At 40.1% G+C, this 132,070-nt stretch overlaps 3 protein-coding genes across 10 annotated transcripts; 1 reads left to right on the plus strand and 2 right to left on the minus strand.

The window, feature by feature from the left end:
• Positions 1–6,846: 6,846 nt before the first annotated feature.
• Positions 6,847–78,650, minus strand: POLR3B (RNA polymerase III subunit B). Its single transcript, XM_054514916.1, has 28 exons — positions 78,585–78,650; positions 77,067–77,099; positions 76,482–76,538; positions 76,334–76,398; positions 75,893–75,968; positions 72,704–72,804; positions 70,827–70,918; positions 70,069–70,186; positions 68,935–69,043; positions 61,907–62,029; positions 60,248–60,364; positions 59,622–59,756; positions 53,972–54,133; positions 50,514–50,714; positions 50,035–50,128; positions 47,302–47,455; positions 45,960–46,034; positions 45,091–45,189; positions 41,431–41,558; positions 34,398–34,607; positions 32,415–32,573; positions 30,872–30,989; positions 30,255–30,397; positions 20,325–20,428; positions 19,270–19,436; positions 16,855–16,968; positions 11,628–11,801; positions 6,847–7,501 (listed from the first exon to the last, which is right to left on the minus strand). Exons 1-28 carry the CDS (start codon positions 78,648–78,650, stop codon positions 7,372–7,374), a joined length of 3,324 nt encoding a protein of 1,107 aa, XP_054370891.1. The 3' UTR covers positions 6,847–7,371.
• A 1,091-nt stretch (positions 78,651–79,741) lies between these two features.
• On the minus strand, positions 79,742–95,321 carry TCP11L2 (t-complex 11 like 2). Of its 8 annotated transcripts, none has more exons than XM_036400473.2 (11): positions 95,130–95,220; positions 92,311–92,432; positions 90,163–90,336; positions 88,774–88,909; positions 88,416–88,536; positions 87,470–87,690; positions 86,465–86,601; positions 85,251–85,438; positions 83,726–83,907; positions 82,836–83,008; positions 79,742–82,352 (listed from the first exon to the last, which is right to left on the minus strand). In XM_036400473.2, exons 3-11 carry the CDS (start codon positions 90,296–90,298, stop codon positions 82,108–82,110), a joined length of 1,539 nt encoding a protein of 512 aa, XP_036256366.1. In that variant the 5' UTR covers positions 90,299–90,336; positions 92,311–92,432; positions 95,130–95,220; the 3' UTR covers positions 79,742–82,107. The 8 variants fall into 8 exon arrangements, with proteins under 8 accessions (XP_036256366.1, XP_036256369.1, XP_036256367.1 ...); XM_036400476.2 differs by having other exon boundaries at positions 92,311–92,435; positions 95,130–95,145; XM_036400474.2 differs by lacking the exon at positions 95,130–95,220 and adding an exon at positions 95,030–95,093.
• Positions 95,322–100,149: 4,828 nt separating this feature from the next.
• Positions 100,150–108,875, plus strand: CKAP4 (cytoskeleton associated protein 4; the record flags this gene model as incomplete). Its single annotated transcript, XM_036400471.2, is given in 3 exon segments — positions 100,150–100,336; positions 100,339–100,967; positions 105,823–108,875. Coding segments are annotated over 3 exon segments (2,148 nt in total), but the record flags the coding sequence as incomplete, so codon positions are not given.
• Positions 108,876–132,070: the final 23,195 nt, after the last annotated feature.

Genomic DNA, 132,070 nt, shown 5'->3' on the forward strand with positions numbered 1-132,070 from the left:
AAAATATATGGAGATTAACCCTACACTGCATCAGATGATGCATTTTGAGTGGATCGGGATTCTGCTGCTATTGTGAAAAGAATATCACCTTTATTCAAGAATATAAACTTTTGTTGGTGCAGGAAGGGAGAGGAAGATCATCAAGAGAAGAGAAGACACATACCAGGCTGCTGAGCAACTGTACGAAAAGCTCACATACCAATTTAGGTGACCAACAGATAATGAGTTTCTTTTGATGGTTCAGCAAAACAGAGGCAGAATGGAAGTATGACAGTTTGTATCAACTTACCATCCAGGTATTTTGAGATCTTTCAGAAAAACACATTTCTAGGACTGTCTTTTACTCTACAGCTGTCTGTGCCAGTAGGCTGTGACCACACTTTTTTTGACATAAAAAGCTCCTTATGCTGGTACTACACTCTGAGCATCTGTACTGAACTCTAACAAATATTTTGGGGAAAAACCCCAAGAAAAGCATTTTCAGCAAAACTACTGGCACAGGAACAACAACAACAACAACAACAAAAAAAAAATCAAACTGTTATATATTAATTTAGATAATTCTACTAAATGCAACTTAAGGCTGAAGTTGTACTGAAGTTTTCCCATAGATTCCCAGGCAGCCTGCATTAGTTTTAGGAATGGATGGGAATTGCTCGTAAAAGGAGTTACATAAGATGGCTTTGCAGTACCAGCAATCTGAGTTCAGTGACTCAGGGGATCCTTCTGGATTCGAAGTATCTCTGTGAAGACTGTACGTTTGCTGGCAACAGCCAAACACAGTGACACTTCATTATTTTATCAGTGGCCTGCAGTGAGTGGTTCCATATTTTCTTGCCTGAGCCAGCAGCCTCCTCCTCTCAGTATGAGCCCATGCTTCTGTCAACCTTCCTTCCCAGCTCCGTTCCTGTTTCTGCTATCTTCATCTTCTGGGCAAATCCCATGGAAGAAACAGAGAAGGATCTTGTTTCTGTACTGGCTTCTCTTTCCCACTTCCTCATCTTTATTGCCAGAACAGGAAATGTTAACTTTATTTTACATATATTAACACCCCTGAGGAAGCTATATGTATAGGTGAAGGACAGGATATGGAGTAAGCTGACAGATGACTTCTGGAATCAACTCTGTGTCTGTGCTTGGGGAACATGATGCTGACAGATGCAGGAACTGGGAGTGGAACATCAAAAGGCTGCCTAGGTAAACAAGTGCACCAATTCCTTCAAAAGCCTTTAACTGACACAAGCACCATGAGAAAGTGGCTCGGGCAGACACATATGCAGGTATCTGGGAGAAAACTAGCAGAAGAGCAGAGGTATGCAAATGATGGATTGCACATGCACAGGGCAGGGGGCACGTTCCTTTTGGTTGGAAAGAAAAGTAACATGAATTGCAGCTGGTATGCTGCAACTGTAGACATTTCTGAAGCCAAGTTTTGTTGAAGATGAGCACAGTCAGCCTTAGATGATCTTCTCTTATTAATGTCTGTGAAAGGAATTTTGCTCAGCCCAAGCTCTTTTCTTGTTTATAAAGTAGTGCAGTGACAGTGTTGTGAGAAGAGACCAGGGGAAATACTGGTTCACACTGGTCACGGGTCAGTCTGCATGGAGAAAGAGAATTCACTCTCCTGGGTAGTATCAGCATGTGTAGTCGAGAAGAACCACTGCCCCCAGGACTGCTGACCAGAACGCTCCGCCTGGGAGACACTTGCTGACTTGAGTTTGAGAAAAGGGCAAGCAGTCATCGATTTCCGAGCTTACACCAGATTTAGCTGGCTTTTGTTGTGTGTGGCTGGTACTAGTTACCAGAGGATTTGTACTGTGTGTTGGAAGAAGAGCCAGCCCTAAAAGCTATTATAGACAACAGACACAGAAAAGATCCATTCCAGACTGCATCTCAGATGCCGAACAACTGGATGTGAAGCTGTCATATCCTTTTAGATGATCGACTGATAATGAGCTTCTTTTGATCTGCCTGGAGCACAGAGAATTACCTTCAGTGCCTGCCTCTGACTTGCAGGGGGAGGCTTGAATGCAGAGTTTAAGTTTCCAATTCACCAGGAGTTCAGGGGAAAACTGTTTCCATTATTAGAACATAATTTTAGCAAGAAATTAGAACTTTGCTGTTAAGCACACCAATTTCTTTCTTAGTTCTTGAGCTATTTCTTAGTTTATAAAGTTTTATTGTCAAGTAGACAATGACAAGAGTGCACCATCTGCAATGGTAAAGCATATGCATAGGTCAAGCAGCTCCCCAAAACTCAGGCTAGTGAAAGACAAAGGCTCTGCTGCAGTTAGCAGCAGGGAATTGCTTTTGATTTGGATCTAACATACTCTTTTTATACTGACTGGGAGGAGGGGATAAGGACATGCACAACAAAGTTATTGGAAAAAATATATGGTCACCGGAACCACCTCAGAGTTACCTGCCTCAGGAAACACAAATAAACGGGTAACTGCAGTTAGGAGAAACAGACAGCTGTTTCTTTCCCCAGGAGCGAGATGAAAAGAGCAATGGGCAGCTCATGAGCTTGGAAGAATTTTTTGGAAGGTGGAACAAAGGCCTAAGTCCATTTGCTGAGTAGACAACAAAAAATTTTGCTGTTGATTTTGAGACAGAAAGAATAAAGCCACATAGACTGCTTTTTAAAAAAAGCCAACTTCAAAAATTCTCTTTATTAGCTCTGACCTAGGTTTGGAGAGTTTAACTGAGAGTTCTGGTGTTTTGGGATGTATGTTCATACGTAAGGAAGGCAGAGGGGCTGTATTTGCCTCCCATGTTCATATGGTGAGTTCTTAAATGATTGCAGAGAGGCAAAACTGATTCATGCAGTCTTCACTACCTGAAAGCACAGAGTCTGACTGGGGCCACATTTTGTTTATAAAGTAGTGCAGTGACAATGTTGCCAGAAGAGAGCAGTGGAAATACCCAGGGCAGAGTAAGATTGACAAAAGTAGATGTTCTTATTCTTGCACCTTTCTACCCCTTCCCAAAGAAAGGAACCCCTTTCCTCCACTGAAACTGGTGGGCCCATGCTGAGATGGAAATATTTCATGAGAAAGATGGACTGAAGTCAGAACTCAGCTCAAACATATTCAAGTTCCTAGCAGCATTTAGGTCCAAAACATGGATCCATTTCTGGGCTTCTGAGCCTTAGACACAGAAACTGGAATCCAAATCCTCATAGTGCCTTGCACATGTTAAGCCTCCCAGCACTGGTCCAGATAATAGTAAAGAGTCACCATCTGGCTGGATTTTACGGTTTGATGAAGTGCTCAGTTTTAAGGCAAGCACGTGTCTGGCACCTGGGGACTGTGGAGCCCTGATCCCAGTTCTGGCACAGTTTTTCTGTGGCCCTGGGCAAGTCACGTCCTCTTCAGAGGAGGGGATTCATCAAGTGCCCCATGGCCCTGCTGAAATGGCAAAGGGCTGTAAAACAATCCTCAGCTCCAATGGGAGGAGAGGCCAGCTGGAGGCACTCTCAGCAGTGCTAAGCCAGCTCCCTGCCACAGCTCCAGAGGTGCTTGTGCTGAGACACGGCTGAGGAGGGCTCCTGTGGGAGGGCTGCAAGCCAGTGACTTTGTTTCAAGGCTTATGCTCCCACTCACTAGGGCCATCCTCATCCTCAAGAGCCTTGGGGCAAAGTACAGTAGAATTTTTATCCCTTCTAGTTTTGTTTTGCAGCTGTGTGACACCAGTTACTATCAGGCTTTACAGGTGGTCTGAGCAGGGCTTGCAAATTCATTGTCAGGTGCACAGCACTTTTCATTAGTTTGCCATTTGTTACCACAAACCAGTGAAATATTCTTCAGTCTTTATAGGATTTTAATTATAATGTACTCCCATTTTGCTATAAACCACAGATATTTTCTCTATTTACCATTAGAAAACATGAGAAGAGACATAGTAATTTCTCATCATCATGAGTCTATGTTTTTCATTGGTTTTCCTCCCAGTTTAAGCAAGAAATAAGGAGTCCAAAGAATTAAAAAGCTCACTTCGCTGCACATTGAAGCTTCTTTGTAAGAAAAACTCTTAACGAGATATGGGCATTACAAACAAAACCAATTGTGCATTTGTGCATAGTGGGAGCCCTTCCTTTACTTTCATCTTAAAATTATTACATCTCAGTATGCCTTTATTTCATAATATATCCTCTTTGAATGGTTTGAAAATTGGCCAGTCTGGTTTCATTTTCCTTTCAAGTTTGTTTTCCTTATTTCAGTGTTTGGATACATTTACCTTAAGAAAAAAAAAATTAAATACCTGTAAGAGTTACATAAATGATTTAAAGTGAAGCTGTTTCACTGAACTCTGAACTAGTGCCCTGTGTTGCTCTCAGCTCCAGAACTGGCCAGAAGCCCTGTGCTTTGCTCTCTACTCCATAGCATTCTGCAGCTCAGCCCTGGCTTCATTCTGTTTCTCACAACCAAATAGTGGGCCTGGACATGTACAGTATTCATTAGGATACATAGCATTTAACCCTTTATCTGCAAAGCAAGTGATAACTTATACTACATGGAGCTAGGTATCTTTTCCAACAGTAGCACACAGCTCTAGCTCATATCAGAAAATGTATTGCATCTGGTATGGGACTGATGCTCAAGACCTGGGCACTATATACAAGGAATAAAGAAGTTGCAATGGAATGGAAACCTTATGGTACTTTTCTAGCTACATCTCTTAGAGCTAAAGCCTTCAGATTTTGTCAGGTGCTGTTCAGAATAAGGTATCTAATTCAGTAGTTAGACAGTGATGGCAGGGTTGATCTGGGCAATACCAGCTCCAGCAGTGCAGCCATGAGCTGACATAAGACCTACTTTCTGAAGGCATGCACAGTATAAAAGGGGGGGAGGGGAGATTGTCTGGGAAGATAATTCAAACCGCTGCAAGGATGAGGCTCACCAGAGGAAAGTAATGTGACAGCTCTGGGGTTCTGTATTTTACCTCATCAGTCCATGCATTATAATTTTTTCCTGACTATAGTAGGATTCCTTCCATGAATTGCCACTTCGACCAACCATATTTCAGGAATCCATAGCCATTTGTTCTGTTTCTGCTGCTGGTTTTGCAATGTTTATTCCATTGCCAAGAGATTACTTGTAGGTGTCAATTATGATGGCTGCCTCCTACAGAGATGTAAGAAGTAAACATCAGTTTCAACCCAGATCTGCACTCAAATAAGCCTCCAGTGTAGGCACAGGCTTAGGTCAGGCAGCAGTGATGTATAAACACAGCTGATGTAGGTATCACCAGAGTAGCTGATAGTGGGTGACACTCACTTACTGCCCGACATGTCCAGTTTCTATACTTTACTTGATCTATCATTCTTATGGCTGGTCCTTTCTTCCTAAACCCCAGCTATTACAGGATATCCTTCACCCTCAAAAATCCATTCATCCCCATGCTTCCATCAGCTTGAGGTGAATGAGCTGCAAGGTTCCTCCTCAGGGCTGCACACAGACCTTTTCTTTCAATGAGGTTAATCATGAGCACATTTTTTGTTCCTCCTCCATCTCTGCTGTAACTGCTTCAATTTCCACACGTGAAATATACACATTGCTTAGTCTTTCATGTCCTGCAACTCTGACCACCCAACCTAGGGAGAGGACTAGGGAGTAAGAACCCTTATCCTCAGCATGTTTCTGTGGTGCCCCCCAGCAGCCGTAGCCTTAGAGGCTCACTCCCTCTGCTGGTGCTCCCGAGCCGCAGCTGGGCACCTCAGGCACCAAAGCAGAGGTTGTTCATTCAGTTGAGGCTTTTGGTTAACCTCTTCCTCCAGTGTGAAGGATGTCACTCTCTCATTCTCTTAAAACTCTTTTGTAAATAACCCTGAGGTGTTTGGATGCTGGAAGAGGTGCTTCAAGTGCTTTTCCAATCCAGCTTGTGCTGTGTTGACATCTGTGTTGTCACCAGTCCAATTGCAAGAAAAATAGGCGGGGGGGGAAGAGAAGGAAAGTAAAATGTATTTCTTCAGGCTTGGTTTTTAAGCCCAAACACAGAAGTTTAAGTTTAGGCATTTAGTGGAAGGCTAAAAAGAAATCTGCTCAGGCTAATACTCATCTAAGCTCAGAGCTAAGAGAACAGAAGCAACATTATTGCATGACCAGTGTCAGGATCAGCAGGATCATAAGGACCAGCACACAAAGTTCAGCCATATGAGGAACCAAAGAGCATCTCAGGACTTCTACATCATAGGCAGTGTTCAGTATCCTCGCTGACCCAGAGTGCTGCTTTTCACTGAAGGAAGTCTGCATGTTGATGTCCTTTGCTTAAAAAGTTAACTGCATGCTTTTCTGAATAAGGGCTCGTCAGTTTAGAGTACTAAATGATTCTTAGTTCATCCGCTGTTTTAGTTTTAGGCCTTAGACCTCATGAAAACAATCCAGCTGTTCCCCTTCTAAATCCTTTCAGGTCATTCAAACCTGCTTCACTGTCAGAGAAGGATTTGTTGTTCTTCATAGGTTCCGTTTTGTTTTGTTCTTAAAATGTTTTTGCTATGTTAATATTTTAAAAAGAGTTCTAGAGTCCTATGACAGCACACTAGGTAATGATCATTACCTAGTGTTTGCAGCCAGTCTTTTCAGGACTTTGAGCCAGTGTATTATCAGATCTGCTACCATCAGTAGGAATGGAATGGATATCTGTGTGCTGTATCATGCACTTGCTACATATGCAGTTACCTCCTCCCCTGAACTTCATGGAAACTGCATACATTTAGTTGACAACATACTACCTTGTACAAGCACACCACTGCTGGCACACAAATGCACCTGCATGTTGAAATCTCACTCAAAATGTCTGATCTCAAGCCCTTGAGAAAGTACTTCCACTTCTCTAACACTGACATTATTTTAGAAAATTTTAACACTTTAATGAACATGCTTTAGGAACAGAAAATAGTTTAGACATTTTAACACCTTACCATCCTTACACAACTGTCAACATATTCAGCCAGTATTATTTAAAACATTTATTACAATGGTTTGGAAAACATTTTTAACCTCTATGAATAAGATGTGTATTTAGCTCTGCTTATGACTAGCCCAGCAAAGACCTTTTCAAACACAAGCATGGGATTTTTTGAAGTGATCCAAGTGCTTTGCTGGACCATGGCCTTACTCCTCATTTCCCACATGTCCTGTTCATGACTAATCAAGGCTTCAGAACTGCTCCTGGTGTATTTCACCGACAGACTCATCCATGTCAGTTTAAACACAAGGAGGATATGTAAGAAAGATTTCCTACTGTCTTGCACCTCCCTTCATTCAGATTTTAGAGTTTATTCCTGTTAACCAAAAAAACTCCCAGTGAGATATGCTGGATTTTCATATAATTCCTTAAGGTACTTTTTTGGGGTCTTTTTCATCTTGTTCATTCATTGTACTTAGCAAGTTTTAGCCTAGGTATGATGTTCATGGACTGCAGCTCTTGGAATAAGAGTTTACAGGCATAAGGTATGCGCAGAGAAGACACATGACATGAAGATTTGCAGTAGTGGCACCTAGGGAAACAAACAAAAATTAAGAGTTGGTCAATAACTTCTGCTGAAAAAACCGAATTGCCACTGTTGTTTTATCCATCTACATTTAAACACTCTCCACAGTCCTAGAAACACCAAATGCTTGAGACACATTTTAGTGCTTAAGTCATAGTTTTAAAGTCCTTAAATAATCAATAGGAACTTAATGTTAAACCTGCACTTTTCTAGGAGGGCAATCACTCAGTGCTCCGGACCTAACAGGACTGACTTCTGCTTCTTCAGCACTCACATAAATGTCAACAAATTCAGCACTGCACAGTGACAGAAAGGAGGTGAACAAAGCCAAGTGCTTCTGAAAAAATGGTTAACGGTCCAATTTCCATGCTACATGTATGTCACAAAAAGAAGAGTCAGGAAGAAAGGAGGTTTTTAATATGCAATTTCACCCTATAATGTCTCAAATCATTGCACTTTCCAGAAAAGAGGCCCTTCTCATCTTAGATCTTTAAACTTTAGTCATCACAGAAACTCAGTAAAATTGCTTTAACACATACTCTTTGTGCTCTTTGCTCTAATGATCTTAAAATTCAGAGAGAAAGGGATTTTTTGCCAAATAGATATAACCGTGACTATATAAGGAATAAATAGGCTACTCAGCCATCTTTACAGTATTTGGACTCAAATTCAGTGGTGGTAGAAAATATTTCTTATAAAAACCCATTTCCAACCTCCCTATTTCTTCATTCTCCTCTATATTAAATTTTCTGGTTTTGGACAGTTGAGAAAGCCACTCCTTTGGGAACAAAGAGTGACTCAGCACTTCCTAATGGTTTAACAAAGCTCCGTTTTTTTGTTCCTGTGTTTCAAATTTGTATTTCTGCCATAAAGTCATAACAGTCTGAAGATCCAATTAAGGAGGAATTAGCAAAACTCCTGCAGGCTTCCATGGTACAGAATAAGGCTCACAGTCAATGCAGGTTTATAACTACTTCCCTAGTCCTTATTTGTAGGGATAGGTACATTTTATGGTGGGAGGAAGTGACCTCAATGGGAGCTGTTCTCCAGCAATGGCAAGCAAGCAATTGCTTTCTATAGGAGAGATAGAATTCCTTGCAGCCCTGGAAGCCTGATGAGACACAACTTCTCTGCTATAAGCACACGTCTGGCATCTGATTACACCTCCTAGGGACTGAGGAGCAGAGACTACTCACTGCACCAGGCTCAAACCTACGCCATTCTGGGCCTGCTTTGTACTCGATGGGGACCACCCAGAAAGGCGCAGTAAGCACAAAACTCCGTCAAACAGAGATCACAGAAACAAGTACATTAAAGACCATTTAGTATTAGAATTGACACTAAACTGGTCAGAAAAAGGCAACTATACCATTCAAGGCTGGATCTGGACCAGAAATAAAATTTTTCTTCATGTACAGTTTAAAATGCAAATACTTGAGAGATCAGAATAAATTATCATCAAAAAAGGACCAAATTTTGCTCATGGTATTCAGTGCAGTTCTGCTCCTAAGTACCTTTCCAACAGCTCAGCTGGAAAATCTGCATAAACCCATGTAAATCATAGTAAGTTTCAACCACATTTTTAACAGGGACAAATTCTATCACTGCCACAAGAGTCCTCCTCCCCTGTGAAAATACCAGTTCAGGCCCCAACACTGATCTGCTGTTGCTATCTTGCAGAAAAACATACCCAGGGGCTAGTACTTATCTGAGAGGAAGGGCTCATCTTCCATAAGACAAGTGCCCTTAATGCCAGCCACAAACAATGTTTCTAAAAGGTTTCTTGCAGCAATGTCTTATTAATGCCTGAGTCACTGAAAAGGCCCATTTGGAAGTTTCTCATAATGACTTCGTCTCTACTGTGATGCTCATTATAGGGCCACTTACCTCAGATATTGGTAGACACAGCATAAAATTCAGCAGAAGCTCTCTTATTGATTACCCTCACACATCAGACAGCTTTTCACAGAATCAGATTGCAAGAATGTCTGGCTCTGTCTGAGACAGTAGCTTCTTTCACAATTATTTAAGGAGTTAGTTAACTTTGCTACGAACTTCAAAAAATTAATTGTATTAGCAACACCTTAAAAATAAAATGTATTACTTCTAAAGTTCAAATGCCTAATTTTCTTCAAGGTACTTCCACTTTCTATGGACTGTGAAAATCTTCAAGGACTGCTCTAAAAGTCAAGGTCTTATTGAAAAAATAATTGAGCTACATCTGCATGTGAGATTTTTTTAAGGGCAATGCTTTACACAGTTAGAAGTGGTTGTTTCTTTGGCTTATGGCATGTCCTTCCTTTCACATTACTTCATACAATTGTTATTTGCACTGCAGTAGTTTTGAGAGACCTGGGTCAGAAAAAAGGCCTCCCCTCTTACGTACACTGAACACACCCTCAAGAAAAATAGGACTTTCAAAAAGGGTTATGGCACAAGAGCCAGCAGGACCATGCCTAGCTGAAAATCACCAATTCTAGGATGCCCAGAGAAGGGCTCATCTCTCCTCTGGATTACATGTGTTTACCCACCTCTGTCTGAACATCTGCTTCCCCACGAGCAGAGCAGCTGCTGCTGTGAGCAAAGGTGGTGCTTGGTTTCTGGCCAGAAGCCACATGCTTCAGAAGAAAGGTCTGACCAAGGGCAGAAACAGTAGCTGTCACCTTTACACATCTACAAACTGAGAATACACCTTAATTTCCTCCTTCATTACATCATAGAAAAATCACACTTGAGACACTGAAGTGAATTAAGTCCAATTTCCTTTTCCTCCCATTAAATTAATGCTGATAACCAAGACATCTTAAGTTTCCAAGTGTGTTTTTTTTTTCTAAAAAATTATTAATTTTTTAGAAATTAACCTTTCTCCTCCTCCTTTTAGTTCTCTATCTTTTCCCAACATAAATATTAGAGTACCTTTTAACTTGAATGTGCACCATTTATTTTTTTTTCCCTTAGTCATGGGATTTCAGGTCACCTGTTTTTGCAAACCTTGCAAGAACATCGTATCTCAAACTCCTATTGGTCTCACAAGTCTGTTTTCTGCTTGCCTAAAACAAAACCAGGTCAAAGCAAAACATCTCCCTCAGAGACCTCTAAGACTATAAAGAGAAGTTTGTTTATCTTCCAATAAGAGTGGGTATTTTCAGCATGCTACAACACAACTTTAAATCTAACATCTCAAAATTGCTGGAGAGAAGAGACAGTTAAGCAAAACCCAGTTACACGTGGTGAGTTACACACAGCTTTTTCATTTAGTTTTATGCTTCCCCTACATTAAAAACCAGTTTGTTTTCAGGAGACCAGCTCAGTACTGTGTTAGGTCTCAGAGTAAACCAGCAAGACCATTAGCCAGTCTAGAGAGAAGTTTCCTAGAGACAAGGCATTCAGGCAGAAGCTTACTGGATTTCCAAACAGGCTTTCCACAAGGCAGCTGCTTGTCTCTCAAGCTCCAACATGGGATCAGTGCACTTGCCTGATGCTTTGAGAAGGAACTCCTTGTTTCACAAGATTACAAAGCAAAAGGCATTTGGGAGGGGAACAGCCAAAGAAAACCAAATGCATGGGATTATGAACACTGTAGCTAGAGAACAAGAAAGCAGTAGATATTGCTTTCTTCTCCTATTCTTCTGTGCCCACTCTCACTCTTCAGCCTTGTGAGGTTCAACATGGCATTACAGCAGGAAGATGTGTTAGTAGCCCAGCCAGTACCCTCATTTCTGCTGGCAGAACCATGAAGTACATTGACACTGCTCTCCTCCCTGTTTCAAAATACAGATGATATATGGGATTGGGTGCTTAGTAGTCCCTTGCAAGGGTGGGACAGAAGGTCAGCATTGGAATGGAAGGTCAGCAGATAGACTGAAGGGAACAGCCTAGCTGTGGAAGAGAACACCTGTGCCCCCACAACAGGAGAGATCCCTGGCCCATTGACCACACACTCAATTCAGTCCTAATTTCAATCAGACCACAATAAAGAACCATTCCCTGTCACCATTTTCCCAAATGCCAATTTTGAACTTTTTGATTAAAGTGCATGAGATTGTTAATTGGTGCCTGTGAGCTCTTGAAAACTGAGAAGCACTGCAATCAAGGGCAAGGTTCTGTTACACAGAGGCACTTGACAACTTACCATCCAGAGTACCCTAGCAAGCCACACTGGCCACAAACATCCACTTCGAAGGCATCACTTGAAATCATCAGCCTCTCCAACAAAAGCATGCTGGCTCCATAACCTATCAAACAATCTCGTTCCATCTCTCCAAGACGTAAACCACCGTCACGGGATCGACCTTCAGTGGGTTGCCTTTGAAATAAATATTTGAGAAATGTAGTAAGTACTCCAAAACATACATTCTATGACTCTAGGCTGTCTTCAAACTGTAGGAACAACACAGGGTTGATGGACATTACAAACCAGAACTGCTGATCTCACAAATGTGTTGCTCCTGTACCTGCAATATGATGCAGTTCTCTAAGTGGCAACTGCAGCACCAGGCCACAGCTCTTTACCTCTCAGAATGCAGCTGAATAAGTGAAAACATAAAGATGTCTAAGAGTATCCAAGACAATCTGGACACAGATTCGGCATTTTTCTTGATGAGACATTATCGTTTGTAGCCAACAAAATGAAATGATTTTCAGCAGTTAATGAATCGATCGTCAACCTAATGCTTCAGATGAACTACACCTAAAACTAATTTCTAAAATAAAGATGGTTCTGATCTGTGAGGGAACACCTAAATAAGTGAGCAAATGAGTAGTATATATATTGCTAACTCATTATTGAAATGCTATTTTTTTTTAAGTAACATTTATCCAGTTTATTTTTTTCATGTATGATGGTTAATAGACTGATTTTTGTGTTCTCTAGGTTGCTGTACACAAGTCAAACTTTTATTTATTGTCTGAGGAGACTTCCTGTCCTTATGGTGCTAGAGGAAAATTTTAATAAAGCAATCAAGTATACATTAAAGATTTTGAAGTAAAAAAATAAGGTACTGTATATAATCTAACATTAAGACTGCATAAGACAATCAAAACTTTTAACCTCTTGTTTGTCATTCTGCAGGTTCATAGTATCAGTTCTACTCTCATATACCAGTACAATGATGTAGTATGTAGGTTGCAAATATCAGAGCAAACTATGAAACAAAAACAATCCTGAATTCCTACAGCCCTAATATACTGTATGCATTTTAATGAGTATTTCCATCTTAGTATATTCCCTGAAACGTGATGGCAAAGAGAAGGAATTTAAAAGAAGTTACTGAGCTTCACTGCTCCCTGAACCTCATGTTTATGTGCTGTTTCTGACACTTGTAGCAGTGTAATCCACATAAAATATGCAATGACATATCTGGCCCATTACTTTTGGAGTATATTTTGTTTCTATTATTTCTAGCAACTGAATTTTTTAAGCTTACTAAAGATAATAAAAATAAGATTTTGCCAACTTGCTGCAAATCACGGGAAAGATTTTATAAAAGCCTTCAACATCTAATAATCTTTTGTAACATGTAAAAACTAAGCCTAATTACCAGACCAAAATACCTTTTAAAGATGCAAGTTGTATTTGTTTTTAGGGGCAAGTAGTTTCTCTTACTCTGACCACAGTGGAACCTTAAAACGAATCTGCTTGTAATTCAAATTGTCCTTTTCATTCATATAACCTTCCATTTTTCCCACTGTTGGGAGAATGGATAGAAGTTGTTTACATCCTGATTAAACTCCCCAGGGCCCCCTCCCCAGATGATGGCACCATCACTGTTCAGATGCTGTTTTAAAGGCTAACCCTGTGGTGAATGCATTTTCTCTTGTGAAGTGCCAAGAGGCAGACTTTAAAAGCAGTTTGGACCTCCAAGGAACCAGTTATTTGCTATGGTGTTAGAAGTGCCCGAGCTGTTTTTATGAACTGACTTCTGTAATATTATTTAATACACTAGTCTGCTTTCAGCAGTTTCACCTGGTGGTGTTGTTCAGGATAAAATAGTTTTAGAAATGTGAGCCCAAATAAAGTCTCACCCCAATTATGGCAAGATAAAACCTCTGGAAGTAGTATGGGGCCTCAACGCCATGCCTAGATATGCCATAGGTCTTCCAACAGATCCAGGGTGAACATTTTCAAGGCAGATGAAATTCCATTTAAAAAATTACAAAAAGCTCCCTAAATAAAAAAAAAAATCCAACTTGAACCTTTAGCTGTCAAATTTCACTCCCACTGTCTCTGACCTCATTGAAAGAAAACAAAACAAAATTCCACCTACCTAAAAAGTAGTCTTCTCTAAGGTACCAAAAATTTCAATATTGAGATTGAATATTGAACTTTGAAATGAGTCTATCTTCTGCTTCCTAAGATTATCAGATTATTCTTCCAGCTCACACAAGTTTTAAAATTCTTCATATAAAAAGTTGTTTAAAATGTTAAAACGGTACTTATAAAGCATCTGTGCTTCCCCTTTCCCACTATACACATGTACACTGCAGCTGTTGCCCTGGGTGACTAACTTCTTTCTTTATTCTAAATATAACATCAGAAAACAAAGCAGACTCTTGAAAACAAGATTGGGAATATCAAGAAGAAGAGATATTTTTAATATTAAGGAAATATGTAAGTTCCTAAAATCCTCAAATGCTAAATAAAATGCAGTGATGCTTTAAATAAAAAAGTGATCTTCACTCAATACAACTGTTGCTTTTAGAACAAAAAAAGCATAAAACAATTAACTTCAGTGTTTTTAAGCACATTAAGAATTTATTGACATTTATTCTGCATTTTCTGCAAGAACAGCGGGTTCAGCTGAACGGTCTTCTACTTTGTTTCACTGGCCAGTGGGGGAAATAAGTCTGCCTTCATGGTCTCAGATCTCCTTTGTGCCTGCTAGGGAGAACAAGTGACTAGTTTGAATGGAGTTGTTTGCTGAAACACTGATCTCCAAGAAGTGGAACATTACCTAAAAACCCTGCTTGAAGGAGGAGGGCATCCCATGCTCGCAGAGCCCCAGAGCACAGAGGGGAGCCCCGAGCGTTGTTTGTCCCATTGCTCCCCTGCAGCACAACAGGACCTGGCACATCTGACATGTCCAAAGACACAGAGGTGGCAGCTCTGACAATGTCCATCAAAACAACTCTGCATGCAGAAAGCTTACACTGCTCTCTTGTAAGAAAAATTAAAAGCAGGTTTTCTATTAAAAAGATTCAGCAGGACTGGATATCTGAGCAACACCACATATAGAACTGTCTTATACATTGTCAACTACCCATGGCATTGAAATGAAGGATTGCATTTCACTTCCAGTACTAGTCCAGAGGGCAACATCCTGGTGGGTTTGACCATGGTTGACAAAGAGTGCTGCTTAGCAATTTTTCAAAGTCTTGTTTTAATCAGAACAATAGCTAGAATCAGTGATGATCAAGAAGCTGCCTCATTCCAGATGGAAATACAGCTTTGCTCTGTCACTTAGGGTACATTTGATATATAAAAAAATGCATTTCAAGACAATGACAGCCAAACTCCACGTTGGAAGCGGTTACAGGATTACTTTTAAAATCAAAAAAGAATGTTAGATGCAATCTACTCTCCAGGAAGTGCAATGGATGATAAAACAATAGCGAATACGAAAGCTGGCAATGCCGACTCTCTCAGCAGAGGCAATGGCAGTAACAAATGTGTAATTATTTCAGGAGAAAAAAGAAAATTCCTGAAAGACTAGTCAAGAGGCAGCATAAACTGAACATCCACTAGCTTTCCTGAAAGTCAAATAAGGAGCCCTAGTTAAATAGTATGATGCTACTGACTGAACAACGAATTTGCAGAATGGAAATGATGGGGGAAATCACACAAACTTCATCTTTACATATAAACATTACATTGTCCTGGTACTAAGGTTTCACTTAAATTCAGTGTCTCTGAACAGCTGAGAAGTTGGGGAGGCAATACAAAGGCAGATCAAAGGATTTGGGTAAGCCAGGAGTTCCAGTAAATCCTGTGTACTGTTAGCTAAGACAGAGTTTTCACTTTCATGTGAAGGACCAATATAATGCTTAACACATTGAAGAACAGAAAATAGGACAGACAGCCTATTATTTGGGAATATCATTTATGTTCATATAGGCAAGCGGCTGTGGTTGTGCTACACCTCCTTTTCTCAATGTGGTTGATGAAAAAGTTCAGACAAGAGTTACAAAATCTTTTCACGATTTCTTTCCCAGTTCAACCACTGGCATTTATTTCCACGGAAAGCACAAGTTTGTCCTATAGACAGTGTGAGGTTGGAAAGCAAAAAGGCATAGAAAATAAGCAATGAAAAGCCAAAGAGGAAGACACCTCTGTATCCAGTATAGCAGAGACCTGCCCTTCCTTTCTCTAACAGCACATCAATAGGTAGAAGCTGCACTTTACTAAGAGCTGTTGTGCAGCCAGGCAAAGCAAGAGTGGTGGATCCTCACATGATCAGGGGCATAAAAATAAACGAAGAATTAAAGAATACAAATCATACTTGTTATAGGGAAGAGTAAGGGATAAACATGCCTGTGCTTACATCTTACAAACACTACAAAGATTCCTACAGTCAGAATAAGTACAAGTTTTGACTGGTCAAAAAAAAAGGTGCCACCATGCAGGAGGTGAGGTATAAGGGTCGACATAATAGCCCAGAGAGACTGGCAAAAGACATTTGGAATAATCTTCTAAGATGAGCTGGAATTTAATTTTCTGGCAAGTTTCAGTAAATAATCGTATTGTGATGGAGAGAGGTGAACTAAATGATACCTTAGAAGCATCCCCAAAGCAAAGCCTGTGCCAGTAAACTCTTTCGTGAGCAAAGAATATCAGAAACTTTGAACATGAGTGCAAGGAGACACAGACCTTGGCTTTAAGGAGAAAAAGTAAGTAGCACCAGTAAGCCAGGAGGCTTCAATTTCCCCAAATGGTTTCTCAAAAGTATGTTGAAATATTAGATCATACTTTAAAATGTCTTCCTTCTACTCATAACTGATTTTGTTAAAGAAAAATACCTACAATATGAGCTAAAATACCAAACAAACCTCTTAAAATACCTATGATATGAGCAATTTGACAGGAAGGGCCCACAGTGTGTACGGTCAATCAGAGATGATGTTTTTACCAGCTGCTAGCAGTAGTTTGAGAAGCAAACTCAAGTTTTGAACCACATAGAGCACACCTGAACCTTCAGAACAAGTCTACTGTCAAGAGTTTTTAGTCTGCAACAATGTAATAACAGTTCAGAGCATTTCATGCAAAGCACCACAAGGTAAAAAGGCTCAGTTTTATAGCAATCAGTCATCTGGGCATACTTCTGCACATACACAAGAATTTTGTACTCAGCTTGTAATAATACCTGGTGAGCACTGCTCTGGGTCCTCGAGCTCTTGCATGCATTTTATCCAACACCATGTGCTTCAGTTTCTGGTAATACACGGGACCAAAATAGATATATGCTTCCAAAGGCTCCCTGAAAGAATAAAAAGCAAAGCAAAACTGACAACCACAGTTAGCACACATCTACCTTAAGAGAGGCAAGGGTGTCATGTACAGGAGAAATATGAAACAATTTGAAAATAATGAATCCTAGAAAAATGTGTTTGGGCTTTCTGGGCAACCAGTCTGAAACCTCTTTCAGGGAAATCTTCTGAACACAGAGGCAGTATACTGCCAACACCACCATGCTGCTGTCTCCACTGCAGCAAGGAACAAGCTCCTGAACTCTGGTCTTATGTTGTGCAGACATGCTGCTACAGCTGCAGGTACCTGTGTCAGCTGTAACATGATAAGCCCCTCCTCTGTGTATCTATACAGGAGTGTTTCAACAGTGTCATCAATAGCCAGGAAGGATGGTAAATGTCTCAGACTCTGAAGAGTGACTAAGGGTATTTCTGTTTACATTCCTTCATAAAGGTAAGCATATATGTAAGCAAATACATCCAGCATAAATGCTCAAAACATCCTTTTTGTAGGAGCATTTTAAGAATTTGTATTTGCAAGAATCACTTAGCCCTGGCACACTGTGAGCCTGACAGTGTCCTCATCCACTTATTCTCCCTACACAACACCCTGAGGCACAACCCAAGGCCCAGGTGGGTGAAAGCCCTCCTTAAGTGGCTGTGCATCAGCACAGCTGCCCTGGCAGCACTGCCCAGCAGCTGCATCCAAGGAACAAAGACTGCTGCCCTGGCTGGCCCTGGGGGCTCAGATGAGCTGGGTAAAGGGCTCTTGAGAACTGTATTTAGGCACTTTCATCAGCTTGAGAACATCTGCAAGCAGTACAGAGGGTGTTACTCCATTCTGTGAGCTGGAGAATGGCTAAAGATTTCTGTGTTTAAAATACCCCTAACTCTAAGAAGAGTGTAAGCACCTAAGGATCAGAAAGCAACCAGTGAAAAGCACTCAGTCATTTCCCAGCTACCACCTTCACCCAGCTACCACCTACAGCACTAAGAATGACCAGAGTTAACACTGACTGACTCAACATGGCCACAACTTGTTTGAGGGAAAAGAAAAAAAAAAGGTAAAATGCAATGTAAAAACAATCAGTAGACAACAGTATTATACCCTTTCAGAGTCATTACTGACATTATGCAGTGTTATTCCAAAAGTTGCTATTGAAGAAAATAATAAAACTTCATTAGACATTTGAAATGCGCAAACTTTCACATTCTTATGAAATTTGCCTTCAAGTTTCATAATAAACAGATTAAGCCTCTGTAATTTGCTTGGAAAAAAGTATCAGTATCCTTAAACAAAGTCTCTAAATAGGGCCCATCAAAGTTGAAGTTTGGGGACAGAGGATTTTTACAGCTAGATGATTTTATTCTCCCTAGGAAACATGATTAGTCAGATTTTTTTAAAAGCTACCATGATATACAAACAGGAAGTGTTTCAAGCACCAGGATACTTGATATACAATTTATGGAATATGGAGTGAATAACGAAAATAAAATTGTATCTCTGAAACAAAAAGAGAAGCAACATATGGAATAAGTTGGTAGGAAAGGCAATTAAAATAAAAAGTATATTAAAAAAACTTGCAAGAGAGACCTAAACTTGCTTCTTGAGAAGAAGGGGACTGGAAGGATAATAAAAATAGCAGGAAGGTAGGATTAAGATACATTTTGGAAGGGCAGGCATGTGAAGCCATATGGCCTTTTCCTGTTCCTAAACTATCTTATGTTCTTTGAACTCTGTGTCTCAGAAGCCAGTCTGATCAACACAGCAGGAAGTTTGCAGATTAGAGTATTATGCCAGACTGAAACATTGTGTAATCGAAAGAAAAAAAAAAAAAGGAGAAAGGAAAAAAGAGCACACACAAAATATTCCCAAGAACAGATGCTTGCCTCCAAATCCATATTTAGAGTACTATTAAAGTCAACATGAAAATGCTTATCTGATTTCAAGCATATGCAAGACTTTCTGTTGACAGAAATATGAAATTTTTCCTGTCTCTCAACAAGAAAGCCTTGTTTTTAGCATTTTTTTTTTTGCCAGGCAGTAAAACTTGAGAAATTTTCACAAGGGCCATTCCCATTACAGCCACACATACACTAGCAACTTTTAAAATGTGGAACCACAAAATGTTTCTAAGAAAAAAAAAAACAAAATGCACACTACTCTTCAGCCTCTTTTCTCAATCTCACAGAGCAGTTTTCAAACAAGAGAAAGTTCCTGAGCTCTGAGACATGAGAAGATTTTTCAGATGTGCCTCAACAGGATTTCCCCACTCTCCTGAAACACCTAAATCTAAAGAGCAGATTCTTACCCAGTGATCCCAGATGTTACATAGTCCTTCCCTAGGTAGTTATAACCATGGCGAATAAGATCTTCACACACATCCTTAACTTTACTGCCGCCAAAAGCTGTTCCATAGTGAAATCTGCCATCGAGCACCCCAGCCTTTCCAGCCAGGAGTTCAATCAACTTTCCTACCTGTCAAAGAAAAGCAGAGTTAGCAGCCTGGTCATTGGGACAAGCAAATTGCTGGATTGCTCACAGCACAAGTTAATCAGAGAAAGTGTCCCAGAGGGCAGCCTGGGCTATTGCATGCAACAGGAGGAGTGGAAGCAGCCCAAGAGCCAGGAGTACTCCTGTGTGAAGGGGAAAACTGGACTCATCACAGGGTTTGGGAACACCCTTAAGGTACCAAGTCAGGCAGTTCCACTTCCAGTTATGTGAAAAATGGGCAGGATCCGTGTGGCCTTCTGCTGTAGGAAACAGCCATGGAGACTTGATTTGCTGCAGTGCAGCAGGGGGAATAGAAGGGAAGATGCTAACAAAGGAAGAAAGATCAGAGGCTGTATGAAGGAAGCACTGAGGTCCCACAAAAAGGCCAGGCAGCGAGGTGTTTAGCAGGCAGTGACTCTGCAGCACAGGTGCAAGACTCGCCTCAGTTCCAGGGAGGTGTGTATAATTTAAGAAGTTTTGCACATCTGGTTATCTAATTGAAGCTCCTCTCCAACCTTCACCTCACAGTCTGCCCCAGCCAGATTAGTAGGCACAGGCAATAGGGAAGAAGAACAAGAAATTTTCAAACACAAAAGGCGCCAAGCGAAGTATTCAGTAGCATCCCTCTTAACTCGACACAGAACAAAATGGGAATGATGCACAAAGAGCCTGCAACCCTGCTCCTTTTACAGCAGGATGTTTCAAAATAGTGAAACAGAGGGCTGACTACTCAGAGCAGAGCAAGTGCTGGCATGATGACTGGAGAATATTCTCAGTGAAATCACACTTAAAGCTTTTTTGTCTTTAGTGGCTGATCCCCTTCTCTTTCCCTCTTGGGGGACAGTGTGGTGTGAATGGAGCGGCCCCACTCACTGTCATACGCGATGGGAAGCCATGAGGGTTCATTATGATATCTGGGCAGATTCCTGTATCACAAAACGGCATGTCTTCCTGAGGAACAATCAGTCCACACACCCCTGCAGAAGAGAAAACATTTCAATTCACAAAACAGCAAACCACCAGCAGGGCTGACGCTCATCACCAGATTTTCTTTAGTGTTTTCCTCCTCCTCTCTTTCTTATGGATCACTTTTTACCCAGACTCATTACCATGACCAGTACTCCCAACCTGCAGACTAGAAGAGAGCCCTAGTGACAGGACTGGCAAAATTAGCATACCCTTATATAATGCTCACAGTCATTTGTGAGTTAGCAAATTAGGGGAGAAAGCTTTGGATCCTATTTTCAGAAGCAACTAAAAGCTTCTGTCCAATCAGACTGGAATATCCCAAGAGAGACGCAGTTTTTAAAGCTGATGCTATAATTTCATGAAAGAAAAAAAATCAGAAATTTGGCCTCTTAGGTTATGCCTTTGGACATACAGAATAATTATTGATTTTAATTTTATTTATCATAAGTATCTTTGCTAAATACTGTCAATAAAAGCACATCAAATGGGACTTTGACAGGGATAAGTAGGGGAAAATAAATAAAAAAATAACAAAGATTTTTTTCAGATAACATCTGTTTGCAGAGTAAAGACAGCTATCAATGAATTACAAAGTGCAATCCACTCCACAGGCTGCTTTTATTTTGTCAGTCCGTGAACACAACCTGTCCCTTTAAAAGTTCTGGAAGCTTTTTTCAGTCTCTATCAGTATTGGATATAAAACAAAGAAAACCCTCCAAACTCTAAAAATATTGCAGAAAGAATAAACAGAAACATGAAAACTCATTTTAAATATCCATCATGCATCTCAAAATTTTCCTTCCAATCCTTATAACTTTCTATAGTGAATTTTGCAGTTCAACATACTGCAGCTATAAACCATCAAGAGAACTAACATTCAAATTCAGGTGTTAAAATGCAGCTGCTTAAGCCCATACTCCTTTGAACCAAAGCTACTGTTTCAGCTGGACAATTTCTTCCAGAAGCCTTTAGAGCTGAAAAAGTCTGCAAGCTATTTGAGACCAGCCTGCTGCAACTGTGGCAGAGCATGCTTTGGGAACAGTCCTGGAGTGGAGGGGGCTCCTGGAAGACAGAGAGTACTGGTTACATCCCTAAAAAGGCATCCCCCGACCAGCCAGTTCACAGGGGGATATCGGCGTCTGCTCAGGAGGGAGCTCCTCTTCCACTGTCCAAGCAAGACAGGGATAGGTGTATGGGACAGTAGTTAATAGAATGAGAATGGTAAGTATGGGGGAAGGGAGGAGAAAAAAACCATCTGGGGCAAGGGTGTGTGTGCTGCTGTATTTAGTTTTTAAACCTATTGAAACTAATTTTCATTGTTCTACTGTGATAAATCAATAACATCCTTCCAGCTCTCCCTGCCAAGGAGCAATCTTTTGCTGAAAATAAAAAAAAACAACAACAAAACAAAAAACCCCTCAAACCAACCCACTATTTCTTCCTTGCACAGCTATTTTTTGCCTTAAATTTTATACATAAATACTCTGTTATACGTGTATTATAGTGCATACATTCTGCCTTATTTGCATTAACACCTAAGAAAGCATTAGGTTGCATCTGGACTTCACGGCACCTGTAAGCCAAGAATTAAATCTCAGCTAACTTAAAATTACTTTAGGCTCTGAAAACCTTTTATATGCCAAGCTGGTTCCCATAGCAGACAGCCACTGTGTTGTTTGTTTTGTGTGAAAGTGAATGATAAAAGATCCATGAAATCGACACAGAAAGGCAGAACAGCAGAAAGAACTGAGGGCTCTCCATCATAGCGGCTTCTACCCTCCGCTGACTTGTGTAACAATAGGACCTACACACCCAACTGCAGATCTAACACAGCTGTGCATTTCATTAGATGAAGAGCACTAGTGACACAAGTAAATAATTAACTTATTCTGGTCCGCTGACTGTGGTTATGAGACCAGTCATAGCTGACAGATTTTAATACAAGTTAACACAAAGACAGCATAATGAGCTTAGAAGTTAAAAACAAAATATTTAGACAGAATCCAGAAATGTGACGCTTACTAGGCCATTTATAAAGTTTCTATTTTACAGACAGAAAAAAAAGGGAAAAAAGAAAAAAGGGAAAGCTATAAAGCCTCAGTTCTAAGCTTCTGTATTTTAATAAGTTGCTGAGCCTGTAGCAGATCTATAGCATGTCTGTGTGTATTTAGAGGACAGAGAAGCTTCTTCCTACCCTGTGTTTTAAGAAAGTTCATTCAACTGTTAAAAAAGCTGAAAGATACCTTTCCTATATACAATCCTACTTCTAAAAGTAAGTAACTGCAATCAATTCAAAATGTAAACTTGATTTTATTCTGCAATTGCTTGCTTTCAGAAGCTCTTTAGGAGAATAATGCTTGCAGGTCTGCACTTTAAGCTCCTCAATTTACTACTCTTTTTTTTTTTTTTTTTTTTTTTTTTTTTTTTTTTTTGGCAGCAGAGCAGTACCAGGCAAGCAAACAGCTGCAAAAAAGTGACTAAGTGAATTAATCCATTTAAGTGGAATGACCACTTGCAACTGGCTTATAAAACAGTAAAGGAGAGGAATTTAAAACAGCCTCAAGTTCCAAATTCTGTTCAAGTATGAACTGCATTTCACAACTGAGCTGCTCAACTACACCTCATACAATATTCATAAATAAGGCACACTCAAACTAGGAGGCTGTTTTGCTCTGTGGCTATTAAGAAATACTAGAGGTATTTCTTAACTGTCACTGATTTAGACATCACATGAAAATTGATCCTCAGCATTCATAGAGGACACATGGAATAATTTGGTTTCATTCACTTCCCTTCCTCTCACAATTTTTATATGCTGCATCTGGAATTGAGTAATACAACTTGAGACTAAATTCTATATTGCAGTGGGACTGAATAGCTCTCACCTATACATTCTGGTGTCTCATCTGGGACCAGAATCAAGTACTAACAACCAGAAAAGGCTGCAGACAAAACAAAAACCAAAATCTGTTATTTAATGTGGATTAACAAGATGGTTATGTGCTTGAACAAGAAAGCACCTAGCAACTTGCTACATCTAATTTCTTTTCATTTGAAAAGCAAATTAAATTCTAGAAAAGAAACTTCTGTGTATCTATTTTAGAATGTCCCCTTACAAGGAAAATCAGTGAAAATGCTAAGAAATTCTTTTACAATATCAAAAAGGAAAAAAAACTGGATTAATAAGCATGGCAGCTTAATGCAAGGGTAACAGTTTAAATTAGAGTAACCTTAAATCAGACATCCACAGTGGTTTAACATGCAAGTATAAAACAGCCATGGGCAGTGTTTTTCAATGCTATTGTATGGCAGCCAATAAATGACAGTCCCCTGACTATGCACAATGGCCCCCAGCCCCACACACACTATCAGCATCAATACTGACAGCATCTCAAACCCATGTACCTCCACAAGGCACTGACAGCATAAAGAGCCCCTCATCCCTGTACTTTTGCCTGAGTTTCTTTTCCTAATCAGGAGAAACTCAGGTTTCCAGAGCTGGTACCTTTCCTGTGGCTGCTTTTACAGTTTGCTGACAAACGTGAGCACAGCCTGACTAAAAGCGCGGTTCGGTGCAGAGGGGGAAGGGGGCGGCTGGGAGGGGGCAGGGACAGAACGCAACACTATGGGAAAGTTTTTCACCAGGCTACGATAAGGTGCCTTCTATACACACACATGCCAAATGAAAAAAAAAATCATCAAATAAGTCAAAACAACTAATATAGAAAACTAATTACCACCAGCAGGAGGGACATTAGAGAGCAAAGGAGATGACATGAATAGAAGCAGCAGCAATACCAGTTTCTATCAGCGAGATAAAAAGAAGCGTGTTACTAAACGTGCTTGTTTACTCGCTCTAATGATACGGTGGTAAAAGCGCTAAAACTGACTTGAAAGACATCTATTTTAGCTTTGCCAGATTTGCCAGAATTTGGAAATACTCTTGAGAAACAAGACAACATCACATAATTAAGCAAAGTTGTAGCAGTAACATAGTGCTGTGTGTTACGGACAAGTGACAGATTTGCAAAAATTAGTAAGGCTGAACAACAAATTCACAGCTGCTTTAAAACTCTCTAATTACATACTGTGTTGGCTAACTAAGCATAAAAGAAGTCTAGAAGAAAAAAGTGCTGCATCACATAACCTTTGTTCAATACTGAATCATTCACTGATCTATCATATCACTTGCTACATCCCATTTGACATAAGAGGTAAAGAACAGAATTAAAATTAACAGATAAATAATGCATAAGTAAACTTGATTAGTTTTCTTATTAAAAACATCACTCTAAATGAGAGGAGGTGCTAGAAGACAATACAATTTGTACACTGCTTTCCCATGGCTGCTGAATGGACTGATGTGATAAATTTGCATAGTCTGAAGCACACAAAGAGCTGATTAATTGAAACCCTTACAATGCTTCTGGAAGCAGCTATTGTAAAACAATAACCATAGGAACTTTACAAAATACACATGGCTGAATGAGTCAAGAGCTTAATAAAATGTGTGTTCAGGATACACTATTTGGAAACAAAATTAGAGATTTTTATTCTATGCCATAAAATGCTAAATCACGCTAATTTCAGGAGGTCAGTTGAGGATTTACTGAAAAGGTCAGAAGGTTACCTGTTTGCTGCTTGAGATAAAAAATGCTCTAATTTTCTTCTTAAGATAGCAAGCTAAACAGTGGTTTTGTTTAAAATACACAGAAAAAAACAGTCTGGGAAGTTTTAGTGGCATTCTGACATTTTCTCAAATTCAACCCCTGAAGATAAAAACATGGTAAGAAATCCCTACCTTCCCTGATGCCTAATAACTACTAATCATCTGACATTCCTGCAGTTGATTAAGAGCAAATTCTTTTTAATGCCACTTGAACCATTTAATTACTATAAACCCAATGACATTCTATTAGAGATAAAGTACTCATTCTGACTTATAACATGGGGGGAAATTACACAAGTAGCCATTTAAAACTAACGCTTTATTTTAAATGTTCTGCTTATCTGTACTGTACAAGTACCCATTAAAAGGAAAAAGATAAGTTGATCTCCACTATGAAGTTAGGAAAGCAGATGCTCAAACTATTAAAAATTTCAAAAAGTAAGCAAGGTGAGACCATGCTAGATGAGTGGGATTGTCATGATGTTTATGTAGTTTATTATGCAGTGAATGGATTTTGTTGTGACACTAAAGAACACGGTTCATTTAGGAAAACAAAGACCACCTTTAATGAATTTAAACTTGCTTCCTTGTCTTTAGAGTTGTTTAAGTGCAGATACTTCAGAAAGGTTTAATCCTTTATCTTAGATCTTCAGCTATTAAAAAGCTTCTGTTTGCCAGTTCAAACAATCTCTTGCTTAAATACAATTTTTCCACTCCTCAGGAATACTGTTCAGTATTGCTGCTTAGTTCTGTGATCTACAGGACCTTTGTTAGAGGTGTTAATCCTTTTTCACATGAGAGACTGAGAAATGTTCTTTCAGAGAAGTGTTATATTGCTTTTTTTCACATCAAAGGAGCCCAACTTTTTCCTCATTGTGACTTGTAGCGAAGCAAGAGGAAATCTGGAAATATAATAATTTACTTTGTATGGAACTCAGATGAAGCTTCTTTAGCTTAACAATCCTTTTGCCTTCTGTGCTTTGAAAAGTGACTTTGCTTGAAGAATACAAGATTAAAACAACAAAATAATTAACCAAAAGAAGTTTTTTTTATCCTTCTGGAAAATATATGATGCAACATAGTGAGAACAAAGTCCTGCAGTTCAGGATAAACATAAAACTACCAGAGAGGATTTATTTGTGAGACACTAGAAGCTTAAAAACTTTACAGACTACAGAGACAGTCCCAGTCCCAAAGATCTTACTGCAACATCCAGTTTGAAGATGAATATGAAAAAAAAGCAAAATATTTGCCTTTCAGAACACAACTTGGTGGCCTCATTTGTTTGGATTTTTTTTTTCCTTCTCCCTATATACTTCTTTCTGAGAAGCCTTGAAGGACAGGCAACCTTTTACAGGCAGCTTGGAAGGAGTGTACTTAAAACACAGACTCACGTGAAAAGAACGTGTGGTGGACAGGCCAGAAGCGGTGACCTTTGCCAATACCATGTTGACATGTGAGAGGACACAAACAAGGCAGCAAATACAGAGGCAGTGACATAGATCTGTGCTATTATAGAGGGCTACAAAATCTACTTACATATTTAATGGAAGGCTTTTCTGTAACAAAAGGCTAAAGCTGGTTTGTGAGATTTAATCTGTTGTATCCCAGACACTTATTTAAATTCCTTTACTCTGCTTCCTTCTGCTCCAGTTACAAAGCAGAGCTTGGAAATACAAATCAATTTGGACTATAGGAAAAAGACCATCAAAAAGTTTGAGACACAGTTTGTGCAATCTCTTATTTTGCACATATTTAATTATTTAAAACCCACTACTACTACGATTCCATGAAATCAAATGTCATCTCCATACATGCCTTCTAGAAAATAAATATATTCGACAAAAAAAGACTGACAATACTGACAGATATATGCTTTTTCTTCTTCTCACTGAACCAAGGTACTTGCTCGTTTAAGATTATATGTTCGAATGGCTCTATGGCAGGCTTAAAGCTAGCAGTCACAAATTACACTTGAAGTTGCAATTGCGTACATTCAGACCAAGATAAGAGAATTAAAAATTCTGTCTCAATAGAAAAAGTTGAACTGTTAGTATTATGATTTCTGTTTCATGATTGTCTATATTTTTCTGATAAGACTGATCCTTCCCCAGTTTGATATCAGAGGATGATACTAGATGTTATGTTAAAAAGCTATCAAAGGAGGTTTTCCCTTTCCTTTTCATGCCTTTTCGCCAGTTCTACTATTGTCAGTATTGGCTTCTTCATTGTATTGTTAAACTGCAAAACAGTGAACTGTACTGTTCTTGTCAGTTATTTTCCTTAGTATCTATCAAGTGTATCCTCTCCATATTCCTCCTTTCTCCTGTTTACTGTAACATTTTTTTCTATAATGCACTACAGGGCAGTGAACTTAGAGGTCTACTGCCAGGAAGCTATGAGTCTTAGTAAAATGTAGTAATTTGGAATATGATCACACTCCCCTGATCACAAGGGATTATTAGTACAGATTGATGTATGGGACAGCTACAGACACATGCCTGCAAACTCTGTAACACAACTGTTGCAATGTTCCCACTCATGTTTCCAAAACCAAGCTGAAAGTGACATTCTAAATAATTGATGGGTTTGGATTTTTATTAGTATTATTATTATTATAGTCCCAAGCACAGATAGAGGGTGATCAGCCGTTGTTAACCTGATGCAGTGCCAGGCGTAATTACGGGTGCCCTAAAAGTTTACTACAGCATTTAAGGATACTACTTTTCAATACCATGGGATTTCCACAGGTAGTTGCTTGCTCTATGTTATGAGATGTCTTATGTGCATTTTGTCATATGGAAGGTCTTCAGCACCCTGAACCCATACTGCAACCTGCCTGACAGAATTCTGTTTCCTTCTGTCATTCTTCCTTTTGCACCCATGGTTCTACATTTGTGGAGCACTCTTTTTATTATTTTTTGGAGAGATATGAAAAAAAGTTCATTTACATTCTGTTCAACTATTCCAATTGGTGCACATTAATAGCCCAAACTAGGAGAAAAAGCTAACCTACTTATTTTTTTCAAGTAAATCCCCATAAATATTTATCATGATTAATCAAGCAGCTTCTTTAATATAATTTGGAAGCTTTTTTTAAAAATTCTAATAAGAAAATTTGTCCTGCACAGTACTGATTGCATTATTATAAAATAACTTGCTGCTAAAATACTGCATACCACTTAAGAGAAGGGTTTAATTAGACAAAGCTGAAACTGCATCAAGAAATAGTCATTGCTCTAACAGTGCTCCTAAGTTTTTAAGCACTGTACAACTTCATTGTCTATAAGACTGAAAAAATATTAGAAAGAGAATCTACACAAAATCTTCCTGAAGGAGGATCTTCCCTCAGAAAAGAAAGAATGGTGCAGTTGAACATTCCAATTACTCAACTCCTCCTGGTTGCCTCTGAAGCTCTTCCTCCCCTCACTTATCATAACTCTCCTATAAGGCTGCAGTGCAAGAACTACACTCAGTTTTATAAGGAAAGTCTAGTACGTAATGCTGCTTCTTTACTTTTTTGAAACCTTCAACAGTACTGATTACCAAATCACTTGGAAACTCAGTGGGAATAGCTTTGTATTTTTAGATCAAAAACCATCTTGAAAATACAATCAGGAAAAATATTTCAATGCTTAGCAGAAGAGTTTCTCTTCCTTAATAACAACAGAAACAATGGAAGTATTTCCTGAAAATACAGAGTAATTATAATAATAATAAATAAATAATAAATAAAATTAAAAAAACAGTTCTGTGGGTGTGTGGAAAGACACAGAGGAATTACAGGTGATCTTTCAGAGAGCTGGATGTACTGAGAATGGCTGGTTGACTATTCTTATAGATAACACAAACTTGAGGCAGTATCTGGTAACAGCTGTCACTGTGATCAACTACTGCCTTCTGCACCCATTTTACCTCTTCTGATCGACAGGTCTGCTGTAGGTAGATATCCTGATCCCCTAACCTGGACACCACAGAAATGTGAATTACAGTGGTTAGCTCTGCATCTCACGACAGGGATGCAGTATTTCACTTCAGTTATATCTGGCCAGGAGTTATTAGGACAGGACTGCAAGGGGTGTATGGGCTGCAATGGAAAGGATTTGGTAACATCAACATCTTTACCTTTCCATCACATCTGACAAGAGACCAAGCAATGTTCTCAAGCCAAAACAAGACCTAAAAATGTAACAAGATTACAAAACTCAGGTAATTGCATGGCACATACACTAACACAGAAGGTCATGCTTCAAATACTACGAATCTTGATTTTCCAAGTGTATAGAATGATGAGAACATGTCAAAACCTGTCCCAAACTGACACCAATAGGAACAAAACATGCTTTTAAGTTGGTTACAGTCAGGCTGTTTTCAGTTACTTCTTTCTTAACACCTTTTGCATACCTTCCAACTCTTTGAGATTCAGAGGATGATCTGATACTCATATTTTTTTGTATTCAGGTCAAGGGAGTTCACTGCTGTTTTTCAGCAGATATAAAGGTAGGTCCCTGATTTTCATTTTCCAAGTAACATTAAAACTTAAGAACTACATGACAGCAAGCAGCTTCCAAGTGGGCACTCACTTTCAAGTTTTGGTCTGAAGATCCAGAGCTGCTCCAGATCATGTCCCAGGTGTATTTTTAAAAACATTTCCTTTCTTTCTGCTCTTTGCTGGTGCACCCCTAGTTGTGTTCCTGATTTGCTTCCCTTTTACACCACGGCTCTGAGTTATCTACCTGCAGTCTTGTCTTTAGAGCAGAATGCCTGCACAGACCTGCAAATTTCTCATTTCATCTCTCTTCTTTTCTGTCTGTTCAGAACCTCCCCAGTTTATGACAACCCACTGACAAATCTATCACCTAAATACAAACTGTGACTTAAAAAAAAACCCCAACCAAACCTCAAAGCCCCTGTACTTGTTTGAATTGGGGGAAACTAATGTATTTTTCAGATTCATAGATCAACAAAGAGTAGCTTTTGCTAATGCATTTTTGTTTCAGAAACATCATTGCTAAATTAATCTTCTGAACTTAACAAAAAAAAAAGGCATATGGCCTTCTACCACTGTATTCATGAAAATCTGAACTAATCAATGGAAACATACATTATGTATGTATAGTAGGCATATACAACAATAATTTATTTTTATTAAATGGGTCCTTTACCTTTCTGCCCATGACGACTGCTAAATTTATCTCCAATTTCTGGACGTCTGGTTTGCCTCAGTAACATTTTGATCAAGAAAGCATCCTCTGCATTTGATGAAATCATTACTTTTTCAATGTAAGAATCAGTGGCGCCTTTGTACCTAGTAAAAGAAGCCAAAACATTGGTTTTACTTCTGTGAACAAAACACAAGTTACAGACAACTATGTGTGTCTTGGTAAGCTCCCGACCAAACTGTAATCTTTATGGAACTTACATATGAGGAGAAAGAATTTTATATATATATATATATATATATATATATATATATATATTTACATACAAGTTCCACAATACAGCATGTTTCTGGAAAAGAAAAGCTTTAAGAGTTGCAATAGAAACTAATAGAGAATTAAGCTGAACTTGTAAAGGACAAGGTATGGGGTTTTAGTCACATGGGTTCTTCTTGACAGCAAAAGTTTCCTCACATATTACCAATTCGTTGATCTTCAATTAAACAACCAACAGCCAAATACAGTTATATTTGAAGAAGAGAGTTTTCTAGAACTGAGTATATTTTTTCAGACAACTTTGCTTCATGTAATTTTCCCAGCTCTGAAATTATATTGCAACATACGTTACTGGCACATCTTTGTACTGTGGCTGCTGAGGCACACTGCTTCCTTCCAGAGGTGTCTGGGTCACAGTAGGCATAGATTTGTTCACAAGAACTTGCTTATTTTCTACTTTTTCACCTACAGAGAACAAGAAAAAAAAGCACCATGAAAATGTATCTGACTGTGTCAGAAATACATTTTAAGCTTTAAAAAAAAAAGGTGGAAGACAAACTGGAAGGAACATGCCCAAGAAGTATGCTCTGCTGTTTTACTAAATATTGAATGGTAAGGGAATCACTAAACCAGTTTTCTTTGGTAAACCAAAGCAGAACTGTTGGCATGCTGGGTGCACTATGAGAACAGCTATTCAACATACCCTGGGTCAAAAGTCTGCACAAAAGCATCTGAAGTCATATGCTCTAAGTATGGAAAAAATTAACAGGGAATACTTTGTCATGATTGAACTGACAAATTTTAGAAATTCACACCTAAATTTGGGGCAGCCCATCATTCCACAATGAGCTGTGCAAAACTACTGTCAGTCTCCTTGTATTCTCTTATTTCTATTGATACTGATGTCATATATAACTTCTCCCTGCTCCATTCCCTTATCCTCCTCTTTACATTGAATACCAGATCAGGAGGATGTCCAATGATACAACTGCACACCAAGTATCTACCTCCCACCTAAATTACACTGATCTTCAGCCTGTGTCTCTTCTGCCTACATGAACTATCTCAAATAGGTTTTTACCTACATGCTGAGAACAGTCTCAGTCTGGAGTCCAGCCCAGTCCTATCTATCCCTAATACTTCAGAAGATTCTTGCCTTTTTTTCCTTAATTAACTTTGAAGGCTCTATTGTGATGTGTTAAGGAGCAAAATTGACCCAATTGTGTACTATAATGGAATTAAGCTTAATGCCCTTTAAAACACCTTTCTTACTAGATCTTAGCAGGTCTATTAAGTCATTTTCTAACTAAAGGATGACAGTATGGGAGGGTTCTTCCTCAAATCTATTATCATTGGAAAGTTATACACCTCTCTTTACATTCCTATTTATTTTTCTTATCTCTCTTCAAACATCTTTCTAAAGCGTTAAAACCATAAGGTTTTACTTCCTCAAATAACTGCACTAACTGACATCTTATTAGGAGATTTTGACACATTAAATCAAAATAATAAGGGGCCTATCTCTATCCTTAAGAAAACAACAGCATATGACAGAGAAACAGAGAAAAACTACAGTATTAAAAGCCTGTCAGCTTGGGAACATAAGAATACAAATTCTAATCTTCAGTAGATTCACATTATTAAAATCTCACTCTTCTACTTAAATATAAAGCTACTTTTTTCATGTACAAAAGTCCCCCCAATGATCAGTAACATGCTGCTTTCAGGAAATAATTTTTTTAAAATTTCCCATCACAATACTGTTGTCTTCAAGACAAAAATACTCCCAAGAAGCTAAGTATAACACAAGGTGCACAAGAAATACTGACAGAATATTAATTTCCACTTTGACTTTGAACATGCCCTGAGTGAACATGCAATTTGACCTACCTGGAGAGCAGATACCATCAGCATCTAAAATCTCATGGCGCCAGATGGGTTTACGGGTAGCTGCATCCAGCATTGGCCCCATTACTTTATCAAATGTCTGATTCGTGTATCGCTTCAGCGTACACTTGGCATTCTTGTACACAAGACACCTTCCAAAGCCTAGAATGGAATGCAAACTCATCTGCCTAGGAATTCAAAGATCCTTTATAACACATGACCAGGATAAAATCTGAGCTATGGAATATAAAATATTCTTTATTAGTTAGATTATTCATTGGCTTGAATATGCATAATGTTGTACACAGATACCTAGTGGTGCACAACTTAAACATCAGATCATGTACACTTTTTTTTTTAGACGCTGGACTACAGTCCAATTCTGAACTGTGCTAATCTGCTTCTGTATCACTGCACACATCATTTCTCTCGGAATCACTAAATCTCTTGAATAATTTTGGTGGTCTCCAAGATGTAACATAGGACTGTAATAGGGTGAGAGGAGCACTTCTTCCTTTCATGAGTTCTAAGAAACCTGAACTTTTACTCATGTTTGTGGCTGGCATAAGCTAGTCTCCCAGGAAAGTACTGAGTGATTAGTATAATCAACCCATTATTCTTTTTTTCCTCACCTGAAATTACATGTACTGCTATAAAATTAGTGGGTTTTAGATGAGAAAAGTAGCATCTGTGGAATTTCTCTCTAAGTTCAGCAACTAACCATGATACTAAAGACTCTAATCACATTTAGAATCACAGAGAGCCAAGAACAAGGCTTGCTAATAATCCTGGGTTGTTTTAGCTCATTTGAAAGATGGTTGTGGCCACATACAGTACATCTATATCTTCAGATTATGTCAAGTAATTCCTGACATGCACCACAGCTCTCCCTGTAAATGTTACCAGTCTACCAGAAAAGAAAACATTCACTTTTAAATCATGCCTGTCGTTGTTTTAGAAAAGGAGGCATAAATTAAATGCAGCAGACATTAATGCCAAAGATACATGCCTAGGAATACTATTACTGCTGCCTAGCAACTAGGAGGAAGGGTGTTTGGGGAGGGGGGGGGGAATAAAGTGATGGAAGAATCTGACTTTGGCCACCCAAAACTAAAACCAGCTTGATCACTGCACTATGCCTACTCTTCAAAGAATTTATGGAGAAAAGTGAAAGAAGAGAGACTAAGTTTTCAGGCAACTCCCCTCCAGCCTTCAGCAGCATTGACATGAAGTGCTGAAGAAATGTGGAGAGAGTGAGACAAGCTAGATCTACACAAGCATGGGTCTCTGTTAGTTAACCTTCCCTTTGGTACTTATGTACATTTACTTAAAATACACTGCACCACAGATTTGGTATATTTTTTTAAGGAAGCAGGTCATTAATTTAGCTCTGGATAAACACTAAATTATTTTGCTTTAGACAACACTATTATTTTCTCTCAGAAAGTAGGCAATACTGCTACTGCTCCCTCAGAGCACCAAGCTCACAAAGACACAAACTGCCTCGGGTTCTATTCCTTTCCTAAATACCTTCATAAATCTAATTTCATCTACTGCTTTTGTTACTGGTGGAAATAATGAGATGTCTTTGTTAGTAATGAACAAATGTTCAGGTAAACATCTAAAAAGCAAGCCCAGAAGAACAGATTAACTCATGCCTTATGTTTTCTCTAAGCTAAGTATTTACACCTTTTTTATTTGAGGTCAGAAATTAGCCATTTTTTCTTATAATACCTAAACTCAGAATTTTATATGCACGTTGGCATCTTCACCACACTATTGTATGCATGGAGTTACAATCACTAATCATACAGAAAACCAACAAAAGCATTCAAAGCAGTTTGGGAATTCAATTTCTTAACTGAAGATCTAATGTTCATAACTGCAATAAAATTTACTACAGGATAACACTACGAGAAAACAAGTTTATTAGAATATATATTGGAACACACACTGGAGAAGTGGGAAAGAGTTGATGGATCTTACCTCTGTCCAAAGAGGCTTTATTTAAGACAAGAGCATCTTCAATATCATAGCCACTGTAGCTCATCACAGCAACTGTGGCATTCTGTCCAGCAGGGAGTTTCTCAAAATCTATCAGTTCTATTGTTTTTGTTTTTACCATTGGCTTTTGTGGATAGGCGAGGAGATACATCAGAGTATCTATCCTGTTTCTTTGATTGTATCCAATAGTACCTACATGTAAAAGAAAAAAAGAAAAGCAGTGAACATTAGTGAGTTTTCTAGGAATGTTTTGGCTAAAAACTTACCAAAATGCCAATTAGCTAAAATCACACAGACATTCTTCAAGAAAAGAAGGGGAAAAATAATAATTCAAACCAAAAGAATTTTATATTATTAATATATAAGTAGTTTCTTAATTTAAGCTCCCAGAAAGAATTATTTATTTTCTCTCGAACAGAAAAAAACTAAGCATCAATAGAAAAAGAAGAACAACAGAAGAAATAAAAGCCACTTGAATAAATACAGATAAGATGATTTTCTAATTACAACACTGAATCGTGCAGGTATGAAGTGTTTGCTTTTATTGTTTTTATAGCCACTGGGTTTGAGTTTTTTTGTGGAGTTCAACTGGTGTTTCAGAGACCTGATCCAAAATTTCGTGACAACCAATAGAAAGACTATCACTGAGTTCAAGAGAAACTGTGAATCAAGCTCTTCATCTTCAACAACATATTTCCTTCCTTTTTTGGGCAATAATTAGTTCAACAGCAGCCCGTGTTAGAATGGGACAAAGCATAAACGAAGCATACTGCTAGCCAAAAGTGATTTACTTTCTAGAATTAGAAGCACCACTGATAGATAGACTACAGTAGAAGTCCACTTCTGTATTTGTCTTTCTACATGAAATTAATTTTAAATTTACAGTTTGGAATTCAACCCTTTGTAAAGACCTCCCAGCTTGAGACTGAAATTTTTGGCCCTGTCCCATCAGAATGCCAAAGTGTCTTCTGAAATCTGAGGAAAAAATAATTAAGACCCAGCAGGGAAACATAAACCGTTGTGTAGCAGAACAAAAGTTAAGGCAATCATATATTATTGGAGTTTGCTGTACCAGGACTATGCTATGTCTCTAAGCAATTAAGAAATTACAGTCTGAAAAGTTAACATTTTAAAGTTTTAAGTGCTAAACATTCTGCAGTACTTTGTCCTTAGAATGTAAGTCTTTCAAAACCTTTCCATTTTATCCTGCAGTTTCAGAGCCTGGCTGCATTCTTGGAAAGGTCAAAGCAGTCCGTGTACAAGGAAGATTTCACATGGCCAAGAAGCACATCTGAACACAAACCTGCTCACTGGGGAGGTCAGCTTCACATTTTACATGCATCTTACTTGCAACTCCCATTTACATGAAGTGTCTAGAAAACCAAACTCTAAAACGAGGCATTTCCAAAGACCTATCCTGTGCTTGGCACTACGCTTACTTTCCTAAACCACAACAGGTCTACTCTTCCCAAGGACAAGAAGAGAGAGATAGCTCAACAGCTACTGTCTGAAAATTAACTGTTACAGCTGGCCTGGACTTTCTCAGGTTCTAGAAAGTAGATTCAATGACATAGGCACAGAATTTTCAAATTACAAGAAAAATCTGGTAGAGTTGACAGGCTCGTCTCTTGCTTTAAAGTAGTTGTTTTTCTGTCTTTTCTTGTTTAAGGAAACAAATAATCTTCAAACAGTATTTTTTGTCTCCAGTAAGACACAAGCTGGTAAGGCCTGGATTCCTCAAGACTGAAGACCTTTGCAGTCCCACCCTGCAAGGCCCCAGTATTTCTGAAATACCATGAGATTTCACTTAGACATTGTTCCCATTGTACTTTTAACTGAACTCCCCTGATTTCCCAGTATACAGATCAGAAAACATACTTCCAAATTACAAACTTAAGAGGTTTAGACCGCTATTCCCCTTTGCATCTAGAATTTGGTAGAATTAGAATATGCTTTCAGGGTAGGTTGCAGTGAAGCTCAGCTTAAATGTTTCAGAGATAGGTACATTTTCCTGATACTGAGAGAAATCTTTCCAAGAGAAAGTCATGCCAAACACATCTTTCAAACTGTTTGCATTTTTTTTCTCCTCTGATATGCTTATACGCTACACTTGCTATGGTTCACTGGTTAAGGATGCTAAGATAAAATTGGTGGTCCAGACTTCAACCTATCTTTTACACTTTAAGGGTGTCCTTTACGCCCCAGTAACAATCTGTGGAAGTCCCTATATATCAAAGATTTCAAATGACACTTTAACATATTTCAGGTAGCACAAATTATTTCCCTTCAGGTGTTTCATGTATTTCAAAACTGGCATTTTTATCAGTGGTTCAGATAAGCCTAACAGAACTGCTACTGTCTGGGAGCCAGAAGCAACTGATATTACTGAGATTCTGAGCCTCGATAATAAACTATATTCAGGCTACTCTTCAGGAGATGAATGCTGTATCAAACAGAAAACATATACATATATGTATCAATGACAGATATCCTAGCAGGAAAGAAACTGGTTAGAGAATGACTCCAGAGTACAAATGAAATAAATTAGCCAAAAAACATGGCATATATCAGCAATATTATTCCTAATTGCTGGGATTTAATGGTTATACAAATAATCCTTTCTCTCAACTGGGCTAACAACCACAGCCTGAAACCACAATCTGCTTATTTAAAATAAAGCAGCAGCTCTCTTCAGAGGACTGGGGTGCTGGGATGAGCCCTCTGTGTGGGTGCTGAAATGAAGGAAGTCACTAGGCTTTATTTCTGCTCTCTCTCTGAAAGAACAGAGCCCTTGTTTGCTCCAGCCAAACAACCAAGCAAAAGTAAAGTATAATTAAGGTTCACCATAACAAACCCTGCTCACAATGACTCACATTTATAATTATCCCACCAGCAAGAACCAATTTTTTTCATTGGTAATTAGCCCTGGTTAAAGCAAAATACACAAGGTTGACCTGGATACAACAAAGATTATTTTCTTGCTTTTCTCAGTACTTGATATATTGTGAATGCACGTGTGCATTCTTTCCTTTTTTTTCAATTTCCTGACAGTTTTTTTTTTCTTTTTAAGTGTCATTTGAGTATCCTTAGTGTGAAATAATCGCTACAAAAACACTTTCTACTGATATTTAGCATAAATGAGGCATTGCTATTCCGATGCTGAAAGTTTTGAGAACTCACCAGAACAAACAGCCAGCTAAAATAAGCATTAATCCAATTCTCTGGTGTATCACTTCCAACAACATTAAACTGTACAATCAAAATTAACAAAGGTACAGAAATCAATCTACTTGAGCCAAAAGGGCTATTACTGCCCATGTCAAGAAAAGAATTGCTGTAATTCTGTATTTCCCCTGTTTTCACCATGGATTTTCTATGTTTCTGTCCTTTTATATGAGCACAAAGCAAGAGAGGAAGAAGTACAGTTTTTAAACACTGCGATAACCCTTGCGGAGGAGACTCCAACTCCACTCAGACAGATTGTCACAGTACATGCATTAGGTGATCTGGATGTTAATTGTTAGAAATATTCTTTTCACAGTAGAAAGATTAAGGAGTGGGTTAAAAAGATTATGGGTAAAATGTGTGTTGGGGGGAGCTCATTTCTGCATCAGCACTTCTGTGCCTACTACCAAGGAGAGGAGAGGTGTCAAAATGAGGTCATGTCATAGAGCACAAACAATCCTCAAAGAGCAGTGGCAGAACAAAACTGCGGCCACAGTGCTCCTAGATCCAGCTGTGATGACCAGCAACAGCTGGTTTTGTTTTGAGGTTTGTTTAGACTCTGTGTTCCTATGCCAGCTGTACAAAATTTGGGAGGACTCTGGCTCTCGGTCCACCAAAGAACTTTGATAACTGTCAAAACCCCCCAGCACTGAGTTCCTATTTACATTCTCAACTCAATTTTAACACATTCAGCTGGCTACAGTACAAGGCAGAACAGTATATAAAGGGCTTTGCTACTTCACAGAAGCAAAACAGAAAGTACATTATACAGTAGCAGGCTTTTTTTGTAATATTAAAGTTTTTGCTTCATTATAAGCTTCTACAACAAAGCTCTCACCCACCTATGTCTGTGCCCTCAAATACTTCCTTTTCTTTCAGAGGTAAGAGTAATAATCAACACCCAAATCCTCCTTTTCTTACTCAAGACTTGTGTTATGTCATATGGGTTGAAGCTGCAGGGCACAGTTGTGCTGTGAATGTACAGCTTGCTTTGTGTACCCACACCATCCCTTACACAGCAGTGCATGTGCAATATGGGGGATTACTGGCAGGGAAACTGTATTTTTTCATTCTTCAAATTAGGCTTTTAGACAGTCACAGATGTACAATGTGTAAAACTGATTAGGTTTTTATGTCTTAATGGAATTAAAAAGTCCAGTTTAGAACTATTTCTTAACTGTAGAAGCCTTTGATCCTCTGAAGCATTATTTTACCAACACATTAAATGCAAACAGTACAGACTCTTGTATTTTCATCTTAAGTATTTCTGAGATTTTAAGCTACAACTGTTAACCTTGCACCGAAATGTCAATATTCAACTGAGGTCTTTGCAGCTGCTGTTGTATTTACTACCTAACTTCCTCTCAGTCTTACAGTTTAACCTGCAACATATGGTAAATAATCTATACCAAAAGTGAGGGGGTTTATTTCAATTTAATTTTACTGAAATCCTGAAATCCAGTTTGGTCATTAAGTGCAGCTCTAGTCCTCCAACAAGATGACTCATCTAACCCTGAAAGGGAGATTTCAGGACATGTAGTGCTCTCCAGAATAAACATTACTATTTCAGGACCTAATACTTGTCAGGGACACTGTATTACAGACCTCATTCCAATATCTGATGTCCACTCTCCACTTACTTGTGCTTCCACACCTTTCCTTAGCTTGATGTTGCTTAAAAAAGAGATTTCAAAAAGAAAAGACTGTCCAAAGTAGGCACAGCCCTGTGATGTGATCAGAGGGGGTGGGTCAGTGTTGACAAGTACAAGGCTTTCCTTTCCCAGTCTGAACCCCGGGCTCCCTTCACTGCTCCAGGTTTTGACAGTCAAGGAATGATACGGAGGACTTGGACATGAGACTTTCCCCATAGCAGTGTTGGATGAGGAGCTGCTCTGCAATTTCATTATGGAGAAAGAAAGCAATAAAGGTAGATGGTAACTTAAGGGTTGGGGTTTGGAGCTACACTACATCACATCTCTTCACAAAAATAAACAGAAAAAAGTATATGCAATGTTTCAGGAATACCCTCTCAGTCTCATCTGATCAGTAAGGGTAGAGAAAAATCATCTCTGCCTCTACATATTGCCACTTATGGTGGCTTTTTAAAGCAGTTATTACAAAAAGCTTCCGCTGTTTGCAGGTACTTCAGACAGAGCAAAATAAAGCTCAAGTAATCTGCCAACTTTTAAAATTTACTTTTAGCTAGCTGCTTATTCTTTGAGTCAGGTGTTTTGTCATAATAAACTGAAACAAAGGCTTTTTTTATTGCTCAAGATATTCAATGGCTTTTGTGTTCCTAGCATCAGCAGGAACGTCAGAGGATTGTATCCAAGGAGCTAAATGTGCAAGACCTAGGGTCAAAGCAGCTGAATACACCAACCTCAGAAAACACAGACAATGAATTGCAAATGACACTCAAAACAAAACGGGGAAAAAAACCTTCACACAGAAAACTACAAAAGAACTCCACAGATACTGAATTGGCTTTCTGTACACACTGATCCTGCTTAACTGTGTGTGGTAACTTACCAAACCTTCTGAGACTAATAGTCATAAAATAGAGACTCAGGGGTGGGGAAAAGATAATGGGATGGGGGAGAACTGTAAGGAAAAAAGATTGCGTTGCTCCTCTTTCCACCCACCCACCTTTTTTTTTTTTTACATTTAAATAGAGAACATGCATCTTGCTATTTTCAGTTTTCATGTGCTCAACATGATGTTTCAGCATAAGGCAGTTACTTTGCTATTAGTTCTGCTGGAGAAGTCTCACAAAAGACGTAGTGTTTAAGCTTTGAACACACAGCACAAAATACATGGTTTAGTAAACCTAACTGAAGTGGCAGTTCCTTCATGAAACAGAGTTGTGCTACTGTAGCTCCCAACTTGAAAGCAAGCCATCAATACAAGCCATGAAACCAGCCTGTAGAGCACCAGTCTGAATGCAGCTGCCTGAATTGATGTATGACTGCTCAGGCTCCTCTGCCTTGATCACAGGCCATAGACTTGGACACTGTAATGCTGATTTCACTGAGTATTAAAGAAAGGATTAGAACTTAACTGCTGTTGATTACCTCCAGCAGCAAATTTACAAAACGTTTGGGTTTTAATGACCAGATATGACACTGTCAAATTAAATAATAGGTAATCAGAAAATTAATTTTGTTTCAGTGCTCGCCCTCTTCATCCAAAACAGCAAAAGCAAAAATATCTAAACTATGGCTGTGGAAAGTGTTCAAATTATTAAGAACTCTTTCACACTTGAGTCTTCTTATTCTCTGATGTCAATGTTAACTACTGATATATTTATTTTTAGGACACTTACTTAACCAGTCAAAGAAATGCTCCTCAGTCTGTGCTCTGTCTCTCTTTGTGAGAACAATTTTTAACTCTTTTTTGTCTGGAAACCCACAGCACATTGCAGCATAAAGAGAAGAAAACCCCACTCTGCCAATCCTGCAGATATGCTGAAAACTTGAAGGTCATGATAATTTCCAATAAAACACAATAGAAAATACAAAAGTGTCCCAGTTTATTAAAATTTTCTTTTAAGTGTTAAGAATTGCAGATATAGTCTTCATTAAGTAAAACTAACTGATACTTTTCTCACATTAATCTTTCCAAGTTTCAGAGGTAAACTATTTTTTTTCTCAAAGCTAAAGAGGTGCTCTTTTACTTTTCCCAGCAAAGCTTTTATATGAATCAGGAAAAAAAGAATTTTTGTTTGTCACTTTTGCTACATAGCTTCAAAAATACGTAACACTTCAAAGACGAATAAAAAGTGAAGTCTTACCCATGGCTTGTTTCCCCATGGCACACTGGTAAGTGTTTCTTGGGGACTGGTTGTGGTGAGGATATGGAATCAGCCCAGCACAGACACCCAGAAGTGTGAAAGGCTCAATCTCCAAATGGGTTGTATCTCTTAAAAGAAAGATTACCAATTATGGCAGGCTTGTTAACAAACAACTTCAGTAGAATTCATTTAATTTAGCAGTATCTCATAACACTTCATATTCAATTCTGTTCAGGAGAATGTAAGTCAGTAGGACCTCAAAACACAGATTCACTACAGGATTTTTATTTTTATTACAAAAACCCAACAACTTATTTTGGTTATAAGTGTTTCCACATGAAAAGAAATGAAGGAGAAATAAATCAAGGTTTATGAAATTCCATAACGGAGGAAAAGCCTCCAGATAATGACAACCTGAGGGAGCTCAGTAAAACAATAAAACATCAGTTTATACAGTAAGACCCAAAATGCCTTAAGGAATGTCTTCTCATGTCATGAGAGTGAGCCCTCCGCATCCAATTACTAATCTCAGAGATCCAGAAAACCACTGGGGAGATGGAAGAAGGAAGGGCACAACAGATTCAGGTATTAAAAAAACTGTTTTAGTTTTCCAAGGTCAGCTATATCAGTTAAGGAGAAAACATCTGTCTCCAAACCAGACTCACTGCCATAGGTACATGATATAATACAACACTATTTGAAAAGCTCTGCAAATATTTTGGAAGTGATTATGTTGTAAAAAGACAGGACCGATGAGAAGTAAAAAGACAGAGAAAAGGAGTAAAGACAGAGAGACAATTTCTTCTATCTGGCATGAGCTTCAGAAGAGAAAGTCCATGCTCAGCAAAGACAAATCATAGCATGCATTGGGATGCAAGTGGAGAGACTAGTAACTAAGAATGAAGTGTACAATAAAGTTTGGCTGGAGCAGATATGAATTTAAATCTAGATATGTAATTAGGATGTGAGGAATTACAAAATACAGATGATTATAACTAAACCTATTCAAAGCCTATCTTTCATGTCCTGGATCTATTAGAGACCTTGGGTTTATTCATACATTGCTTCTCCCAGACATCTAAACCCAATGCATTCTCAAAATCTCATCTTTAATGTTTGACTTCTCTTGGAAGTCTTTTGGAAGACCTTAATTATTTAAATAAATTAATTTGATTACTTAACTTCAGGATCTTGCCAAGGAAGTGACAGAGAAGTCTTTATTATAGCAACACTCAAAAGACAGCCAAGCACTGTAAGCTAAAAAAGGCTAAGGAATTACGCACAAGCACATAGAGACTGAAGACAAGTGCAGTAGTAACTTTATAGATAAACAATATATGTACTACTGGAAGAATAATGAAATCTGAAAGCTGAAAAAAATAGACCTGGAAATCCTGAGGATTAAGCCAATGAAACTACCTATCAGTCCTAGAAATCTTTATAAATCACAAATACAGCTGAACAACCTAAAAATCACCTGCTGGCCAGAGAACAGCCACTGTTTTTTCTCCACTTGATAAAAAGTAGCTATGTTATCTAAAGCCTATCATAAGAAAATACTAATGGGAGAATCCAAACTGCAGTCAAGTAATTGCAAAATGGTTTCAAGAGCCAGAAGAAAACTGGAAGCAGAGACTGCTTCCCAATTCTGCAGAACTTCACAGAACTGGTGACGCTTTTCAAACAATAAAACCAGAAGCTTGACACTTACTGATAGTGAAGTTTGCAAATTTCTCCAGAGGATACAAGTGCATGGAAATAGATACACATTTGCATATAGGGTATTCAACAGATGTCTTCTTCCAGTGAGGTCAATCCTATTTCATCCAAAGATGATCCTACTACCTTATGAAGTATTCCAGAGAGCTAATGGGAGACATTCAAAATTTACAGGGCAGTCCAATCTCTGCAGGTCAAAAATGCCACTGCCAGAACCAGGCCCAAGAAAGGAAAGGCAACCTCATAAGTTCAAAAAGCAGAGTTACAAATGCGTAAGGAAGAAATGGAATGCATTAGAGTCAAATACTCCAACGAAAACCCCTCTAATTGGATTGGAAAGATAAAGAGAGGATACTGTAGCTAAAAGAAGCCTATATTACAAAAGCAGGAATGCTACTAGGATACTTCAGATAGTGGGTTGTATCAATGGCATTACCAGAACAAACCGTACCAACATAGTCACACCATTTAAAATGCAGGATGGTCATCTGGGGAAAGGGGGAACTCAACTCAGCTATTCAGGATGTAGGAAGTATCATTACCAAACACAGGGAGCAATGTGCTCATACGACGCAAGCTCAGATACTTATGGCACAGTTAGCCACTGTTAGCATTGAAGCCAAACTCAAAACAATTGATGGACAATACAAGAATCTTCTGAGCTTCCTGGGAGTTGCTGAGGAGTCCTTTCCTCACACTGGTCCACTGGAAGTTCACTTTCTCCTCCACTTTTAGACTAAACAATGATTTCATGTGATACATTCCCATTTACCTTTCTGAATCAGTTGTCCCGTAACTTAAATTTTCAGCTCTGGTGCTTTGTGGAAGTTATTTAATTTTGGCAAAAATGACAGCAACTGTGTGCAGTCTTCTTTGCTCATGTATATAGAACTCAGTCAAGAGCATGAAAGAGTAATCTCTTAAAGGGATAAAGTCTTCAAAAGCCTGGGTAGGAGCAAGGCAATTAAATTAGCAGAGTTAATGCACTACATTTAGCAAAGGTTAAAGATAATTGAAGAGCTCACCCAGCTCCACTGAAATCAATGATGTATTTCTATTAGCTTGCAGGAGTACTTGACCAGGACAGATTATTTAGAAAAAGAATTTTCTGCATAAATCTACTCATCAAACATTCACAGAGATAATGTCTAGCACTTCATATTCAAGCTTCAGTTTACAGGATATTGTCAGAGAAACATTAAGAACCAGTTAAAACCATTAAAAAGATAGGAGGACTTAAAAATTTAAAAGAATCCTTCCTTTAATGTGGGCTCTTTAATCACAGCCAGAAGACAAGAGTAAAAAAAATTGCAGGAGGTGCTTCAAATATGTGGAAAACATAACAGATCTGGAAATCTCTCTGAATTAAATTCACATATCAAAACTGGTTCTAAGATGTGTGGTAAAGAATACACAGAATGATGCTGACATTTTTATTGGGGCCTATTGTACATCCAAAAGTCAAAGGGAAGGTCTCATTCCAGCATTTCACTTAATGTAAGGTGGGTGTCTAGGGTCCCTTTATGGCCAGAAAAGAAATTTCCAAACAATCATGATATGCTAAGATAATCAAATAACATGTGGAACCATTTGCCTTCTGGATACCTATTGGATAAGATTATTTATGATGAGCAGCCCAATGAGCAGAACAAAGAGCCACATCCAGAGAAAGAAAGGATATACCTTCAAGTATTTAATATTTTGAGAGGTAGTAGCAGAAACAGCTCTCTCAAAATCTGAACCACTTTTTGTAACTTCCCATGGATAATTTAGGATGCGTGCAGACAGATTTCTCTCTTTAGCTTTCACCTGGAGTAATTTCAACCATTATCAAGGGAGCAGTGTGTACATGTGAAAACAGTAACATTATTTATATGTCTGCATTTCAGAGAGTTACCCTATAAAAGTTTTTCCCGTACCAGTTACTGAATGCATACATACTTATTGATTGTATTTTCATACAGGGCAATGTTACAGTCATTTTCTTCATTCACATCCAAATATTCGACAAGGCCTTCATGCAAGAAGTCTTCAAAATTCCTATAGATAAATTTAAAATTACACTGGAAGTACTGATCGTATATTTCTGCAAATTTAAAGTACTTAGTACATATATTAAAGGAATGTAATATGTAAAGCTAAACGAGATAAATACTTCTACATGTAGAGTTCTGTGCATATTACATATTGAAGAAAAATGTGGTTTTTTAATTATTCCTGTGGCCCATTCACTGCATCACAGTCTGACAGATGAATGCTACTTACTTGAACAACTACATAAAATCTTCCTATATGTACTTATCATCACTGTATATACAGGCAAATATAAGGATAGTCATGTACATTTTTTTGATTTGTGGAATTTAATTAGACCTAAATTTAAATGCCTTTGTATTAGCGTGGTTTTTTTAAAAAAAATACCTTAAGTAAGAATTTGCAAGGACTTTCAAAAACTCTGAATGTGCCCAGTTTAGGGTGGTTATGTTGGATACTCCTGTGAGGTGTTTGATTTTTCAATCAGGAGGATGACTGAAAGGTTTGACTGCCTCAAACCTTCCACTTGCAGAAAGATGAGGCTGTAAGATGTATTTATTCTGTATACTCACCAAATCTCACAGTAGTTACAAAGTAAGAACACCAGCCCTAATTTGACTTTAAACAGAAAACCTCCAGTACAAAGATTATGAACTTATACAGGAGAGCAGACTTCTCTAACTAGCTAACCCCAGGACTGAAATACTGACTGACTGAAGTACCTCCACACAGTATTTACTTGGTGAAGATCAATATGGCCTACTTGAATTGTGTACCTGTAGCCCTGAGCCAGTTCTTCCATATGCTTGTTTGTAACTGCAGGTTTTTGCTTCTTGACAATTATGTAAGGCCTGAAATAAAAAAAAAAAAAAAAAAAAAAAGATGGTCATAGCAAATACTTAGGCAGGTAACTTAATTTATTCTTACACTAAGAACTCTGCCTATGCAAAACCTATTCTATAAACTGTTCTTAAAATTTATTGGCCTTTAACTGTTAAAACCACATAAATAAAATCCGTAACTATTCAGATCTTAGTTTGATATAACTTAAAATGTGTAATAGAGAAATCAAGACTTAAATTTTGAGGTGTAAGCCATTTTTTCCCCTTTAAATCATTCAACTAAAATTTTGTAAGTTTTAACTACAGATTTTGATGATGGCTTTAAAAGATTTGAGATTTCCCAAACTACAAAGCTAAGAACAGCATTTAGTACTGTGGTTTTTACAAAACACTAAGTTCAGTTTGTGCTCAAGTGTCCACATGTAAGGCTGCATTTTGCAATTGCCTACATGCTGTCAAGTACAGGCATTTACTGTGGGTAATCTCTGATGAATCCATAAATTTCAGTAGCACATGGATCTCTGAAGGCTTTCCTACCACACAAAAACACTGACACAAAGGATGGCATGCAAGAAGGCAATGTCAAGGGCTGTTGCTATTTGGACAAGTTGCTTTGATAAAGAGCAGCAAATAGCTACAAGATACTTGTGGAGTCCCCTCTGAAGTCTAAATAACTGTTAGAAGACTAATAAGCACTTTTAAATGGTTAATAGGGATATCTGAACAATTACAGGGTGAGGGGTGCCACAAAGCAAACTTGGTAAAGCCTTGCAAATCCACATGATTTCCCTTGCTTTTATTTTAAAAATGGTCAGCTTTACTGCCATCTCCCAAATGACACATATTAGCCCTACTGGAAAACTGATTTCTCTGCCACTGAATATGGCCCTACTCAGGATCTCCTGACCAGGTACAATTATTGACGGTTTGTGCATTTACTATTTTGGAGCCTCTGACATGCCTCAAACTGCATTCAACATGCTCTGAGATTGAATTAATGAACAAAGTAGAATGCCACCAGTAGTTGTGACTGCTGCTTTGTTGAAGTGAGCACAGAATATGCACACAGCCAGTCAATGCTAAAATACGTATATATTCATTAACCCATTCTGTCTCTTCCAACCTCTGCCTATTTTGAATGAGGGCTTATTTAAGGAGAAAAGAGATGCTCAAGTCTTACTGAATTTGCTTAAATCTGTTCCTGTGAAAGTCTTAGCCCAGTGCATAGAAATTTATAGCCAGCTCAGTAGTGAGGTAATTCTGATGAGAAGTTTACCTGCACAATCTCCCTCCATCAGAGGAAATGTAGACACATCTGTCAGACAGATTTGTAGAGATGGAAACAAATTCATTGATATAACCTGCTCGACGCAAGATCCGAAAGGTGTTGACTAATTTCTGGTGATCACGTATGACACCTAGGATGTTACCTGGTCAGAGAGAGAATAAATACCTGATGGATCCTTTGCACATCCAAAAATATTTACAAATTCTGATCATGTGTGGCATGCACAGAATTACTTCTGCTTCTTGTAAATAATGAGTTGCAGTAAAATCCCCCTTCTCTAACATGAATAGGAACCAGCTCTTTTTTCCTCTCAATTCAAAATTGTCAGAATTTCACAAGTCATCTGCCTGCATGCTTCCAAACAGCCTGAGAAACCAAATGGTGTGGCTCTTCCAGCTTTCTCCTAGTATGTTTTTGCTCAGGTGCCCATTAATCAGTTGGTACACAAGATAACAACTCTCAAGCCTGCAGTTTCATCTGTACTGAAATGGATTCAAGGTTTCCAAGAACAGACCAAGGAATGGCCCTGCTGCCTTGTCAGAAATTTTGAAGTCCTGATATTTTGATGTATTTGATCACTCACACCAGCACTAGAATTTCTCTTTCAGGTACTTAGCTCAACTCAGCTATCTTAGCAGGGCACTTCAGCTCATACTTGTATATTCTGATGCACGATGAGCAAACAAGAGAGTAAAATTCATTTAAAGAGTCACCTGACCAAAGTAATCTTATCATATAAAATAAACACCTATGCTCACATTTTAAAAACTTTAAAGGAGAAGACAAAGGATGATAGCTTAGGGAGTTTATAACACAATAGAAGGGTCTTTACAGCTTTAAGAATTTGTACTTAACAGAGTATCTACCTTCTTAAGTCATAAGTTTAAATCAGGATCAAGTCAGCTATCCACAAGTTCAAATTTTTTATGGAACGCCAAATCAGTGGATTGAACAGTAACTTGGCTTGTCCCACTTAGTACTAGTTCATCTACATCTGGGAACAGACTATCTTGTTCTGTGCTCCAAACTGTGCTTGTCAAGGAAGAGTCTAATATTTTGTCTCTGCACTCCCCTTTGGACCACAAGACAGAAGAGTGCATGTGGTTTCACTGAACCTTATCTTTAACACACTGCTAGAGAAAAGCAGAGCAAAAGAACATAGTTTGGTCAAGTATTGCTTTTATGTTACCAGGAAAAGGCAGGGTTGAAGAACAACCACTGTTCAATTCAAGGGTAAAACATACTCATGGTGACAAACATTACACACTTGTCCCTGGAAGTGGATGCTACTGATAAAAGGCTATTTTGAAATCACAGCTACAGTTTTTAAATGTCAGTATTTTGAAATCTGATGCCATAGTACCTGTTGGTTTAGAAATGCTAGAAGATCAGTTGTAAAAGAAATATGAATGTGCAGTGCAAAGCACATGTACCAAAACACCCCTTTAACAAGACAGGTCTGTTTTCCATGGTCTAATTTTTCTCATCACACACAAAGCAGGATGCCCCTTCAAAAGATTTTTAAAGAGAACAGCATTGCTAAACTTCAAAAATAATATTCTGATGTTTCCTTTCTGTTTCTAAAGGCTCTTTAAAATGCACGAATATATATAAAACATATAAAGATTACAGAAAACTAAATGCTTTCTGTAAAGGAAGATCTGAATTTGTGAACTTATTACAATATTACATATTACAAATTCAAGTTATTTTCTTCTAAAAGTACTTTATGAATGGAACCTCCTTTGGCCAATATCTAAAAAACAAACAAACAAACCCCTAGTTAAATGTACATATTTTTGTGCCTATTTATGCAAGTGGGCTTAAAAACAGGGCTGAAATTTGAGAAAGCTTCTATTTCCCAGCTACACACATCTGCAGTCAGAGTTCTGAAGACACAACTTCATGAAACTAAGTGCCATCATCTGGCCCATCTACTTTGCCCAAGACTATCAAAATATTTACAGAGGAAATTATTTGCTGTGGAAAGCAGCATCTGCTGTTGACTGTGATCCAAGAACTACAGGGTTTCTGAAGCCTAACTCTCATCAGCAACAAATCAAAGTCAAGACTGGTGAAAAGTAATATACCATTAAGAAAAACAATAACAAAGTTCTTACCACAAAAATTCTTCACCAACCAAGATTTGAAATTAAAAACTCTAAGATCTACATATCCGTTTAATAATTGGGCCATCTTCCAAACCACAGGCATAGGAAAAAACAAATCAAAACCACAAACTAAAAACCACTTTCTATGTAAAAAATAAACCATCAAACATTCTTCTCCCCAACTTTATGATTGACAAAAACAAAAAGACCTGCAATTCATCAAACCAAACTGTATTAAATAAATGAAAAAAAAAAATTAATTACATAAAGAAATATAAATTGAAAATTTTAAATTAATAAATATAAAAGGAAATTTTTAATCAAGAAATGTAATGTTTTAGATCAGAACAAGCTAATAAATATATAGGCTACACAATACATTAATTAACCACCCTATCTCTATATCTATCTGCTAAACATCAACATCTCATTATAAATAGTATTTATCATTATCAGATGTATTATTCACAATCCTATTCAGATCTCTTAATGAAAAATAAAAAAAGTTCATATTTATAGCCAGTAGTATTTACTGCTCTATTAAGAACTTAAATTGAAAGCCAAAAGAACAAGATTCAGAAGTCAAAGAAAATAAGATTCAAATAAATACAACTGATGTTTTTGTTGTACATGGTTTTCTTCCTGAAGCTGCCGCTACAGAAATACTGGTACATGTTTCCAGAAACACTGCAGGTTGTGTTCAACTTGAAAACAGAATGTTTATTACAGAACAAAGAGGGGTTTAGGGTTACTCCTGCTTCTCTTCTGCTCTCACCAAAAGAGAACAAGTAGTTCCACTGGAAAAATGGGACCTGTTCATGTCGTTCTCATGTAGCCAAATGATTTCAGAACTGTTTCCAGACAGTCTATGCAGGAGAAAAAAAGACAATATAGTAAGGAGGACCAGGATGTAAACAGGTAGGATGTAAGAAGTCACACAAGTTGTGTTACCAGGCTGAGGGTAATTTATCTCTGCAGATACTTCTTCATCAGAATTATTCCTCTGATGGAGGACCACCTACTTCAAATTAAACAGTGTCTCCATTTGTCAGGACAAGAAACACAAAAAGCAAAATAGAAATTCCTCACCTCTCCTTCAGGAGTGTCAGAAGGGCAGAGCATCCCCCACTGAGATGGCTGTAGTGATCGAGGACCACTCACTTTCCTTGTCTTTTCAAACTGAGAAGAGATCCTGGTCATCATTCCCAGAGCAGATATGTAAGACAAGCGGGACAAGACTTGTGTCACGCCTTGGCGGTCCATCTTGAATCTCTTTAGAGACCAATTTCCCTGTAGAATAAAATTAATGTTAAAAAAAAATTGTGCAGTTTGTCCTTGTCTTGACTTTTTCCAGAGCGTAGACAGAATGATATCTGAGGAGCTTTCCAACACAAATGCTGCCCGTTTATATTAATCAAATTTCTAACTACTATCTGCCTATAAACTCCTAGTTATAGCATATCTGTATTAGGTGTTAAAGAGAAGTTGAAACAAAAGGATTGCTCTTTCAGATGAGAGGATACTTTTGCTATTACATATTCCATTACACAAAGTCTTTTTCATCTGTCCATCATAGGTAAATTAATACTCAAATTTAGCTAAATTAAATTATTTTGGTTTTGTTTTATAAATTTTTTTTAGTATTTAAGAAAGGAAAAAAAGGTCTTTGGAGTGATATAACACTTTTACAATAGATCCCACAAGCCTTCAGTTTTGCCTTTTTCATGATTTGTTACTTCTGTAGGAAACACAGACATTTATTTATGCTGGAGAAGTCTGACATCAAAGCCCTCTGTACTTTTTTGAAGCCTTTTGTTTTTGGAATCCAGAGGAAAAAGACTCACTGATGTGTCCTTCCCAGAGAAGAGAGTCTGTGTGTGTCTGTGTGTGTGTGTGTGTGTGTGTGTGTGTGAGGAGCAGGTCCTCCCAACTTCTGTTTGGATTACACCAAATATGAAATGTAAGATACATGAACATCTCAGAGGTTTTGTGTTTCAGGACTGTCACAGGCACTCTCACTTGTGGTTTTAATCACAACAACAGAGGAGTTCAGAGCATGTTCTAGGACACAAATATGCTTCCATGCAAGATGTAATAAACTCTACTGCAATCTTGAAATTTGGTGTTAAAAGTTTTGCCTTTGTGACATTTATTCCATATCCAGTTCTCAGCACTGAGTCAGTAGATACAGCAAGTTTCTGTCTGAAATACTATTTACTTCAGGCACCATGTTACTGTTCAGTCCAAAGATAACATTTTCCCAAGGACTGCCTTCTGCTAGTTCTTGAACCCTTTTTGTCAAACTCAGTTCACCAATACTAACAAATAACTTGAAGCTTTCTTGCTGTACTACACCAAAACCCTTTTAGAGGGTGATTTGCTTGGCTTTTTTATTTCCACTTTTAACAGCACAATCCCATTCAGTGATCAACAGAAGAAAACACCATCCATATGAATGGTTTTGTTATTTTGATAGTCTCCAGTCTTCTACCGGAGACTATCAAATAGTCTCAAATTTGTAAAAGCAAGTGGGAAGACATCATGCCCAATGGCAAGTCAGTCAAATGAAACCTGTTCATTTGTTCAGCATCTTTGGGAACGGTTCACTCACTGACCATTTCGTTCTGTAAAGACTGAGAGTTATGGGAGTGTAAGTGGAAGAATACAATAAATCAGCAGTTTTTCTTCACACTAGAAAGTATTGCATCTGTAGGCTAAATAAGTATGTGGTTTCTCCTTTGCTGCCCAGAAGAGTCTAAAATCAAAAAGACTGGGGAAAAGGGAAGTAAAAATGCTGCCTGAAGACATTAACCAAAATATTCTTTGGGCTTTGGAAGGGACAGAGTGGATCCTTCAAAAGTTGTCCACAAAAAAGAAAATCAAAAGAGGCCAGGGCAGTTGTGAGACCACCCCTGTTGAGAATGTCCTGTTGAGAACTCTTATGAATGGGAAGTTGCCCCCTCAGTGGCATCAGGTGATTCTTCAGATGCTGAGATGTCCATCAGGCTTGTGGCACTACTGCCTGCCCTACCTTCTCTTCTGGGGTTTTCCAGGGTAAGGAGAGGACCTGTAGCAAACATCACCGAGCACCACTGTACAGCTGATGCAGTAGGGCTATGAATTCTTTTGCATGCTACTGGCGAAATTATGAATCTGCTCAGTTATTTCATGCTCTTTGAGACTATCATTGAAGCATTCTGGTGAGATTGGAGATTGTAATTTCCAAGAATCATTTTTATGGTATTTGCTTAATCTCTTGAATGGTGTGCACTGGGCATTGTTCCTGAGAAATTATTTTTCAATGCTTAAGAGCAGATGGTGTTTAACTGCTTATGTGGCAGTAAAAAAAAAGTCCAAAGACACAGGAAGAACAAGACTTTACTCAATATGGACTGAATACTTGGAGATTTATCTCTGTCAGTCCAAATGGAAAAACTGGCACAAGCTAGAAGAAAGCACTAGCATTTAGAGAAACAAATCTGTCAATTGTTTTGGTTATGTGCACTGTGGAGATTTAACTACATTTGGGGCACTCATAAAATTAAACAGTGATAAGCTTTAACACTGGGATTTGTAAGTTACAGACTGTTGGTGGTTTTGGATGGAATATGTGGAATTAATTTGTTTACAAGAACCAAAGAAAAACCTCAGTTTCATACTAGGCAGAAAAGCCCTCTCAAGAGCACCAAAGATTAAAAATTAGGTTCCACAATTTTTACCAGCTTCTAAAATACTTAAGACTAATCTAATTTCTTTTAAAAATCATGCATTTCAGTCTTTTACAAGCTACTAGCTGGATTTCAGGAGCAATCGCACAAATTGCTCTTGCAGATATCTGAGATGAAAGACAAAGTTAGTAGCTATTATTGTTCTTGTCCACTGGCATGAAGGAAAGGATCTGTTCCAGCAGAGGACAGAGACAGGCTAAAATCCAAGGCAAATATTTAAAGGGTAATTATCAGGGTTTTTTAATATTATGCATGCAGCAGATTTCCCTGTTAAATAGATCAGTACCATTAGCAGAGAAGTACAAACTTCTATGCTGCAAATTTGTTCACTTCATCAACTTCAAAATAAAAAGGCACTGCCCTCACAGACCTCAAAATTGAGGTTGAGGGGATTTTTTTTCCTCCTGCTCATGATGTTTTCCTGCTGTTTTTCAAAAATCTTTTGTACAAATGATGTAACCTGACCCCAGCTAAATCCAGATAATAAAAAAACTACATAGTCAAGTAGAATCTAGAAGACAGTCAAGCTGGATAAATACAACCATGACCACTATTATAAATTTGCCTGCTTCTACCATTCCTTCTCAAAAAGTGAAACATCCATTTGAAATAAAAAATGCTTGATGATTACTGATTCTTCAGTGAATTCCAAACGCCCTGCCCCTGACAGAGTTTTCCAAATTTAATCTATAAAAATCATTAAATAGATCTGCTTTTCAAACCAAAACCAGAAGATTCATCAAAAATAAATGTACACATTTCCATCATTCATTATGGTGGAAAAGCTTTGCATCCTAGAATGAGAACAGAAGTACTTACCGTGGATATGGCATTAACCATGCCATTGGAGATCTGGTCCTGCCGCATGTGCTTCACAACATCAAACTGAGCTGCACGCTGCTTGGGGATCACCTGGTCAGCAATCTTTTTCAGCTCAGAATTAAATTTTTTGAACAAATCTTCAAACAGAAGAGAAAGAAGCTGGAAATACAAAACGGTAGAGGGAAAAATTATACTTCAAGTCTAGGAAATGAGGAAAGAGACTACTTGTCAGTTAAAATGTAACTTTTCTGTTTCACAAATGATAGTTTTACCACAAGTTTTTGCCTTGTTACAGTATTAGAGAACTTTTAACAGAAATTAACTAGAATGGTCTAAGTTCATGCACTTATCCCCTTTTGCTTTGCTTTAATCTTTCCCTCACAATATTTTAGCACAGCCATACTTCTCTATGCTATCCTGCTACATTACTGTCCTAGGTTGACTATATGATGCTTTTATCCCCAGTTGTCTTGTTCTGTTTATGCTGAATAATGAGTTTTGCACTTTTAGGACTTGTTCCAGAGAGTGAAGCAGGGAGAGAAGAAGCGTGCAGTCTGTTTTCAGACACTGCACTCACTCCTCCACATTCCTGTTCCTGGACTGTGTTGTCTGCGGATGGACAGACAGCGGGACAGAGCTCTCCTTTGCTTTTAGTTAGTTTAGCTAGCTGAGGCACTGGAGGGACTGACAAGAGGCTGAGTGAGCTTAGCTGCAACCTGGGGAGGGGACTTTCTCAGTCTGTCATCTCTTTTGGAGTAGCAAGGGGTTTTATTGTTTAACATTGTTTAGGTTTTATTGTTTAATAAACAGTTTTTTCTCATTTTTCTCTAAGGAGGTATTTTCTCCAGGACTGGTTGGGAGGAGGGGCCGATTGAATCTGCTTACCTAGAGAAGCCCCTTTGGGGGGGTCTCTCCAAAATCTGCCCTGAACCAGGACAAATACAATCCAGCTGATTTACTTCCTCCCTAAACTTAGAAACTCTTTTAAAGGTTTAATACCCTAAATGTACAACCCTGAATTACACACAGAATTTGGAGGCAAGACTCATTTTTACACTAATACATATCTAAGGTTTCATAGGCAGCTTCCTTACTCATACAGACTTTTATCCTGCTACTTTCTGCCAATCACAATCTGTGGAAAACTAATTACACCCACAGAGAGTTCACCTGTGGATGTTCAACATCTGTCACTGTTTTATAGAACTGCTACTATCTGGGAAGTGCAATACTCTTTACATCTCCCTCTTAAAAAAGACAAATCAACAACCCAAAAAGTCTACAGTTTAGGCAGTAAAGCTACATATCTCAGCTGAATAGGAAAAAAACCCCAAACAATCAACCTAAAATGAACCCAGCAACAGAACCTTTCAAAAGTGTGGCATTTTAACACAATTATTTCCTGTATATTAATGACTTCTTAAACTAGCCATAAAAGGAAAAGGCTACCAAAGTTGTGATGTGACTTTTTTTGCTCTCCAATCTGCTTTGTTTCTGCAGTTTGCTCAGCCTCTCCTTGCAACAGCAATAGTTTTCCAAAATATTTAAATCTGCACCTCATGATACATTTTAAGTACTCACAACAATTAGCTTTGCAAGCAAGCAGTGTAAACTCTAAAGCTTGGCATTCCTGTCCTGGGACCTGAGTCCACAACAGCTACAAGTGTCAGAAGAACCAAAAATACAACTGCTCTCAGTGCCAGGAATGGTAGTTCACAGTGCACAAAGCACCCAGTGTAGAACAAGCTATGTGTTCATCCATCACAAGCTAGGACATTCTGGAGTAATTTGTACCATACAATTTTTGTATATGCAGAATTAAACTGTATTTTACCTGTCTCCATGAGACATAGTCCCCACCTCTCCTTACTTTCTGGAAACAAGAAAGTAAACCACACTCACTCTTCTCTCCCAAAGATGGGCCACTAGCTTTCATTTCCTTTCCTCTACCTACATGCTCCAGCTAGGCTGACCAAAGCATTTGGCAAATGACATTGTAAAGCTGGTGACAACACACACAGCACGTTTAACCCTGTGACAAAAGTGGAATCCTATTGCCATTCTGGACAGACAGGTTGTTTAGACCTGACCTTGGAATGAGAGGAAGGTGCTGTAGAGCCTCTTTTCCTTCCTGAAGTTTGTAATACCATTAACAGCTGCAAAATGTTACTCTCTCACCCCTGTCACAAGAAATCCAGTCACCTGCAACTCCCCTGTGATATCACAGTTAATTTAAATTAGATTCCCACCAGAAATAAAAGCTTTCATGAAGCATTGTATTAGGAAGGATAATACACTGGAGTTACCAAAAACAAGATTATGAGGGAAGAGTTTCAGAAGTAGGGAAAAAGTAAGAGGAGGAAAGGTGTCATTTTAAGATGGCTGATAGTCTTATTAAATAAGAAAGTCTTTTAAACTCTTGAAATTAACTACAGTAAATATTTGATCTAAACAGGTTTAAGCAGGATTGAAACATTTAACTAAACACTTGAAAAAATTACTCAGAATATGTTTTCATATTTGATTTCTTGATCAAAAAACTGCAAGAATCTTGTCATTCCATATGTCATGGGGATTATAAAGCCACACCACCCTTCCTCTTCTATAACTAATAAAGTCAGTTACACCCCAAGTACACCAACTTCTTACTACTTGCCAGTCTGGAAAGCCTCATACTTTGCTAATTTCACTCACAGACTCTCTAAGAGTTCTGACTATCTGGCAAAGAAGAATTTCACAATAGCCACATTATTTAGGCCAAGAGCAAGAGATTAAAGAAAGAGGATGGAATGCCACTGATAATATTCAATGGATTTCATAGTTAGTCCAGGGCCTTTCAGCCTCAGAAAGGAGCACTAAAGTGCAAATTATATGTAAGAAAAAAAAATACCAGCAGCTCACCAATTGATTTTCATTGAAAATCCTAAGAAAAATTAATAAAGAAGTTAAGCTGCTGAAATACAGTTTCAGCAATTAGCTTAATGTCAGAGAATTCTAATTAGGCGTCTTGAGATTGCTATTTAGCGTTTAAGCCTTTAGAGTGCCAAATTCTCCCTTTCACACAAACTGGTTGCAAAATTAAAGACATTAGGCAGCCTTAATTATATTATCAGAACAGCTGGGATTAGGCAATCTCTGAAGTCAAGGCAGGATTCTTTTGTCACAGGGTAGAAATCCCTTGCTTTCCAGGGTGCCGGATTTTGGTGCTGTTCCATATCTCACACATACAAAGCAAGCTGCATTAGAAACAAAAAAAAAAAAAGGACAAAGAACAGAGTAATGCTTAGCAAATAATGAACACATTAAGGGAAGAGAAAAGGTAGGTGAAAAGATTAAGCCTGAAATCGGTAGGCTTTGCTAACACCTCAGCTGGCACCTGGCCTACTGAGGCTCTAGCGGCAGACAGACTAAGAGAAAGCTCTGTAAACCAGCTTGGCTAGTGGATACAACTCTGTTATCTAAAGCTAAAGCACATTTCATACTCTCTTGTCCCATGGGGTGTGAAATTAGCAGCTATTGTTTTCACGCATTTTTATAAACACAATGCCATTTATGTCTTTACACTGTTTAGACCGCTGTGTTTCTCTCCTCGCATGGGAATCTCTTCTTTTTTTATAATTTATTCAGATTTTTAATCAACAGGATTTTTATTCCAGGAACATGCTGGCATAAAAAAAAAAACCAACAAAACCAAAACAAACCACCAACAGCCATTTTATCCACACAAACTTCAGCGAAACACAAACACCTAGAAACTGTCAAAACTCGACTCTATTTAGTCTGCAATCTAACAAAATTAGTATTTCACCAAAAAAATAGCAGAGGGAAATTAAACCACTCAGCTTGAAATGAGCATTTAAAATATCACAAGAGAGAAAGAACTATTCTTAATCAAGTGTTAACACCCTCCCCACCCCCCAACAGGTCTTCTTGATATAGAGAAAAATATGCATTGGCTTTGTTGTGATGATGTGACATTTAAAACCTTTTCCCACATAATTTAAAACAACTTTGGTTGTTAACATCTGTGTGAGCAGATGCCTTTTTCTTACAGCTTGTAGAAAATTCTTTACCTGCTCTACTTTCTGCTTCTAGAAGTATTAGGAAAAAACAAACTACTCCTTTGATCGAGTTAAATAAGAACAATCTGATGACAAAGCAACAACTAATTTACTGATTACAATCATACTGAACTACAGTGGTTACAGCAGAAACCCAAGAAACACATCACAGCTTAAAATATTTATTGCACTGAAATGCTGCACTAATGGCCATTTACTACTCCTTACACTTTAGAAACATATTCTGCCTCAGCACTGATGCAAAAATTTGATGAACAGTAAAGACAATAATTTCAAGAAAGAATTTTCTTATCCGAAAAAGTTAAGTTTTTTTCATTGCATTTGTGCTTTCAATGTGTTCAAGAGTGCCATCTTAATTTCTTCAGAAAACCAGGAAGCAAAGCATGTGGTTTTTTAGTCTAAAATAATTGTACTCTGTGTGTTGCATATGGGCATAGAGGGCAGGGCAGGGTGGAAAGGAGGAGTAGGAGACAATACGCAAGCACAAATCTTAAAAAGTGTAATAAAATGAGAATTTCCACTGGATAGGAACAAAAATGAACAAATATTGTTATGTGTGCAGAAACAGAAATCCAAATACAAACGCCATGAGCAGCAGAGATGCAGAGATGCAGTTTCTGCAATCCAGAAATAAGTGCATTTTGTGTACTTATCTGAATTTCTGATGCATGATCAATAACCACAGGTGACACCAACTACTTAAACACCAATTTGCATCAGTACTTTGCACTGAAAAGCAAAGAAGTCCAATCCTAATATAAACTGTTTAAGCAAATAAGCACACATGGCAAGGAAAAATCCATGACACATTAGCTAAGCATTAGTTCCTTTACCTGACAGGCAAATTCCTCCAGCATTAGGAAAATGCAGTTTAGCCAAGAGCTGTGAACTGCCACCCTCTCTGCAAAAAGATGATGCCAGACACCTCAAACCATTCCCTCCTTTGCAGCCCTTGGATACTGCTTCTGCCTCCAGTGCAAAAATTCTTCAAGCAGAGAACTCCACAAATCCACTTCCATTAGCTGCACAAGTTAACTTTGAGTATTTTGTTAATTCATGCCACCCTAGAGGCCAGAGAGGCAGCTGACAACAAATGAGCAATCTTATGGGCACCAAATTACAGGAGGCCTGAGTGGCTGCTCTCTGAGCTGGTACACAAGCTGGGTTCTCCACAATGGGACAGCCTGGACATGACATGCAGGCACCTCCTTTGTCCCAGTTTATTCCCTTACCCAGCTGCTTAGAGGGGAAGACTAGGGAATGGCTCTTACTGCTGCCTTCTCGACACTAGCAGTGTTATGCCAAAACTAGGACTGATGCTCTATTTGCACTGCTCTGTCCTTTCATTTGGTATAAAGAGGCAATACAAAAGTGAAGATACGATGTATTAGTCTCAATCATGAAAGCAGATCTATGAGTCGACACAGAAAAGCCAACAAAAATAAAATTAGATGGAAAACGCTTCAATTGAGAAGACAGGGATACTCTTTATTCCTTATTCTGCATCTTTTAAGAGGAGACAGTAACAAAACCCTGAAACACTTGGCTCTGAAGTAAAAACTCACCTGCCCTGCCAGCTCCAAACGTTTATTTCCATAATAGTCTCTGTCATCTACTTTATTTTCTCCTTGAGCCAAAATTACTCTGCGTACCATCACTGCTGTATATATGCACTTGGCACGAAAATTGAATTCCTTCACCTGAAAAAAATCCAAAAAAACTAAACAAAACAAAAACATATCAACACTTCAGGATCAGCTCCTTCGTTCTTATTCAGACAAATGCATCCATTTAAATCACTGGTAATCTGGGCTGACTGAGTTACAAAAGGGATTTCAGCGCTTCACTTTCTTTAAAAATGCAAAAAATAAATGTTAGTGATTTTGAAACAGATAGCAAATGAAAGTAAATCAGAATAAAGATATAGGTCATGAAAGATGAAAGTCCTGAATTCACACCTGATACTGTCTGGCTATGTAGAAAAGAGTGCATAGTTTGATTAGTTCAATAGTACAGGATTTCACAAAGATTTCTTTTGACTCAATCCAAGTCTTCCCCTTTATTTTGAGGATGATTTACTTTATCTCAGTTACAAAGCCATCAAAGACATTTTTCCCTGCCAACAAAGCTCGTACCATAAATAACCATACAAGCTTACTCCTGTTTAAAAAACTCCCAGAATGTTACATACGAGCACATGGGTCAGAATGGTTGATGCCAGCAGCTCTCGGGCTTCTTCCATCTTTGTTTTCTTTGGGCCTCCCCACATCCTTTGCCTTCGTACTTTGTTTCCAATGTACTTCAAGGCCTGTGAAGTGAGGAATTAACCTGAGTTAATATCAGAACTGCAACATATATAAATACACACACACGTCAAGTTATGTGTGTATTCCTCAACCAGTGCAATCTCACCACCAATGGATAATACAAACATCAACATCAAACAAACTGCAAAATAACAAAGATGTAAGTGATACTAATTTACAACCAAAACTTAACTAACAAAAAAATTCCTGAAAATTGACACAATTAACTATGCATGCAATGTGTTTGTCACAGGTTGGTAACATCTGGAATGGAAAGTGGAAATTCATGATTACTATGATACTAAAAGAAAGGATATGGCAGAGATGTAGAAAAAAAAGATTCTATAAATTCCAAAGATATCCAGTTTATTTAATTAGACTTTTCACCTTCAGTTCTTTTGTTTACTTGCTAAATTTCATTCAGATATTAAACCATTGAACCTCACTCTTTAATATCCCCAAAAGCTACTGTATGGCATCCATGTCTGTCTCCAGGAGTGCCTTACAGTGAATTCTTACTCTCCTACCAGCTGTCAATCAATCTGCAGAATTCCTAGTTAGATGAGTCAAGAAGCTATCCAAGCCCACACAGGAAGTTTCTGCCTGGAAGTCATGAAGCTATGTGAAAGAGTCACCCTCTCCACTAAATGACAGATTATTCTTTCCACCTGTTACACTCTTCCACAAAGAGCCATCTCTCTATTAACTTCATTTGACATTTCTGGCACAGAATAACTTCTGTATTTCTGTTTTTCTAACAGAAAATGGTCTGTTTTTCTAACTTTCTGAATACTTCACATTCCTCTGTGTTGCTCCAGCTCACTTACTCATCTGACTCTGAATTAGGAGCTCTTCAAGCTAACTGGAACCCTCAAAAGCCCCCAAAGATGAAAACCAGAAAGATGTTCACTTCAAAACATTAAAACATCACACGTGGAATGGTTTGACAAAGTTTACAATGAAATAGCAGAAATAAGATTAATCTCTAAAAGCTTCTTCTAGCAGATCAATATATATACCCATTTGCTCCCAGCAAAATGGCCCATGTTCTGGCTAACTAAAAAAGGTGCATGAGCTAAGAGAATTTTGCTGAGCCTTTAGCAGGACAGAGGGTAGCTGCTACGTAGGCTTCATACAGGAGACTAAAACAGAAGAACATCTACTCATGATTAAATGGTCATAGTCACATCAACAGGGCTTCAGCAAAATGGGGCATGCAATTCCCTTTTAAAAAATGTCTTCAACAAACCCTCCTGATTTTATGGACATTGCTACTTTTTTTTTACAGGGTTGTGCTATTAAAACACAACCTTGGGCTTCTGAAAACAAAGCATTGCTTGACTTCGATTTTTTTCTTCTCCAGTTAGGTTATGAGAGCCAAGTCTCACGTTTGGCAAGTCTTGACCCTTTCAAAAGCCTTGGCTTGAAAGAAACCCGCAAAACAAATCTTAAAACAGAAAGTCTATGTCCATTGCTGACACAGCAACGTGGTCAATATCCACTGTCTTGATTTTTATGGTCTCTGGCCATGTGAAAAGACACACCTGCATCTGTGTAAAAATCTGAGCTTTTTGGCATTCTTCCAGACTAGGAGCAAATGCAGCCATCACATGTTCCTCAGTGCCAATCATCTGTACAATCTCCTGGTCACTCTCAACACCCATGGCCTAGGAAAAGAAGAAAAGGCAGAAATAACACAGGCTTTATGTTAACTCACTGACATTTGCTTATGCTAATTTGGTATTGTTTGTCTGTATTACTACTAAGCAAGAGCTAGTTCTTCTCTAAGAATCTGTGCCATCTGGCACTGGCAGCACATATTCCAGCTATGGAAGAACGTTAAATGGAAATCTTGATAAGCAGCAAGAACACACACACTTTTTGGAGAGCCTGTTTGGGGTTTTCTTTCTTTTCTTCACTGACAGGAGTTAAATTCTGTTGTTTTTTTCTTAAGGAAAAAAAATACTGAGCAAAAACAAACCGAAGTGTTTAACAATGAAAGCCAAGTCAGAATCTACAATAAAGAAAGGAAGGCGAAATTTCTTAAAGGAGTACTCACAGTCTCTTACCACAAGCAATTTTGCAAACTCCACTGACTGTGATGTAGCTCATCATATTCGAGAAATGGTTACACTTTACCCCCTTTGCAGCTCTCTGCATTTAGAAGATGACTTCACTACACAATTCCACTTGAAAGACGTTCTATTATTTCACTGGTCCATGGACACCTTGTTAGACTTTATACCGTGGAAGAAGCTTAATAAACTAAGAAAGCGCTTAACAGGTTTAGAAAAATTTCTCTATCAGTAAGTGTTTCAAGGTGGCAGCCAGCAGTGAAGGATTTTGTGGATTCCAGATGGTGCTAAAGCTTCCCCCCTTCACACATTTGCCTGGAGCTCAGCCATATCAAGAAATGGAATAATCTCACTAAACCTCTTCTGGCTGAGTTATAATATGTTTCTCAGAACTTTGTGAGGAAGTTACGTACGCATTCACATTGTTCTCCAAAGTGCCTGCCACAAAGACCATTGTAAATAACGGCCTATGTAGACTCTAGTATTCTGGTTCTCATTAAAAACTGGCAGTACCCCAAAACCTCACATTTTCCTCAAAAATGCAGAAATACCTTCCCTTCTTATTGCCTTCCTGGAGTGTCACTTTGCTTAACACCTAGCTAACACTGTTCCCTTGCAAAACTGTTGCACTAATTGTGAAGTATTCAGCATTTTTTCTTTAATTTCCTTCTTTTTGAACAAAGAAGTGGTTGAAGTTCCTTTAAATTCAATCACTGTCTTTTCACCTTGTGGTTTATTAGAAATTAAAAGTGCTGCAGAAGTATCACACACCCAGAACAGTGTGAGGACTCTCCTCTTTTAATGCAAAGCCCAGACCACAATTCCACGATCTCAGACAGACTTGAGTGCCAACTCAAGATACAGTTACTTCACCAGGTATAGGTATGAGTGTTTCATCTTAGTTTGATCCCATTAAGTAGTTACCCCTCTGATCTCAAGGCTGTTTTCAGAACCAGAAGTTGGCTGTGTGATATTATTGTGGTTGAGATCTCTGTTTTTCAAATATTATTACACTTCCTCACCCTTTTAAATAAGGTCACACAGTAGTTAAAAAAATCTCAGCAGAGAAGTTAACAAAATTCCCTCCTCGCCAGACTCAAAAGATAAGTCTACAAAAGCACAAAAGCTTCACAACAGTAAGGTTCCATGTATCTAGAATTTAACAGCTAACCAGTGAACTAGTTTAGGAACAACAACTAGATTAATACAATTATTGCACTTACTCTAGAAGTTTTTAGAAGAACAAAATTTTTGTGCCATTCTAGGGACGTATAATACAAATACATTTATCTAAAGCACACCAACTGCAAGCTGGTATCATCCTATTTCTGTCCATCAGGTTAATTCTAGGATGGCAACCAAATCTTAAGTGTCATATAAAATCTGGGGGGGAAAAAGTAAATCTGAATTGTTATTATGTTTTTTCATCCATTAAAAACTGAAAGCCATAGTAAATTAAAGAGGGTTGATCACTTCTTCTGTCTTGATGAATTCTCTGATCAAGTGTCACAGCGAAAGGATGAGAGTAAGACAGATCTTCATGCCTGCATAGATTTTCTAGCTGGAGTTTGTAGCAGCAAAATCATCTGAGAATTCTAAATTTCTGAGGGGAAAGGCTAGGATCTGTCAACAAACAACATATGTTGCATTGCTAAATATGTGCAAATTGAATGGAACGAATTTATGAGTAATGACTAAAACTCAGGCAAATGACTGAAAAAGATGTGCTAATACAACAGCCTAAAAATACACCTGTTTATTCTCCTTTATACTTTCAACCATCCTGAGCAGAGTTGTATACACAAAACCACCTACATGCAATACTGAAAGGACAAGCAGCAGGCCCACGCTGCCATCAGACAGATTTGTAATCTTAACACTTTGGTTTTCAGTAAATTTGGCCTTGATCTTGCCCTTCCAAGAAAAACCAAACAAACAACTAAAAAACCAAACCAATACAGGAGAAGTACTCCAGAATTAGCCTGTAACATCATGAGGTCAGTAACAAAATATTCCTTGGTTGTTGCTTGTGTTACAGAAACATGGAGGACATGCAATATAAGAATGGGCCCTACGCTTAAAACACTTGCAGTCCTGGGACAAAGCTGAGGGAAAGGGAATTAACATAGAAGCAAAGCAGTAGACAAGATGTCTTGTTTCTTTTTGATTGGAAGGCAATGTCACAAAGGGATAATTTTACAGGGGAGGAGGGAAGGAGACGTTGTAAAAGCATAATTTAACAGTGGCAGTGAAACGATGAGGAAGGAGACAGGAGCAGGCTGCTGAAGACCACAGCTGAAGGCTAGCAGTCAACATACATAAAACAGACAAGGCAAAGCAAGCATTCAGGATATTCAGATCATTCTGAGTTCTAGTGGGAGAAAGTGATCTAAGTGGGCTCAACTCCTTCCTAGGACTGGGGAGCTTCCCTCTGCCCAAATGTGTGTGTGTCCACCTTTGTGTGTGCACACACACAGGTACATATGAGAGTGTGAGCCCAGCTCTTCCTCCCCCAGCTCATGTCTTAATGATGATGTCTAGGCGTTTCCATGGCACTTCCCTAGAATGTAGTTCTGCAGTCCATCAGGCTAAATTACAGCACAGAGACAGGCAGATGACTGGATTAAAAAGATGTCAGGGAAGTTCAAGATTGACATCACAGACAGAATTGGTCTGGAGCTTTCATAATTCAAAAGATACGAGCTATGAAACAACAGCCATGGGAATCCATAATCCTGCAGATCCAGTCACACCACCACCCAGCTGTTCCTCTACAGCTGCACCTTATAACAGCTCCAAGGCTAAAGCAGGTTTGTAAAAATGAAACTCAACGTGCTGTTCAAATCTTTTGCCACAGGTCCTAGAGCGGTTTCTTACAGCTCCCACATAAACTAAAGATACTTCATCCAGTGATTCAGGTCATAAAATTCAAGTTTTAAGTCCCTGTAGGTTATTTATAATCCTCTTCTTCCCTAACCAGTTTGGATACAGCACGCAACCTTCACTTACTTCAGCTGCCAGGGTTCACTCAAACCTACCAAATCAAGACCACAAACTCAAAAGAAAAATAGCCCTTACCTTTGAGCAGCTCTAACTCCCTTCAGTGTAGGGAACTTCCAAAAGCAGCAGCACCATCTTACCTCCAACTTGAATGATTTTCAGGATAGAAACACCCTTTCATACCACACAAATATTCCACATCTCCTCCAATGCTCACTGCTACGTGGAACTGTCCAAGTCCCCCAGGTAAAGCATGTGTACCTCCTAGCCCGACATATTCAAAAGAGCACTGTGCACAATTCACACAGCCCTATGAGATGTGGACAACTGACAAAGCTAGAACAAAGGTGTCTTGGGGTTGCAAAACAGCTCGAGATACCCTAAATACCCCTGTGGTTGCATATGTATATTAACTAATGAAGAAGCATCACAAAGTATGCAGGAAGCAAATTAGCTGTGTTTATTTCCCATTACAAGGCAGCTAACAGAACTTTAAAAACTGCAACAGACACATACTTAAGGGGCAAAATTGTCTGCTTTATGCCACTACTTCAAAATTAAAGTTGCATTTCCACATACAGGGACTGCACAAATGCTTCTGTCACATATAAGAAGAAAGGTTAGGGAAAACTGTTTAAGCTAACACAGCTACAAAGCTCTAACTCCCACACATCTAAAGAGCAGATACCCCAAGTCTGCCCTAGAATAGTGCCAGGTACATGCCTTTTGTAGCCTATGAAATTTCAGTTAGTTGTGGTCAATGTGCTAAATTTCACAAAACCACAACTTACATGTGTTTGGCACAACTGGCTGTAAAACCTCTAAACACGCCCATCCCCAAGATCCTTACAGGTCTGGATGGCAGGAAAAAAAAAAGCAACAGGACAAGGTCATTCTGGCTTGCAGTTATGGAGGAGGAATTGAATACAGATGCCTCCTTTAGGGTGACCCCACACAATCCAGTCCCTATCTATCCAGATCAACGACATTTAGATCAACTCTATTTCACAGCTCCCCACAGCCCAAGTGCCTCATTCCTCACTAAAAGCCCCTCATTCCTCACTAAAAGCAAGGTTGAGAACACTGTGTTCAGGTCTTCCCCTAGCATGCAGCTCTGTCCATGACTTTATACCTGAAACACAAGGATGACCTTAGATTCTAGTCTAGGGAGCTCTAAGAATTTTAGGCCTCAGTTCTGTCAGTTGGTAGTGGTTGTAATGTTTTCTATTTCCCAGTCCTTGCTTTTGACAAAGATGTCTAGAGGATATACTAGTACACCTCCACCTTGCAGTAGCTTTAAATACACATTTGATTATAGATCTGGAATACTTGCTTTCTCTTCTGATTTTCTGCACCTGATCTACTTCTTAAGTCACATACAGAACATCAGGTCAATTAAAGCTATAGGGACTAGAAAGACAATCAAAAATTGCTCAGTCTCTCACACAGCCCCTGACAAACTGTCCCCTCTAGCTGGCCAATGCACTGAATGGCAACCAATTACTATTTGTTTTCTTAGTCAAAACACAGAGGTCTGTAGAACTTGGCTGATTTGGGAAGAAATGCAGAGCAATAGATTTTTGCCACTGCTTTCTCATTTCAGTTTTTAATTAGAAATTAAACATGTAGCTGTTTCAGTACAAGTTAAGGATTCAAAGGCAGTCATAACTTCAGACCTTAGATTGTCTATATGACTTAATTTTGTCCCTTGCAGATGTGGATCTCTACATCACAAGCAGAACAGCTACTAGTAACAAGAAAGACACATGCTTCATGCCCAAGGTTTGGGTGTTGGCATAAAGGAATTATTCTCCTTGCTTTTCCAACAAATATCCAGTGTATAATACTGCCATGTGAGAGAGCAGAAGTTAGACAGGCATCCCTAAGTTTGGGATTCTCTAGGCTGAGGGCTATTGCGTTTGTAATCTTGCTTATAATAGTTAAATAAAATGAAGCAATAGCACATTACAGCAATGCCCAAGAAAGGAAAATTGGAAACTGGTGACTGCTTTCATTTCCAGCTGGAGACTCACCAGAAGTAGACAGAAGATCCCTGAATTTCATGTCATTAAAGGAGGGGTAAAAAAGATGACCACTCATGAGAACTGCTGGAATGGAACATTCAGAATAGTTAAAGTGGGTGTAGCTAATTGGATACTGTATTTAAATCAATATAAATAACTGAAAAGCAGTACAGCCAAGAACTTATAACAACTGTAACCCCTTATTCAATTAATAAATGAAAAATTAAGGAATATTATCTAAAATATAAAAGATCCTTATGAAGAGGGGGATAATTACGGCAAGCATCGTCAGAAGGTAATAAAATAGTCAGTACAATTTTGCTTAGATAAACAAGCCAATAACCATCTCCTCAGACAACAACCCAGAGCAGTCACTCTATGTGAGGTCTATACCAGCACAGGGTGACAAAATGTAATAGAAGTCTATAAGGTAAGGTGGAATCAGCAGTTTGGTATTGGAGTCGATGGATTAAGAGCCACATTAACACTTTCCTGCAACACAAGAATTGTGAACTTAATTCTGGTACTTTTATGTACATTTCTGTCCATAAATACCTTCTCAAACTCCTTTAATCCCGGTCACTAAAACCAGATATCTCCTCTCTTATTTGAAGAGATTTGCTTAATCAGAGGTAACAGCCATTTACTTCTCAAGTCTAAACCCAATGATTAAACTATTTGCTACTACCAAGGCACACCAAGCGCTGTGGTAATTCAGACAAACCAGTAAATAAAAACTGCACTGCAGGCACGACCAGCTCAGATGCTGCAACCTCATGCTGCCCCCTCCTGGCACATCATTTCCTGTGACCACCTCTCCGAACCTTCTGGGCTGTAACCCACTACAGAGAACACAAAAGGAGAGTTTTGCCTAGATCCCTCCAGCCACAGACTTTTTTGAGCTTTCAAGGACGCAGCCCAATTTCCTCTTGCACACGCAATGTACCAGGCTGTAAGCCCACAGGCAGCAGCAAAGTAGGACAGGACAGGAAGGAGCTCCAGCTGTTGGCAGGACAGCTCTCAGCCAAAGGCCTGCCCATGCCCTACTGCCTTCTCCAGCAGCTGGACAGACCACGTCCACCCACCACCTCTCCTGGCCATAATCCATGCATTTGATTCCACAGACAGAAAACCAGAAACAACTACCCTTAGCACAACTTGCAACACTGCTCATAACCAGAATGCTTCTCACCTGTAGCAACAGAGGCACGTCACAAGGCAGAGTAAGGGGGTGGCAGGTATTTGTCTTGGCTCAGCAATGTTCTCCTTGCAATAAAATACAGCACTTATTCTTCTTTTTGCTGTACAATAAAAATTACTTCCCAGGGGGAAAAAACATGCCGTTTCTAAGCCCTGCCAAGTCCTTCTGTACATATTAACCTGAGAGCTGCTGTCAATCTTCATTCTTGAGCTACAGCACAGCATTTTTCCCCTTTTCTTTTTCTTTTTTTCCCAAACAAACAACTATGTTACCTTAAATATGATAGCAATCGGAATATCTTCTGACAGAGTGTTGTGCCTCAGGTAAAATCTTCCTTGTTTCACAACCATATTTGTTCTGCTCTTCTTCTCATGAGTGGAACTGAAGTTAAAATAAAAATAATACTATGTCAAACAGAGTGTTTGCACTGATTCCTAAAATCTTTTGTACAGAACTTAGCAAGCTTGAACAATCTTTCAGATGAATTAATCCCATTTTTTCCTCTTTTAAAAATTACATCAAATCAGTCAGGAATCAGCCTGTAACTTCAAGGGTATTATCACCTGTGCTGGGGACAATTTGGAATGTTTGACTTAAACAAGTAGAAGTCTGTACTTCGCAAAATGATCTTTACATGCTTTGCTAATCAGTTTTGATATAACCAGCAAGGTCAAACTGAACAAGTACTGCAGCAATAGTGGTAATGATGTAACAGCACTTGGTGCCCCATTAATCTCATCCAGACTTACTGAGAGACAGCAGAGTATCTGGGAGAGGTGGGAGGCCTCTGGAGTAGAAAAAACAGCTCTCACAACTGATTAGTGACAAGCACAATAGAATAGACCAGAATGCAGCTTAAAAAAGAAAAAACAATGAACCAAAGGCCAAATAAAATAGAAACAAAACTTGATCAAGGAGGAAAGGCCAAATTTAGACTACTTTGCCATTTTCAGTAATTTGTGTTGTACAAAAATATTTGTTTCCTCCTCAGCTGCCCTTGCCTTTAGAAGTTTTTATGCCAATTTTATGTAGAGAGGCAGACCAAAGGTTACATCCAATTTCCACTGCAGTAACTTCATGTTACTTGCTGCAAACTGAGACCAAACACCATCAATTACAAAGTGCGCTTTGTTACAGTAAAAATTAGAACTTGCTTTTCCTAATCTGAGATGAATCCTGAAACACATGAACAACTCTCATTGATTTTTGTAGGAATACTATACTGTTTAGGGGCTGAAGTTGTAGCATACAAAATGACAGTAGCAAGACAGGAGCATTGAATATCTACAGCTTTTTTCTGGTTCAACTATACTAGGAAGAAACCTCCACAGTTATTTCAACTACAACAATGAAGTTCCAAATCTTTGGGTTTATCTCCTTTATGTAATGGTAGGAATTTACCATACCTGGTAACAGAAGCGCCAACTGTGCCTTTTCTATCAGCTTCAACAATTATTCTGTTTTTGGATAACTGCTCTTGAATAAGAATGACTTTCTCTACACCTTTAACAATGAAATAGCCACCTAGTTAACAGAAAAAAATATTTTGCACGTCAGTACCCTTGCACCTTACTTGGCTCCTCCAATATGCCTTTAAACATAAATTGTTAGAAAGTAAACCATAAGTACAAAATGGGAGAGTAAATTCTCCTTTAAAAGAATGAGTAATGAACAAACTTGACAGATAAAAACCAAAGAAGTTGTTTGGTTTTTAACCAAACCCTCCAACTCCTCTCTAGATAACAAATAATACTATGTAACACTTTATTCTTGCTTTAAAAAAAGGCAATGACAAAGGAGAGTTTCCACTTTGGAGGACATCATACTCCTCTCTTTCCTAATCTGTTTAATTTTCAATGAATGAATTCCATCTTTTTCCTCCCATAGCACATCACTGCAGAACACTATACACAAAATTCAAAATAAAATACTCAAAATTTTGAGTGTTGCTTTTTGGTGTTGAAAACGTTGTCTGCAAATACCAACTATTCATGTTCTCAACCAAAACCCTGACAATTTATTTTAGTCGCAAGCAGAAACTTGAGAAGTTTCCACAAAGACTTCATGATGGCAGGAAACATACCAAAGAGGTATTTCTTTGCTGAAAAAGATTTAAAACTCAAAGCAGAGATAGGGAAAAAAAAGAACATGAGTGAAAATGTACCTGGATCTAATGGACATTCATTTAGTTTGGCAAATTCTGCTGGAGTTTTCCCAGTAAGTACACAATTGGAGCTACGCAGCATTATAGGCATTCTGCAAGAAAACCAGTTACAATTTTACTTCAGACTCAGACAGAAAAATATGAATAGTCAAATTCATAACAAAAACCAGGCTGAACAAACTGGAGATACACATTTAAGGTGATCAGAACTCATCCATGTTGTAACCAACAGGTCTTCATTTAAGCCCACCTTATTTCATTGAACATGTAATTGAAAGGAGACCTGAAACTGGACACCTGCAAGTAGAAAACACAGACTTCCTATTTAATTGTTATGCAGCTACTCAGGCATTGTGACAAGCAGGGTCACAGAGGCAAATGACAATTAGTGCAAAGACTCCTGGCTCCCAAAACAGTCTGCAGAGAAGAACACATCACTGCAGATCCACTGTTACCAGTTTTTATAAGATAAATTTAGGTCATATCTAATTTCCCACACAGGAATGACACCTTCTGGCTGCAGAGAGATAGTGCCTCTAATTCATAAGCATGAAATTTCCCCAGTAGTAACTCTGATTTCCCTGGTGTCCTGGCAGTGAAGCCTGCAAGCAAGCATTTTATGAAGCAACATGTGGTGGAGAGAGATTGCAAGAAATTTTAAGAAATTCAGTGCTTAGGGAAGTAAATAAAAGAGAAACTAAAGATTCACAGACTGCATATAAGGCAAAACCTCTTCACCATGAGGGCAGTCAAACCAATGCAAAAGCTGCACAGGGAAGCTGGGCAGTCTGCATTCATGAAGGTCTTCAGGACCTGACAGGATGAAGTACTGACAAAAATTATTCATGAGTTCTACCACGCAAATATTTTCAACCTCTGAAATTTTTCATTTAAATTTACTTCAATAAAAAGCAAGATTCGGCTATGCTTTTTGTATTCAAATATCATAAATTATTTTAAATCTTTGCTGTTTTCATATTCTTATATCTTAAAAGTAAACTGATGAACTCAAATTCTGTACTTCTGCAGAGGAAAAAAAGGAGATCTTGTCACTATATTTCACTGAGAAAGTGCTTCCTAGATCAGAAGCTTCATATGACAAGCAAAATCTATCACACACAATTTAAGCTTAATGCATTGGCTTAAGAAACAGGAGAATATATCATTTATATCAGAAACAGGAAGCAGTTGGCATAAGGTAAAATGGAATACTTAAATGCCATTACTGAAAACTCCAGTGAAACATCTGTCCCAGTCCAAACTGCATGTCAAACAAGAGCACTGGCCAAAGAAAATAAGTGTAATCCTAGGGACAGATGAACAAAATTATTTCCCATGGAAATAATGACTAGATATTAACAGTTTTTAACAGCAAAAAACTTTTTTTGCATGTATGCCCTTAAACCCAGTCTAGTAACGTAACTTAAGCAATTTTAAATGAAAGCTTAACTTGTGCAGCAGAACTAATGCTTGCTTTACTGGTTTTATCATCCACCTTCCACAGATGCTAGTCTACATACTATGGTTGAAAGACTGAGTAATTTGGCTACAAAGCAAACATGTTTCATTTCATTTTACAATAATGCAGCTTGCAGCTCCAGGCATGCATTTTCATCTGTGGTTTTATATCAACAGAATTAGAGACAAGATTCATCCTTATATCCATCCTTCTCTGGAAGGAGACATTATCAGAAGCTTTTGCAAAACAAGATCTTGGACCCAAAAAATCCTGTATAGCTGTTTATGGAGATTTGCCTGCTCACTGTTTCTTTTAACAAGGAAGCAAGGTTGGCCTACATCTGTTTTGCAGTAAAAACACTTCCCAGCACGGCACCAAATGAAAACTGATAGCAGCAGCTCAGTACATGGTGTCTCACCTGCCAATGGGTAACGCATTGCGGATGATCCTCTGGCTGCCTCGGGTGTATTCAATATCCACGGTAATCGGTGCAGAATAGGTCATGTCCCTCAGGCGGCACTGAAAGGACAAAAGCCACGAAACAGGTCAGGTGCTGACTTCAAGCTCAAGAATCTCTTAAAACAGCCTGTATTTGCTCTGTCCTGTAAATCCTCACAAAGAAATCAAGCAAAACAAAGTTTCAGCAAGATCTTCATCATACCTGAAGAATATTTGACAAACTCTCCGTTTTGTTTTTGTTTAAAACAAAATCCAAGAAAATCCAAATACAATTGCTCTGATTTTCAAAAGCAGCTCCGTGCCTTCAGAAAACAGCACTGCACAGCTTAACTTCTAAACTCACTAATTAAACCAACAGGTCTAATTAAACAAACAGGTCTAATCAGCAGAGCTGGCACAAAGACCACAGTGTGTCTGAGCAGTGCTCAGCTCAGGGACATTTCTGTATGCGGATTCCCAACAGCTGAAAACTTGTGCTGCCATATAAAGTCTGACGAAATGGAAAGGCACAAGACTGAGAGAGACACAATTACCTTATTACCAGAATGAGCAAACCTCACCATATGGTACCGTTTCTAATGATGACTTACAGAAGGCTCACTACAGAATCGCTTCCTGCAAAGATTCCCAGAATTTGCAGGAATCTGCAAATTCCCTGGAGACCAAGAGAAGTAGAATAAACATATCTAGGGCATTAGATACCTCAAGGCTCAATCATTTCTAATTCAATCTTTCTGGTCTGCTCTCCCCAGCCTCACCCTAAGATGTTGCCAGCCCTTAAGGTATTGTGTCTCTTCATGCAAGACAGGCCTTACTGCATCTGCTGAACACAACAGAGCCACTCACAGCAGGTCATTCGTGACCTCACTGAGTATGCTTTACCTTTCAGCTCCAGGATTACAGGTTTAGCAGTAGTCAGACTTGAACATTTATACTTCTGCAGTCTTTCAGTGTATTGATTATGTACTAATAAAAGGCAATTAAGATCATGCTGTTTATTGAAGATGCAGCTCTATGGAAAAATACGCCTCAAGAATCATCACAAACTGGATGCTTCTCCTCTCCACACTACACAGTAAACCTCTTCTCCAGTAATAAAATACTAATATATCCCAGCAGCTTTCAAGCCATGCCTTGCAGGAAACTAGGTGCCATTCTACTCCCAGCAACTACATCCAATTAAAAAGTAACTGAGAACATTTCCATATTCTAATTACTTTAAATTCATCTGTATGAATAGTTCATGAAACTCCCATAAGGACTGGGGGAAAAAGAAAGTTAGACAGCCTCTTTAGTACTGCTTGGGGGAAAAATGCCTTGGTATTTTCTGTGTGTGCTTTTTTAACACAGGACACATATAAAATACAAATTACAGTGTAATATTCCAGCATGTGTATTTTTGCATCACCTTCCTGAAGGTAATGTCTTACTAAAGACACCTGAAAGTAAAAGACAAGTGTGACTTGGTATACACTCAGACCCTCATGAAAATCTAATGATTTTAGGTGGTTTGGGGAAGGAATTTTATGAGCTTTCAACAGAGAAATACAACAGCAGAGTCCTAACTGTCTAATTTTTTTTTTTTAGGCACCCAGGCTTGACCTGAGCAGCACCCTATTTAAGAAAACAACTGTGGCCTCCATTTGTGTACAGCACACTGAAAATAAAGAGAAATTATGCACTAGCATTAAGCATCAATGAGAATACATGAGATACAAGAGTATCTCGTTCTAAACTCAAGGTCAGTATGCTCTATAAGCATTTATTTTGCCTTCTGTATGTACAGTCACTTTAGCTATACAGTAAGCAAGCATTATTAATACCTAAATTCTTGAATATGAGTTGTTTGCCACAAACAATTTTTTGCATGCAATTTCATTCATATGGAAGAAAGGTTTCCTATTGCATTTTTTGCATGTTCACATGTACTGACTGAACATTAGCTACACATTTGTGAGATACATCAACTATCATGTATTACACCTGGCTGAGTTATTGGCTTTATTTCAAAGCTTTCCATCAAACCAAATGAGATTTGAGTCAGGTCACTGGAAACAGAAAGGGGCTATGCCCAAGTGGCACAGCTGATTCTTACAGAATTTCTCCTAAGCACAGAATGTATTTCATTACAGTCTAGATTGGATGACAAAAAAGACATTTCAAGTATTAAGTGGATACAGCAAGGAAAAAATCTGATACATGAACTCAGTTATGAGGTTGACAATAGGCTGCATGCACGTAAATAAATAAGTGCAAGTTCCAACCTCAGTTCCCCCTCCAGAGGCCAAAAAGAAGAGGTCACTACCTCTGTGGCAGTGGTATAAATCTCAAAGCACAGTAACAGGAGAGAAATAGTGTGTTCCTGAGCACTTTGAAGGGAACTGGATGGCTCTAGAGACATGAAAGCAATCCTAAAAAGTTCATAGCTTATGTTAGCTTATGGCTTTTTCAGAAGCTATCTTATATCCTGTTGGTCAAAGCCAAGAGAGTTTCTGATTTCAGTCACAGCAGCATGTCCTCCAACACACATCTTTATTCCAGAAGTACACAATCCATTTGTTAACCTACATGCCTACAGCACTGCAATGAAATTAAATATAGTCCCCAGAAGGATAATGTTCTTCTGCAGCTTCTTGTAATTTCAACAATTTCCATCTGTTTCTGCTTAAAAGTTCTACTTTTGCTTTCTGAATCAGACTTTAAAAATAAATCAGATACAAGTTCCCAAAGACTGGAAGGGAAACAGAGACTGAAGTGACCTACGGTGCAGACAGTAGCAAGGCTAATATTAAAAAGATGTAAATAAGAATATCAAACAACCCTACATTATGGCATGAGGACTTCAGCTCTGTCATGAGGAGAGACACAAGTTGAAGCAAGAGAACTACTTTTCACTACTTTCATGGAAACCCACTCAAATTCAGCTAACACAAAACACTGAATACAGCAGAAAAACCTCAACAATTTAAAATAAAATTAAAAAGCTTTATTCTATGATGTTCAAGTCTCTGGAGCTTCTTTTTATAGTGATGGTGGAATGCAATGCACTACCAAATGTAACATGCACATACTCAAAATTACACGCAGCTATTATCCAAGACATTTCCAAGATAAAAAAACTCAACAAGACAGATGCAAACATTAATACCTCATGAGGTGATACAGGTCGTGTCACATTGAAGCTTTCTTCCACATCTGGAGTACCCACATAGATATTGAGGTATCTGTAATACAGTTTCAAAATAAGCAATGAGGAAAACATTTTTCAGGCAACCTAAAGGAAGCAAAATTTTACATACACTGAAAAATGAAATTACTTGATGAACACAAATTGATTAATAACGAGCAATGGTTCTTCCCAAAGTAACTCATTGTATTTGAGCTGTGGTCAAATAATAAAAATTTAGCCTGCATGTGCAATAAACCTTTTAATCTTCCCATCTTTCATTGCATAAAGTAAGAGATAAGTCACGGAAAAAAACCTCTTGATTTATACCAACACAAGTGCTTATAAACACTTTATAGGTGATAACAAACCCATGAGATAGTACTCATGCTGCTACTGATATGGAAATCATCTCATGCTTACTTCAGGTACCACATTGGGTCGGCATCACTTGTCACTTTTTCATTGGCCTTCATGATTTTCTTTATCTGGAGGAGAAAAAGAACAAAATGGAACCATGGCCTTTTCTGAGTACTAAGAGCCACTCTCCCCCCATCCCAGGAAAGCCTACCTCGACATTGATGAAATAGTTGAATGAGTCTATGTGCTGCTTCACCAGTCCTTTCACCTGAAAAATAATGCACACAGCAAATAAAATCAGCTTCAGTAACATTAATCACAGAAGCCAGAAATTAGGATACAAGCATTTATAACTGGTTTTAGATATTAGATAACTCTGCTAAATTCTTTCAGCTGACAAACTTCTGGGAAGGGGCTGGTTGCTCACTCTGGTTCTACACTACATTTCGAAGCTTACACTGGATCAGTCATATAAAGAGCACGGATAGGGTCTCTGAGAGCCAGTAAAACAGGAAAAAAATCTGGAAACATTACATATATACAGTATAGATTGAGAATATGCATACCGATATGCAAACCTCTAGGAGGATGTCTCCACAAAATAATCTGTAAATTAATAAAGAAAACAATCTATGGAACATGTCTATTGATAACTGCAAGGAACTAAAACAAAAGGCAAAATCCACAGGAAAGTGAGGAAAAGTATTCTGGTAAACAGTAAAAGCCAGAAGAAGGTAATGTAAAGTTAGAAAGGAGATGAAATATTCACACCATGAAATGAGTGTGCAGCACTAACCTTTAGAAATGCTGGAAGAAGTCTCCATTTTTCCTGAAAGGAAAAAACAGTTTGAAACATCTTTCCAAGGAGTAGCCAGCCTTTCTGTCTGCATGTTTTATTGTTATTGTTGTTTTTTGAACAGTAACATTATTTAAAATCAGATCCATTTAGAAAAGAAAACAAAACAACTGTCTAAAGCCCACAGAGATGGATAAAAACTACCTGGATCATCTCAGTAAACCATACATGCAGCATTTTCTCAGGATGCAATGGCACACTGCCTCTTTCCTAAGAGCAGCTTATGTGAAAATGTATTTTTCTGAGAAAATTCTTTAACACCATGTCCTCATTTAAGATCAACTAACATTTTTTTGGCTTTGTTCTGTTAACACTGTAAATTATATTCCTAGAAAGGGAAGATTTCCTACAACTTTTTCTTTAAAAAACACATGCAAGAACCTGGGAGCAGCACTTGTTCTCTGTAACACTTATCAGGACTCTAAATCCTACAAAGATTTAGCAAAAGTACTGACAAAGTATATCAAGATTCCTACAAACTTTCCCCGATTTCTAATCTCCGATAAGCACAGGGAACATCTCCTTATGTCAGCCCCACTTTCTCCGACCATGGCAGTGCAAAAACTTGCAAATATCTTTGGTTGGAGACAAAACCCTTTTATTTAGGAGGAGTGCTTCCAGCCCTCATATGCTTCTCTATCTACTACCATTTAAAAATACTACAAAATTAAATGATCAAAAAACCCTGTAGAAAGTCGTTAGCCTTTTATCCACAGAAATACTGATGGTGCTCTTGGCTTTCAGCCTCCACTGCTGCTGTTTGTTAATTTACTAATCTTACTTGTGATCCCAATTCAACATCTAATAATGGCAAAGCTAATGAAGTAAAAAGAAACACATGCAGTATGGTGCGGCTTTTAATATTGGTCCTTCGTGGTTCATGTGCAGTAGCGATTACAGTCTGCAAAGCTGAAGAGTGGTTGATTTCAGGTTTTTAGGATTTAAATGTTATGTCTTAAAAAAAGGGGTTTAATCTGTTAAATAGTAATGCAATTAAACTGATGACCTATGGATGAAGCTAATGATTTTAATCTTAAGTAAATACTGCAAGGCCAGGCTGGAAGGGGCACGGGGCAGCCTGGTGCAGCGGGAGGTGGCCGTGCCATGGCAAGGGGATGGAAGGACACGAGCTGTGAGGTCCCTTCCACCCCAGATCGCTCTGCGACTCTGCGCGCGGGACACAGGCGGGGCAGACACTAGGGACGGCACATCAGGAGGCCGAGCCCGGCTTCATGAGGGGCTGCCTAACTGCAGCTCGGACCCGACAACCCCCCACCACACACACCCACCGCACACGCACAAGCACACACCGAGCGGCGCAGCACGGGCAGGGGGTACTCCACGTGTGCGCCTGCAGAAGACTCCTTCCACCCCACCCCAGCTCAGCTCTGCCCGCCACACTTCGGGAGAGCCCGAGGCGCGCCCGGCCGCTTGCCGCTTGCCCCTTGCCCCGCTGACCTCCACCGTGTTGACCGGGGCCGCCGCCTGCTCTGGGGTAAGCGCGCCGAGCCCCAACGCCTCCATCGCCACCCGCGCACTGTGGCGCTGCAGCGTGGCGCTGCAGCACAGCGCTTCCCCCCGCGCTCCAGCGCGGCGCCCGAAGGTTCCGGCCCCGCGCAGTCCGGGCGCCCGGACCCGGCAGCCCCCGCTTCCCTCTGCCCTGCGGCCCGCCCCGCCGGGGTACTGGGGAACGGGCAGCGCCCGGGGGTCCCCCTTGAATCCCCGAGCCGGTCACCGCTCCCCCGCCGGCGCAGCCGGGGCCGGAAGGCGGCAGGGACACGGAGCAGTTGGGCTTTAAACGGGTTTCCTGCAGTTTTTAGTATGTAAAGCAACGCGGGGAACCAGCTTTTAGCGTTGTTATTGTTATTATTATTGAATGCTGTAGCTGAATCACCTACAAATTTATTTGTTCTCCTTTACAAGGGTCTGTGGTAGAGAGACACCAAAATCGTAGTCAGATGGGGAGCTACTCATCTGCCCGACTTCAAGATTAAACGAGAAGCACTAGTGATCTCCGTAGCTTCCTGTGGCAGTAAGGTTTTGAGATAAATATATATATATGTAAATATAATAATTGGTAAGTTCTAAAAGAGTGTGAAAACAGCACATACAGACGTCTGCTCTGGCACAGGTTCCACATGAGTAACATTCACGAGGTTGGGTCTGGGCTCCACCCATCCTCGACACTAAGGCCGCTACCCTAAAGAGGAGTAACATTTAAGACTCCTTCCATTTGGTTTCCTGCCTGAAGCCCACAGTCAATGGAGAATTTGTTTAATTCGCGGCAATCCATGTTTAATCCGTGCAAGGCCTCTGTCAGGCACAGGGGGAAGCTTGGAACAGCTTCTCAGAGAAGCCACCCCTGCCTTCCGCTCCCCCTGCAACTCTGCCATACAAACCCAATACGTAATTCATCCAAGTAGTCAGATTTAAGCAGGCAACTGTTTTGAATATTATTTGTACAGCTGGATTAAAGTCACTACTCTACACTGGAGCTGCTTCTGAGAAGTACCAGAAAAACAGTCACAACAGAATATTAGTGGAGTAATTTATCTTTGGCATTTAACAATCTGTTGCATTTAATAACATTTGTGTAAATGACTTTTCACCACTGATGTTATCACAAACAAAATTTAATGCATACAAACCCTCAAATACTTGGTTTTAAACAAAGCTGCTACAGAATGGCATCTCATTTTACAAGGACAACTTCTGAGTCAAGTGCATTTCAGCCACAGTAGCATAAAAGCATGCAACACATGACATTAAACAGATGCAATGTCCCTGTTTGAAACATTAAATTAAAACACATTAAACAATCACTTGAAACACAGGCCATGCTATAAAATGCCCTTTGCAAGTCACCTTAACCACCAACCCTCACCCCCCACAACTAAATGCTATGCTTTGAGTATTTACTGGTAAAAACTAGTATGACAGTTTTCCCAGCTCATTAAAGAGCTGAAGTTCGATATCTATTTGTACAATAGAATGGATATAAAATATTACAATTAAAATTTCATAATCATATTAGCAATCACCTTCAAATGTTCATAAAATCTGCTTTTGGCTGAAGCTCAAAAGCATGTAGGTATTTCTAAAATTGTAGCAAATCACTAAGATTCATTCCCTCTAGCTGTTTTTTAAATTCATTCTTATCTTAATGATTTTGGATTGCCTACCAAAATTTCATATTCATCTGAGCAAGCCTGGCACAGTTATGATAGTCTAAGAGTTCCTTTCTCCTTGGTTTTCCAGGAAACAGTTCCCTTTAAAACATGTATTCATCTTTATTTTGTGCAATGTTTTCACAGAGGATAGAAGAGAAGTGCACTAGAGAAATTTCTCTAAAAAGGCATTTTGAAGAAAGTTTTCCTTAACATTTACATGTGACCAAAGTCCTTGGACACTGAAGAACAACTGAATAGAAGTAATTTCCTTTGCTATAAAGGGTACACATTCCTGTAGAAATGGACTACAAAACAAACCACAGTGCTAATAATGCCCAGGGTTTTTTTAGAGCTTTATGATAGATACAGTAATGTACATAAACAATTTGTGTGACACATTATGCTTTTACAAGTTATTTTTGTCTCTTCATAAAAAATAGACTGTAATATAAAATATTAAAAACAAGCTCTAACTTGTACCACACCAAGGTTTTCTATATATGACATCTTAAAAGGAGTAGTATATGGTAATATATTAAAATATCATTTTCAAGTAAATTATTCAATTTCATAGACAAGTCTATAATATGTATTCCAGCACTATCTAATCCCAGTAATCTGAAATATGCAAGATAAAGCCTGTGTAAACTTAAAGTAGTTCACTTCCACATTTCTCTCTTTCAATCCTATTCATTTTCTGTATGCAAGATTCCCAATGCCTTAAATATTAGTATTCTTAAATCTAAGTATTGGGGCCCAGTCCAAAGAAATTAGAGGAAAACAGGAGCATTTCTCACACACTCCATAAAAAAGTGAATATAATAATATTTTCAAAATTTACTAATTAATCAGGTTCTTGCTTTCAGATCTAAGAATATCTTGTGAAAAAATTTACATTCTGTTGGATAAGGGCATGAAAGGAGCAGTTCTTCTGTGGTACACTGTGAGGTCAGGGTTAAGTGCTTTTGGGAACAAAGGTTAGAAAGACCTAACTTAAAAATACTTAATACTCATCCATTACAATCAAAGATCAATGCATACACATCTTAAAAGTTCTGTATGACCTCCACCAAATAAACAAAATGCTTATAAACACATTTATATACAGACATTTACTCCACCCTCAACATCATGTTTCTCAGGTGTTTATCATTAATCTCAGAGTTGAGAAGTTCTGAATCATTCATAATTGAAGTTGTGAACGCTGCTTCTGTAACTGCTATCCTACAAACAGCTTGTAACACTGGCATTCTTTAATGTAACAGAGGCAAAGTTCTGGGTCCAGTAATTGCAGGAGTACCTGAACTTGGCCTGGTATGAATCCGGGTTTGGTTACTAAAGCAGTTATACTATACTTACTTCTTCAAAGTAGTCTCAGAAACATAATTGTTGTCTGAGATGTTACTCTACAAAAATACAATGTAAGCATAGTACATTTTATCTACAGTTGTTTTCTCATTTCCTAATATGCATTGCTATATGTAAATAGATTTGAGTTGAAAAATAACATTGTTTTGATGGTGGCAAAACAGTAAGTACATTGCCAGCTCTTTCCCACTGCCAAGTCATAATAAATGCTTGCTATGGAAATTAATAATTCACTGGCTATTACAAGTGACAATCCATTAAACAAATATTTTTCTATTAAAATATATATATATGACCTTGACATTAATTTCTTTACAATGAATTTTGGAAACTATCTGTATACATTTTACAAGATCTTTCCCCATCAACAGTCACTGGAGTAGGCTGTTCTTAGAGATGTGACTTCCCACTGTCTTGGAAGATTAAAAAAAAGGGTACATTTTTTAATTGCTAGATGTTTCTGCTTCTGTTTCCTCCATTGCTGCCTCAGGAAAAAGCAGTTTTCTAAGTATGTTTGCATAGAATGGTCCATACACTTTTTTATTGAAATTTACAATGCTTGCATACTGAGATCCCAGAAACTCTATCTCTGTCTGAATCACAGAAAGGCCTCCTGGCATAGTAGGCATACACTTCTGAAAACTCGGAAGAGCAAGCAAGCTTCTCATGAAGAGCTGGATTCGTTTGTCTGAAATGGAATATAGAGTACACTCAGAACAAATGTAAACCCAAGATGATGCCACAGTCACTTTGTAAGTACCCTGCACATCAGCACAGCAAAAAATCCAACATGTAAGCAACAACTCTTTCCCAATATTGTTTTGGTGTGGGAAACAATACTGTAAGTTTCTTAAACAATATGTTTAAACCCAGAATGGACAGAAAGACTAAACAATCATTTTATCTAAATTCTTCTCCAAAATATTAGGCTGCCTAGGCTTCTCTCTACATGCACTTTTACAATTATTTCCAGCTGTGACTAACCATGCTCTGCAGCATACCCAGAACACCATTTCCAAGTAAGCAACATATCCTTAGTCTTAGTTGAGCCAGTATTTTACTGCAGTAAGAAAATACTTTTAGAAGATAATGAGACAGCTGATTAAGCTGGCTGCCAGTAAGTTCATAAACAGACACATATAATACGACAATTAGGTAGTCTCTTACTAACCAATCAAGGAACAGACAGGATTATTCTTCTCAACAACATGAGCGATTTGACCCATTAAATTACTCTGCATTTCTTCATTAAGAGTTGGAAGACCTCTTTCACTTAGAGACTTGTTCACTATGCTGCAAATCTGGACGCCAATAGCATTCAGAGCCTCCTTCAAGTCAAAACTTCTGGAAGAAAGAGAAAAGCATTAAATTCTGAAGTTTCTGTAGCATAGGTCGTAAAGTGCCCTCACTTGTCTCCTTTCCCTTTTATTTTCAACCTGGTCTCTGCAATGAGAATTTTGGAAAGTTTTCATCTTTTGCTGCAGATTTATGTAAATCTACATATACAGGAAAATTCCTATGTGGAAGATAAAATAGGGACCTAGCTGTGATCCAAATGGGAAAAGTAATTTCACGTGTGCAGCAGTGACACCAGTTCACTTTATCCTTGTGCCTAGGTGTTTTTCTGGGCCACGTGCATAGCATTCCATGAGAAAAAAAAGAGTGGAAAACTCTTTTAAAAGACAGTCACATACATCAGACTTGCCTGTAGCACAAGAAGCCAAAGAAATAGGGAGCCAAATAACTTGAACTACCTACAACAAGTTTGAAGCAACTCCCAAGAGGATTTAGTGAATGTACTGCCACAGTATCCCCAGTATTAGGAGTGTGTGAATGAACTTTACTACTAGGTTCCAAAATTTGTACACTAACATCATGACTAAGATTTCATTAAAATCTACCTTTGAAAACACTTGTCTAACATATAGTGGCCTTGTATCATAAAGGGAATATATAAATTATTCGAATTCGGTATCTTCCTATTAATAACAAGCACCAGCTATGACACTAGAATTGTTTCCAATTATTTACCATCAAAAAAAGAGTAAAAAAAGGCCTTACTTCTTATTCATGCCTTCAAGAAGAGGAAGGGAGATCCTTTTCAGCTGATCAGTGAAATCAGGCACATCTACAATTGCTGCACCCACCATGTTGTTTGTTATGAGAGAAACACAAGCTATGACTTTTAATTGATTGAGCTTTTCTCTCAACTCCTGAAGACGAACTTCATCTGTTATTAGAGTCTAGAATTGAAACAATAATACTAATTTAGGAATAAGGAGAAGATCTAGGAAAGAGATCTAGGATGTAGTCATGAAGCACTACTATTTTTAATCACAAATACGCAAACCCAGAGGAGACAGCAACTGAAATACCCTAAATATGTAGTGTAGTATAGTATAAAGTGGCATTTTGTACAAGTACCAGAAGTAAACCTGTGGCGGGAAGAAAAGTAATGAGGAAACTGAGGACATTGCACCTTATTCCTCATCACTGCTGACAAATCTGTAACCAACAATTCAGCCCACGACATGGAATGCTCAGAGGATCCAGAAGACATTGTAACAACCAAGTTACAGACAGAAGTCTTCTGGATTTGGGTGTCTTTTGAAAAAATGCCAACATTTGTAACTGATGGATAATAATGAACAACTGTGCTTGACAACCACCAATTCAACCACCTGAGCTGGTTCTGCAAGTGATACGTAAGCTGCTCCAGGCAAAAAGCCAGCTGATCATACCAACAGCGTAAGTAATCCCCACAGCAAGATGTAGCTGGAGTTCATTTTAGGTTACAAAGAGTTCATCCTGAGCAGCACAGGGGCATTAACATCCAACTGCAGTTAGTAGCAATTTCATAGTATGGCAAGCTAGATCTACCAGAGGACATCTGTATGTAGATCTTACTCAAAACTGCTCACAGAAAGGTAAGGAAGTGGTTTCACTTCTGTCTACTGACTGAGAACACCAAGAGCATCCCCATGTATTTAACAAGTTCTCTGCCAGGCCATCCTACATGTAGCTAAGGCCCTCTCTGGAAATGCAAATGTTAGCCCTGACTGCTGACAAATTTCCCACTGGCTTTATGGAAAGTTGCAGAGGTCAGTGATCAGGAATTGGAGGGAAAAACTGAACACTGAGTCTTGAAGCAATAGTTTACACTGAAAGGAAAAATACCTACTTTAGAGAACTCAAGTTTTTTACTGATTCTGTTCGGAAGAGCAATCCTACCAATTCCTGCTGCTGTTAGGAAAACGGAGTGCTACAATCAGTTCTTTTAAAAACAGAGAAAGCAAAATACTGTCAATACAAGGCCCAGCCTTTGACCACAGCCAAGACTGCTCTTAGGGTGGAGCTGGTGAGCTATGATTGGAAAGAGGGAGAACAACCTTTACCTTGTTCTCTTCTGGTTGTTGACTTGCCCATCTCTGGACTAGAATATAATCTCCTAATTTCAGATTTACTGTGCAGAAATTTAAGGAGTGCAAAAGAGTATTCACTTACTGTCTTCCATAGCAGGTTTATTGTATCACACTAATGACTTCATATAGCTGGTAATCTGAAGACACCAAAATATATTTCTTACCTCTGGAATTGTTTTGCAATAATCCCACTGTAACAGTTTCAAGTAGCCATTGTTTAGCACCAGTGTAGGACTAATAATTGGTTTTGAACTACTATCAGCACCAGGGCATGATGAAGACTCATCAGAAATAGATGACAATTCATCCTCTATTGATTCCTTTATCCATTCTGTTGTGAGATTCAGGGCACCTAAGCATTGTAAATAGCACAGATTTACTGCATGCCTTCATCAAAATAAGCACTACCTTGAGGAAAAAAAAAAAGATTTGTATAGAGAAGAGAATTCAACTTCTGAAGTCTTAAACATAGTGGACAGCTGAGTCATCACAAATGGCAATTCTCTCCCTTTCTTCTCTGATCATCTTCCACTGGTCACCTTTAATTCTACCTGGTTTGTAGAAATCCAGCCACAAATTGTTAAGACTTCAGACAAGATTTTTAGGTAATAGAAGTCACAAAGTTTGAGAGTCCTTCCCAAAGGATTGCTTTCCCTTTTTCAGAGAAACCACTTATCCGATAGGATGTAAGACTAAAAGGTACAGGTGAAGGAAGATTAAAACGTTTGATTTGTTCTGGTAGAGTTCTTCTCAGGCTGCATAAATGAACACTGCAGGCCCTATCAGTGGCTCAGAGCTCTCATTTTAGAAGCCCCTGCTCCAGATGTTAGCATGTTTACTTATTCTTCTTGGAGGATGTATTTCTGAACACTGTTTAATCAAATCACACAAAACGTGTAATAGTGAATCAAGTTGACTTTGCATCATCTAAGAAATTTTGTTCAGAGTCTGCTTTTGTTTATTAAAAAATAGATCTTAGCCCTTCCAGCTTTCAGGTGCACTAACTGGTTTTACATGCTTACTTCACACTAACAACTGAACAGTTGCACACAAAAGAGAAAAGGCTCATCTTATGGACTCTTGCTTCTGCATCCAGACAGCAAGAGTCACCACTTGTTTGTTTTTCAGACACCATCCAATTCAGCAAATATAAGTTTGTCTGAAAGTGCCTCAGATTACAGACAGATAAACTTGATGGCAAGTTAAGCAACCATCCAGTGATAACTTGCTTGTTAAAAAATTTTTCCATTACTTATATACAGAAAAGAAATTGAAGTTTTCATCTAAGTTAACTGCAACTTGTAGAGTTTTCACAGCATGTATTTAAATAGGCTTCTTTTCAAAGAAAAGTTTAAATTTAATATAGCGTGGTACATACTTGGTGTTTCTTCAAGAATTTCCTGGAATTTTGTTCTTTCATAGTCCACCAAGTTATGCCAGAGGTATGGTCTAAGGCTTTTAATTGTGTAATTTGCCATATCCACTTTCATCAGGTCCAAAACACGGAATATTTGTCTGAAAAGAAGAATTTAAAATTTCACAGTTGAATTTAATCTATTGATTTTCATCAGCACATGTGAAGCACATGTACATTATCACTTTAATTTCAATTCTGGAGAAGTGAAGGCCTTCACTGGCACTTCAGAGTAACAGATATATTACCTATCATCTGGAATTCTTGAAGATAAGGCTTGGCCTAAGTTAAAAAGAACAAAACTGATGTAGCATCACTAAATGCTACAGCCCTATAAGTTTTTCAAAAACTACATGAATTGGTATATTTCAGCCAAAATTAACAGATTTTAACTTTTTGGTCACTGACTGCATTAAGAGAAACAATCCTTCTGACGCAATTGTTTTGATCCCCATATACATACATAGTAGAACAACTACCATTTAGTCTTAATATTTCAGCATACCTCAGGAGCACTGTTATGCAAATGTTTTACCCAAGTTCAAGTGATAAGATCTTAACTAAAGAGCCTGTAAATCCAAAGTTTGGCCTTCCAGAAGAAGCATGCAATTAACTCTTCAAGAAGAAACAGTACAAGTATGCTGTTTACATTTTGTAAGAATGAACAAGACAGAAAAAGAGTTTCTGAAACAGAGATTATTGCAAGAGTTGTTGGTTTAGATATTCAGAGCTGCCTAGTTTCATCTAGGTATCCTACTCATTTCATTACAAAGTGAGATACACAATCTGTTTAGCGTGTCAGAGCTCTTCCTCTTTAATGCTTCAGGAAGTTCTCCTATAAGTTTAAGAACAGGTGTTATGCAAACTGACACAACTTTAGACTTCCTTAACCCAGCCCCCCACCTTCCACTGTCTACTACCCTTTCAGAGAGGCGTTTTTTTCTCCAAAAACCACACTCAAATACCAACCTCAGTAACTCTACGATATTGTCAGTTGCTTTTAACTGTTTTATGTCATTGTCTCTTATTGGAGCACATAACTTTCCCATAGTGTTGATGACATAGTTAGCTAGTCCAGGAATATCAACAGCATTATGTTCTGCCTGCTGTCTTATAAGATCCATGTCAAGAACTTCACAAATTTGATTGTGAATCCTGTTTGCTCCAGGAGTCAGGAAAGAAAGAAGAATCTAAATTAGAGGGAGCAAAAAAGAAAAAGCTTATCAATAAAGACCAAACCACTTAGTAAGCACACTTGAGTGAAATTTTAATATTCATGTCAGGTGTTTATAGCTGACAGATTATAACCAGACATTTTAAGACTGAACATTATCAAAGGTTGTGGGGATAAAAGAACTGCTTGGAAAAAACAAACCAGTACAGTTCTGCAAAAATGCTCAAACCAATAAAACAAAAAGCAAGTCAACAACTAGACCCGTTCAAAAGCTGGGAGGCTACCTTGTAAAACAAACATTTACTAACTTAAAGTTCTTAATGACTTAGTATTGTGCCAGGATTGAAGGTTTGTATGCTCACCTGTGCGATAATCAAACAATGAAGTTTAAGTGGGCAGGTCCAATCATGTTTATACTGTTGTTCATGCCCTAAGCTCACAGTATGGTTCTGGAAACAGGCTAGTAGAGATGTGAAGCTTTGGGAAAAGAGATGACTTTCAACTGATCACTGTGCAGTGAAAACTGACAGAACATGCCACTGTTTGTTTGCAGCCATGTTCCTGGTTAATATAAATATACTACAAATAGAAATCTATTTTCAGTTCTGAATAATCATGGCTTTATATTATAAAAGGAAAATCTGAAGGTGTTGACTCAGCTAAGTTAAGCAGACCCTTTGGTGAACTAAGGGACTCTTAAAGCTAAGCTGACAAATCAATACAGAGAAAGAAGAACATTACCTCCTTAATTTCCTCAAAGAGCTTGATAGCATGTTTGTATTCTGGAGGATCTTCATTCAGTTCCGATTCCAAATGATCCCAAAATGCCTTGTGTACAATTTGTTTCACTGTGCCTGCAAAGCTGTGGAGTAAGTCAATTAGATACAGAGAAGACTCACAACTAGCTTCCATCCTTGTAACTGTTTCAGATGAGACTGATCACTTGTTGGGAAACACACCTCCCCAAATACTATGCCCTGCAATAACATCTTTCTTGGGTGATAGATCATTAGGTCCCAAAACACAGTCGAGATTGCTCCATTCGTTTCTCCTCTCTTTCCAATACCAGTGCTACTTTTTGCAAAATTCAAGCTCTTACCTGTTTTGTGGGTAGTCTTCGTGTTTTATGCAAAAATTTGCATTTACAGCAATTTCATGAGCTAGAGTCCAGTTTGATAGATTTCTTGTAGCTGCCATCAGTTCATCAAATGTGATAACCTTGGGAGGGCTACCTGCTGGAACAAACAAGATCAATTCAAGCTAAATATCTATAGCTGATAAGTGCAATTGAATATATTAAAACCTAAAAAATTTACTACTTGCTAGTTGGACTCCAGTACTCTAGAAGGAGCGACCCAAGATTACCAAGTCTTTATATCTTCCTGAAACACTAACTCAGGAAACTCCCAGTTTATCAGGGGTGTGTGTGTTTGTGGGGAAATACCACACAAGCCTCAAAATATTTTGAGGAGCATTTTCATATTTCCGCATTTGAACTAAGATTTTTTTTTTCCTTTAAAATGGGATCTTGCATTTCACAGATTTCCTAGTAACTGTTCTGTCAAAGCCACCCAACCAAAAGCATGAGCAGTAAGAGATACTAGATGTCCACTATAATTCCAAGCACAATGGCTATATTGCCTGTTGAAGAGGTTCCTCAGTTACAGACTCACAAACCCCCCAACTTAAAATCAGCAGATCTTCAGTCTGCTGTGGAATTAAGTTATACTCATTTTTTTAGGAGCTAGCAGCGATGACAAAACAAACTCTACATTGGAAAACAAGAGCAAATTCCCAAAGTTTCTAAATCTTTAAATTCTATAATTTAATGTAGTATTTGGAAGGCTGGTAACAAAGAAAGACAAAGAGCCAGCTGCCAAATGCAGCTCCACTAATAAGCTTGTTTTAATATAAGACTTAATTTACATAGATGTAAGAAGTAAGCATGGTCTGCAAATGCTTACAGATACAGAGAAACCACATTATAAACAAGGTTTTATTTACCATTACTCAAATTATCCTCCTTGTGCAAATGTGTGTTTTCTGTTTGATTCTAGTATTTATGAAAGAAAAATGTGAATTCAAGATAATTACATGTAACTTGGTATGGTATTACAAATCTGTAAGTTACAGAAATAATTTTTAAGTGCAGGGATCAAACAGAAGAAACCCATCCTTTGCACAAAAGCATATCTGGTTGAGTGGGAGGCTGCTACCAATGTCAAGGTTAGGAAGACCATGGTGACACACTTTTCTTACACTTTCTGAAGGGAAGGAGTACACAGGGAGACCCCCGTGGATACAGCTGCTGCTGGTGTTCCACACACAGGAGATTCACTGCTTCACAGCAAAGAGAAAGCCATGCCTCTCTGTTAATACTCTTAAACAGATTCAGAATCCCAGGTTCTACCCATGACAGCAAAGAGAAACAAGGTAAGTTAGCCTTATTGGTCCATGCACAATGCAGGTGAGGCTGAAATAGGCTTACACGGTGGGGAGCTGGGTTTGCTTGAAGAATCACTGTTAAAGCTCTGCCTGGAATATTCTGTGTCACTGGAAGAAACTGTGCTTTCTGAGAGCCGTGAAGAATCTGAGTCACTGTTCTGGTCATCATTGAGAGGCATTCTGAATCCCTTTACCTTGTTTACACAGTAAACAAGACCTAGAAAGACAAACACAATTCCCATAAAACCAAAAGTCAGCTACTGATCGTTATATTGTGAATGAAGATCAAGTAGTTGCCTTTCCTAAACAGGAAAAGCAAAGGAAAGGATTTGGCTTGACAAAAATGGCAGAATCATATAGTTATCAACAAACTATACCTTTTCTGTAAGAAAGCTTTGTACCTTCAGCCGTTTCATACCTTAATGAATCTGTGGGAGACAGTCCCTAAATTGATCATATTTAAAAAAATGTAAGACTACCCACAGGAACACCTGAAGCTACTTGTTGCAAGAATTTTGGTAGTTTTCAATGTCCATAAAGGCATTTCGTGATGTCACCATCCTCTACCTGACCTCACAAAGAAGTGGTGTTTAGCAATGAGTTTCTTTCCACAAACAGACTGCACCGAGTGTAACGACTGTGAAGCAAACACAAAAGTTGCAGGCAGAGAACAGGCAAGTAATTCAGAATATTACATTTCTGACAGGGTGTAGCTGAAAGTCTGGCCTTTAGGTGGGTCTGTGCTCAGAATCAGATCAACAATGGCACAGACCCAAAAACCAGTCCTCCTAGGGGTGAAGGCAGGTGGATAGGTTTTCTGGTTTAAGTCAAATGGCAATTCTGAGCCTCTAACATTCTATTTAGCAGAGACAACAATCTCCAGTGACAAGTGTTGTGCTTCATAGTGCTTCTGTCTATGTAAAGAAACTGCCTCCCAGGCAGATAATCTGCAATTGCAGAAAATGTGGACAGCTGCACAGTGTGATACAGATGATTAACAACTGCATGACAGGAAGTGAAAAATATGTTCATAATAGTATTAAAATGAGAATCTGGAAGTCAGCTGTAATTACAACCAAAGGAATTTGGCCCAGATAGCAAAAGTAGCACTCCATCTCCGATTATGACCATGAAGCATTCTGTAGTGGACTTCATGAAGTGACATAGGCAGCAATGATTTCCATCAGCAAATTTAATCGATAACTTCATTTATTATTAAATCCCATCAACTTCAGTAGCAGGGAATTCCACACTTTGCAACTGCTGAATTTGGAAAAAAGACACTTTTAGCAATAAAAGGATGATCTTTGTCTGTACTTATGTGAATCAACATATTGTGGTGTCCTGGGACAGACAAAAGGTAGTGAAAATTAAGATTTCTTTATTTCTGGCACCTAGCTACAGCTTAAAGCATTTGACTGTTTGGGTACTAACTCATCCTGAATGGGCCTTTATAATTTGATGAGCTACTACACTGATGAGCACCCCCCTGTTAATTGAAATGATTAACACTTCTTAAGTGTGTGTTTACTCTTCCTCTTCTCCCAAGAGGAAACACTCTTGGATGCACTTGAGCACCTTATTTATGTCATACTTTACACTGGGTTTTTTTTGTGAAAAGAATTGGTCCCATTAGCAGCTAAGAACACAGCTAACAGTTTATCACAGTACTGGAGGAGCCAGTGAGAGACACTTGACTAGAACTCAGAGGTCATGCATTCAGAACTTGCAACATTACCAGTAATGCTAAGCATCATAACTCTTATTAGAACAGCAATTTTATAATTTCTACCAAGCAAATATTTAAAACAGTATTGGCTAAACAAGACAGAGTTGAAGGGAACCTAAAAAACGCTACACAGAGATATTTTGGCTTGGAAATTGTATTTAAGTTACAATTAGAAATGGGTCACTAGTTAATGCTAGAGAAGAAACAAAATATTTCTTCAATTAAAATCTGTGTTACAGATCTCAAAGTTAGTGAAGATCAGAAACTAGTTGCGACAAACTAGTTATAGAACATACTTGAGGTTCTTCATGTTGAACTGCTCACTTAAATACAGTAACAGTGTTAAGAGTGTGTGAAGTTTTTATTACCCTCCGACTAATTTTTTTAAATCAATATAAGAACACTGTATTTTCAGGCTTTAATCTTGTATATCACCCCTTTATTTCCATACAAATAACTAACCTCCAAAAGATTAATGTTGCAGGATGTGGTCCATCAAAAGATTTGATTAATGTTGTTCGCAGTGTAGTGGCCCAAAGTCTTGCAAATCGCTTGCAGAGTGTGAGCAATTCACGGTGTGTCTACTGCTTCAGTTCAGGTGTTAAGAACATGGAAGAAGGTAAATGACCATTAAAACCCCAAATACTTTCACACAATTTACACATCATCATTTCATTAATTTCCTCTTACCTCTAGGTATGACAATGTTAATAAACGTTTAGCTTTGCAAGGTTCTTCTGACAGAAGTACTAAACCAGCCATGAAGGCAAGTCAGCACTGCCATTTCCCACCCCACCTTGACTTCTAAGAAAATGAAGTGGTTAAGGTAGAATTAGATGTCCATATACATTAAGTCCTTAAGCACTAGTCCCAGCAAAGGATCAATGCACACAGTTGCATTTCAAAGGTCCACGTGCATTTTGATGTATCAAGACCATACCCGCTCCCACAATATATGCACATATACAGACAGCAGAGCTGTCAGTAGGGTGCTTCAGAAGGCTTAAGTAAGAAGTTTCAACACTGCAACAGGAGGTGACACACAAAAAACCACTGCAATCTTTTGCCACACTAAATACATTTCTTGGTAGAATGCTTCAAGCACAATAGGAAGTAAGAGTGGGTGTAGTCTGCAGATTCAGAACATTATTGCTAAATTCTACATTTAAAAGATAAACACATGAAACTGAATGTACATGAATATACAAGCAGAACCTGCATGGGCCATCTAAAACACTTACGCAAAAATACAGTCATTGAGCATATGAAAGGTAAGTACAAACCAAAAACGGCCTTTCTAATTAGTTACAACAATAGACAACTGAGTTACTCAGTCTTTGCTTTATAGCATACACTGGAAGAGCTGATTTTCCTTATGTTTTTGTAAATAGCACAGAAGTTCTCATTAATAACTAATGGCCAAGTTCATTTAGAACTTTAAATTAGTATATAACAGTCACATAAAAATATGTCAAAAAGCCCTTCAGCCTTGCAAGATCTCTTTGTAACTCGCCATCTTGGATAAACAATACCATCTTGGGTTTTTTAAAATTTGCTTATAAAGTATTACATATTAGGCTGTTGTTTTAATACACATATTAATATCCCAACTGTTCTATCAAAGGGATCAGCCTGAGGTTACAACCTGCTTTATTCTGCTACATTAAAGACTACCCACATTTATATTTATATTAGGTTGGACACCATCACAGTGGGCTTCATCACACCATTTGCTTTCTTTCAATCAGTACCATCCTGTAGGGTTTTTTAAGGATAAACTCTTTGGAAGACCAAGCTAAAAGTATCTTCTACAGGTACCAACCCCAAGATTACAACTAATTTAACAATGGAGAAATTTTCACATTTCTGCTATTTAGACAGGTGAGGATTATTCTTTTTAGTAAAAAGAAAATTAATACAAAACTGCAGATGCTTAAAGGCATCTTGTTCTTAATTGGTTACTGCATCACCCAGCTAGATTCTTCATTTAGAACTTATCAAGACTGCAAGATCAGGTTAGTTTTAGAAGACACAAACACACTTTTTATTTCTGTAGCTTTGCTTTAGAAGTTATTTTACGAAGCACCTGGGAGAAGGAGGGAGGAAGATAGTTTCACAGTTGGGTATTTTCTTCAGATACCATCTTCAAGCAAAGGTTTTCCACAGCCCTGCTTTGTTCAAAGGAAGCATGCATGGACACAGAGACTTATGAGTGCTCTGTCCAGTTTTACCACTATGAAAGTCTTAACTCTGTTTATTCTGCTGGGTTCACATTCTTACTATCTTCAAGCTGGCACCGACTGAATCTCATTTGGTCTAGAGTTTCCCTTTCACTGACTCCACCTCTGTCAGCACTCACCACAGAAGAACAGAAAAGAACCTTTGTTAGGAGTTACTTGCATTTCCTCCCGCCTCATTTTTCACAGTTTACAGCAGCCTTTCTCCCCTTTAGCTTTCTAGTTTCACAGCTCTTGGGAGAGATACTTCTCTCCGTGAAGGCTTAAAAAACTGTACTGGCGAGAGTGAGCTGCGGCCGGGTGCCCTGAGGGTTGGCCGCGGGAGTGACCTCCGCCCGGACAGGTCGGTGATGGGACCAGGGGCCGTCCTGCCTGCTGCCCTCCCCCGCGGGGGCAGAGACACCGAGAGGAGCCGGCGGCTCCTCCTCTTCCTCCATCTGTTTCGCTGCCTGTCTCCTCCCCCGGCCCCATGTTTTTAACACTTAGCAAAGGCAGGAGTTTGGCACCCTCCGACCAAAAGACCAAAACAAACAGCGTTTCCAAGGACAGGTCCGGGGGGAGGGAGTCCGGGGGAGAAGCAAGGAGAGAACACTCCCTGTCAGCCCCAGAGAAGGCGAGCCCGGGCACCCACCCCTAAGCGCCCCAGTCCCCATGCCCCGGGGAGGTGTCGGGGTGCCCCTGCCCTGCTCACCAGGGCTGCACGGGGGGACCCTGCGGCTGCGCCCGTCGGGGCGTATCGTCCCGGCGGACACTAAGGGATGGCGAAAGCCCAGGAGACACGGGGCAAGGAGAGAACTAAGGACCCAGCGCAGGAACTGCGAAACCCACCTGCTGCAGCGGGTTCCCCACCGGGGCAGTAGAGCGACGGGCCAGTCCACTACCTCCCTGCCACCCACACCGCACAGGAGGGTAGCAGCCCCGAGCCAGCACTGTCCCGGACTCACCCCGCGACTCATCGCCCAGCGTGCCCGGACACCCCGCCACCTGTCAGCTCCCCGGCCGGCCGGAGCAGCCCTACCCTGCGGTCCCCAGCCGGTCACTCACCGCTGCCCCTCGCTCGCCAGGGCCGCACACAACTCCCCCCTTCAGATTTAAAGACCCAGCCTGGACTATTACTGTCTTCCTCGGGCACGTCCATCTCTGACGGTGGAAGCGGGGAGGTGCGTCATCTTTTCCTGCCTGCCAGCGGGGAGTTATCCACGGCGCTTGGGCCAGCCTCCGCTTATGCCAGTAGAAACTAACCGTATCTCCTCATTCTGCCTGCGACCGGGCACTAAGCTTGGGGAAATATGCGGCGACACGGGAAGATACTTCGACGGACTCCCCCGCGCTGGCAGTGGGCCGTGCCGGCATGCGGGGGATGGGCCGGGTGGTGTTTACGGAAGAGCCCCGTCCGTCCGGGTAGGCGCCGCCCCGGCCCCGCCTCCGCCGAGCCCGGGCGTGCGGGGGAAAGGGGCTATGCTCCGCAGGGAACGGGTCCCGGTCGCGTGTGCCTGCCTTTGTGCACTGCGCTGCAAAGGGAGCTATAACTACGTCCTGCCCTCGTTTCCTTACCCTATCGATGGGGGAAGCAGTGTGGCGCCCCTCCACGCGCCATCTTGGCTCTCCACTGCCACCCCCGCCACCGCGGCTTCAAGAGGAGCCACTCGGCCCCGTGCTGAGTTTAGTCACCCATCTCGCTCACGGCTGTGGTGTCCGGAGGCTTGCTGAGCGCCCACGGAGGAACGTAGCACGGGGCAGTGCAGCACTATCATTATAAATGCTTTGCTTATTGCTGTATTGACCTCGTGCACTGGTAGCTTCACGCACCCACTGAGCTAGCAGTACCTGTCAGGGTCATCACCTCTTCCTGTCACCGAAGCTACGTGCCACTACTGCCTCACCCACCAGGAAGCACGGAGGGCAAAACACCGGCAGTCATCTCTGAGGCAAGAGCTCACTAACGCACTAGCCTTGCCCATCATGAAGACGGAGCTCCCCTTCCTGCAGGTAACCTTTAGCACACATGGTGAACTACACAGAACAAACACATATTGTACTCAGGTAGACCAAAGCCCACTGTAGGTCCCAGTAACCTCTGCTATAATATCAAGGGCTTGAAGCAGGGAACAGTGTTTGGCTACAAAAGTGCCAAGTGCCTGGCTGGAGAGGGAGTGCTTGCTTGCAGCGATGCAGAGCACCTTTCAGCCTGGTCTTCAGAGACATTAAATGGGATTAAGTCCAACAGCCTAATCAGGTAGCTTCTATAAAGAAGACAATGTTTTAAATAACTGCATTTGCACTACTTTGCCCCACTTTGGGCGTGTTACATGGCAATGACAGTCTGAAAGAGGTTCAAAAGGGCTTTGTAAAAGACTGATAATATACAGATGGGCTACTTTGTACAGAATTGTTATGACTTCCAAGGATGTTATTTATTATTATTTTTTTACATCAATTTTTGCTTAGAGACCCTCTGAAATATGGGGAAAACACAAGTTTTTTTCTGTTATGACTGCTGACATATTTTATTTATTAACCAGCTAAAACTGCACAAAGAATACTTGCAAAAACACCAGGGGCAGTGATTCCAGTGATTCAGGATCTGTTTTGCTTCTCTGTGGACTGGATTTGTGGAAACCTGTGTTGCTCAGTGGCCTAGCTTGCACAGGGAGGGAAAGGGGTCAGCCTCACCAAGTGAAGTAGCTTCTAAATACTGATATGAAAGAAAGCGTCAGGGGGAAAAGTAGCTCAGCCTAAAAGTATGTCCACCTCAATCATGAAGTAAGAGATGGGATTCCAGAAAGGAATGGCTTTAAAACAAATTTTTTTTCAGCTATAGCAGTGTCATTCTCTCACAAGCCCACCAGCTGTTTTGGAGCCCATTCTTAAGTGCATATTTTGCTCTATCTATCTATCTGTCTGTCTGTCTATCTATCTACCATATCAGAGATGTACATCTGTCATATATAGCTGAGGCACCAAGATTCTGGTCCAAAAGCCAAGAATAAGTTAGACACTGCAGTACTCAGCACTTCCCCTTCTTTTTGGTTTCAATTCTTTCCTGATCCAGAGGCACTGAAGCTATAGGCCACTATATGGATCTTGAAGTAGATTACCTACTGGAGAGATTTTCTTCACAGAGAAATGATACTCTTTTCTCACTTTCTGGTGTCCTCAATGTTAGCCAGAAAAATAATTTTACAGCCTTTAAATTTCTTCTGCTCAATTAACAAGATCAATGTCCTTGTGTCTTATATAGCACATGCATGTATGTCCTGGATTTGACTGGGATAGAGTTAATTTTCTTCCTAGTAGCTGGCAAGGGGCTGTGTTTTGGATTTGTTTTGAAAACAGTGTTGATAACACATGGATGCTTTAGTTACTGGCGAGCAGTGCTTACACTGAGTCAAAGCCTTTTCTGCGTCTCACCCCACCTCAGCAGCCATGAGAAAGGTGCACAAGAAGTTGGGAGAGGACACAGCCAGGACATATGACCCCACTGATCCAAGGGATATTCCATACCATAAGGCATCATGGTCAGCAATAAGAGAAGGTTGGTGGAGGGGCACAGCTTGAGGACTGGCTGGCCATCAGTCAGTTGCTGGTGAGAACTTGTTTTCATTTGCTTCACTTGTCTTTCTTGGCTTTTGTTTACCCCGTTGTTATTTTCATTTTGATTACAATTTGATATTATTTTAATTTTTTTCAGTTATTAAACTTACTTTATCTCAACCACAAGTTTTCTCACTTTTACCCTTCTGATTCTCCCTCTCATCCCACTGGGGACATGTGCGGTGAGAGAGAGTAACTGTGGTGCTTATTTCCTGGATGTTAAACCATACAAAGGTACACATTTGGAATTTTGACTAGTGTCTCAAGTTGACTTTAACTCTTGGTCTTTCACTACAGAAACATTATTAATTGAAATTAAGGACTAGTTTGTGCTCACTCTTTGCAGCAAGTTGGCTGAAACCTTCCTTACTGTTACCAGTAAAACTGTCACAGACAGTAAAGCCTAAAATTAATGCTCTGCTTTATCCAGAAAACAGCAAGGCAGCTACTGAGTGGATAAGATGTGCAGCTGCATTTGGCCCTGTGGGTCAGAAATGTCCCAGTATGTGGCTAACTCATGGTTAGTGTGGGAGGAGAGGGAAAGGGCAAGGCATGCTATAGTTTATGCCAGGGCTTATGACAACTAAGTTAAGAACATAACTAAAGTCACGAGACATTTTTCCCTAATTCAAATAACTGAGCCAGGCAGATTTGCTTTAGTGCTAATAGATGGATGTTAAAACTCTGGGTTGACTGAGATCGTCAGGCCCAGATTTGATAATAGGCTCAACATCAAGACTGAAAGAATACAAGGCAGGTGTAAGGATGTTTTCTCAGCTTGTTCTTCTGTGGAGTTTTCCTATATTCCAAGGAGAAATAAGTCTTGTGAGAGGCAAATAGGGTTGCTACTTCTCCCCACTGAAGTATTTGTCTTCAAATTCAAAGGCAAAGCAGAATATTGACATTTCTGAGAGAAAATGGTACGTCAGTAGCTTCCCCAAACACACCAGTCTGCAGTGTCTAGCAACTTTACCAACTCGGCAACTTTACTCCCCTCAGCACTAGTAATTGGTCTTTCTGTACAAAGGAAATAAGAGTTTGACCCACAGTGTCAAATACAACAAAAAGCTATTTGTAGAATGGTACTCTTGGTCAGAAATAGTTTGCATTGGTTCCATGGTGAGAAAAATCTTTAGGTAGTACATTGCTAACGCTTTCCTTGACACTACCAAGCAAGAGAAGCGGAAATAGTGACAGTTGCCTATGCTACCTTACTCCCTGAAACAGATTTACATCCCTTGATACTTAACATTGATGATCCTCTTGATTATTCTCTTTGGCGAAGTCCATATGGCTCAGTTCTTATAGTAAACTCTGAACTAAATGGCTTCAGAGCTAAAATCCTGGGTCTTAGGGTACTGCTACAAATCCTAGCTTTTCTGGGCCTTTACTAAATAGAAACCTGATATCCCCTTCTCATAAAGTGTGAGAGAACTAAGGCTGTGGCTAGATGTTCATGGTGGAAATTGCTGTTGTAGCTTTCCCAGGGTGCTTTGTTTGCTGCTGAAGATTTCTACTCTCATTGTATTGAGGAAGACAGATTATTCAGAGGGTTCCTCACCTGCCACTTCTGATATATATTTAAGACAACCTCCTGACCCCATGGAAGCTCTCTGTTACTTGCTAGGGTCAGGGCAGTAGCTTCTGTTGTGGTGCTCATAACTTGCAGTCACACCAACATCCTCTCAGGTCTGTGCATTTGACAGAATTGTGATAACAAAATGCCTGAGACAATTCACTAAAAATTCTCCTCTTATCACCCATTCTAGTAGTTACTAGAACATCATCTATAGACTAAACAGTTCAGTTCATCCTAAGCCTTGGCAGAGGTGGAGCTGTATTTGACAGATTGACATCAGGGGCTGTGATCCAGATGACTTTACAATCCACTGTTTCTAACTAATACTCAACATAAAATTTATTTTTTATGTGTATATATATATATATATATATATATATATATATATATATATGTATGTAAAGGAAGAATATACTGTAATCAAAGGAAAGACCAAGAAAAGAAAACTACTTCCAAGACAAAATTTGATTTAATTTCTTGCTGTAATCAAACAGAGAAACAGATACATTCAGTGCCGCAAGCTCCAGCTGGAGCCCGTGGCACAGGAAAGCCTGCTCAGCATTTCCTTAACTGTCCTGTGCCGGGACTCTCTCCGTGGGGAGGATGAAGGCAGCAGGCTCGTGTTGGCGTGGGGAGGCAAAGAAGCATGCTCGGAGCGGAAAAGCTCTGCGGGCAGACTCGGTGCTGAGCTCTCGGTCTGTCCATCTCGGACAAAGCCGTCCGTGACCTGAGAGGGGCTTATCTGGGGCCTGGAGCACTCCTGCCAGCCAGGGCAGCAGCTGTTGGGTCCCCCGGGACCAGCCCGATGTCAAGTCGAAGCTCTACAGGCACTAGAAACGGGTTAGGGAGAGGGGTTGCAGATGGAGAAAGTAACTTTCTTTCCACACCTTTTCTCCCAGTCATTCCGGAGCTTGCTGCGGGTATTCCAGCCAAAATCACAAGCAATCAAAGCAGAAGTTGCATGAGGCAGAATTTCGCTGCGTTCTACCAAAACTACGAGGGGGGCCAAAAACTGGCAGAAGGACCGGTCTTGGTTGGGGGACGCCCGGCGCGGGGGGCTACCGGGGTGGAAAGCGGGTCGGGACAGGGTCTGTCATCGCGAGGCTGGGCCGGGGCTTCCTCTCCGCCCCGCCCGTCGCTTCTCGGTCCCATTGCTCCCCTGGGGATGGGGCTGGGCCCTGTACGCCACGTCTGCCTCCCGGCAGGGACGGAGCCCATCCCCGTGTGCGTGGCGGCTCCCCGGGGCGGGGCGGGGAGCCTGGCGCGGCCCGGGCCGGCGCCTCCGCCTTCCCTCCATCCTCCCTCCCTCTCTCCCTCGCCCACTCCCGCTCCTCCTGCTCTGCGTACGACGGCGGCGGCGTTCCGCTATGTCGGCCGCCAAGCACCGGGGCTCTAAGGGGGGCAGCCCGCCCGCCGCCAACGAGAAGAGCGCGCAGCTCGGCGGCGGCGAGGAGCCGCCAGCGAAGAAGCCGGCGGCGGCGGGGCACGGCCGGGGCGGCAGGGCTGGCGGGGGGGGCCGCTCTGGTGCCGGCCCCCGCCGCGGCTGGGCGATGCTGCTGGGCGCCGCGGTGGTGCTGGGCGCCGCGCTGCCCGCCGGCTGGTACGTGCTGCAACTGCAGGAGGAGGTCGGGCGGAGCGCCCGGGAGGTTGAGGCCTCCGGCCGGCAGCGGCAGGAGCTGGCCGCCACCCTGGACACCGTGGTGCAGAAGGTAGCGGGGCGCCGGGCACCGCCGGGGCGGGCGGCTGGCCCGCCGGGGCGGGCGGGCTGGGCACCGCCGAGCGCTCGGTGCTGCTCGGCGGGGCGGGAAGCAGCAGCCGCCCGTGCAGGGGGACGGGCGCCAGGATTCGCCCCTTAAATAAGGAGCTGGGTAGCTGTCGGGTGGCCTGTCTTGCGGGAAAGCGAACGTGTCCCGTTGCCTCCCCCTCCTCTTCCGTGCTCCCTCAAAGATGCTTTCATGGCGTTAGAGGGGCAGATGGAGTCAGGGCCGCGGTATTCCCCGTGCCTGCAAACGTGGCCCCGGAGCAGCGAGAAATCCCTGCCAGGCAGCGTAGAGCTGGGCGGGACGGGACCCCGCGGCTGTGGCCCCAGTCCCCAGCTCGCCTTTCCAGGGCCTGTGCCTGAAGCCATTTTATGGAATGCAGCCCGCACGCTGCATTAGGTGTTGACAGCGGTGCGGACCCGCCGTTCCGAAGGAGCCTGTTGCCCGTAATTCTGTATCTTGGAGGCCCGCAAATCACATAACCTAGCGGGGCGAACGAACTGCTCGTCGCTGCCTGTCGAGTAGGCAGATGTGCACGCCGAGGGACACTGGGTGGCAGCGCGGGCAGGATCCTGCCTCAGCGTCCCCACACTCTAGAAAACAAAACCCATGTGAGCTTCACCGAACAACAGAGGCTGTGCCAGAAACAGTGCTGCAGTACCCTGCCTCCCACGTTCCTGCCGCAGTCTCTGGTCAAGGGAGTGAGACTCGCAGTGGCAGTCCAGGACCATGGAAAAGCTGTGAAGTTGCTGGCACAGAATGTGGCTCAAGTGAAGTGAAAAAAATACTTATTTCCCTCATTTTTTTCACTCAGGCCCATATTAGCCTTCCAGCTATAGCTTCACAAATAGCGCTGTCCACTTGGATACTTCCTAGGGTGCCTATACCCTTTAAAAATGGCATCTATGATTGCATATCATCAACATACAATTAAATTTGTTTCCCAGGAGTAGGTTAAGTGGTTGGAAGACAGTATGTAAAGTTATGACTGAGTCAGATCAAGGAAAAGGAAATTCTTGTCTCAGCTTGACTGCTTTCTGCATGGCAGACCATTCAGATTCCCTATATTCCTTGCAAGCTTGGGCCTGGGCTGGCAAAGGAGGGACAGGCACTGACAGAGATCCTCTGGCTGTTCAGTGCTTCCAGAAACACAGTGGCCTTCACATGTGGAGATTATATCATCAGCCTTGGAGTTTCCTGTCCCATACAACAAGAAGGAAAAGGAAAACTCATGTCAGCAGGAGAGAAGAGTTGTAAACTTCAGGGCTATAGGGCTGCATCTGAAGCTAGTTTTAAATCTGGGGGGCTTGACTCACTGATGACAGGACAATGATTTGAACTAGCAAAGGTTGTTGCTTTTTACTGGTTTTTAAGCCATTTTTGTAGACTGTAAGAAAGAAGAAATTGAAATGGCAAGATGGTAAAACTATAATACTTGAGTGTAGAACGTAGATGTACATGCAGTGTATAAGTCCTTCTAATCAAAGGAATATGGACAATTTGCTGTCTCCCATCTCCATGTCATTGCAGAAAAGCATAAGTATGTGTCACATATTCTAGGAGATGAGCATATAACAGAAGTTTATAAATAGTTGGTTTCAAAGGCAACTGAAACTTACTTGCCTTTGTACAGCAGATGGCTGTTAAAGGTGGTAGAAAGAGATCGCAGGGTTTCGATGTAACCCATGGAAGTTTTGGTTGCTGTGGTTTGGTGACACAGGAATTTGCTGTATTTCACTGCTTCACAAAGGTGTAGGATCCTGTGTTGTACTTGCAGAGTGCCAAAGCTGTGTAGCTTTGCCCTTCATCTGACTGCAGAGAGCTTCTGTCAGGAGTAAGCATTATATAAACTCATCTGCTTTGAGGATTTATCGCCGGCCGGGGATATATGTACAAACGGGACGGGACTGCTGTGGAACGTGCCTTGAGCTGTTTTATTTTTCAGCATCAGTCTCATTACATGGTTATGACAATGGGAAGATGCCATCAGCTCACATCCCAGGCAGCAGACCAAGAAGTTAATGTTACAACTTACTTTATAAGTTTTTTGACCAATCACACAAAGCAAAAGCATATTGACAGTAGTTCTATCCAATCACTATAAGCACACATGACTTTGGTTAAAACAATGCCTGCTTATTTAGAATACAATACCTACTTGTAAGCCTTAAAAGACAATGCACGGAGCTCCATTATTAAGCTTCAAACTTCCTAATATCTTGCTAGATAAACTTTTCTGTAGCTCAGAGAGTTATTCTAAACAAGCGTTAATACACAGGAGTAAGCATTATATAAACTCATCTGCATCGAGGAGAAAGGAAATGATGTGGAAGTTTAGTCTTTAACATAGCACCATTCTCAGAGAGGCCAAGGTCATTTGGTGTTTAAACACAGGCTAGTATGACCAGTTAGAGAAAACAGTAGTCATTGGCTGAAGATACATTTTTATGTACTATTTGTGATGTTAAATCTTTCAAAGGTTATGGCTTCAAATCTTAACAGCCGTGTACGCCAAAAAACCAAACTCACATGAAGGTTCACACACTGACCAGCTGCTTTGAAGCTGTGAGTTTCTACCCCTCTTGTGCAAGGGTATTGAGCCCTGGTGGCTCTCGGTTACGACAAATCTGATTAGACGCTGGTGTATTTTGAAGACCCCAGTCCATGTTATTATACCAGAGCTCTCTGTTCTTAAGTGGCTGGCCCAGATGGCGAATAGCTTCAACTTACCCATGAACATTGCCTGAATGCAGTGGAGGAGCAGGTATAAAGTACTTCACTGTGTGAGGTGGGTTCCATCTCTGTCAGTCATAGAGTGGCAGAGACCCAGCCCTCTGGAGAGTTCTGGCTATTTCTGATCTCTTAGACTAAAAAGACAGTTACTTGCAAATATGAATTTGGTGATTTGGTCGAAATGTGTCACTGTAATAGGAGGGGGAGGAGAACTTTCCTGTGTTACCGTGTTAGATTTCTGACCTCCATTTATAGTGATACAGAAAAAGCTCTCTGCTCCCTATGGAAATAATCAGAATAAATGACAGCTAAGACGAATGAAAATGAGGTTGGTAAGTCAGTCAAATGACTGGTGCTCAGCTGCAGTGTGTATGGCAGTATTACTTTTTCCACCCCTTCCCCTTAGCTCAGTTCTAATTTCTTATGGAAGCACTAGAGAATACAGGTGTATTCCCCTACATGGAATGTAGGGGCATTAGAAACCCTTTTACTGAAGAGGGAGAAAAGAAGTCATCTTAGTGGGTATTGTTCAAACAGCAGGGATCTGTGAAAGCAAAGGCAAGTCTCATGGCCAAACTCTACAATCCTTGCACAGTATAGACTTTCATGAAAACTAAGGAGGATTTGGCCAGGGATTTGCAAAAATACATAGAAATAACTTAATTTCTAATGAGGATATCTGTTAGGTCTTTAGAAAATAACATCTAGGTTCTGAGTCAGGGAACTGCTGGAGCCTGCTTCACTTGAAAAGAAAGAAAAAAGGCAGCTCTGTGTATTTCTTTCTAAAACCACATAAAATATACTTCTTTTTATTTATAGAATAAAACCGCCCCTCCAGCTGTGTATCTAATCAGTAAACATGGCAGCCCATGTGGCATGGCTGATTAATATACCCCTCAGACACTGGGAGTAGTGTAAGGCAGGGCAACATGCATTGCTCAGCACTTGCCATCCTGCCAAAGCCTTGAGGTATTTTCTGTGTGATGGATTCCTCTTGCAGCCAGTAGGAGTTCTTACATTGCTTTACTAAGTTTAAGAAAGTACAGCCCAGACATGCACAAAAAGATTTCTCCACAGTCTTAAGACTGATGCTCTGCTTGGCCTCAAAATCAAATAACATGTACTTCCCTGGCCTGGATCTTACCTTTAAATGTGAGAGTAAACAAATGTGGCAGCCACTCGCCCCTTGACCTTTTCCCTCTGGATGCTACTAAAACCAGCTGTAAAGGTAGTTTTTGTAATTGGGAAGTTTAATAGTGTACCTGATATAGTGGTAGGAACTTTCTGTTAACCTGAGCTTGATGCAAGGCAGGCTCTTGGCAGCTGCTCTGCTTTTGTTCTTTGTGTGTACATACATGGGCCCTGCTCACTGCAATTGTGTGGGTGTATGCAGGAGTGGGAAAAACAAGCTGCTAACTATTTAGAACATTAAAGACTTCCTAATTGTTTTTCTAATCTAAAAAAATGGTCAACAAAAAAATCTCTTGTGTTTCCATCGGTGTCTAGGAGCAGCAAAATGTCATTACTTCTTCCATTCCTTGGCCCATCCCAGCTCCCCTCTCCCTCTAATTTTTCCTCGTCTACTGCAAAACTTCTTTTTCATGATCAGGAATTGTTCTTTGGTATTCATGCCTGATAAAATATAATTCCAGCTTTTCTGTATTGAGAAGCTGTTGCCAGTTACTCTTTTGGTTTGGGGTCCCCCCCCCTTCTTTTTCTAAAGACTTGCGGTCTTTAGAACCAGGAATCCTATATGGGAGGGATGGTTCAGGGGGCTGCATGGAGACTCTGGAGACCTGGGTTCCTTTTTCACTGCCACATATTTCCTGGGTCATGAGTGGCAGGTCATTGAGGCCAAGGACCCTTAACAGATGGTGTATGTACAACAGAGCTGTAAGGCTGAAGATGCTGGTTTTTTTTGTGCCTCCCATATCTGTATGCCACGGGGTGACTTGAGGTATGGGGCATGAAGGATTGCAACGCAATAATTTTGTCTAGTAACAAGGACTATAAGGATTTTGGACAAAAAGGGTGAAATTACTGGTATTAACCATGTATATTTCTGGCCTAGGTACGTTCTCTTCAAACCACATTTGGAGAATTTGAATCCATGATGAAAATTGTTCAGCAGAAGCAGGAGGTGAGCGAGAAGGCTGTCAAACAAGGGGAGAGTGAAATAAACCGGATCAGTGAAGTGCTTCAGAAGCTACAGAATGAAATTTTGAAAGACTTGTCTGATGGCATTCACATGGTGAAGGATGCAAGGGAACGAGACTTCACATCTCTGGAAAACACAGTGGAAGAGAGACTAACAGAGCTGACCAAGTCTATAAATGATAACATTGCTGTATTCACTGAAGTCCAGCAACGGAGCCAAGATGAAATCAACAATATGAAAGCAAAGGTTGGTTCACTAGAACAGGCAGATGTGTATAAACATGAAATTAAGGTGCTAAAAGATGCTTTTGATGAGATGCAAGCATCCATGAAAATGAAAGAAAAGGACATAGAGACCTTGAAGAGTACAATGGACTCCATGGAGTCTGATGTGTACACTGAAGTGAAAGAGTTAGTCAACCTCAAACAACAACATGAGAAGTTCAAAGAGGCTGCAGACACTGAACACCTTTCATTAAAAGCTTTACAAGAGAAAGTTCTGAGAGCTGAGGATTCTATTAGGCAGCTCCCTAGTGACATTAAAAGACTTAATGAAGATTTACTACAAGTTAAAGCCAACCTCAACAAATGGGAAGATAATGAACTCTTCAGAAAAGCATTAGAAACTTTTGGGAAGAACAGTGAAGGACTGGAGTCTCGATTGAGGCACATAGAAGACAGCCTAGAGTCTCTAGTGTCTGTTGCTGCTCAAAACAGTGAAAAGTTGGAATCTTTCCTTTCTAAGGAGGCAGAGTATGAGAATAAGCTCAGTACCCTAGAACAAAGCATTACCACTCTTCAGGGACTCTCAAATACAGATGTAACTTCAGTCACAGATGTTCTGAAAAATCTTGGTGAGGCACAGACTTCACTGTACAACGACATGGAAAACTTAAAGAGAAGCATCAGTGACTTGCCATCCTCTGGTGCTCTCCAGGATGTCCAGAAGCAAATTAGTACTTTGGTGGATCAAGGACATCTTCAGGCAGGTCAAATACATTCTCAAGGTTACCTTGAAAAGTTTTCTTCTATGGAAGGCTCTGTAGATGAACTGAGATCTTCTGTTAGCCAGGTCGATTCTGATTTGAAAATGCTAAGAACTGCAGTGGATAGTTTAGTCGCCTATTCAGTGAAAATTGAAAATAATGAGAACAGCTTGGAGTCTGTGAAGAGCTCAGTAGATGACCTGAGGAATGATCTGGAAAGGTTGTTTGTGAAAGTAGAAAAAATACATGAAAATATTTAGGCAGTGGTGCTTCTTGGGCAAATAATGGGTTGAGGAGAATAGCTTTTGTATGCCCTGTTTTTTACTCTTTTAAAAATAAATTTGATACCTCCAAAGAGAATAAGAATACTTTAATAATAGAGACAGTTATGCTTATTTCCTTAATTTCTTTTCCATGTAGTGTTTTTGGAATTTTTGTTGTTTTTTTCTTTCCCCTAAATTTTGTTTTAAGAAAATACAAATTTAGTTGGGGGTTGAGTTTCTTAAGGGCTGATCTTCTCTATGAAGTTGTACCACTGTTAAGTGTAGTGGTGTAACTACAGCCTCGTTAGCATGGGCGCATATTTAATGGCATGAAGGTATTTCACACTGACACTAGATATCCCACACAGAAGGGCTACAGCTGTTCTGGTACCCAAAACATACTGCTGCACTCACGGAGGATTTTACTGGTATGTTTTGGTTCAAGAAACAAAACTACACGCTATCTTAAACTGTTCACTGTGGTGAACTTAAGAGTGGAGCAGGTGTGCAGCATCTTATCTGTTTCTGCAGTTTGGGACTCAGACATGTGGTCAGTTCACCAAGGGTCAGCTGAGCTGTAGTGTATTTCTGTGAGACCTTAGTCTGTACCAAGGAACTAACAAGGTCTGAGATAAGTGGCACTGCCTGGGGCTAAGGCCTAGGAGATTCATTCTTTGTGATCACAGGCTTAATTGCCAGCATCTTCAGCTGCTGGTGCAGAAGATCAGTGCTTAGAAGGGACATCTGAAGGATGGGATTAATTTCAAGAGGGTACAGTAATATTTTTGTCATATTTGTAGACTGTTTACATGATTAGGGTGTCTTCCTTGGAAAGATCTAATTTGGTCTTTGATAAGGGAGTTTCTATAAAAATCATCACAAATTTGAGGGAAGAGGAGAACCAAAATTGCACCTGTTGTGTTCCATATATAACAAGCATGCTAACAACAGCAATAATACACTCCAAAACACACAAGCACAAGAGGGAAAATCACCATGAAATCAGCAGAATTGCTTCTATGGAATATACATTTCCAGGTTTTCACACAGCTGACAGTGACCTGAACTCGTGTTATGTATTCAGGACTCGGTGCCTGATTCTTGTTACTATTTTTGTCACGAGGTGTCTGGCTGAGGCATTGGTAGCAAAGGATCCTTCTAAGAGACCTGGTCTAGGAGAGTGAGGAAAAAGTGTCATAATTCTATAGATGATCTTTTAAAAACCATTTTCTTGTGGAGCTTCTTTGGTTTTCTCTCTTTTTGGAAAGGATTTCTAATATCCCTCCTTTTCAAGTTTACTTTTGAACTTTATCCAAATAATTGGTAAAGAAGTCTGCCATGTAGTTACCTTGGAAATAGGCCATGGGCATCATGCTCAACTCAGCTTGGACCAGACAGATCCTCAACTGTGTTAGATGAAAAAATCCTTGAAATAGCATCTCCCAGAAGTGGGAACAGCACAGGTGAGAAGGAGTCTCCTAGGTAAATAGGATACTGAACCATATCCAGTGTTGTTCCCACTGTAAACAGGAAAGAATTGCTGTCAGAGAAAGAGGGAGCCATGGCATTAAGGTAACTGTTGTCACTGTTGGAACTGCACTGTTCTTTGTTGACTTCTCAAGTTCTTGAACAATGTTGTTTAGGTTACTGTGAAATGAACTGTATGGCTTATTTTCAGTATTTTTAATACATAATAAACATTTGGAATATTCTTTGCATCTTTTTTTTGGATTGCTGCTTGCTTATTGTTTTGTTTCCCAGCGTGCTTTCAGTGGGGTAGAAGGAAGGGCTTGGGGAAGCACAAGATGTGCTGCAGCCCTGTACTTGTTCTCAGCTTCCACAGGGAAATGTTGAGGCACTTGCTGTGGTCAAAAGCCAGCTCTTGGAAGCAGGGTTTGAGTCACATCAAGGTGTTGCTGACAAGCAGACTCAGGAGCCCAAGAAGGTGATCATAAAGTGTGAAATACCTAATCTGTGCCTTGAATGAGTTCTGTGCCAGACACTGCCAGCAAGGCGTCTCTAGGACTTCCTCAATGCCCAAAGATTGTAGGACGGAAATAATGTTCAGAAAGAACCTGTGTGATATTTCCACAGTGGCTGCTCCTTTTGCTTAGCTCGGAATGCTTGATTGTAAGGCCTATCAACTGATACCATTCTCATGATGGATATCTGCCTTTCAAAAGTTTGGGAAAGGGTAATTTCAGGAGTCTAGGCATCATGATACTCCGGCAATTCTTGAGGCCAAAGTCACAGAAATAGGTAATAAGTCTTTAATTAAACTATGTGTGCTTGACAAAGCAGGTGAACACCCAAGCCCTTCTATCTGAAGATATTTGAGATAACCTCAAGTTTGCGGCAAGCTGGCTGACAGCATGCAGTGACTGTATAGTAGCTGCATGATGTTGGAACTTAGGCTGCTAAAGCCAGCAGTGCAGCTGGGCTGTATTTGATCTCAAAGATTAAACAAAGAATTGCTAATTACACTTCTAGTACTGAATTTTTATGGCAAGCTATTGAAATGATTTATCTCACTAAATGAGAATAATAATTCTCTGTAAATAATAAAATTAAGGCAGGCACAGAGACAAGGATCCCTTGGCAGACTGGTGGCTCAACTTTTATGTCTGGTTTGACATTTTCATCCAATACAAACATTTCCTAATTTCCTTATAAATGCTCATAGACCACATACAGACCTAATTCTGCTCTTTACTGTCATTCTTCAACTTTGTAATAAAGCAGTAAAGAAGGTCTTAAGCAAGACAGACTCTGTTGTCAGTGTTCCTTATACTACTGGGACTTCATCAGTAACATGCTGTTATAGTAACAAATTTCAACATAATTTGTCTTACCGGATTGATGGTGTATTGATCGAGCCTGTTCATTGCCTTAATTTTTGGCTCTCATAAATGAAGAAACCATTACACTGAGGCATTGTGGACTTGATCACTCTTGAAAGGGCTTGCCCAAATAGCTACGCTGGGAAATGTGATGGACCTAAATCTGCAGGGACTTCTTCCGGTGGGAATTCAACCACTGCCTTGAGCTAAATTACTGAGAAGGACATCTGGTGGTCTAAATGCGTGCATTGGAAGTTTCATTAAAGCATGGATTAGTGATTTAGTGGTTTTACTACCTTTTTTGACATAGCTTAGCTGGTACAGTAAACAAATCTGCAGAGAGGTGAAATAACTTCGGGAAAAAAAAGTCTGTCTGAGATGTACAAATACCCCAGCAGCCAAAAAACATCCAGTGTGGGCCTTCTGCTTGGCTGGGCACTGCCAAGGGTGCTCTGTGTCCAGTTTGGAGCACTGCAGGACAGGAGTGGCTGGGCTGGAGCGACTGCCCTAGAGTACAATGGCGATGAGAGGAAGCGAGATGTTGCAGGAGAAGAGCTGGAACAGACAGAGCTGTTTCGAGATCGACCAGCGGAGGGGAAGGAAGGATGGAAGGGGAAGGAAGAACGAAGGGAAGAACGAGCCCACTCCGCTCCCCGAGGCTCAGGGCGCGGAACTGGGCCGTGGCGCCGGGCGCCCCCTGGTGGTGGCAGCGCGGCAGCGACGCGGGCCGGGCTCTGCGCCAGCCCGTCCGTCCGTGCCGCTGGAATTCCCTCCGAGGGCCGGAGTTGGGAACATGTCCGGCCTGGCGCATCCAGCTGGCAAAGGACAGGCTCCAGGTGCCCCCCGCCTCCTCTCTCCAGGTCCCGCCGCTACATCGGCCCGTGTGCCCTGTTTAATGCTCTCCTGCGCTACCACCGCCCCAAAAAATCCTTCATCCACCGCGGGGCTCATTCTAAAAACAACTGCCACTTACTCTGTCCAGTTTTGCCATTTTGCTAATAACTGGTCCCTGGCGCATTTGTCGTGTCATCACCCGCTTGGTTTATAGATGTTTAGGGAGAGGGAAGCTGTGGCTCTTTTGGGTTTAATATCATCTCTCTGTGATACTTAGCAGTGTGAGATGCTACACTGTTGGTCCTCTGAGTACTCGCACATTACTGCTACCCTGGCCTTCCTGGGTATGCATTTTAGTCATTGTCATCCTCCACCAGCCAAGGCAGATGTTCACCTATGTCAGACATGCTGGTTCAGAATATTTACACTCAGGACTTTCTGAACACCTAATTGTAAACCTTGGCATGAGGTCAAACAGCAAAAAAAAAATTATTCCTTTGCCAAGAACCCACTTAGTCTAGGGATGCTCAAAGGGCAATTCTTCTTTGGACACCAAAACAAAAAGTGCATTTTGTCCTTGCTCACATAGGAAAACTTCTCCAGAGTCTCTTGTATACAATCCATTGCAAGCTCCCAATATAATGTAATTTCTCCAGAGTTTGTGCTTGTTCATGCCGTCAGAAAGTGAAAGAACTTGGAAATCTCTTTATGTGAGCAGAGCTCGATAATTCCTGCATTTATAATGCAGATACTAAACCCTGGAGGTATTCAGAGATAATACAGCATCGTAGTTGTAGCTTGCTAGATCTCAGACAAAGAGAGATCCCTGAACTCTGCTTTTTTTTTGCTTATGGAGCAGGTGTTCCCTTGGCTGCCACAGATTTGCAAGTAGTACATCTCAAAATATTTTTCAAGATGATGCTACTAGATGCTGTGCTTAGCACCATGGGGACAAGTCTTTTCTCAAGTGATTCCTATTTCACTGTGAGAGGAAAAAAGCCAAAGAAGCAATTTCTTATTTTACTGCATATCCTGTTTGGAAAAAAAAAAGTTTTGAGGAAACACTAATTACACAATTAACTCCCATGTCTCACCCTGGTGTTCATCTGATATTCTAGAGGAAGAAGCTAGTTCAAATAAGGGTGGCTTTGTTCCACTCAGAAAGACTTTGCTTTGGCCCTCTCTAGATGTAAATATGTCAAATTCCAGTGGATAATCCTTTCCTGTCAGTAATGCTTAGGTTGGGGTTGGGATGGAATCTTAGAGTTATGAGTAAGGATGGAAAACATAACAAGTGGAGAAAAAATCAGAATACCTTGAAACTTTTGAATTTTTTTTTTTTACTGCTCTGACTTTCAAAGTTCTGACTTTTTTTCTTTTTCCCTTGTTTCTCCCTTTTCACCAAACTTCTCACAACTGTATATACATAGCAGGGGGATACAGAATATTATGCTTAGTTTTTACTTGATTTACAGTAAAAATCTGAAGTCACAAGCAAAACCATGCCTTACGATGAGAGCCACTGAAGAGCTACTTGTTTAGAGAGAGCACTGCAAGAGATGTGATCTCAACATAGGAATTTATAACCTTGTCCGTTGCAGGTAAAACAAAAACTTTGCAATTCCCAGAGTGTGTTTGAATAGTTCACACTTTGCTGTCACTCAGGCCAAAAAAACCTTGCTGACAAGTAGTTCCCTGCCCTGGAAACTCAAAATGCTTTTGCAAGGAGTGAGATCCAACCGGCAAGGTGGTGTTGCTGTGAGCCAGAGACCTGGGAAGGGCAGCAGACTACCTCTAGTCTGCTCATCTTGGGAAGCTTTTCTTGGACAACCTCTGCTGAGTGTGCAAAGTCTGTAAATTGAAAGAGTGTGGTCAAAAGAAAATTTCCACCCAGATAGGAAACTTACACAGAGTGATAAGGGTCTTAATCCAGATCCCACTCAAGTCAGTAGCTACATTCCCCTTTTCTTTCCTGGTACAAAATTTAGGCCAAAGCACTTCACACAAAGCCACAGAGAAAATGTGTAATATACCTAACAATGGTTTCCAACACCTCAAGTTCAAATAATCCTCTCCTTTCCTATGAGTGCATCAGAGTTGCTTATCAGAATACCTAACAGCTAACAAATCTTCCCATCCTGAGTGAGGCTCACCTTTTTCAAGATCTCTTCTCAGGGTCTGGACACAGCAGCATGAGAACATTATCAGGGGAGGTAGTACTGGCTTATGTGGTTTATGGATTAAACAAATGTGGTCTGTGGTGTTGGGGAAGCAGGCTGGGCCTCAGGGCATGTTTATTAGTTATTTCTGTTCAAAACATTAATAATGTAGATAGCCCAATGCTCACCATTAGGCTCTTCAGTGAGGGACAGCTTTCTCCATGCTGTTGTTTCCAGCTGCCTAGAATTTTAGACAGAGCAGCTACCTGGTACATATTCAGCTGATGCCTTCAGAGATGCCATCACAGCCCTCAGAGCTAGAAACAAAAGGGACATTGATTGATCTGAATGTGTGCCCTGAGTGAATGAAGCTGTTGTTATTCCTACATCATGCATATAACACCAGTGCCCAGAGGTTCAAACAGGTGCTGGACAAGGAGATTTATTTAGGCACCTGTGCACTGGAATGCTCTGAGCACCAAACCACTCTCCCAAGGGCATATATCTTAGGGTTAAATGTGGGCTTCAAGTACCCCATTCTGATAATTTTTGCCTCGTCCCCATATCAGATTTCTAACATCATACATTCATGGTGATGGTATTGGAGATGGTATTGGTCTTAGCACATACATTGAGGATTCCACATTCTCAAGGTGGTTTCTTGGTTCTAATGTGTTTAGCATTTAAAAATCAGATATACACGAAAAAGAATAGCTTTTCCATTCAGAAAGGAGATATTTGTATTGCTAATAATAGCCCTACTAAGCTTTTGTGACCTTGAGATTGATAGAAGGATAATTAAGGTTTGCCAGAGTCTGAATCCTTACATATAATTAACTGAGGTGATAATAACCTCTTAGAGCCATGCAAAATACCTCTGTAGTTGAATGCATTCAGTGATCAAAGTGCATTACAGCATCCTAAAAGAATGTCATGGCCTCTCAGTGATTGCAGTTTAGAGACACTACTGGAAAAAGCCCTGTACCCCCTAAGTCACTGTGGTTTTAAAGCCACAGCATCTGTAAAGATAGCAGGGTGACTCCTCCTGGCCTCCTTTGGGTTCAGAAGAATGTCCTTTGATTAAGTCAGGCTGGGAGACATTGTAGACCTTTCAGAGTATATTACCACACAAGCACATTTGGGTTATCCAGTAACAACATGGGGTAAAACTAAGCTGTGGAGCTGTAGGAAGTAAGGGTGCAGGCTACAGTTGTCCTCTGTGTCACTGCTCCTTCCATTCACTGTGCAGTCAGACCCCAGACCCTTTCCGAAAGGAGCTGAGCAACCAAAGAACAGAGTGGGACAGAGAGGCACAGAGAGAAGGCATGCTAAAGCAGTGAGCAACACAGCAGAGACAGCCACCAGTCCACAAGGCTGGTGGCAACCACGGCACCTTTGACATTTTTATAGTGTTAACTCTCAGGTGTTTCTGCATACTCTCCTGCCTCTTGTAGAATCACATGTTTCAAGGGACATGATCCAAGGCCTATGGACATAGATAGATCCTTCTCTGTTGACTTCCATGGTCATTGGAGTATACTGTGTGTGGCACAAGGAGAGGGGAAGGTGAAGAAGTACCAAATAGAACAGATACCTGCTGCTTTCCAGCCTCCAGCCCCATTTTATATTTTCCAGTGTTTGGGGAGCTTTATTAGTTTATGAATCTTCCCAAGGCAAAAAATCTCCTCTTTCTTCTCTCAATTCTTTTAGTATGTGTAAGGAATACTTATAATGAAGTTGGCAATAGACAGTGATGTTATTTAGTGGTGTTAAATATAGCCCTTAAAAATAGTTTTTTGTTCAGGTCAAGGAGTAAGATCAAGGACTTTAAGCATTGCAACTAAGTGCTCCAGAAGTGCTGGTAGCTCCATAAATGCAAGACAGGAATCACATGTTTGAACTGCCTAGAATTTGTGTGTTTTCATGAAGTCCACATGAACCACCAAGGTAGGGTGAGGAGTTGCATTCTCATGTGGTTCAGGGGATTACTACTGACCTATAATCTTGCTGTTGTAATGGATAATCTGCAAGTACTTTTAGCAGAGAATTGTGTGTCTCATATGACATCTTTGGGACCTGCCCCTTGGAGCACACATGCTGGCTTATGAGCCAGGTCTGCCCCAAACCTCAAACAGTTGGAGTAAAGGCTGAATCTATCCAAGAGCCCTACTACTTTATACTTTGTTCAGATCCTGATTTCCTTTCACTTGCCTTCACAAAGCTCTTCAGTTTCCTCAGATTTAATGTTTCACATTTATTAGAACTGGTATAATTTACTACTTTACCAATAAAATTCATTCAGCAACAGAGCTTCTGTTTCAAATGGTTGCACAGAGCTAAATCCCTGTTTGTGAAAGTATTTGAACTATAAAAAGAAGCACATCTATTAAAAAGAGTTTTTGAAATGCTGTTTATTGTTCCTTTCAATTTTTTTCATGTCACCTAAACAAAAAGTTCTCCTCCTCCTGAAGAGCAATGAAATAAATCTAAGTTCTTACAGACTTCACAGCACAATCCCAACTGGGATTTTTTTGCCAATGCTTTCTTGCATTGGCAAAAGAGAATTGAGAAAAGATGTACCGTAGTGAGTGAAGTTCAGTGTTTGCATTTTTGCCTGAACTATTTAGAGGCAGCCCTGATTTCAACATTTCCTGGACAGAATTTGGAGATAAATTTGTATTGGGATGATGGCTGAGTCTAGAGATCAGCACTTGATTCCTGCAAAAAGGAACCAAGAGCACAACATGGAAATGTCCATTACCAGGTGAATCCTGCTCACCTCAGTACTCCTGCCTGCCAAAGGGATGAGAGTTTTGGAGGGTGCAGCCACACTGTACATTGAGTGTGAGCCCAAACTTCCTTTATTTAGCATTTGGGCAAAAGCTTTGGGCAAAAGCTTTGGGCATGGGGTTAACTACAGATTTGGGCAGAGGAACCCAGAGGAGCCTCTTTCTTTCCCTCTCTCCCAGCCTGCATTCCAGAAAGCAGAAGCAGGGAATTACTATGGGTTTATACAGGCAAAGAGAGGCTTGAGGACTCAGACTAGCAGCTAAATCTCCCCGCAGGAAGTCAAAACTCCTAGCCAAAGTGCTGACTCCCAATTCAAAGTGCTTAGGTCCCTCCGAAGTTTGTACTGAGTAAAGATAATCACATCCGGAAGTGCTTTGCTAATACCACAGGGACGGGCTTGACACAGGGACCAGGTCTGAGAGAGGAGTTCTTCACTACAAATGAAAAAATCTAGTCACTGGGTGATTTATTAGTCTCTCTTCAATGATACTTTTTTTTAAGAGGGCTTCAGTTACCCTCTGCTGACTGGAATTTTTCATTTATGTTGGAGAAGTATTGCTCCTTGACTTGAAAAATTATTTCCAGTGAGCAATAAATGCTGTGGGCCTCATCCTGTGGCTTTGGGCATGACAGCTCACCACCGGTCACTTTGCCATGGGATCCTTGCCATTCTTTCTCTGTTTTCTTTTTCTTGCCTTATGCTTTACACATGTTGTAATTAACTCTTTCCTCTTGCCTTACACATGTTTGTAAGTAACTCTTTCTCTTTTTTAAATTTTTTTTTAAATTTTTTTTTTTCTTAAGTTGCCTTGTTACATCGCCTTCTGTTCCAGGCTGTCAGCTATGGGTTTCCCTGTATTTAAATCCCAGACATTCCTCATCAATGTGCTTGCTGAAATACTTTTACCACTGGAAGAAATCCTTTTCTCACATTGTTTCCAGTACATGTGGTAGAGTGAGTCCTTGCAGTCAAAGAAAATTTCCTTCAGGGAAAGATCCTAAGTGCGGTGAAAGGCTCAAGACCACCAATTAACCTGCTTTCAAAAATAACAGCAACACTTTAGGTATAGCTAAGTTCTCCTAGTACATTGTAGCTAATTCTTCTTGTACATTTTGATCTTATTTGCACATTTCTGACAACGAAACCCCTGTCTGGCTGTATTTTTGAGTCTTCTGTGCAGTTATCAAGGAAAAGGTTGGGTGTTTTGGCAGATCTCTAATGTAGGTTGTATCACTAAGTTTATTTAAAATGTTTTCTTTAATATGAGACCTGCACTTGTGGAGAATCTTAATATTGCTCTGCCTTATAATAACCCTTGGTAGGGCTCTGTGGGGTCTGTTTGTTCTTGCCCAGCCTTCTCTAGCTCCTTTTTGCATTTGGCAAAAACAAATACATATTTCAAGGCAGTTCAACTCCACTTATTCTTTTCAAAGTTGAAATGAAACCATTTGAAAGTAGGGTGTTTACTTATCAAAGCAACTCTTGCATACTTACAAACAAGCAGAAAACAGCACATTGTAACGATGCTTGTTATTGTGTCAGGATGTTAAATGTCTGTGAGCTGTGTGGGACGCCTTCCCCGGGCACTTGGAGACAGCAGGGTGCAGAGCTTCACCACTGCCTGCTCACCCCCCTGCACTGCCTTTGCAGCAGATGGAAAAGGAAAACTGTGGCATCCTTAGGACAAGGTGCATTGCTGAAGTCCCTAGTTCTGCAGCTTATTTTGTTGAGATCAGAGCCCTTTCTCATCACTCTGACAGTATAAATGGACTTTGAAAGTAAAAAAAATCCATAATAAGTCAACAACTATTGCTGAAGATGTTGGGTAGAACAGATCTGGCAGTGCCTGTCTTTGAGCTAGACATGTTGATTAACTGCCTTTTGCTTCCTAAATGCCATAGCGTTCTCAAAGTGGGGCAGAATTTCCTGTTTGCTGTCCTAGCAATACATAGGGAAGCCAGTTCTGTTCAACCAAGCTTTCTGTATAAACATGTACAAGTCTTCCCAAGTCCAGTTACCTTTCTAGTTGATTTGTCTATACAGATTTGGACAGATCTTCAACAATTTGATAACATCTTGTTACAGTGCCTAAAATTCTCCTAATTTTTCCTTAATATCCCCTTATATCCTTATATAGGAAAATGAGAGTTGTTCCAGGGGATCCTTCCACATCATCCAGCTCAGCTACTGCAATAGCAAGGAGCAGAACTCACTCCTGTGGGAGTCACCTTGTCTCTTGCTTCATGCAAGATTTAGGCTGCAGCTTTCTGCTGAGCCTTCTTCAAAGGCGGCCAGGAAGAGCAAGGTTGCCAAACCTCACTGTAACCTTAATGGGATTCAGTCACCCAGTTCCTCACAGCAGCTGTGAAATCCCACTCTCAGCTCCATATCTTGTTCTTTGCATAATGTTCACACCCCCATGCTGCAGCCTGGCTAGTCAGTCCCAAGGCAGCACCTTGTCTTTGGTTGTCTTAAAGGGTTGCAATTTCGGTTGATGTGCCCAAAGGAAACACAGGAAACACATCAGATTAAAGAAGGAAATAAAGAGAAAATCAGATAATAACACTCATCCTCATTACCCTGAAAGAAATGACACATGGAGAACAGAAGGAAATGAGATGTAGAGAACAGAAGGAGCAGCCACCAACTAAATAGGTCAAGTTGCCAGCATGAGGCTATTTAGACAGATAGCAGGAATGGTGATCAGATATGCAAAGCTTTTGAGATGTAGATTTAAATTCCCCTGGTCAATGGCTCCAGAATTCTCTCTATAGCAGGGCAGATTTTTTTCCACAGTAATCTGCTTTCTCCTCCAGGTTTCACTGAACATAAACTTTTCATGAGTGCCCTTAACATGAAGCACAGAAGTCTTCAAACTAACACCTGTTGCATCTATTTTGATAAGCTGTGAGACTGATCAATATAAATATATATATACTTCACTCAATATAAATTTTAAAGGTTGTTGCAAGCTGCTGAGAATTCACTTTGAAATTTCTTATTTTATTAACTTTCCCAACAGCTTTAAGCATTTTTTCAGTATAATTTTATGGTTAATAAATTATCATTATTTTGAATTGTCTGAAAATCATGAATCAATTTAGTCACAAAGCAGATCTGTTTGATTAAATGTTCTTGTTCCTTACTGCCTCAGTCTTGCAATTTTCCCCATTTGCTTCCTTTATTTCTTTGCCTCTCCTCACATCACCCTGTTGTACTGCCTTTAATATAAAAGATGGCCTTCAGTCTCATGAAGGGGATTCAAGAATAAAACATATTTAGTAACCACAAAGGTTTTCTATTACCATTATGTTACTTTTCCTTTCAGAACTTGGGACTATATAGGCGATATGTGCCACCTGCTGCTGTTCCTGTTTGGCATAAACATCTTTTGTTTTTTTTTTTGCTCCTTCTAACTTGGTGCCAGATTCTGCTTGTGCCCTTGTAGATCCAAAATAACTCCCTGGGCACTAATGGTGCAATTCCATGTTCTCTCTAGGGTAAGTGAGAATAGGAGCTGGCCTTTGTGAATTCAAATTTAGCCTTGATGCAACTTCACCAAGAGTGAAGGAGCTGCCATGGTGGTATTTTGGCCTCACTGCTCCATGACACTGAGTGTTTCCTGCAGGCAGCAAATGGAGTGCTGTCCAGCCAAACGTGGTGAGCGCAGCAGGTCACATACCTCTCATAGAGCTCTGGAGCTAAACTGGGTCAGTAGAGGCATGACAGTCCACACCAGCTACAGAGGGGCTACGTTGTCTACGTGAAGCAAGAAAAATATGTGTGAACGCATCCATGCAAACCTGTAACTGGAGCTGACAGAGGCAAAGGGACTTCCCTGCTCCGCTCTCTCATCAGATATCCTCGATAATAACCTCTGACAGAGAAAGCCTCTTCCTGGGCAGCTGCGGACTTAATTTTGGTCTTTGTCCAGCCCAAGCAGCTCAGATCTCTAAAGGAGTGGATTTTCTATACAATAGGGGTGGGATGCACTGAAGCATGAGGAGGAGGCAGGACACCAGAAGCCTGAAATGCCTCTGGAGCCCTCCCCTGCCCCTTGTTCTGCCCTTGGACTGTAACACAGAGCAGCACAATGAATGAGTATTAGCCCTGGTGCAGCTGCGAGAGGTCAGGCCCTGCACTTTTGTACCAGCATCTTTACTTTAGGCACCTCAGGGACTTGTTTTTTAAACGGAGGAGAGGGCTAATGCTCGAGCTATCATGGGAAATTACATCAGGTGGTGAGAGCACACGCTTTTAGGAAAGGCAGCTTGTACTTTAACATTTCCTACCACACCCTCGGTGTGATGCTTAGGTAGCCTTTTCTGCACTGATCTCTTTTAAGTAGCTTGTATAAAGTTAACAGTGCAGTTAAAAGTTATCTGTTCACCTATTCTGCCACTGATCTTCAGGAATGCAAAAGCCAAAAAGCTTAAGAAAAGGGAATTGCATTTGGTGGCGCTTAGTGCAAAGTCCAGAGACACAAAGTTTGACAGTAAAGGGGCAGGGATAGATGCGTACTTCTGCTAAATGCATCAAAGGGAGAGTTCAGATTATCTTCATTCTGGTCTACACTCCTAGCTGCTAAATATTAAGCCCTTTACTTTGGCTCTGATGTTCTACAATGCTGCCTGCTACCTGCGCTCTACTATTTTGTACCTAGTTTTATTGACATGGCCTATGTTATTAACTGCAAACTGTTTCTCCAGGGAAAATCAGGTTATCCAGCGAACCCACAAGGAAGAGAAGGGATGCCTCATGCATGTGAAACCCCTCTGTCTCCAGTCTTCAGGCAATTAACAAGCAGCATTAATTAACTTCTGGGGGAGGCAGCCCTTCCTGTCTGGAATGGTGGTGGTTTTCACAGTGGCAGGAGGGAAATGCTGGTGAAGGAAATGTGGCAATCATTAGCATCAGAAATGGGATATGCATTGGGGAAAACCATTCGCTCTAAAGAGCAGGTACTGGATGTGGGCACTGAACACCTGGTTGCCTTCTGTTTAAGACTATGCAATCTGAAGTACATGTAAAAAATCAGGGAACAGCACCTGCAGAAAAATTACAGTAGGTTAGGAAACAGGCTATGAAAGTTGTCATCCACCCTCTGTGCTGAAAGGCAAAAATAAAAATTTTCACTACTTATATAAATTAGTATTATTCCTAACAAAGTGGAATTACTGGCGTAACAACAAAGAAAAGTGAGGTCTCATAAAGAACAACAGTCTCTGGATTAAATCCATTAGTGGTGTAAACAAATGCATTCCACGGACCTCAAAGGATCACGCCTGCTTGTACACATGGTAAGTTTGGTTTGTTTCCCCCAGAGGCTTTTTTCCATTTTAAGTGTAGTGTGCATGCAGATGGCCAGAGCTACAATAGGGTGTCCAGCTCTGTACCAAAACTGTCAGCTTGACTTCAGCTTGAATGTAGTGCTGTGCTCTGCTGTGATTATATTTTTAAAGTTATACAGGAACAATATTTCAACTTCTTGTGAACTTTAACTTTTAGATCCTCAAGCATCAAGATAAACATAAATGGCTTTTAATACTGATAGTTAGTGTTGACAGGATCCCTACTATAGCTGTTAAAGCAATGTGAACTTGCATATGTACATACAGATGGGTACGTAGATATTACTGTTTTCATATATTCATGTATGCATGCTGCTGTTTGGTATATCATGGCAGCTGCTGTTTTTGAAATGGGGCTGTGTGAAGCTTCCCCTCAGGACTCTTTTGTCTTTGCCTGTCATGCTAAGAAATGTATTTTTGAAAACATATCTCTCTCATTAGGAATGCTGAGTCTTTCTGCTGCTTTTCCAAAGAGAGGCACCTCAGGCATCTCTGACTGTGTTGCAAGTTTTCAGGCAGGCAAACAGAATGGCCACCAAGTACCTGCTTTTTTAATTACAGAAGCATTAGCTGGTACAGAAGAAGATGGCCTTTTATTCCTCCTAGGGTTCTTTTCACTTGGGCAGCCCCTGTAAAGGGCAGAGATACCTCTGGTCCCTGCTATTCCTGGAGGTAGAAACGATCTAATGCTGCTGTGGCACTGCACAAGGTGAGTGATGAACACAAGCCTCAATGTCCTGCTTTTTGGCCAGAAAATGAGTGGGAATCGTTGGCTGAGACCTAATGATACCTACAACTGATGAATGCAGCAATTAAAGGAAGACATGATAGCTGAGAGGAGAATTACACCACATGCCTTTCTAAGGCTAATCACCACAGACACAAAGGCTTTGCTCCTGTATGCAAACCTGCTGAAATCTATTTACACAGATGCAGCCTGATGATCTGGTCCCAGGAGCAGTACTTTTAGTCTTTCCCTGAGTCAGATTTGTGGGTTCAAAAAAACTTGTGACCAGGACAATGCCAGTGGCTTGGGCTCCTAAGGCAGATGCTTCTTTGCCCCTGAGGACTGTGTTGGGAGCCAGACTTTTCAAGGCACCTCCCGGCAATCCCTTTACCTGGAAGTCTCTTTGTAGTGGGGGTGAGCCTGAGCAACCAAGCTGTTATAGGCCTCTCTCCATCATTAGAAGACTCAAAGGAACCCTCCTTGAGCAGCAACCCTGAAGGCAGAGCAGCAACAACTAATGACATATGACAGAGTTTCACTGATCACTTATCATTGGCAAAGGGCAATTTTACACCAGGAGTCTTTCATGGCACCAGGAATCAGCCCCCATATTTATTTGTGATCATACACCCTTCACAGTTCAAATCTGATTTATAAAGTCACATAGATTTTTTTTTTTTTTTTCAGGAGAAGAAAAGTAAATTCTGCTAAAAAAGGCGTTAGAGCATCTTGTGTACCACTGATTCTTGATACCATTTCCCAGTGAAAAAAGCTCTCAAAGAAAGACCTGTCTCTCATTCTGTGCCTGTAACATTCCTAATACATCCCAGCTCTGGTTTTCACAGCTCAAGACATCTGTTCACCCACACAAAAAGACAGCATTAAGGTTTTGTCAGTCTTCTCCTGACAACTTTGAATGCAACACACCTAATACTGTCTTCATCCACACTGGCCAGCTTCAGTGATGCCAATCCCAATTTACATCCAGTTTTACTGACAAAATAATATTTACCACTTACAAGACTGTAAAGTAGTTGAAAAATGTTGCTGTGAGGCACTGCTGAGGCTGGTTTTGCAGACAGTTATTTTCAGTGATACTCAACCACTTGGTGGTGCTACAGAAAGGTTCTGCTTTGCTTTCTGAAGCAAAGCAGGTTTCTTCTCTTTCACCAGCAGTAACCAGAGATCACATGAGATAAAGCTGTGGCAAGAAGCACCTTTCTTCCTTTCTCTTTTCTCATTTGAGTATCATAATTGCAGAGATCAGGTTGAAATCTTAGAAATTTAGCTATTGTATTTCTCCAAAGAATGTGTGTGTAAAGTTATAACCTCAGCCAATTCATTTCCCTCTGTTGGACATTTGATCTATGTATTTCCAATGGAGCTGAAAATTGGAGGACAGATGGTGTCTTCGAAAATTCACCCATTTAAAAATGACTGTGCCCCACACTATGCTTGCTTTTTCTGATGATCCAGCTCTTAATTTTTCCTTTTCTCTGTCACTACCACTGGCAAGAATCAAGCAGATTCAAGAGTTCATGTCACAGTGACACAGAGAAGAGGATGTGTGTCACTTGGTGTAAAACCAGTGAGAGCTGGGCAATGACACCCCTTCATCTCCTTGGAATACTCCAGGCATACTTGTAGGTGCCAGCTGGTACACAGGGATGAAAGGTGAAACCCTTCTGTTTTATCAAGCCAGGGCAGAAAGGTGATGAAAACCCTGATGAGACAAAGGTATTGAGCTTCATGTCTAGGTTCTAAGGGAGGAAACGTTCTCAACAAGCCTGCTGCATCTGTCCCAACAAGTGAGAGTGGGCTGGGGACTGAGGGAAGGGAACAGAAGGATGAGAGACAAGACTTCAGACAGTATCATGATGAGGGGGGATGCATATGGAGGGATAAGATAAGTAATTTCCATCTGTTTTACAGCAGTATCTGGTTTATTCTAGGCAGCATAACTGGTCTCATCTTCATAAGCTTCAGTGCTGGCAAAGGCTCCTGTGTGTGGAGCCCTCACAGAGATTAGCAAAAGCTGAGGTAAAGTGAGAAGGATTTGATCTTGCTAAAGCAATGGTAAGTATGCAGAGGTCATGTTGCTGTTCTTATTAAATTTGAGTTCTTTTTTCATCTTACATGTTACATGTAACAGACCTTCAAAAATGTTCTTTGAAAATAACTGTCCTGTTCCATTAAAAATGAATCTGTTTCTTTCTTATAATACAATTAGTGTCAGCAAAGCATTCTGCAGATCCAAGAAGATTTATTTCTGCATAATTCTTGGGAGGCAGGAAAGAGTATTCTAGTTCTTTAGGAGAGATAAGGAGACACAAGTTTAAAAGTGTTTTTAGGCCCTGGGCCAGATTTTCTGATTGGACATAGATCACGGGGGAGATGGAGGAATCTTCTCAAACCTCTGTGGACTCGATGGAGAGGGTGGCTCTTTCCTATAGCAAACATTGCCCAAAATGTTGGGCACTTTGCATTGACACAGGCAAGCTGATGGCATCAATGTGTTGCCTTGCTTCTCCCTGGGGGGTTGGGACTGAACCTTAAGATCTGTGTTGTCTTCTTGGGGTTGTTGAACTGTGACTGACTGTGGTTTCAGTGCAGGCTGGAAAAGCCTGGGGGTGGCTGTCATGCAGACCAGCTAGCATCAGCTCCAAGGAAAATGACCTGTCAGCATAGCAAAAACATGTTTTCCCACCCTTAAAGCCCTCCATCCCAGGCCTGACACTCAACCTCCTGTGGGTCCAGCCGTGAGGACAGTGCTGGCGTGAGAGGGGCTGTTACTCTTGGATGACAATGCACGAGGGGCTGGCATCCTCTGCTCCCCTACACCCACTACGGGATTTTAGAAATTTGCAATTCCCCTTATGCTGCATGAGAAGCACAAAGGAAACACAGAGAGTCACAAAACCTTCCCTCTCATGATTTCCTAGTCAGCAAAATGAAATTTTCATGCATAAAGAGGCTTTGATCAAGTTGGTCACTTAGCTGATTTGCTATTGATTTAAAGAGTCCTCTCTGCCAGCAAACAGACATAAAGAACAGGATGTTTAAAAGATCTAATAGAAAATTATATTTGGTTCTCGGGCATCTATACACAAACAGATTCATTTTCCATTTAACTGCTCTTTGTAGTTTGCTGCCTGAGAATTTTGGGTATGTCTTTTTCCTGTGAAAGTCATTCTGAATCGTTGGTACATATCCTAAAGCTATAATATTCTGTTTATATCTGTCTAATCACTTGCCATAAAATTATGTTGCCATTAACATTTTTTTATTATTTGACCTAATTTTTTTATAATTCATAGAAAACATTTTCTATTTCTATTTTCTAAAGCCAGGAAGTGGCTGCAGACAAATGAAAAGTAAACAAAATAAAGCTAAAGGAAGCTGGCAGTCTCTGTGCTGAATCTGTTTCCTAATTTAGTATTGTTTTGACTTTGACAAATTAATGATCAGTGAAGGAAAAATACAACCAGTCTTACAGCTATGAATTCCAGTATTTCAGTGGGAATTTAAAGGGAAGTGAAGAAGATGAGATGATTTCTCCCTGTCAGGTTGTATCCTTAGCATGGAGACTGTGGCAAGGCCATCAAGTTGTCCAACTGCCCCCTAGAACACCTCCAGGAGGGGAAAGCATTGCCTTTTGAGAAGGCATGATTCAGTCCTTTCTACCCTTTGTCTGTGGAGGGCAAGGAGATTACTAGCCAGCCTGCAGCACCTGTGGGCAAGGAGGGAATAGAGAACCATGCTGTCATCTATTCTTTACACATTTGTCTCCCAACAAAGTCAGATGGCACACAGTGCCCATTTGCCCACTCAATTTGAATTGCATACCCACACTACCAAGGGAAGTGATGCATGTTATCAGTCAAATATAACAAGTGCTGCTCTGTCTAAAGGGGTACATTGTATGTCATGACATGGTAATGTCATGACATGGTAATGTCATGGGGTCCATTTTTGGTAACTGGGCAAGATTTTCTGTCATTATCCCTGATATCTGCCAGTCAGTGACAGTCTTGCAGAAAGGTTCGCTCAGTTTGCTCAGATTAAGTGTATCCCAGAGGTATGAACATCCGGTAACTCACTGGTGTCACGTGCAATGTGACTTTTAGCAAAACATCTTGCACTTAATCCTTTTTGCTCTAAAAATTATGTATATTTAAGAAAAACACACATACTTTTACCTGTGTCTTTTTTATTTCCTATATTATTAGAGCAGCTTTAATCTTATATTTTGAAGAAAAACTGGTTATGCATTCAACAGCAGCATGAAAAGAGAGATACAATCTAGACACGGATCCACAGACCTCAACATCAAAATAAAAGTCATGTGCAAAACATACTCTTGGTTTTCTACACAAAAGCCACAACTAAGGCTAATACCTCTCTCCTTGTAGGATCTACCCAGTGGCTGTAATATCTCCATTCAATTGGACTGGGCAGGAAATCCCAGAATCCTGGAGGGATGTATCTGCCCCATCTCATCCATGAGTCATCCAGGATGAAGGGGTCACAATGGCAAAAGTTCATGTGTTCCCATTATGTACCCACACAAACATCTCTGAGCGAAGGCCCTGAGGCACGCGGCTCCCTGGCACAGCCCCCAGCAGGATAACACCTGTTCCATCACCACCTCGGCTTCATTTCCCTCCCCTCTCTCTGCCCTGGCTGCCTCCCAGCCCCAAACCACCCTAAACCAACTCAGGACTGCACAGCACCACCCTTTTCTGCCACAACCCACAAGCACCACTGAACACCACCTATGTTTACAGGATAAGAGCCTGCGGCTTCACCACCAAAACCCAACAGGAAGACACCTCACTTTCCTGCACCGTTGCACCAGGTGAGTTGGGGCTGCAGGGACTGAGCGATGGTGGCTGGGGATGGCCACTCGTGGTGATGCCTTGGAGGAGCTGGTGTGTGTGAGCTGTGCCCAGAGCAGCTGTTCCAGGTGTGCAGGACCACCACCCGGCTGGTGGTGGGCAAAACAGGCTGGGTGCAGATCTGGCTGCCTGCACACGGTCTAACAGGGCTGATGGTGGAAAGCGATGCCCTCAGTCAGTCTCTCAAAATAAGGGCAAAAAACCAGAAACGGCAGAAGGGACGGAACTGAGGGCAACAAAGGGAAGTAATGAGAGCAGGGGAGCATGCTGCTGAATGACTCAGTTATGCTTTAAATGTCTTTTTTTTTTGCAGTTTACACTGTTGGAATGCGCAATCCATTGACCATTACTGAATGCTATTCTCTGCTCACAGTGTTGCAACTTGTATGTGAATTTTAATCTTGAAAGGATTCCTGTGCAGGGAGAGGGAGGTAGCTGGTAGTTTGGATTGTATTGCTAATATATTTAATAAAACTAATATAAAGTAACACCACAGAGTTTTACTGAAAGAACATCTAAACTGAATGAGAAATAGGAAAGCAACAGGAGAAGGAATTGTGTGTGCTCAGTTCTTCTCAAAGCTGTGCAACAGAAAGATGCTGAGCTTCAACCACTACTTTTCAGTTTTATCTTCTGTGCAGTTCAGGTTGTTTCTTCTCACTTCTTTGGTTATGAGGGTCCCAGTTTATCAATAACAGTGGGGAATTTTGAGGAAATGTTGACTGTAGAAAAGCATATTTTTTATGGATAAAATAATGTGACATAAGCATACAGGCACACGTGCACATATAAACAAATTTTCAGATCTGGAGATGTAAATTGCTGTCTTCTGTGCTATGGATATCCCAATAAAACATATCAAGCAGCAGAAGAAATGGAACAGTATTACAGGTAAAAATTATAACACATTAATGGTCTAAATTATCAGGAAAACCCACAGAAGCAAAAGCTTGAGGCTTGGAAATTTTAAAAGGTATTTTATGGACATACAGCTCCTCTCCTATTCAAAGTCTTATAGTCTTAGGAAGAACCCCAGTCTCAATTCCAGGGTCCTCTCCAAAAAGGCATTACAATATTCCTCATTTTCTTCACTGATCATAAAGCTCTATAATGGGTCTGAGATCCAGATTCAGAGGGCTTAATTTCACATAGGTCTTTATTCTTCCTACTTCATGGACATCTCAAGAGTCCTAGCATGAATCAAAGAATAAGAGGAGACACATGAATTTAGATGGATGTTATAACCTCTGAATGTGGGCCTTGTCAGTGATCATTACTTGACTGACAGTGAACTGACATCTCTGGATGCAAATGACACATCTCAAAGTAGTGTCAAATGACACTAATTATCAAGGCAAAGTTTTTTTACATGGCTCACTAAAGAGAAAATCAGCATTACAGTCGTAATCCTGAACTTTTTGACTCCTGCAATTTTCATAAAGCATGTGATTACAAGGATTGGATGTGATCTGCCAGGGTAGATAATATACAGATACCTGCCACAGCAACCAAATGGATGCCAGCTGTCTCTGCCAGCACTGCTTTATAAAGGATAATCCCTATCCTTGAGTGGAACACATTAACATGCTTTCACTTCATCAGATCAAAAAGCTGTCTCTCAGCAGGTACTTAATGCAGAAGAGACAGTTCCATTGAGAGAATGTCCTCCAGTTTCACCTGCCAGTATCTTCCAATGATTTGAAAGTCATGTCATCTTTAGATTTGCAGTCTGGACAGTGCTGAACACTAAAGCTTGGTCCAGTTAATGCATACACCCACACTGATCTCGATCATCAAACATGAGCAGTCAAGGCAACTCAACTGACTTAACTATGGTTATGTTTTTCTTGATGTACAGATTATAGAGCTCAGCAGAGAGGACTGAAACCTAAGGGAGCAGAATATTAGTATCCAAGAACACATGTCCACTGCATCCAGGAATCCCTTTAGTACTCATTTCTCCTCTTTCCTCTGTATTACAGTGTAGGGAACAGCCAAGGAACATATTCCAGCTCTTTGACAGCCCCTGGAAGACAGTCTGTGTAAGGGTGGTAACAACACTGTTAAACAATTCATAAACACTGGAGAATGCTGAAGAGCAAAAGGTCTGAGTACAGATGATACCATCTCACCAAGTTGCCATATGCGTAATACTTGCACAGAGAGTACCTGGCCTCAGTTGGTAAATTAAGTATTTCAGAAAGTATCTTTGAAATCCTGTTTTGTTTTTATTTAGCTCAATACATGGAATAAATTAACATCAGCTCTATGAAACTCATGACTTATAGAAGCTGTCAATTTTTTGAGGAGCCCTAAATATTTGACTGAGTTCTATTAAAGCCAGTGGGCTTTTTTACCCTGAGTGTCTCTATGCCAGATAGAAAATAAGTTGTGCTCTTTTGAAAGTTCGGGGTAAAATTAATCCTAAAAAATGCACCAAATTTTATAATAATTTTTTGCTGCTTGCATGTTGCAATCTTTTAAGATCATTTTCCAACCCACATTGACTTCAGGAAGGTAAACCTCCTGAAATCACTGGCTTTTTGTTGTTATTGTGATAATCTGTATAGTTTAGATTTTGTACAACATATCCTCCAATATTGTTTTGCAAATTAGAGCCTCGTCCTATTTCATTTGAAGCTGGCTAGCAGAAGTCTGCTGGTTTCAATGGGAGGATAATTCTCTTTTGTGAATAAGGAAAAGCAGTTATGTAAAATAACACTGTCAGAAATCAAGAATTCCCCAGTGGTGTCTATAAACTCAAAGAATTGAAATTCTTACCAAATGTTTATCTCAGAAACAATGAAACACTACATGTTTTACACAGACTTGCTAAAAATTGAAAGGAAACATCTCTGTGTGTTGGTGATACAGTCAAATATATGTATACTTCTATGTTGATCATTATTTTCAATTATCATTGCTATTACACATGAGCACAGAAAGTTTCTTTTGTCCAATTCCAATTTACATATCTAATTTGTTCAATGCCCACTGGCTTCACATTTAAGAGCATGGAAATTTGAAAGGAAAAGTGGTATTTCTTATGTTACATAGTACCTGTGCTTATTGCATTACAAAATCAGCAGTTTTAATTTTGGAGTTTCTCGTAATTTCTATAAATCATTGCTATATATTGGGTTGTGATTGGATATCTCTCCAATCACAATCTAACATTTAGCAATGATTTATGACATATTTCCTTGAAACTGATGACTTCCATGAAATGATGATGTATGCTTCTGAGCAGCTAGAAGGGACCACTCCTGGGGACATTAACAATGCTCATGAGTACAACATAATGAAACCTCTTTTCATCATGGGCATTCATGCTTTTCTGCTATTCAAGAGGTATAAAGGACCTAAATACAGGCTATACTGAGTTTCAGTCTGAAGGGAACTTCCAGACTGTCTGACAATCATAGCTGGACACTTCCCACCCTGCTGCCGCTGGGAGGCCCCAGCCAGTCCTGAGCTGCTCCTGCAGCAGGTCAGCTGGCACAGGTCAGAGCAGGACCCAGGCTGCTCCCCTCTTTGGTGGGACTAGGGCTTGCATTGGACATGCAAAACCACTAGGCAGTTGTCACTGTCATCTTGACAGACTACTGCACCCCTGGCACTCAGCAAGACCGGGACTCTGATTTAATCTACTTAAGTGAAGTTGCGCAGAGGTGAACACATGCCAGGACAATCTTTCACTTCTCCTGGCAGGCAGTCAAGGGCACCCTTCATGTTCCCTATGCTGCCAAGCCCCTCTCCTAGGCCCCTTCTGCCTCTTGCTGCTGCTGCATTCCCACCCCTGTGCCAGTCCTTACTTGCAGCAGGTCTGTCGCGCATTCCTACGCATGGATGTCTCTTGAGGCATCCTCTCAAATGTGAGAAGAGCTATATAAGTGGGTTTCAAACTGGCGGCATGGAAGTCAGCCAGGGCAGTAGCAGATGTCCCTCTGTCCCTCTCCTGCATGTTCAGGTAGCCTGGGCATTGCATATTCTGTGCCAGCTGGGGGAAATGCAACAGCACTTCAGAGCATAAAAACAACAAAAACCTGCAAGCTACAAATGTAATCTTGCTTCTTACAAAGAGAAGACCACAGAATTTTTGTGCTTTCCACATTTAGGATAAAGGAAGGGGTTACAGGAAGAAAACGTCTGCTTTTTTTTTTTTTAATGGTAACAGAGTGAAACTTCCTTTACCTTTTCTGCTTTGGAATAGCCACTTTCTGGTGCACTCTGTCAAAGAGATGTTAGATTCCATGCTCCCAGACTTTGATCAATATCGGGCTTCCAAAGATCAAGAAGCCAGCATAGATGTTTCTTCTGAATGCTGCAGGATTCTTTCTGTCTTTTTCAACCCTTCTGGCATGGTGCTGGCTCCTGCCAGGATCAGGGTACTGCACTAGGCAGACTTGCCCTGAGCCAGCTGGACACTTTTGCTGATCCTAAAATGAAGGTGTAGTGATGTAATTAGAGAGAAACTTCTGTTTTTAAATTCAAGTCAGAGAAGCTAAGGCTGCAACCTCAGGGCAGAGTGTTCACAGTCTTAGGAAGAAACCTTGCAGAAATCCAGCTTTACACACAGGCCCAGTGAGTTAAGAGAAACCAAACAAGCATCCTCACCAAAGCTGGTGCCTGGGCATCACTCCATCACCTTGACACTCCAGAGTTAGTTGCCTTTGACAGACCTGAGTCTTTGCAGGAGCCTGCCAGTAAAACTGTACGAGCACATGGATCAGCTTCTGTGCTAGCACTCCCCCAGAGGGATGGGGCTATCGGCTCCTGAAATTCTGTGCCTTAATATTGCTGTGACCACAAAGAGTAAGCCAAGATTTCAAAAGGTCTGTGTGTTATCTTTGCAGAGCAGACAACCGCAGCTGTAACCTGCACCTTAAGAACAGTCCATGGGGAGGAGACACTGAAGCAGGGCTCTCACTTGAAAGCCTTTGTGTTGTTCCAGAAAACTGGCCATAGTGGAGAGCTCCAGAATGATTCCACCCCACATAAATTTCCCATTTCTGCTACAAACGACCATCTGCCTTCTCTGGCCATGCACTTGGGGATGGCTTCTTTTCTAAAGGGAGCATATGATTCATCTTAACCTCAGTAAAATTTGCATATCTGTGTTTAAGTATTCAAGCTGTCTTTGAAAGAAACAACCCTTACTTTAAAATGAAAAAAGCGTAAAACCGATGCATTCTTTGTATTTCAAAGATCCCGAAAGCAGACACGAGGTGTTCCTCAGCTCTTGGCGCAGATTTGCAAGTGAACCACAGCAGGACTGGGCCCAGGAAGGTTTCTCACCTGCAAAAACTTTGT

The sequence above is a fragment of the Molothrus ater genome, chromosome 5 (assembly GCF_012460135.2).
Source record: "Molothrus ater isolate BHLD 08-10-18 breed brown headed cowbird chromosome 5, BPBGC_Mater_1.1, whole genome shotgun sequence".
Classification (NCBI taxonomy): domain Eukaryota; kingdom Metazoa; phylum Chordata; class Aves; order Passeriformes; family Icteridae; genus Molothrus; species Molothrus ater.

Excerpts from the sequence above, each read along its gene's own strand:
- TCP11L2 (XM_036400473.2), bottom strand. The coding sequence starts at position 90,298 with ATGCCTCTCAATGATGACCAGAACAGTGACTCAGATTCTTCACGGCTC. Across the intron at positions 88,910-90,162 it reads CAAACCCAGCTCCCCACCGT|CAGGTAGCCCTCCCAAGGTT; the intron begins GTAAGCCTATTT and ends TGTTTGTTCCAG. Across the intron at positions 87,691-88,415 it reads TCTTTGAGGAAATTAAGGAG|ATTCTTCTTTCTTTCCTGAC; the intron begins GTAATGTTCTTC and ends CCTCTAATTTAG.
- POLR3B (XM_054514916.1), bottom strand. The coding sequence starts at position 78,650 with ATGGAGGCGTTGGGGCTCGGCGCGCTTACCCCAGAGCAGGCGGCGGCC. Across the intron at positions 32,574-34,397 it reads TAAAGCCTCTTTGGACAGAG|GCTTTGGAAGGTGTCTTGTG; the intron begins GTAAGATCCATC and ends ATTCCATTCTAG. Across the intron at positions 30,990-32,414 it reads TGATGGTATCTGCTCTCCAG|GTGAAAAAGTAGAAAATAAG; the intron begins GTAGGTCAAATT and ends TGTTCTCTGTAG.